Source organism: Panicum virgatum, chromosome 7N (assembly GCF_016808335.1).
Source record: "Panicum virgatum strain AP13 chromosome 7N, P.virgatum_v5, whole genome shotgun sequence".
Lineage (NCBI taxonomy): Eukaryota > Viridiplantae > Streptophyta > Magnoliopsida > Poales > Poaceae > Panicum > Panicum virgatum.
The window spans coordinates 43,560,295-43,702,630 of record NC_053151.1 but is presented as its reverse complement, the minus strand read 5'-3'; the positions used below and the strand labels follow the sequence as shown (position 1 = coordinate 43,702,630).

General features: G+C 49.1%; 8 protein-coding genes and 2 pseudogenes across 8 annotated transcripts; 5 read left to right on the top strand and 5 right to left on the bottom strand.

Moving 5' to 3' along the window:
• Positions 1-55,016: 55,016 nt before the first annotated feature.
• On the top strand, positions 55,017-56,677 carry LOC120684034 (myb-related protein Zm1-like). The gene is made up of 3 exons (XM_039966123.1): positions 55,017-55,344; positions 55,455-55,584; positions 55,687-56,677. The coding sequence occupies exons 1-3, from the start codon at positions 55,206-55,208 to the stop codon at positions 56,507-56,509; spliced, it is 1,092 nt and encodes a 363-aa protein (XP_039822057.1). The 5' UTR covers positions 55,017-55,205; the 3' UTR covers positions 56,510-56,677.
• Positions 56,678-57,697: 1,020 nt separating this feature from the next.
• LOC120680795 lies at positions 57,698-61,167 on the top strand (annotated as a pseudogene).
• Positions 61,168-64,933: 3,766 nt separating this feature from the next.
• On the top strand, positions 64,934-67,652 carry LOC120683404 (E3 ubiquitin-protein ligase RNF14-like). The gene is made up of 4 exons (XM_039965483.1): positions 64,934-65,850; positions 65,938-66,481; positions 66,636-67,021; positions 67,121-67,652. Exons 1-4 carry the CDS (start codon positions 65,638-65,640, stop codon positions 67,208-67,210), a joined length of 1,233 nt encoding a protein of 410 aa, XP_039821417.1. The 5' UTR covers positions 64,934-65,637; the 3' UTR covers positions 67,211-67,652.
• Positions 67,653-67,882: 230 nt separating this feature from the next.
• On the top strand, positions 67,883-68,743 carry LOC120681305. Its single transcript, XM_039962814.1, has 3 exons — positions 67,883-68,196; positions 68,492-68,581; positions 68,670-68,743. Exons 1-3 carry the CDS (start codon positions 67,995-67,997, stop codon positions 68,741-68,743), a joined length of 366 nt encoding a protein of 121 aa, XP_039818748.1. The 5' UTR covers positions 67,883-67,994.
• LOC120683844 (E3 ubiquitin-protein ligase RNF14-like) lies at positions 68,596-72,403 on the bottom strand. Its single transcript, XM_039965945.1, has 7 exons — positions 72,101-72,403; positions 71,401-71,475; positions 70,792-71,302; positions 70,073-70,458; positions 69,497-69,720; positions 69,278-69,410; positions 68,596-69,111 (listed from the first exon to the last, which is right to left on the bottom strand). Exons 1-7 carry the CDS (start codon positions 72,266-72,268, stop codon positions 68,908-68,910), a joined length of 1,701 nt encoding a protein of 566 aa, XP_039821879.1. The 5' UTR covers positions 72,269-72,403; the 3' UTR covers positions 68,596-68,907.
• A 1,764-nt stretch (positions 72,404-74,167) lies between these two features.
• LOC120681560 (E3 ubiquitin-protein ligase RNF14-like) lies at positions 74,168-78,695 on the bottom strand. The gene is made up of 7 exons (XM_039963083.1): positions 78,128-78,695; positions 77,473-77,547; positions 76,865-77,393; positions 76,034-76,419; positions 75,408-75,622; positions 75,166-75,325; positions 74,168-74,522 (listed from the first exon to the last, which is right to left on the bottom strand). The coding sequence occupies exons 1-7, from the start codon at positions 78,539-78,541 to the stop codon at positions 74,391-74,393; spliced, it is 1,911 nt and encodes a 636-aa protein (XP_039819017.1). The 5' UTR covers positions 78,542-78,695; the 3' UTR covers positions 74,168-74,390.
• Positions 78,696-93,341: 14,646 nt separating this feature from the next.
• On the bottom strand, positions 93,342-98,315 carry LOC120681561 (annotated as a pseudogene).
• Positions 96,688-115,914, bottom strand: LOC120681304 (norbelladine synthase-like). The gene is made up of 5 exons (XM_039962813.1): positions 115,722-115,914; positions 115,412-115,635; positions 97,360-97,505; positions 96,957-96,987; positions 96,688-96,705 (listed from the first exon to the last, which is right to left on the bottom strand). Exons 1-5 carry the CDS (start codon positions 115,912-115,914, stop codon positions 96,688-96,690), a joined length of 612 nt encoding a protein of 203 aa, XP_039818747.1.
• Positions 115,915-127,258: 11,344 nt separating this feature from the next.
• LOC120680677 (GATA-binding factor C-like) lies at positions 127,259-128,917 on the bottom strand. Its single transcript, XM_039962185.1, has 2 exons — positions 128,805-128,917; positions 127,259-128,683 (listed from the first exon to the last, which is right to left on the bottom strand). Exons 1-2 carry the CDS (start codon positions 128,811-128,813, stop codon positions 127,532-127,534), a joined length of 1,161 nt encoding a protein of 386 aa, XP_039818119.1. The 5' UTR covers positions 128,814-128,917; the 3' UTR covers positions 127,259-127,531.
• Positions 128,918-130,985: 2,068 nt separating this feature from the next.
• Positions 130,986-132,736, top strand: LOC120680621 (probable inorganic phosphate transporter 1-3). The gene has a single exon (XM_039962120.1). It carries the CDS (start codon positions 131,074-131,076, stop codon positions 132,589-132,591), a length of 1,518 nt encoding a protein of 505 aa, XP_039818054.1. The 5' UTR covers positions 130,986-131,073; the 3' UTR covers positions 132,592-132,736.
• Positions 132,737-142,336: the final 9,600 nt, after the last annotated feature.

The following is a 142,336-nucleotide window of genomic DNA, read 5'->3' as shown; positions in this document are numbered from 1 at the left end:
AGGGCCCGCAGGACACCGAGGCAGAAGGTGCTCTTGGCATGCTCAGCAATTCGACCGCCTAGCGCGCGCAGGCGGCTGATCACCGAGCTGCCCGAGACGGCACCCTCCCCCTCGAGCTCTTGGCACACGCTCACGGCTGTTTGCTCCAGCTCGGCGAACTCCGACTGCGCCGCCGCGAGTGTTGTGTGGACGACTTCCTTCGCCGCGGTCTCGTCCGCCACCTTCTGCCTCAGCTCTGAGTAAAGGAAATCAACGACAGCTACGAAAAGACACAAAGCAACGAAAACTCGAAGGTACTTACCCATAATACTCTTCTGCGCTTCTTCCCTCTGGACTCGGGCGGCCTCTTCGAGCGAGGATAAGGAGGCTTCCTTCTCCTTAAGGGCGGCCCCCACGTTTTGGAGAGCCACCTCCTTCCCCTCGAGGGCCTCGCCCTTTTCCTGGAGGGTTCCGGTTAGCGCAACCACGGCCACCTCCTTGTGGAGGAGCTCGGTCTTCTGCTGCTCGAGCGCTGTCCCGAGGCGCTGCAGCTCGGCGCTCTGCGCCTCGGCTTCCCGAGCCTTGTCCTCGAGCACTGCCCGGAGGCGTTGCAGCTCGACAGACTGTGCCTCGGCGTCCCGAGCTTTCTGCTCAGCCGCGGCCTTCTGGACATCCCGCTCACCGGTAACCCGCACCAGATCCTCCTCCAGCGCCTGCTGACGCGCCCCCAGATCCGCCATCCTAGTGTTGGCCTCGATGTTCTTGAGCACTAGCTCGGCATTGTGCTGCCCAAGCTGGCTCATCTGGGAGTACATCCGGGACATCTCGGCGCTCTTTTCGCGCGAGATCTCCCTCAGCCGCTGCAAGTGGAAAGGTGTGGGTAAAAGCATGTTAAAACCAAAATCGAATCCGAGCGATTTTCAGGGGAAAGTATTTACTTGGCTGACCTGGTAATCCATCCTCTGATGGAGCTGGAAGGCGCGGTCGAGTGCTTCTAGGATCTCGCGGCCGATGTTGAGCTGCGCGTTCCAGGCCTCCTCCTCCTCTTGCTCTTTGCGGAGGAACTCCGAGGGGAGCCCGGACGGGACAATTGCCCCATGATGAGGCCCCTCGGACGTCCCCGCCTCGAGCACATCTGCACCGGCCGATGCGAACTCAGCGATGTGCGCGGCGGTGCTTGCCGCAGCAGCGGGGTCGATGTCCATCGAGTCCCCGTATTCCTCGCTGCTGTCCGGCAGCTCCACCACCGCCACCACGCTCCCTTGCGCTGTTGGCACCGGCACCACCGCGACGATACCCTCGTCCCGGGCCTCGGTGGGCTCCGAGACGGGGGCTCCTTCCACCCCTGGCGCCCCTAGCGCCGTCTCTTCCTCTGCGACGCCCTCGACCTCAGCCCTCAGGGGCTCGAGGACGAGGGCCTCTTCCTCCACATGGTCGGCAGGGAGCTCCTGCGCCCCCCACTAGCTTCTCCTTCTGTAACCGGGCGGGCGGCGCTAGCCGCGCCGCCCCCACCGGCCTCAACTTCAATGAAGGCCTGGGCGGCGCCGTCCGCGCCGCCCCAGCCGGTCTGCTCGGCGTCGTCAGCCTAAGCGGCTGCTTCTGCACTGCTCTAGCCGGCGTCGCCCGCCTACCCCTGTGCCCGAGATTGCTGGGCCGCCTGGGCCCCTCGAGCCATGGCCTCCTGTAGCTTCTCAGCCGCCGCCACAAGGTCCATGGCAGGCAGCGGTTGCGGCGCCGTGTGCGGTGTGCTGCGTGCCCCGGTCTTGAGGGCCTTAGCTGGGGCAAGCTGCACCGCATCCTTGGCGATGGCCCCTGGGCTGGAAATCAAGGAACAGAGGTTGAGGACAACGAGATCGAAAAATCGATCGAACACGCAACAAAAACAAAACCCAAAAGTTTACTTACCCGGATCGAGCACTCATGCTCCGCTTCCTCGTGGCTCTTCTTCGGGCCTGCGGCACCGCGCCACCCCTCGAATACTGTCCCGAGGGTGCCCCCTCATGTCGGCCTAGTGACTCGAGGCTGCCAGCACGGACGACTCCGCACCCGCCGCAGCCTCGTTGCCACGGATCAGCACCTGGGGCGCGGACGTCTCCTCACCGACTGCCGGAGGGGATGACTCCCGCTCCGCACCCTCGAGGGAAGGGCGCACCGATGACTCTGCCACGGCCCTTGTCTCTTCCGACACCGCCGGCGCCCCCTCGTCATCCTCCCACTGGTAGGTCGGCGAGGGGCTCGCACCCGCTGCCGTCCCGTCACCCCCCAGAGCGTGGTCCTCGGCATCCGAGGCCTCCTCCCCCTCCTTGTCCGTGGACTCAGGCATGGCAGGCCGCGGCTTCCCCTCCGAGCGTGCAATCTTGCACGCCTTGTCGTGCCTCACCTTCCGCTTCCTCTTCCTCTCGACCTTTGCCTCCGCCTCGTCCTTTCGCCTTTATCTTCTCCGCGTGGAGGCGGTTGATTTGGCGTTCTTCTGGGACCGGGGGCTTCGAGGTGCCGCAGCTCAACCCCTGCAAAGCATGCCCGAGTTGGAGTCAGGAAAAGGGGGTGCACAAGACACAGCGGATTCGGAATCAAAACTTACCAGAGAAATGTACCCCGCCTCGGGGCGCATCTTGATTCTCCAAAGATCCTCGGGATCGTGGGGAAACTCCGCCACCGCATACTTTGCCCTCCGGGCGGCGGCGGTGCGGGAAAGCAGCTTGTACGATGTCCTCGAGCCTTCAACCTGGCTCCCGGGGTGAGCTGGAAGATCGGCATGACCCTTTCCACGAGAGGGATCACCCTCTGCCGGTGGAAGTTTGCGATGACGGCCGCTGCCGTCAACCCCTTCCTCGCCAGATGCACCAGCGCGTCGGTGAGGACTTCGAGCTTCGCTTGTTGCGCTGGGGGCGACACCCCCCAGTCCCACTTCGGTGGTCGCTCCCAGAGTACCCTGTTTGTAAATGCCGAGAGCGCGCTGCGGTAGTTCCGAAGGTAGAACCACCCTCGGCTCCACCTGGCGTTATTCGTCGTCATCTTGCAGGAGATGTAGAGGTTCTTCCGGGTCGAGTGGACGTGGAGCGTCAGGCCACCGGCGCGTGCGAACCGCTTCGGTTTGCCCCGCGCGTTCTCGACGAAGAGTTCGCCGCAGAACAGATGAATCCAGAGGTCCCAGTGGGCTTCGATGCCGAGGTACCCCTCGCAAACAGCGATGAAGACCGCCGCCTGCGAGATGGAGTTGGGGCTAAAGTTGTGCAGCTCCACTCCGTAGTACTCACAGAAAGCTCGCATAAACCTGCTGACAGGGACGCCGAAACCTCGCTCGTGAAGACGCGCGAAGCTCACAACGTAGCCCTGGGGAGGCTTCGGCTCGGTCTCCTCTGGCCGCGGGGAGATCCACGCCGGCGCCCTCGAGTCAGAGTTCTGCGGCAACAACCGGCCGGCAACTAATTGCTCCAGAACTGCCACGGTGGCGGAGGACCTCCCCCACGGCAAGGGCTCTTGAATATCCGACATCTCTTCGAGTCGAGGGCGGATGTGGCAATGAGGGCTCTGGGATGGCTAAGGTGCGCTCTCACTCTCCTTCCTCTCCCTCCTTTCGCTCTTGGCTGCGGGCTCAGGATGCAGGGGAGGCGAAGAAGGCAAAGAGAGGCGAAGGAAAATGGCCAGGTGAGCCCAAAGCAACCGCTTCCCTTTCGTTTTTTCTTCACCGTGACGGATGGGTCCGCGGTCACAGCCTGAATCGACCGCATTGAATACGGTAGATTACGCTATCGCTGACGGCTGGGGCCCCACGACCGCGGAGTCTCCCACGCACACACATAGAAATAACTGTGGCACAGTAATCGACGGGCGCGGCGTGACTGTTGCACTATCCCATCTGTCAGCCGCCGTCCACGCCACTTCGTCTGCCCGAGGCTGTCGCCTAAAAAGGCGCGCCCGCACCGCACAAATCGGGCCACGTCGCCCACCACTAGCGGAAGACCCGCGCGCGTGACTCGCGACTCTGCGTCATTTTCAAATCAAGACAGAATATTCCTTTGGGGTCCCTTTACCCTCGAAGGAATCGCATTCCGAGGCCTTACTGATCAGGGGTTCGAAGCCTGGCCCTTCGGGGGTTCGACAGGCGCCCCAGATAACCAGAGTCTTGGACTGCAGGGATGTGCCATACAAGCCACCCTCGAACGCGGAGTTCGAGACATCCTACGCAGTGTTCAAGGCCAGTCGAGGATGCCTAGAAGTGGGATCCCATCGAGGGAGAGCATCGAGTCCTCGGACCCTATCGAACGAGTCCGAGCCCCGCCTAGCGAACCTTCGCAAGCGCTTTATGTGACGTGTTCATGGACCACGAGCCGACCCTTATCGAATGGGGCACGGACGTCCGCTTGAACAACCCGCTAACAGCTCACCGAAGCAGCCATAGCTCGCGGCCCGGGCATGGGTAGCATGGTGCGCTTCACCCCTCTTCCCTGCGGAAGGGCGACGAGGGTCGTAATCAAAGTCGAGAGTTCCCCTGAATGCCTTCCCATGGGCCTAGGCTCGGGGGCTCCTCGCACACTACGGTTCAAAACCGCACCCTCGAATAAGTCGACGACCGTCAATTGTGAAGCTCCACGTGTATAACCAAATCCCCCACTGTTAACGTACGCTCCCCTGATGGTTAAGCTGAGCGCCGGGTCGCTGTTCCAGCATGGGAATGCCGAGGGCGGCTGAAAGAGTGTCGTTGCCGGCTGAAAAAGACACTGAATGGCCACCCCGGTGAGGCAACCTAGTGGGACAACGTTTATAGCCCTTGGACGAGCACAAACTCTCCTCGAAGGCCTCGGGGGCTACACCCGCGGGTGCGCTGACGCGCCCCCGCGAAGGAGACTTCACACATATTCGAGGGCCGTAACCCTCTATGCGTCCCTATACCCTCGATCGTCCTCCCCGAAAGGGAGAAAGAGAACTTTATTGCTCGATGCAAACAACGATTACAAAGGGTTGCCGGTGCGAAGCCATCGAAAGATACAAACACGTTGCCACCTACGTGGCAATTTTCCCTGTCTTGGGGAGGAGCGAGTGATGAAGAAAGGCACCGAGCCCCCGGCTGAAGCAACGGCCAGGCTGCTTGGGATGCGAGGAGCAGCCCCCAGGCTGCACGAGTCCAGCGGGATGCTCTCCTTGCAAGCTTTCTTCTAGCGTCTCCTCCACCAAAGACCACGCGGGGGGTCGAGCTAGCGGACAGCGCACTCCGCACCGTCTCCCAGAGAGCAACCTTGTTGCCGGGGGGGTGATGCAAAGAATAGCCGCCAGACCTGGCGCCAGCGCCATGGTCAGGCGTCCCCATCCCCCTTCAGGCTAGGGGACATCGCAGGAGCAGGACCCCACGGGCCCAATGCTCTTCTGCGGATCCCACTTAAGCTGAGGGATGGTGCGCACGCCCTCTCTGGTCTTCCCCCGCCGCTCGCAAGCATTCTTCTAGTGCCAAAGCCTAAAAAAGCCAGGCCACCCCATCTGGGGGCCGGACACGAGAGGCAAAGTAAAACATTACAAAATTTGGGCAATGCTAGAAGAAAGAGCAGGGAGGTTGGAGAGGAAAGGGAACCCCACGACCCCTATTTATAGCTGCGTTGGGCTCCAAGCTTCAGACCTGTCAAAGGGCAAGGGCTTGGATACTCTTGCCAAGTGGGGAGTCAGAATTGATTGTGCTCAGCGGTCAGTTCACTTGTCAGCATCTGATGGCCAAGAGGTAACAATCAGTGCTACAGAGCCTTCTGGTTTTCTTCATCAGATTGAGGCTAGACCCACGGATGGTATTCGCATGGTGTCTGAATTCCCGGATGTCTTTCCGGAGGACTTGCCAGAAGAAGGAAGAAGAGTTGATGAAGACATATCCGGATCTCTTTGCTAGCCAGCCCAGAATCTCGGGACGAGATTCCTGTAAGGGGGTAGGATTTGTAACACCCTAATTTAATTTTCAGCTTTTATAATAATTTAATTGGGCTTTATTTAAATTTCTAAGGTTATTTGTGTTTAGTCTTGCATTTAATCAAAATTTTGTTTCTTAAGTAATTAAAATTTATCATAGGGTTAAACTGTGTTGTTGCATTCATGCTGGTGCACTTCTTTATTTGGTTGTGTGCTAGGGTTTTGAATTCAAAATTCGAATTTGAATTCAAATAGTTTTGTGTTGAGAGTAATTAGAATCTAGAAAGGAAAAAGGGAAGCAAACCCAAAGCAACTCAGCCCAAAACCAATCCAAGCAGCCTAGCAACCCAACCCGCTTGGCCCAACTTCCTTTTTCCCCTTCTCCCCGGCCCACTTTCCTTCCCACGGGTCCAGCCCGACCCCTCCTCCTTTCCTACCCCGCGCTCGGCCCAGCAGTGCCACTCCCCACACATGGCCCGCGACGCGCGCCTCAGCCCAGCACGCAGAGCAGCCCGCGCGCGTCACTCTCTTCCTCTGACAGCGTGACCCCACGCGTCAGCGGCCACCCCGTCCCTTTCCTTTCTTCCACCTCACGCCCGAACTCCTCTGCTCCGCTCCGCTCCGCGCGCACCCCCACTGCCCGTGGCCCCGCTCCGCCCCGTGCGCGCGCCCGAGACCCACTGGCCAGCCACCAAGCACCCCTCCTTCTAGAAGCTCCACCCCAAGCCTGGAATCACGCAGAGCCGCGCCGAGATCCGGTTTCCCCGCGTGCACGGATCACGGCCGTGATCTCCGCCTTGCTCTCCATGGGCACGCATGCCCAAAATCCCCGGCCTCCCCTTTATTTGGCACCGCAGCCATCCCTGCGCACTACCACGCCGATCCACCGCCGCCTCTGCACTCCAGTGCCCACTCCGCCACGCCATTGCTGCACAGAAGCTCTGCGCCACCACGAACCCGCCACTCCGCCGCACCCCGAGCCTCCACGACCTCCACAATAGCTCCGTTGTAGTCCCACGAAGCTCTCCGAACCCTCAGCCCCGGCCCTGAGTTTCTACATCATCGGAATCGTGCCCGCGCATCGCCGCCGGTGAGTCGCTGCGCCGCCGCGATTATTCGCCGCCGGCGATCCCCGATCTCCACTGACCCCTGGAACTTCCTCACAGATCGACGTCGAAGCTCCTCGTGGGATCCAGGAGCCCGGAGGCACGCCCCTTCAGCCGGACCCCGAACACCGCCGTGCGCCGCCGCTCACCTTCACCGCCGGCCTCCCTGCACATCCTCCTTGCTCGAGCCCGAGCCCCGGTGAGATTCAGCGCCCCCTCCTACTCCTTTTTCGCTAGATTAGATGGACCGTAGCACCCTAGAGACCCCCGAACGGGTTGCGCTAGTGAGCCTCGCCGCCCAGAGCCGCCGCCGTCCCTGCTCGCGCCACCACAGACCCACTAGTGCCCAGCTCTTGGTCCAGGTGGACTACGCAAGCCGCGTAGCCCCTTCCTGACCCAAGCCCGCTCCGTTTTGAGCCGGAAACGCCGAAACGCCTAAGTCCGGCGAGTTCCCAGTGTCACGCCGCCGCGGAGAATGGTCTCCGGCGGTCAGCACCGCCGCCCCCTCGCAACCCTAGACTAAGCCGTCCGATCAAGAGAGGACGCGCAAGATTAGATCGAGTTTCCATCAGATCTGAACCACTAGATCGCAATCCAATGATTCAGATTGGCGCATACCACTTCAGCCTATCATTTTTGCTTAAGAGCCCCTCCGTTTCTTGGTTATCAACCCGCGGTCCACCTTTATTCAAAAATAATTCCAGTTTGGCCCAGAATCTTGCACAACCCCCCCCAGCTTTCTAGAAATGGAACCCACAGTCCAGAGCCGGCAGTTTTGCATGTTAGCCCTTGGATCTAAGGTTTAATTATGTTTAGGCCCTCGGTTTTTGCAGAAAAACTCCACAAACTTAGTTTTTCTTGCAGAAAAGCCCCTAGACCTTGTTTTAGCTCTAGTTTTCACATTTTAACTCCGTTTTAGGTGTTCTTTATGTCCACGCGATCGTTGTAAAGCGTAGAATAGTTCTAGCATAGTTTTGTTTGCTGTTTTCATGTATTGTTGTACTATTTCTTAGTTTTTGCTATTGTTTGCATGTATATTTATGTTGTGTATTGTTTTTGGCCATGTGCTCGTGAGTAGACGTCGATCCATCTGAGGAGCCCCAGTAGCAGTACCAGGAGCCATCTTCTGGGCAGTTTGAGTAGCAAGAACAGTTTGAGGAAGGCAAGTATAACATGAACAACCTATCATTTTTAAATATATTTTCATACTGCATTTTAATATTGTATGCCTATAAGGATTTCCTAGCCACTTTATATCCTTTATATATATCCCTTAGGTTGCATTTTAGTTAGTTGTGCTAGGTGCCGCGCTATAACACACTTGGTCCTTTTAATTAATTTGGTTAATGGTATATGCAACTTAATTCTGAGAGTGATCCGTTTGAGGGGCTCACGTCTCGTTAAAATTGGTTTTGTTAGAAACATGGTTTAGGGGGCCAGCACGGTGCTTACTGCCTAGTTGGCCACTCTCCATAAGGACCAGTTCATAGAGCGACAACCTGGGACAATAGCACTACCACAAGACTGGAATGGGACGGTCTTGGCTTACTAATTAGGTCATTTTGGTTCGGGAGTAACTTACCGACGGGGCACGAGGGGGGTCGAGCTTCAATGGTCCCCAGGCTACGAGGCTTGGTCTGCGTACCCCTCGAGGTGGGTACCATCGTTGCATTGCCTGAATCCTTAGCGGTTACACCTTACCAACGTGTCCTTTATAACGGCCTCGTAGTGAGTTTGCTAGTCATCTCACCTAAGGAAGTGTGATGAACAACTAGCGTAGCTCACGACTTGTGGGTAAAGATGTGCAACCTCTGCAGAGTGTAAAACTGGTATACTAGCCGTGCTCATGGTCATGAGCGGGCCAGATCCTCCTTTTGATTAGTGGGGTTATCTCCTTCCAACGAGGGGAGTGCCTGTCGGGGTTACTTGGCTTGGTTTGGTATGGTTCTCAGTAGTAACATGATTAATTTTAATTAATTACTATGTAACAGGGTTTACGGTAATTCATCAACTTGTAGTAAATAGCTTTAATAAAATTTTGCCAAGACTTAAAAGCTAATGCAGTCAGTCAGCTAACCTAGAGCCTCAAAGTTTGTGTTATACTTGTTGAGTACAAGTTGTGTACTCACTCTTGCCTACTCTACTCTTTTTCCTCTTGGGGATACTCTACTGCTGCTCAGTTCCTGCCGACGCGAGGCAGTTCGCTCAGTGCTACCAGGACTACGAGGACTTCTAGGCGTTCGTCTCCCAGTCGACGTCCCTGTGGCACCCTGCTCAGCTTCGGAGAGTTTTTATCGTATTTGTACTTCGCTTCCGCTGTATCAGATATTTTGTCATTAATATAATAAATAACTTTCGTACTCGCTTTATTATGTCTTTTTACGTAATATGTGCTGTGATATATTGTTCATTGTGTTGTATATACGTGTGACTTGATCCTGGCACGTATATGATAGCTCGATTTATGTCCTTTTATAAACTGGGTGTTACAGAGTGGTATCAGAGCCGTATCGACTGTAGGACGAAAGCCTAGATAGAACTGGTCGAGTTTCAACTCTTTTTCTCTCTCAGCCTTGTCTGCTGAAACTATTTTGCTATTATACCCCTTAAATTCTAAGATTTTTACTCGTCTTGCCTTGATTTCTCTCTGTAGAATTAGTTTCCGTAGATTTTGACCTGAAGTAAGTCGACTGACCATCGTAGGTGTAAGCTAAATGACCCCTTTATAATAGCACGATAGAACGTTCTGCGACGCGTTGTGTTAGTCGAGTCGTGTGTTAAACTCGGCTAAATTGTGAAACTGTATGCTTGTTATTATGCTACATGTTTGATTTGGATTTTTGATTGATTGCATAGTTTAGAGGTTAAATTTGTTTAATGAAAATTAGTTTTAAGTTAAAGTTAAATAATTAATAAAATGAGTTAGATCGTTGGGGGTAAAACCATCCACTATATCCTCTCTACCTTATCATGTCTTAGGCTTCTCCTGTCTTGCTTGTTAAGAAGAAGGATAGCGCAAAGAAGAGGTGATATCCAGAGATTCACCGACGAGGACGTCAGTTTCTGTAAGGGGTAGGGATGTGACACCCCGGCCTACAGATAGTACAGAAGGATTTGAGAATCTCTCAGACGAGGCAGAAGAGTTATGCTACAGTTCCATTTTTCTCGGATTTATGCCACACCTATCTGGAGTTAGCAGCAGAGATGCCTGCGCAGTGTTGTCTAAATAAGATAGAACCTTACATAGTGAGGTTTTCTCTCTTCTTTGACCTTACCAATCTATGCTTCCTTTTATCCCAGCTCAGATGTCGGCAGAACAAAAAGGCTTTGGAGACAGTGCAATGGGTGATGGTGTTCGTGCTACAGTTTCTGTGAAGCAGCCGATAACAGTACAAGATCAGTCTTCGCAAACAACATACCATCCGAAGAATGGTGAGAAAGCTTGCCCGTGTTGCCACTTCTATGGCGTTCCTTGTCGTCAAGTTCGTGCAACTGAAGATGAAGCCACAACTAGGAGGAACCAGAGGTTGTTCTCCGGTACAAAGAGAAAGAGGTCTCATCAAGAGCAGCTAGCAGAGGATTCCCTTTTCCTCGACGGTCCATCGGTCGATGAGCTATAGACCATCCAGAAGAGAAAGTATCCCGAATGATCTATAGATACACAGGTCAAGAACCAAGCACTCTATGATTATGCGGATGGGTTGACTATCACTATGAATGTGATTCAGCCACGTGGCCGCAAGGAGTCCAAAAACCAAGCAGCAGAAATAATGCAAGATGGGATGTTAAGTTCACAGGGAGGTCAACCAAGTAGTGCCATTCACCTCCACCGCAAGTGCTACAAATGCGGACAAAAAGGTCATTATGCTAAAAGTTGTCCACAGAAGCACCTTTCACCGGCTCCACGGCAGGCAGGACAGCAGGGGTGCCCAGCCCAACCCAGGGCGCCACGACAGGGGAAGGTGAACCATGTGACGGCCGAGTCAGCGGCCGAGTCTCCGAACGTGGTTATTGGTACGTCCATGGTCAACTCATATCCAGCTACAGTGCTTTTTGATACTGGTGCTACGCATTCCTTTATTTCACAGTCTTTTGTTGAGCACCATGGTATTCGTACTAGCACATTAAAGAGGTGCATGTTAGTATCTTCACCTGGAGGACAATTGAGGTCTCATATCTTCTACCCCAGAGTCAGTGTTTCCATAGGGAGGGAAAAGTTCAGTGCAAATCTGATGGTGATAGACACCAAGGGTATTGATGTGATTCTGGGAATGGATACTCTTGCCAAGTGGGGAGTCAGAATTGATTGTGCTCAGTGGTCAGTTCACTTGTCAGCATCTGATGGCCAAGAGGTAACAGTCAGTGCTACAGAGCCTTCTGGTTTTCTTCATCAGATGGAGGCTAGACCCACGGATGGTATTCGCGTGGTGTCTGAATTCCCGGATGTCTTTCCGGAGGACTTGCCAGAAGAAGGAAGAAGAGTTGATGAAGACATATCCGGATCTCTTTGCTAGCCAGCCCAGAATCTCGGGACGAGATTCCTGTAAGGGGGTAGGATTTGTAACACCCTAATTTAATTTTTAGCTTTTATAATAATTTAATTGGGCTTTATTTAAATTTCTAAGGTTATTTGTATTTAGTCTTGCATTTAATAAAAATTTTGTTTCTTAAGTAATTAAAATTTATCACAGGGTTAAACTGTGTTGTTGCATTCATGCTGGTGCACTTCTTTATTTGGTTGTGTGCTAGGGTTTTGAATTCAAAATTTGAATTTGAATTCAAATAGTTTTGTGTTGAGAGTAATTAGAATCTAGAAAGGAAAAAGGGAAGCAAACCCAAAGCAACTCAACCCAAAACCAATCCAGGCAGCCTAGCAACCCAACCCGCTTGGCCCAACTTCCTTTTTCCCCTTCTCCCCGGCCCACTTTCCTTCCCCCGGGTCCAGCTCGACCCCTCCTCCTTTCCCACCCCGCGCTCGGCCCAGCAGTGCCACTCCCCCACTCACGGCCCGTGATGCGTGCCTCAGCCCAGCACGCGGAGCAGCCCGTGCGCGTCACTCTCTTCCTCTGACAGCGTGATCCCACACGTCAGCGCCCACCCCTTCCCTTTCCTTTCTTCCACCTCGCGCCCGAACTCCTCTGCTCCGCTCCGCTACACCCATACCCCCGCTGCCTGTGGCCTCGCTCCGCCCCGTGCGCGCCCCCGAGACCCACTGGCCAGCCACCAAGCACCCCTCCTTCTAGAAGCTCCACCCCAAGCCTGGAATCATGCAGAGCCGCGCCGAGATCCAGATTCTCCGCGTGCACGGATCACGGCCGTGATCTCGGCCGCGTTCTCCACGGGCACGCACGCCCAAAATCCCCAGCCTCCCCTTTATTTGGCACTGCAGCCATCCCTGCGCACTACCACGCCGATCCACCGCCGCCTCTGCACTCCAGTGCCCACTCCGCCACGCCATTGCCGCACAGAAGCTCTGCGCCACCACGAACCCGCCACTCCGCCGCACGCCGAGCCTCCACGACCTCCACAATAGCTCCGCTGTAGTCCCACGAAGCTCTCCGAACCCTCAGCCCCGGCCCTGAGTTTCTACATCATCAGAATTGTGCCCGCGCATCGCCGCCGGTGAGTCGCTGCGCCACCGCGATTATTCGCCGTCGGCGATCCCCGATCTCCCCTGACCCCTGGAACTTCCTCACAGATCGACGTCGAAGCTCCTCGTGGGATCCAGGAGCCCGGAGGTGCGCCCCTTCAGCCAGACCCCGAACACCGTCGTGCGTCGCCGCTCGCCTTCACCGCCGGCCTCCCTGCACATCCTCCTTGCTCGAGCCCGAGCCCCGGTGAGATTCAGCGCCCCTCCTACTCCTTTTTCGCTAGATTAGATGGACCGTAGCACCCTGGAGACCTCCAAACGGGCTGCGCCGGCGAGCCTCGCCGCCCAGAGCCGCTGCCGTCCCTGCTCGCGCCGCCACATACCCACTAGTGCCCAGCTCATGGTCCAGGTGGACTACGCATGCCGCGTAGCCCCTTCCTGACCCAAGCCCGCTCCGTATTATTGCTGGTAGATAAGAAGGATGGCTCGAAGAGGATGTGTGTGGATTATCGTGAGTTGAATGCAGTCACTATTAAGAACAAGCATCCACTGCCCCGTATTGAGGATCTCTTCGATTTGCTTCGAGGTGCTCGTATATTCTCGAAGATTGATCTTCGTTCGGGTTATTTTCAGCTGAGGATCCGTCCTGGGGATATTCCGAAGACGGCATTCACCTGCAAGTACGGGCTATATGAATATACAGTCATGTCCTTCGGCTTGACTAATGCCCCGGCTTTCTTCATGCATCTGATGAACATGGTCTTCATGGATTATCTGGATGTCTTCGTGGTGATTTTCATTGATGATATTCTGATCTTCTCCAAGACAGAAGAAGAGCATGAGGAGCATCTGAGACTCGTATTGCAGAGATTGAGAGAGCATCAGTTGTATGCCAAGTTCAGCAAATGCGAGTTCTGGATTGACGAGGTTCCATTCCTCGGTCATGTTATCTCTCAGGGAGGCATTGCTGTTGATCCGAGCAAGGTGAAAGATGTGCTCGAGTGGGAGACACCGCAGACAGTAAAGGAAGTCAGGTCTTTCTTGGGCTTAGCAGGATATTATCGGAGGTTCATCGAGAATTTCTCCAAGATCGCGAAGCCTTTGACTTCTTTGCTAGAGAAGAATGTGGCTTTTGTATGGACTGATGAGCGTCAGATGGCCTTTGATGAGCTGAAGAAAAGGTTGACTACGGCGCCAGTCCTGACTCTGCCAGACCAGACGAAGAGGTTCACGGTATATTGTGATGCTTCGAAGGATGGTCTTGGGTGTGTTCTAATGCAGGAGGGCAGAGTGATAGCTTATGCTTCACGGCAGTTACGCCGGCATGAGCTGAATTATCCTACTCATGATCTTGAGTTAGCCGCAGTTGTGCATGCTCTGAAGATTTGGAGGCATTACTTGTATGGGCAGCGGTGTGATATCTACACTGATCACAAGAGCCTCAAGTACATTTTCACGCAGAATGAGCTGAACATGCGGCAGAGAAGATGGCTAGAGTTGGTCAAGGACTATGATCTGGAGATTCACTATCATCCGGGCAAGGCCAATGTTGTAGCAGATGCTTTGAGCAGAAGAAGTTATGTCAACATGGCCGTGGCTTTCCAGATGCCTCCAGAGTTATGCGAGGAGTTCGAGCAGTTGAGTCTGGGTTTCTTGCATCATACTTCCAGTGCAGCATTCGAGGCAGTACCGACTCTAGAGGCAGAGATCAGGCAGCATCAGAAAGATGATGAGAAGCTGCAGGAGATTCGTGAGTTGCTCAAGAAGGGCAAGGCTCCTCATTTCAGAGAGGATGATCAGGGTACCTTGTGGTACAAGAACCGGATCTGTGTGCCAGATGTGAAGGATCTTCGGAAGTTGATTCTGAGTGAGGCCCATGATACAGCTTACTCTATCCATCCGGGCAGCACGAAGATGTATTATGATCTGAAGGAACGTTTCTGGTGGTATGGGATGAAGCGTTCAGTGGCAGAGTACGTGGCTATTTGTGACACCTGTCAGCGTGTCAAGGCTGAGCATCAGAGGCCAGCAGGTCTGTTACAGCCTTTGAAGATTCCAGAGTGGAAATGGGAGGAAATCACTATGGACTTCATTGTTGGATTGCCTCGTACTCAGAAAGGGTACAACTCCATTTGGGTAGTAGTGGATCGACTGACGAAAGTTGCTCACTTCATACCAGTGAACACTACCTACTCCGGTGCTAGACTTGCAGAGTTGTACATCTCTCGGATTGTCTGCTTGCATGGTGTGCCCAAGAAGATCATATCTGATAGAGGGTCTCAGTTCACTTCTCGTTTCTGGGAGCAGCTCCATGATTCGTTGGATACGAAGCTGCGTTTCAGTACGGCTTATCACCCTCAGACCGATGGGCAGACAGAGAGAACCAACCAAGTGTTGGAGGATATGCTGAGAGCTTGTGCTATCCAGTATGGTACTAGTTGGGATAAGTGCCTGTCATTTGCTGAGTTCTCATATAACAACAGCTATCAGGCCAGTCTAAAGAAGTCTCCCTTTGAGGCATTGTATGGCAGAAAGTGCAGGACTCCTCTCTATTGGGATCAGATTGGCGAGAAGCAGCTCTTCGGTCCTGAGATCATCGATGATGCGGAGCAGATGGTTCAGGCTGTGCGAGAAAATCTGAGGATTGCACAGAGCAGACAGAAGAGCTATGCAGATGGCAAACGGAGAGACCTGACTTTCAATGTCGGTGATTATGTGTATCTGAAGGTGTCTCCGATGAGAGGAATCCGCAGATTTAATGTCAAAGGGAAGTTAGCACCTCGGTATGTGGGGCCATTCAAGGTGCTAGAGCGGAAAGGCGAAGTTGCTTATCGCCTGGAGTTACCTCTCAGCCTCTCAGGAGTTCATGATGTCTTCCATATATCTCAGCTGAAGAGGTGTTTGCGAGTACCCGAGGAGCAGGCACCCCTGGATGGAGTAGATGTCCAGGAGGATCTGACTTATACTGAGCATCCGGTGAAGATTCTGGAGACGTCCGAGAGGGTTACTCGGAACAAACGCATCAAGATGTGCAGAGTTCAGTGGAGTCACCACAGTGAAGCTGAGGCTACATGGGAGCGAGAAGATGAGTTGAAGAAGACATATCCAGATCTCTTTGCTAGCCAGCCCAGCTAAATCTCGGGGACGAGATTTCTTTAAGGGGGTAGGGTATGTAACACCCAAATTTAAATTTCGGCATTTATTAATAAATTTAAATGGCTTTATTTAATTTTCTAAGGTTTATTGTGTTTAGTATGGCATTTAACTCAATTTTGTTCCTTAAGTAATTAAAATTTATCATAGGTTTAATTTTTGTTGTTGCATCATGCTGGAGCATTGTTTTATTTGTTGAGTGCTTGTGTGAATTCAAATTTGAATTTGAATTCATTTGTGTTTAGTTTGGTTTAGAAATAGAAATTTGAGAAATAGAAAAGAAACCCAAAACCCAAACCCAGCCCAAAGCCCATTGGCCGGCCCACCCTCTCTCTCCTTTCCCTTCTCCCCGTTCGGCCCAGCAAGCAGCCCAGTCGGCCCGCCTCCCCTCTTCCCCGCGCATGGCCCAACGCGCCCACTCCGCTCAGCCCAGCGCGCGACGCCGCTCGCCCGCGCCCTCGCTGACAGGGACGGCCCACATGTCGGCGCCCTTCTTCCTCCTTCCTTTTCTGCTGTGCGCAACTCCCGCACCCGAGATCGCCGGCGAAACGGCCGGGGATCCCCTCCCTCAGGCCCGAACGCCGAGATCCCCGGCATCCCCTCTTTTTAGCCCGCAGCCGCACCCCTGCGACCTGCCTCCAACCCTAGCCGCCGCCTCCGCGCCGCTCTGCCCCGCCTCGCCAAGCTCCGCCGCGCAGGGCTCTGCGCCGCTGTGAATCCATCACCACGCCGCATCCCAGCCCCAGCCAACCCCCGTGGGAGCTCCGCCCCGTGCTCAAGATCCACCCCGACCTCGCTTGCCCCGGTCCGAGCCACGCCTGCGCCAGATTTTCAACCCGCGACTCGCCGCCGGTGAGTTGCTCCGCCGTGGCAATTCCACACCGTCGGAGCACCCCGGACCACCCTGACCATCGTGGCTTCCTCGTAGGCACCCCTGGAGCCGAACTGAGGAGCCCAGGAGCCCGGAGACGCCCCCCTTCGACCCATCCGCGCGCTCCGCCACGGACCGCCGCCGGATATCGCCGCCAGCCGTCCTGCACTGCAGCCCTCTTCACCCAGGCCCTTGGTGAGCATCAACGCCACTTCCCTGTCTTTTTGTTGTAGATAGCGTAGACCGTGACGCACCGTAGATGCTAGGACACCAGTCACCGGCGAAGCCTCGCCGCGCAAACCCGCCTCCGCTGCCGAGCTCACTGCGGCAGCCTCTGTAGCCCTGCGCAGACCACTCCGGTGGATTAAGCGTGCCACTAGCTCTCTCCCAGGCCAAACCCCACCTCGAACCGACCCCTGGAGCCTCGAAAACACCGAACTCCGGCGAGTATTGCTGTGCGCCGCCGCGGAGATTGGTCGCCGTCGACCAGCGCCGCCGTCCCCCACGCGCAAAGCACCAAAGCCGTCAGATCAGAAGCCATCGGCCCAGATTAGATCTAGGTTTCTTTAAATCCGAGCCACTCGATCAAGATCTGACGACCCTAATTCGCTCGTACCGGTTCGGCCTGGCTTAATTTCTAAAGAGCCCCTGCACTTTTTGGAATTCAACCCGCCATCCTAGCAAGTGTAAAAGTAATTACGTTAAGGTCCGATTTTTTTTAGCACTTAACACCCTGAGCTTTTTAATAATCTAACCCGCAGTCCAGAGCTGTAGTTTTTGCACATTAGACCCTGGATCTATAGTTTAATCACGTTTAGGCCCTCGGTTTTTGCAGAAAACCCCCTGGAACCCTGTTTTTATTACAAATAAGCCCCTAGAACTTGTTTTTAGCCTAGAAAATGCGTTTTAGCTCCGTTTTTAGCGTTCTTTATATCCACGCGATCGTAGTAACGCGTAGAACAGTATTAGACTAGTTTAGTGTGCTGTTTTCATGTATTGTTGTACTGTTTCTTAGTTTTTTGTTAGTGTTTGCTTGTATGCTTATATTTGTGCATTGTTTTGGCCATGTGTTCGTGAGTAGACGTTGATCCATCCGAGGAGCCCCAGTACCAGTACCCGGAGCAGCCGTCTTCGGAGCACTTTGAGCAGCAGCAGGAGCAGTACGAGGAAGGCAAGTATAACATGAACAACCCATCACTTTTAAATACATTTTCATACTGCATTTTAATACTGTATGCCTATAAGGATTTCCTAGCCACTTTATATCCTTTATATATATCCTTGGGTTGCATTTTTGGTTAGTTGTGCTAGGTTGCTGCGCTATAACACACTCTGGTCCTTTTTAAGTAATTTGATTAATGGTTTACTTGAACTTAATTCTGAGAGTGGCACTCTGTGTGGCTTGAGTGGCTCACGTCTCGTTAAAATTGGCTTTTGTTAGAAACATGGTTTAGGGGGCCAGCACGGTGCTTACTGCCTGGTTGGCCACTCTCCATAAGGACCGGTTCATAGAGCGACAACCTGGGACAACAGCGCTACCACAAGGCTAGAATGGGATAGACTTGGCGTAATAATTAGATCTTTTTGGTTTGGAGTAACTTACCTGCGGGGCAAGAGTAGTAAGCTTCAATGGTCCCTGCTCCTCCGGCTTGGTCTGTGCTTGGATTGCGCTCCTGTGCTTGTACCCCCGGAGGTGGGCCCCATCGTCGCCGACCTAACTCTCGCGGTTACGCCTTACCAACGAGATTCTTTTTAAAGGCCTCGTAGTGGGTCGCTAGTCATCTCACCTAAGGAAGTGTGATGAACAACTGGCGTAGCTCACGACTTGTGGGTAAAGATGTGCAACCTCTGCAGAGTGTAAAACTGGTATACTAGCCGTGCTCACGGTTATGAGCGGCCCAGATCCTCCTTTTGATTAGTGAAGTTATCTCCTTCCGACGAGGGAGGTGCTTCTCGGGGTTTACCTTGGTGGCTTGGTTTTGGTATGGTTCTCAGTAGTAGTATAATTAATTCTGATTAATTACTATGTAACTGGGTTAATGGTAATTCATCAACTCGTAGTAAATAGTTTTAATAAAATTTTGCCAACACTTAAAAGCTAATGCAGTTGAGTCAGCCAGCCTAGAGCCTCATAGTTTGTGTTATACTTGTTGAGTACAAGTTGTGTACTCACTCTTGCCTCTTCTCTACTTTTTCCTCTTGGCTACGCTACTGCTGCTCAGTTCCTGCCGACACGAGGGAGTTCGTCCAGCGCTACCAGGACTACGAGGACTTCTAGGTGCTTCGTCTCCCAGTCGACGTCCCTGTGGCGCCCTGCTTCAGCTTCGGAGAGCTTTATTCGTATTTTGTACTTCGCTTCCGCTGTATCAGACATTTTGTCATTATTGTAATAAATAACATTCGTATTCGCTTTAATATGTCTTTTTACGTGATATGTGCTATGATATACTGTTCATTCTGTTGTATATACGTGTGACTTGATCCTGGCACGTATATGATTGCTCGGTTTATGTTCTTTTATAAACCGGGTGTTACAGAGTGGTATCAAAGCCATATCGACTGTAGGACGAAGCCTAGATAGAACTGGTCGAGTTCTAGGACTCTTTCTCTCCAATCCTTGACTGCTGAAACTATTTTACTATTATACCCCTTGACTTCTATGACTTTTTACCCGTCTTGCCTTGATTTCTCTCTCTGGAGAATAGTTTCGTAGAATTTGGCCTGAATCAGTCATCTGACCACCATGAGCATAGCTAGGTGACCTTTTTAATAATAATACGATAGCACGTTCTGCGACGCGTTGTGTTAGTCGAGTCTTTTGCTAAACTCGGCTAAGTTGTGAAAATTGTCTGCTTGTTATTATGCTACATGTTTGATTTGGATTTTTGAATGATTGCATAGCTTAGTAGCTTAAATTTGTTTAAAGAAAATCACTCAGATGTTAAAGTTAACTAATTAATAAAATGAGTTAGATCGTTGGGGGTAAAACAGTCAACTCTATCCTGTCTACTTTATCATGGCTGAGTCTTTTTCCGCTAAGAGTTATCATATCCATCTGAGTTTATTCCTGCAATATCCTTACCCGTGAAATCTTTTGTTCAAATCAGATGGTGAACACCAGGAGCACCGGTTCCGGTTCTGGCCAGCAGCAGGGTCAGAACAACCAGGGTACTGGGATCCCGATGCCTCCACCCTTGACTCCGGAGCAGTACTTCCAGCTCCAGATGCAGATGATGGCTACCCTGAACAACACTGTTCAGGCTCTTCAGCACGCTCACACTCAGCCTCCGCCTCCTCCACCGCCGCAGCCTCGCGACAGGCGTGCTGAGTTCCTGAGGGGTCACCCGCCGACGTTCTCTCACACGTCCGACCCTCTTCAGGCTGACGACTGGCTCCGTGCAGTGGAGCGTCAGCTGGACATCGCCCAGTGCGATGACCGTGAGCGCGTCTTGTACGCAGCAGGACAGCTGCGAGGGGCAGCTTTGGACTGGTGGGAGTCCCACCCGGTCCATGACCGCGAGTCTCTCACCTGGCTCCAGTTCAGGGAGCGTTTCCGCAGCCACAACGTCCCCGCGGGCGTTATGAAGATGAAACAGAAGGAGTTCCTTGCACTGAAGCAGGTAATCTTAAGAATAATCATTCAGCGTTTTCTTTTGAGCTAATGCTCCTTGTTCTATCCTTATGAATCTTGAGTTAATCTTCCGATATCTATCTGTCTTTGTCTATTCAGGGGACTATGTCGGTCACGGAGTATCGTGATCGCTTTCTTCAGCTGGCACGCTACGCCCCTGCCGAGGTTGCGGATGACCGCAAGAAGCAGGAGCACTTCATGGAGGGTCTTGAGGACTACCTCCAGTACGCGCTGCTCAACCTCCGCTTCGATGACTTCAACCATCTGGTTGACAGCGCGCTCAACACTGAGCGCAAGCACCTGGAGATGGAGGACAAGAAGAGGAAGGTTGTCCCCGTTGCTTCCGGCAGCAACACTCGTCCTCGACTCCAGCAGCCCCAGCAGTACCAGCCTCAGTACCGGCCTCCTCAGCAGTACCAGCAGAGGCCACCCCAGCAGTACCCGCCTCGACAGCAGCAGGCAGGTCAGGGCCCGAGGTTACCGGCACCTCCGGCTCGTGCTCCACCAGCTCCACCGGCACCGCAGGCTCCACGTCCGGCAGCTCCTACCGGACAGCAGGCTCAGGGACCTCCTCGCACCTGCTTTCACTGCGGCCAGCCGGGGCACTACACCAACGCTTGCCCCCGGAAGGCGCAGGCGGGACAGCAGGGGCGCCCAGCTCAGCCCAGGGCGCCAGCACAGGGCAGGGTGAACCACGTGACGGCCGAGTCAGCGGCCGAGGCTCCCAACGTGGTTATTGGTACGTTCATGGTTAATTCATATCCAGCTACAGTGCTTTTTGATACTGGTGCTACGCATTCCTTCATTACTCAGTCTTTTGTCGAGCATCATGGTATTCATACTAGCACATTAAAGAGGTGCCTGTTAGTATCTTCACCGGGAGGACAGTTGAGGTCTCACACTTACTGCCCGAGAGTCAGTGTTTCTTTGAGGGGAGTAGAGTTCTGTACTGATCTGATGGTGCTAGACACCAAGGGCATTGATGTCATTCTGGGAATGGAGACTCTGGCCAAATGGGGAGTTCGGATAGATTGTGCTCAGAGGACAGTCTTGTTATCAGCTTCCAGTGGCCAAGAGGTTGTTATCAGTGCCGTAGAGCCTTCTGGATTTCTTCATCAGATGGAGGCTAGACCCACGGACGGTATTCGCGTGGTGTCTGAATTCCCAGATGTCTTTCCGGATGATTTGCCAGGTATGCCGCCTGAACGCGCCATTGAGTTTTGTATTGATCTCTTGCCTGGCACAGCTCCTATTGCAAAGCGGCCCTACCGTATGGCGCCTATAGAGCATGAAGAAGTCAAGAAGACTATTGATGAGTTGCTAGCCAAGGGCTATATCCGTCGCAGCTTCTCTCCTTGGGCCTTTCCATTATTGCTGGTAGATAAGAAGGATGGCTCGAAGAGGATGTGTGTGGATTATCGTGAGTTGAATGCAGTCACTATTAAGAACAAGCATCCACTGCCCCGTATTGAGGATCTCTTCGATTTGCTTCGTGGTGCTCGTATATTCTCGAAGATTGATCTTCGTTCGGGTTATTTTCAGCTGAGGATCCGTCCTGGGGATATTCCGAAGACGGCATTCACCTGCAAGTACGGGCTATATGAATATACAGTCATGTCCTTCGGCTTGACTAATGCCCCGGCTTTCTTCATGCATCTGATGAACATGGTCTTCATGGATTATCTGGATGTCTTCGTGGTGATTTTCATTGATGATATTCTGATCTTCTCCAAGACAGAAGAAGAGCATGAGGAGCATCTGAGACTCGTATTGCAGAGATTGAGAGAGCATCAGTTGTATGCCAAGTTCAGCAAATGCGAGTTCTGGATTGACGAGGTTCCATTCCTCGGTCATGTTATCTCTCAGGGAGGCATTGCTGTTGATCCGAGCAAGGTGAAAGATGTGCTCGAGTGGGAGACACCGCAGACAGTAAAGGAAGTCAGGTCTTTCTTGGGCTTAGCAGGATATTATCGGAGGTTCATCGAGAATTTCTCCAAGATCGCGAAGCCTTTGACTTCTTTGCTAGAGAAGAATGTGGCTTTTGTATGGACTGATGAGCGTCAGATGGCCTTTGATGAGCTGAAGAAAAGGTTGACTACGGCGCCAGTCCTGACTCTGCCAGACCAGACGAAGAGGTTCACGGTATATTGTGATGCTTCGAAGGATGGTCTTGGGTGTGTTCTAATGCAGGAGGGCAGAGTGATAGCTTATGCTTCACGGCAGTTACGCCGGCATGAGCTGAATTATCCTACTCATGATCTTGAGTTAGCCGCAGTTGTGCATGCTCTGAAGATTTGGAGGCATTACTTGTATGGGCAGCGGTGTGATATCTACACTGATCACAAGAGCCTCAAGTACATTTTCACGCAGAATGAGCTGAACATGCGGCAGAGAAGATGGCTAGAGTTGGTCAAGGACTATGATCTGGAGATTCACTATCATCCGGGCAAGGCCAATGTTGTAGCAGATGCTTTGAGCAGAAGAAGTTATGTCAACATGGCCGTGGCTTTCCAGATGCCTCCAGAGTTATGCGAGGAGTTCGAGCAGTTGAGTCTGGGTTTCTTGCATCATACTTCCAGTGCAGCATTCGAGGCAGTACCGACTCTAGAGGCAGAGATCAGGCAGCATCAGAAAGATGATGAGAAGCTGCAGGAGATTCGTGAGTTGCTCAAGAAGGGCAAGGCTCCTCATTTCAGAGAGGATGATCAGGGTACCTTGTGGTACAAGAACCGGATCTGTGTGCCAGATGTGAAGGATCTTCGGAAGTTGATTCTGAGTGAGGCCCATGATACAGCTTACTCTATCCATCCGGGCAGCACGAAGATGTATTATGATCTGAAGGAACGTTTCTGGTGGTATGGGATGAAGCGTTCAGTGGCAGAGTACGTGGCTATTTGTGACACCTGTCAGCGTGTCAAGGCTGAGCATCAGAGGCCAGCAGGTCTGTTACAGCCTTTGAAGATTCCAGAGTGGAAATGGGAGGAAATCACTATGGACTTCATTGTTGGATTGCCTCGTACTCAGAAAGGGTACAACTCCATTTGGGTAGTAGTGGATCGACTGACGAAAGTTGCTCACTTCATACCAGTGAACACTACCTACTCCGGTGCTAGACTTGCAGAGTTGTACATCTCTCGGATTGTCTGCTTGCATGGTGTGCCCAAGAAGATCATATCTGATAGAGGGTCTCAGTTCACTTCTCGTTTCTGGGAGCAGCTCCATGATTCGTTGGATACGAAGCTGCGTTTCAGTACGGCTTATCACCCTCAGACCGATGGGCAGACAGAGAGAACCAACCAAGTGTTGGAGGATATGCTGAGAGCTTGTGCTATCCAGTATGGTACTAGTTGGGATAAGTGCCTGTCATTTGCTGAGTTCTCATATAACAACAGCTATCAGGCCAGTCTAAAGAAGTCTCCCTTTGAGGCATTGTATGGCAGAAAGTGCAGGACTCCTCTCTATTGGGATCAGATTGGCGAGAAGCAGCTCTTCGGTCCTGAGATCATCGATGATGCGGAGCAGATGGTTCAGGCTGTGCGAGAAAATCTGAGGATTGCACAGAGCAGACAGAAGAGCTATGCAGATGGCAAACGGAGAGACCTGACTTTCAATGTCGGTGATTATGTGTATCTGAAGGTGTCTCCGATGAGAGGAATCCGCAGATTTAATGTCAAAGGGAAGTTAGCACCTCGGTATGTGGGGCCATTCAAGGTGCTAGAGCGGAAAGGCGAAGTTGCTTATCGCCTGGAGTTACCTCTCAGCCTCTCAGGAGTTCATGATGTCTTCCATATATCTCAGCTGAAGAGGTGTTTGCGAGTACCCGAGGAGCAGGCACCCCTGGATGGAGTAGATGTCCAGGAGGATCTGACTTATACTGAGCATCCGGTGAAGATTCTGGAGACGTCCGAGAGGGTTACTCGGAACAAACGCATCAAGATGTGCAGAGTTCAGTGGAGTCACCACAGTGAAGCTGAGGCTACATGGGAGCGAGAAGATGAGTTGAAGAAGACATATCCAGATCTCTTTGCTAGCCAGCCCAGCTAAATCTCGGGGACGAGATTTCTTTAAGGGGGTAGGGTATGTAACACCCAAATTTAAATTTCGGCATTTATTAATAAATTTAAATGGCTTTATTTAATTTTCTAAGGTTTATTGTGTTTAGTATGGCATTTAACTCAATTTTGTTCCTTAAGTAATTAAAATTTATCATAGGTTTAATTTTTGTTGTTGCATCATGCTGGAGCATTGTTTTATTTGTTGAGTGCTTGTGTGAATTCAAATTTGAATTTGAATTCATTTGTGTTTAGTTTGGTTTAGAAATAGAAATTTGAGAAATAGAAAAGAAACCCAAAACCCAAACCCAGCCCAAAGCCCATTGGCCGGCCCACCCTCTCTCTCCTTTCCCTTCTCCCCGTTCGGCCCAGCAAGCAGCCCAGTCGGCCCGCCTCCCCTCTTCCCCGCGCATGGCCCAACGCGCCCACTCCGCTCAGCCCAGCGCGCGACGCCGCTCGCCCGCGCCCTCGCTGACAGGGACGGCCCACATGTCGGCGCCCTTCTTCCTCCTTCCTTTTCTGCTGTGCGCAACTCCCGCACCCGAGATCGCCGGCGAAACGGCCGGGGATCCCCTCCCTCAGGCCCGAACGCCGAGATCCCCGGCATCCCCTCTTTTTAGCCCGCAGCCGCACCCCTGCGACCTGCCTCCAACCCTAGCCGCCGCCTCCGCGCCGCTCTACCCCGCCTCGCCAAGCTCCGCCGCGCAGGGCTCTGCGCCGCTGTGAATCCATCACCACGCCGCATCCCAGCCCCAGCCAACCCCCGTGGGAGCTCCGCCCCGTGCTCAAGATCCACCCCGACCTCGCTTGCCCCGGTCCGAGCCACGCCTGCGCCAGATTTTCAACCCGCGACTCGCCGCCGGTGAGTTGCTCCGCCGTGGCAATTCCACACCGTCGGAGCACCCCGGACCACCCTGACCATCGTGGCTTCCTCGTAGGCACCCCTGGAGCCGAACTGAGGAGCCCAGGAGCCCGGAGACGCCCCCCTTCGACCCATCCGCGCGCTCCGCCACGGACCGCCGCCGGATATCGCCGCCAGCCGTCCTGCACTGCAGCCCTCTTCACCCAGGCCCTTGGTGAGCATCAACGCCACTTCCCCGTCTTTTTGTTGTAGATAGCGTAGACCGTGACGCACCGTAGATGCTAGGACACCAGTCACCGGCGAAGCCTCGCCGCGCAAACCCGCCTCCGCTGCCGAGCTCACTGCGGCAGCCTCTGTAGCCCTGCGCAGACCACTCCGGTGGATTAAGCGTGCCACTAGCTCTCTCCCAGGCCAAACCCCACCTCGAACCGACCCCTGGAGCCTCGAAAACACCGAACTCCGGCGAGTATTGCTGTGCGCCGCCGCGGAGATTGGTCGCCGTCGACCAGCGCCGCCGTCCCCCACGCGCAAAGCACCAAAGCCGTCAGATCAGAAGCCATCGGCCCAGATTAGATCTAGGTTTCTTTAAATCCGAGCCACTCGATCAAGATCTGACGACCCTAATTCGCTCGTACCGGTTCGGCCTGGCTTAATTTCTAAAGAGCCCCTGCACTTTTTGGAATTCAACCCGCCATCCTAGCAAGTGTAAAAGTAATTACGTTAAGGTCCGATTTTTTTTAGCACTTAACACCCTGAGCTTTTTAATAATCTAACCCGCAGTCCAGAGCTGTAGTTTTTGCACATTAGACCCTGGATCTATAGTTTAATCACGTTTAGGCCCTCGGTTTTTGCAGAAAACCCCCTGGAACCCTGTTTTTATTACAAATAAGCCCCTAGAACTTGTTTTTAGCCTAGAAAATGCGTTTTAGCTCCGTTTTTAGCGTTCTTTATATCCACGCGATCGTAGTAACGCGTAGAACAGTATTAGACTAGTTTAGTGTGCTGTTTTCATGTATTGTTGTACTGTTTCTTAGTTTTTTGTTAGTGTTTGCTTGTATGCTTATATTTGTGCATTGTTTTGGCCATGTGTTCGTGAGTAGACGTTGATCCATCCGAGGAGCCCCAGTACCAGTACCCGGAGCAGCCGTCTTCGGAGCACTTTGAGCAGCAGCAGGAGCAGTACGAGGAAGGCAAGTATAACATGAACAACCCATCACTTTTAAATACATTTTCATACTGCATTTTAATACTGTATGCCTATAAGGATTTCCTAGCCACTTTATATCCTTTATATATATCCTTGGGTTGCATTTTTGGTTAGTTGTGCTAGGTTGCTGCGCTATAACACACTCTGGTCCTTTTTAAGTAATTTGATTAATGGTTTACTTGAACTTAATTCTGAGAGTGGCACTCTGTGTGGCTTGAGTGGCTCACGTCTCGTTAAAATTGGCTTTTGTTAGAAACATGGTTTAGGGGGCCAGCACGGTGCTTACTGCCTGGTTGGCCACTCTCCATAAGGACCGGTTCATAGAGCGACAACCTGGGACAACAGCGCTACCACAAGGCTAGAATGGGATAGACTTGGCGTAATAATTAGATCTTTTTGGTTTGGAGTAACTTACCTGCGGGGCAAGAGTAGTAAGCTTCAATGGTCCCTGCTCCTCCGGCTTGGTCTGTGCTTGGATTGCGCTCCTGTGCTTGTACCCCCGGAGGTGGGCCCCATCGTCGCCGACCTAACTCTCGCGGTTACGCCTTACCAACGAGATTCTTTTTAAAGGCCTCGTAGTGGGTCGCTAGTCATCTCACCTAAGGAAGTGTGATGAACAACTGGCGTAGCTCACGACTTGTGGGTAAAGATGTGCAACCTCTGCAGAGTGTAAAACTGGTATACTAGCCGTGCTCACGGTTATGAGCGGCCCAGATCCTCCTTTTGATTAGTGAAGTTATCTCCTTCCGACGAGGGAGGTGCTTCTCGGGGTTTACCTTGGTGGCTTGGTTTTGGTATGGTTCTCAGTAGTAGTATAATTAATTCTGATTAATTACTATGTAACTGGGTTAATGGTAATTCATCAACTCGTAGTAAATAGTTTTAATAAAATTTTGCCAACACTTAAAAGCTAATGCAGTTGAGTCAGCCAGCCTAGAGCCTCATAGTTTGTGTTATACTTGTTGAGTACAAGTTGTGTACTCACTCTTGCCTCTTCTCTACTTTTTCCTCTTGGCTACGCTACTGCTGCTCAGTTCCTGCCGACACGAGGGAGTTCGTCCAGCGCTACCAGGACTACGAGGACTTCTAGGTGCTTCGTCTCCCAGTCGACGTCCCTGTGGCGCCCTGCTTCAGCTTCGGAGAGCTTTATTCGTATTTTGTACTTCGCTTCCGCTGTATCAGACATTTTGTCATTATTGTAATAAATAACATTCGTATTCGCTTTAATATGTCTTTTTACGTGATATGTGCTATGATATACTGTTCATTCTGTTGTATATACGTGTGACTTGATCCTGGCACGTATATGATTGCTCGGTTTATGTTCTTTTATAAACCGGGTGTTACAAGAATGGTCTCCGGCGGTCAGCACCGCCGCCCCCTCGCAACCCCAGACTGAGCCGTCCGATCAAGAGTGGACGCGCAAGATTAGATCGAGTTTCCATCAGATCTGAACCACTAGATCGCAATCCAACGATTCAGATCGGCGCATACCGCTTCAGCCTATCATTTTTGCTTAGGAGCCCCTCTGTTTCTTGGTTATCAACCCGCGGTCCACCTTTATTCAAAAATAATTCCTTATTGGCCCATAATCTTGCACAAACCCCCCCCAAGCTTTCTAGAAATGGAACCCACAGTCCAGAGCCGGCGGTTTTGCATGTTAGCCCTTGGATCTAATGTTTAATTATGTTTAGGCCCTCGGTTTTTGTAGAAAAACCCCAGAAACTTAGTTTTTCTTGCAGAAAAGCCAATAGACCTTGTTTTGGCTCTAGTTTTCGCGTTTTAACTCCGTTTTAGGTGTTCTTTATGTCCACGCGATCATTGTAATGCGTAGAATAGTTCTAGCATAGTTTGTTTGCTGTTTTCATGTATTGTTGTACTGTTTCTTAGTTTTTGCTATTATTTGTGGCGGAACCACCCAAAACTACTGGGCCCGGGTGCACTGATCTTTGTTGCTAAGCAACTCTGACCCAATTTGGCACTCTCCGGTAGTTCCTCGAGTGAAGCCTCGATAAAAACCACGCTATTCCAGGATCAGCAGACAACACTCACACGAAGGTGAGCCCAGAGATTACAACACAAACCAATTCATACATCTCAGAGTGATTGCAGCGGAAACAAATTTTATTACAAACCATGTTCAGAGTAGCAAGTACTGCGGAGTTACAACTACTCAATTATTTAAGTCTCATGTTCAGCGAAAGTAGTAAAGATAACTAGCGAGATAACGTGACGCATCGGTAAAGCCCGTACGAATGCGTCACTCAGTGGGAGGGTGATTAGCACCAGCTGAAGGGCCATCCCACTCAACAGACCAACCCGGAGGCAGAGTACAAGGCCAAGTAAGACTCGCAAACAGATCTTCAAAGTTAGTACCTGAAAAACAGTGCCACAAGCAAGGCTGAGTATACTAATACTCAGCAAGACTGACCCGTCTCCGGATATAACATAGTCCGATAACTAGACATGCAAGGCTTTTTGGTTGGTAGGGTTTGTTTGCCAAAAATGCCGCTAAGTGTTGGTCCTTACTTTCAGGTTTTACTTAGCCAGATTCTAGTGGAATTAACCATTCTAAATTTGCAACTAACTCTACTCAAACATGGTAGAGCAACCATTTAATCAACCAGCAGTATTTTCATCATCATATTCCACTTGTTACTCTATGTGACCGAAATTATTAAGCAATCTCATGCTGTGAGAGGCGGACGATTCCGAATCGAATTTCAACCTGGCCAGGGGAACCTAGACCACACGCATGGGGATTGACTTCGCTCCCGCCCACGCTACTTTTCCCCTTTCTTTCCAGTCCGTGGATCCGGAACACCCTCCCCGACTACAGAGTCCGACCACTCTGCACCCGTACGTCGCGACATAAAAATAAACCCTACTTCTACCAGGAGGGTGCGAGATCGTTCCACTCGCCGGTCCAATCAGGTACTTAAGCTTACCGATTACCATATTTCTCGGTATGTGGCTAGTACTTTCAAACGCTTAACGAAATGAGCCACACACCTCGACCTTAGCCATTTTTGACTACACCAGCGGGGTATCACAACTACACAACCCCGCCCGTTGTCCTTACATTTCAACAGGAATTAAAGTCAGTACAATTCCTATTTGCTCGCGAGAGGCAGAAAACCACTCGACTTCTACCGTACCTATTTAGCATGGCAACTAGTCGATAGAGAGATCCGGTATCCAACATAGGTTCCTATGGATCATGCATCTAGGGTTTTCGATCAACGCCTAGAGAACTTAAATGTAGAAAACCAACTATTACCATACATTAATAAATAGATAGCAGAATGATAATTCGGAAAAATAGTGGGATTATGCTCCGGGGCTTGCCTTCTTGGGCACTGTCAGGCAGAAAAGCTTCTGGGGCTTGGCCCAGGTCTTGAGACAAGTTAGTACAGTTCAAGGAGACCTCCTGATCCGCACGAGAGTCCGCGGGCACCAGTTCGTAGTCACCGTCCGCGAGATTAATCGTTTCTATATGCCATGCAAGATTATGAGTTATTCATGGATAACAATTTCTTTCCTTCACTATAAAGTTGTAGTCCAATGAAAGTTAATTTAGTGACGATTTCACATTTCAATGCATGGGTAAACGTTTATAGAGTAGTAAACATAAATACGTTTATTCATGAATGGGTGGGGTTTTGGGTTTTCATTTTTAATTTCAACACATAGCATGCTTTCATTCTTTCTTAACAACACAACTACTAAAGAGCTAGTGATGAAACACTAAAGTAACTCAGATCCAAACTTGAACATTCATGGTATAAATTTCAGCATCTACCATAGAGCAAAAACTATAACTATTCATGCAAATGGATTACTCTAGTTGCTTCATCTTTTTGTACAGAATGTTCAACATGGGTTCTGGTGCTGCAAATTTTATGGGAGCAACTTCACAGTATATACTCAGCACTGAAATTTTTCCAGATTTTATACACTTATACAGCAGAGGTGATAAAAAGAATAAAAACAGCAAGCCATTAACAAAGATTAATTCTACAGAAAGTTTTACTAAGGATTTGGTTCTCAAATTTTTAGCAGAGACTAGTCCTGAGTTAAACATACTCCAGAAAATTTTTCAAGATTTAACTCACTATGATAAATTAGTTATTCAGTTAACTTAACATGAGTTTGCATAAATTTCTCAAGATGCATTTGACCAGTGTTGCATCTGAACTTTTTATCACAGGTATAACATACTCTAAACAAGATCATGCCCAAAAATAATGATCAGAAACATTGTAGATTACTCAAAACAAAAATAGTAAATCTAGCCCTAAGATGCTAAGCATGATTATTCGACAAAGCCAAACTCAGTAACTGCAGCTCAAATTTTTTTGACAGGAACACAGAGCTAAAAAGAGACTCCAGAAATAAATATGGATTTTTCTAAGCATAAGAACTATATATGAGGAATTAAGTTGATTAAACAAGCATAAATCATGGTATATAGCAAATAAACTCTAATAAATCTTAAATTTAGGTATTAACAGTTTTTTAGTTTTACATGCACGTAGTAAAAATTCCAGGGCAAGTTCATGTGCATATTTTCCAGAATTAAATCGAGAAAGCTAACAACAAATTAGAGAATCTTGATTGTTCCAACATGATAACTGTTTTGGGTTGGTGTCATCTTTTCACTGTGATCTTAAAATTCCATTAGTGATAACATATCCAAAAATCAAGGTCATTTGATGAGCAGAACTTCATGAACATGCATAAGATGGTTTTCTTAATCTTTTCCCTAGATTAAACTCGGTTGAGTTTCTGCAAATGTGAATGGTACAAAATTTGTAGATCTTGTTACAAGGAATCCAGATCAGTTGAGTTTGCATTTTTCCGATTTTTCTGTGATTTGTTTCGCATTTTAGGAGTTCACTGGTATACACTGAAAAACTTGCAGAAACACCCTTAAACGAAAAAAAACAAATTACAACCGGGTCCTTCGCCGGCCTTCTCCGCCGTGGCATCTTGCCGGTGGTGTTCTGCGGTGCAGGGCTTACCAGGGCTGCCACGGGGAGGCGCGTGGGAGAGAAAGGTTCGAGGAACACCTACCCTGGTCGACGTTCGAGCGTTTGGTGCACGGGTTCAAGCTCGTCGGCGTTGATGGCGGGTCGGTTGTTCGGTTCGCCGGCGCTGGAGGCGAAGGAGGGCTCGGGGTAGGGGAACAAGGCGCGCACGAGCACCGCGTGAGCTCGTGGATGCTTCTGGGGTAGCTGTCGGGCTCGGTCTCCTTCGGAGCTGGCCGGTCCGCGGTGAGCCCGAGCTCGCCGGCGGCGGCGCAAGAGGGGAACGGCGTCGGGAGGGGGTTTGGGTTCGATTCCGCGCACGTGGAGCGTAACTAGGAGGTGGAGAAGCTTCTGCGGTGGTCGGAGGGGGCAATGTGGGGCTGGGCTAGCCGGCCCGCGCGAGCTGGATCTCGGCGGCCATGGCGGAGCGGCGGGAGGAGGAAGAAGAGGGAGAAGGGGCGCGACTGTGGGGTGCTGGGGGTCTCTATAGGCCAAGGAGCTCCTGGGGGAGGAATGCAGTGACTGGGGGCGGTCGATTTGGCCCTGGGCGACTCGACGGCGAGCGGGCGGAGGAGGCAGCGGCGCGGCGCATGGCGGAGGGTGTCGTGGCGGCACGGGGAGCGGCCTGGGACGCGTGTGCGCGCGAGGAGATGCCAAGGGGCGGGCCAGGTGGCGCTAAACGGTTTCCCCGGGTCCATTTGGCCGTGGGCGCGGTGGACGAAGTCCACCGGCGGCGTACGGCGGGCGGCGCGAACAGAGCAGGCCGGGGGAGAGAGAGATGGAGATAAGGGCATATTTGTGATTTCTGAAAATCCAGGGACCTCTCGGTAAACTAAAATTATCTCCTAATTGGAGGGCTCAAATGGAAAAGTGTTGAATACCATTTTTGCATAACTTTTCAAGATCTACAACTTTTGTGTTATGCAAATTTTCGTTTGAAACTCACATTTTGAACTATTTGTACATTTGCATATTTGCACAAAAGGACTTTAGTTTTATTCAGTTTTTGACTTGATTTTGGCTGAAGTTCAATTGAGCACATGTCAATTGAAACACCTCTCATGAGCCAACAAAAATTTTGTGCACATTTTTTAATTAAATTTTGAGTAGCTTTTCACTCCTTTCTCTTTTTCCTTTAATTTCTTTTGTATGATTTGTATTTTATTTGGTCCTTTCTCTTTGAATTAATTTCTCAAATTTTTATTTTAACTTTAACTAAGGTACATTGATTGTATTTAAAAGTACTGACACCTGAGGTGTCACAACCTACCCCCCTTAAAAAGAATCTCGTCCCGAGATTGGATGATTGAATTGAGGCGGGGAAAATGATATACCTGAGGTGGAGCTAATGAAACCCGGATAATGTCGATTAAGATAATCCTCCGTCTCCCAGGTGGCTTCTTCTTCAGTGTGATGAGACCACTGAATTTTATACATTTTTACCACCTTTTGACGAGTACCTCTCTCTTTTTGATCCAGAATTCTGAGTGGATATTCGGTATATGAGAGATCGGGCTCCACTAAAATTTCCTATTGATCAATGATTTCCGTAGGAACTCGAACACATTTCTTGAGTTGGGATATGTGGAAAACATTATGGATGGCGGCAAGTCGTGAAGGAAGTCGCAAACGATAAGCCACGGGTCCACATTCTTCAATGATTTCATATGGCCCGACATAGCGAGGTGCGAGCTTACCCCTGACTCCGAAACGTTGAACGCCTCGAGTTGGGGACACCCATAAATAGACGTGGTTACCAACCATGAACTTCAAAGGATCCCTTCTTTTATCGAAATAACTCTTTTGCCGAGACTGGGCTGCTCGGAGATTTGCTTGTACTATTTTTACTTTCTCTTCAGCCTCGACCACTAATTCAGGTCCAAAGATTTGACGTTCTCCAGTCTGGGACCAACTCAAAGGGGTTCGACACCGTCGACCATACAAGGCCTCGAAGGGTGCCATCTTCAGACTGGCCTGATAGCTGTTGTTATAAGAAAACTCAGCCAAGGATAAACATTTGTCCCAGATTTTGTCATAATGGATGACACATGCTCGAAGCATATCCTCAAGAATTTGATTCACCCTTTCGGTCTGTCCGTCAGTCTGTGGATGGTAAGCTGAGCTTCGAATTAATTTAGTTCCGAGAGCCTCTTGAAGTTGCTCCCAAAACCTTGCCACAAACTGAGGACCACGATCCGATATAATTGTTTTTGGTATACCGTGTAGGCAGACAATCCGATCAATATAGATCTCAGCATATTTCTTGGCTCGATATTCAGTATGTACTGGAATAAAATGAGCGGTCTTTGTGAGCCTATCAACAATGACCCAAATGGAATCATGGTGCTGAGAAGTATTTGGTAAGCCTACGATGATATCCATGCTGATATCTTCCCATTTCCAAGACGGAATTGGTAGAGGTTGGAGAGTTCCAGCAACTTTCAAGTGACTAGCTTTCACTCTCTGGCAGGTGTCACATTCTGCGACATATTTGGCAATCTCTCTCTTCATGTGAGTCCACCAAAAATTTTGTCTGAGATCTTGGTACATCTTGGTGCTACCCGGATGAATAGAAAATTTAGAGAGATGTGCTTCGTCCAGGATTTGTTTCCGCAGCTCATGATTCTTTGGAACGACTAGGCGATCCTCGAACCACAAAATCCCTTTATGGTCTACTCGGAAACACTTATATTTATTTTCACCTTCTACTACTTTCTGTTTGATGATACCAACACTTTTATCGTATAATTGTGCCATGATGACCTTGTCATAGAGTGTCGGTTCCACCGAAATATGATTCAAAGAACCTTGAGGGATGATATCCAATTTCAGCCTTTGCATTTCAGCACACAATGTGTCATTATACGACTCCACTGAAAAGCAATTGCAGTGAACCTTGCGACTGAGCGCATCGGCTACAACATTCGCCTTGCCCGGATGATAATGGACCTCCAGATCATAATCTTTGATTAATTCCAGCCATCTTCGTTGCCTCATATTCAGCTCACTTTGAGTGAAAATGTATTTGAGACTCTTATGGTCGGTATAGATATTGCAATGAGTACCCATAAGGTAGTGCCTCCAAAGCTTGAGAGCGTGAATAACGGCGGCTAGTTCAAGATCATGAGTGGGATAATTTAGCTCGTGTGGCCGAAGAGCTCGGGAAGCATAAGCTATCACCCGATTGTTTTGCATTAGAACACAACCAAGACCAGTGCCTGAAGCATCACAATAAACGTCGTATGGTTTATTGTTGTCAGGTTGAGCCAAGACTGGTGCAGTGGTTAGATGTGCTCTCAAAGTATGGAATGCTTCCTCACACTTTGCGTTCCATTTAAACTTGACATCCTTCCTTAGTAGCTCTGTCATGGGCTTAGCGATTCTGGAGAAGTCTGGAATAAATCTGCGGTAATACCCCGCCAAGCCGAGAAAACTGCGGATCTGATGAACTGAAGTAGGAGGTTTCCAGTCCATCACTTCTTGTACTTTGCTGGGATCAACTGATATGCCTTCACTAGATATAGTGTGACCCAGAAATTTGACTGTGTCCAGCCAGAATTCACACTTGGAGAATTTTGCGTACAGCTTATGATCTCTGAGACGTTGAAGAACAATGCGCAAATGTTGCTCATGTTCTGCCTCATCTTTGGAATAGATCAGAATGTCGTCAATAAAAACCACGACAAACTTGTCAAGTTCCGGCATAAATACCGAGTTCATGAGATACATGAAATAGGCCGGAGCATTGGTGAGACCGAAAGACATAACCAAGTACTCATAGAGTCCATATCTGGTTGAGAAGGCGGTCTTGGGAATATCACAAGGCCGAATTTTAATTTGATGATAACCCGAACGAAGATCAATCTTGGAGAAGATCTTTGCTCCAGCCAATTGATCAAACAGTACATCAATGCGGGGAAGTGGATATTTATTTTTGATGGTCACTGCATTGAGAGGCCGGTAGTCAACACACAACCTCAGACTGTCATCCTTCTTCTTTATGAATAGTGCTGGGCAACCCCAAGGTGAAGCACTTGGGCGAATAAAACCCTTGTCCAGCAGTTCTTGCAGCTGGATTTTTAATTCGGCTAATTCTTTAGGCGGCATTCGATATGGCCTTTTTGAAATAGGGGTTGTACCAGGCTGAAGTTCAATGATAAATTCGATATCCCGGTCTGGAGGCATACCAGGTAAATCATTCGGAAACACATCTGCATATTCACGGACTACCGGAATATCTTCGAGACGAATATCTTTCATGGCATAGGCACAAGAGTTGTTGCATTGGTGATGAGGTAAATATAGAACCGAATGACCATGAGTTGGAGAATTTAATTCAACGGCTCGGGAAGAGATATCTAACATTACCCCCATGTCTTTTCATCCAATCCATTCCTAGAATAATGTCCATACCTTCTAGTGGCAACAATATCAAGGTGGTAGGAATGGTTTTACTACCCAAACTAAGTGGCGCATTATGAACGATTTGGTTTGATGCGACTTTACCACCCGGAGTAGATATCATGAATGAACCTTTCGTGTGACAGAAATCTAACCCAACCCTTGCTCCGAATTTAGAACTAATGAAGCTATGAGAGGCACCAGAATCGAATAAGATAACTGTGGGGTGTTGGTTTATAGAGAATGTACCCGACATGATTGGTGCTCCCTCGGGTAGTTCAGCAAGGTTGGTGAAGTTAAGTCGGCCCTGCCTGACTTGAATGGTTTGCCTCTTGCCCTTGTTCTGATCATTTCTGCGAGAAGCCTGCCCTTGAGATTGTCCCGCCTGGGGGCACATCTTGGCAAAGTGATCCGGACTCCCGCATCTAAAACAACGGTTATTGTTATCCGGGCGAGCGGCTGGCTGAGCATTCGGCCTAGGGCCGTTCTGCTGCTGCTGAGGTGCAAATCGAGCTTGCTGGGGAAGCCCGAATCGAGTCTGCTGCTGCTGTTGAGGAGGCTGAATAATCCAACGCCCTGGCTGAGGGGCCTTCTGAGAGGATGCGGGTGGGTTATTTTGCACAATATGATACCTCGGTGCAGAGGCACTCGAGGGTTCAGCAGGTGCCTTGCGCTTCTTTTCAGCGCGGTGTGCAGAAATCAGATCCTCCTGAGATATAGCCATATTCACCAATTCATTGAATGAGTCTGCTCGGACAAGATTTAGCCTCTCCTGTAATTTGGTACTAAGGCCTCGATGGAAGCGTCCACGCTTCTTAGCGTCGGTGTCCGCGTGATGTCCAGCATATTGACACAATTGATGGAATACTTGGGCATACTGCACCACAGTACGAGTGCCCTGAGTCAAGGCCAAGAACTCGTTGAGCTTACGGTAAAGAAGTCCAGCTGGAATATGATGATCTCGAAAAGCCAATTTGAATTCATTCCAATTCACCACATGATCAGCCGGTAGCATCCCGTGGTAATGATCCCACCACATACGAGCTGATCCGCGAAGCTACTGCGCGGCATAGCGAGTCTTGTTCGCTTCGGAACAAGGAGTAGTCAATAGAGAAAACTTGGACTCGATCGTGCGAATCCAAGCGTCCGCGTCCAGAGGCTCATCCGCTTTATTGAACAGCGGAGGCTGAGTGCTGAGGAAATCTTGGTAGCTCGCCTCTTGTGCGTGATGAGCATGATGCCCACCCCGCGGTTGTTGCTGAGCTTGAACCAGCTGCCACAAAATTTCCGTCTGGGCGGCAAGAACCTCAGCGATACCCACTGGTGGAGGAGGTGGAGGTGGATCGTCATTCCCCCCGGCTCCAAAACCACTAGGGGTACCTCGAGTCGATCCCACCATCTGAAATGTGAGTACTTTTGCATTAGACCCATCATTATCATCATCTCGAATGGGAATTTCAACTCAAGATGACATGTAAATATTCGGAATTGCTTAAATCACGTCGTGCAGAAAATCAGTGATACAAAAACATTCATAACTGGAGTTCTGTACATGATATAAACTTGAAATTTTCACAGGAGATAGATAATTTCATGATCTACAACTTTGGTAGTCATCACAAAGTCATATTTCCAGAGTAGGTTAGTCGAAAAATTCATTTACTCCTCCTCTGGTTTTTCTGTTTCACAGAAAACAGAGCTTCTGTAATTTGCGATTATCTCCTGCGATACTGATCCGTTTGGGCTGAAATTTTGCGAGCAGGTTCCCGATGAAATTTGGAACAATTTTGGTATTCAACTCAGGAGCTAAATCCGAAAGGAAAAGAGGATAAAAATTCGAACTAGCTGCTGCTTTCAGCTTTTCACAGTTCACTGATTATTAACGCTAGTAGCATTAGGGGTTCATTACATCCATCGTTCTCTCATTTCTACTTGGTCACTCCTAACATCAGTACTAAGGGGGTTACTCAACTCTAGGTTAGCCTAGTAGCCATGATCCAAAGGTAGGCCACACTAAGAGGAGTCTACAAAAGCTAGACAACCGCGCCTCGGTCTACATGTTGACCGATGCCTCACTCGCCGCGGGAGTGTGAACCTCAACCGGTGCGGGCTGCGGCGCCTGGTCCTCGGAGTCCATCTCTGAAACGCCCTCGATCTCCTGGGGCTCGTCCTCCTCGTCCACCTGCATCTCGTCGGGAGGTGCGTGAAGGGCATCCTGCGCGTGCTGTATCGCGTGGAGCTGCCCCTGGGCCTCGTCCATCTCAAGCTGCAGGTCGTGAAACTGGTCCTCCAGAAAGTTGATCGTAGCGTCACGATCCGACACAGTGTCCTGAAGCTCGTGAACCTGGCCGTGGAGCTGGGCGATAAGAGTAGCCCTGCTCTCGAGCTCGGTACTAGCCTCCTGAAGCTGCCCATCTCTCAGCTGGACCGCCAGGTGCAGGGCCTGAGCGTGGTCCACCAACTGAGCGACGGCGTAACTCTGGTAAGTGTGAAGTCTGTAAAGGCCGTCCAAGCACATCGCTGTCGTCCGAAGTGCCCCGACCGGGTCAAGGGTAGCGACCACGTCCACGTGTGCCATCCGGTCGAGCCAAAGCGGGTCTGCCGGGTCAGGTGCAGGGAACAACCCGAACGCGGTCAGAACCACCTCCAGAGGGTGCGAAGAGCAAAAAGCGGTCATCGCCCTCATGGCGGTAAGCTCCCAAGTGTCCAGCAGGTAGTGACCGACCACCTGGGTCACGATCGGCTCCCACCCGTTGAGCGGGTGCTGTGGGATCACCATCGTCACACTGCAGCGACGAACTCCGTCCTCCACAAACTCGTGGCCATCGTAAATCGGTGGCTGGAGGTAACCGGCTGCACTCAAAAGCTCCCAGAGACGGCGGGGAAACCCGTCCCAGTGCAGGCAAGCGGAGTGCACGTGTCCCTGCGCGTCAACAACCAGCAGCTCTTCCATCTGTCCCAACAAAAGACCGATGGATCAGCTGATGGTAACAAGAACTACTAACTCTGGAACAGTGAAAGAAATGGCCAAAACTGTAGAGAACTTGCTTCAAAAATTCTCAAAAATTTACACAAGATCCCTCTGATGTTAAGGAACAATTCACCTAGTCATCACTAAGCTCAATTCGGATTCCATGGGGGTGATATGCTCAGGTATTCAGAGTGATGTCAACCAGGAAAACTGAGTGTCCAGAGAGGGTGTATTTTGACTATAACTCTCAACCCAGACGTCAAAATTTTTTCAAATTTTTATGGTAAGCTCATCACTTAGTTGTCTACAACTTTCATGTTGAACGATTTTTAGTTTGAACAACTTATAAAGGTCGAAAAATTTCAGTTGTATAGACTGTTCAGAGTTAACAGTTTTACACAGGGTTGATCCAAAAATACAAATACCATGCTAGAAGGCTTCAAAAAAAATTTCAAATTTTTACAGCAGCTGGATAACTTAGGAAACACCATTTAGTCTTACTACCCCAAGTCGATTTGACTAACTTAACAGAAGGTTAAAATTCGTGGAAACCAGGTTGCAGACTTTCTGGATACTCCTTAGGATAGTGTTTTAGCTGATTTGCTTGCGATTTCTCCAGAGATTTATTTGCTAACCTTTTTGAGAATGAATGCAGAACCTATACGTCCTCACCAAGGAAAAAAAAAATGCCAAGTAACCTTGGTCTTACGCAATGACTTTGGTGGCATACCTATTACGTCTCTCACTATATAGCTACTCGATATAGCTAGATAGCCTATAATTCGATTTCGAGTTAGCGTACCTGCAGAAGATTGACAGTATATAAAATGAACCTTTCGTGCCAGCACTCACGAAAGCGTCCCCATACATTACCGATCACTATAGAATCGGCATCCATACCATTACCGCCGTATGGACAACGTTAAGCATATGTTATCGAAACAATGTATTGACTGAGTACCGTCTTTGACGGGGAATTGAATTCCAATTTCGAACCATTACTCCCCATATACTCAACCGAAGTTGGTATATAGGCAGCAGCTCAAGTAGGCCACTGCTTGAGCTCCAGCGTTCGGCTCGCATCACCGACGGGAAGGTCAGACTCCCTCAGCTGACTGAGTAAGCATACCTTCGTGGCGATGATGTAGTTGCAGAATTTAAATTATAGAATTTAAATACTGAAAAGTAAGGTGCTGGAAGTTAGCCATACAAAATAAGCCACCTGATTATACCCATAAGATTCCCTAGGGCTTTACGTCCTAGACTTGTCCTTGGAGATCCTAAACTCTTTCAAAAACTTTAGTAGCTTTGAAGTCAAGTTTTAAATTGTTGTTTTGAAAACCGAGGTTGCCATCTCTGGTAGGCTGTCTGCGAGCTCTGATGCCAGCTGTGGCGGAACCACCCAAAACTACTGGGCCCGGGTGCACTGATCTTTGTTGCTAAGCAACTCTGACCCAATTTGGCACTCTCCGGTAGTTCCTCGAGTGAAGCCTCGATAAAAGCCACGCTATTCCAGGATCAGCAGACAACACTCACACGAAGGTGAGCCCAGAGATTACAACACAAACCAATTCATACATCTCAGAGTGATTGCAGCGGAAAGAAATTTTATTACAAACCATGTTCAGAGTAGCAAGTACTGCGGCGTTACAACTACTCAATTATTTAAGTCTCATGTTCAGCGAAAGTAGTAAAGATAACTAGCGAGATAACGTGACGCATCGGTAAAGCCCGTACGAATGCGTCACTCAGCGGGAGGATGATTAGCACCAGCTGAAGGGCCATCCCACTCAACAGACCAACCCGGAGGCAGAGTACAAGGCCAAGTAAGACTCGCAAACAGATCTTCAAAGTTAGTACCTGAAAAACAGTGCCACAAGTAAGGCTGAGTATACTAATACTCAGCAAGACTGACCCGTCTCCGGATATAACATAGTCCGATAACTAGACATGCAAGGCTTTTTGGTTGGTAGGGTTTGTTTGCCAAAAATGCCGCTAAGTGTTGGTCCTTACTTTCAGGTTTTACTTAGCCAGATTCTAGTGGAATTAACCATTCTAAATTTGCAACTAACTCTACTCAAACATGGTAGAGCAACCATTTAATCAACCAGCAGTATTTTCATCATCATATTCCACTTGTTACTCTATGTGACCGAAATTATTAAGCAATCTCATGCCGTGAGAGGCGGACGATTCCGAATCGAATTTCAACCTGGCCAGGGGAACCTAGACCACACGCATGGGGATTGACTTCGCTCCAGCCCACGCTACTTTTCCCCTTTCTTTCCAGTCCGTGGATCCGGAACACCCTCCCCGACTACAGAGTCCGACCACTCTGCACCCGTATGTCGCGACATAAAAATAAACCCTACTTCTACCAGGAGGGTGCGAGATCGTTCCACTCGCCGGTCCAATCAGGTACTTAAGCTTACCGATTACCATATTTCTCGGTATGTGGCTAGTACTTTCAAACGCTTAACGAAATGAGCCACACACCTCGACCTTAGCCATTTTTGACTACACCAGCGGGGTATCACAACTACACAACCCCGCCCGTTGTCCTTACATTTCAACAGGAATTAAAGTCAGTACAATTCCTATTTGCTCGCGAGAGGCAGAAAACCACTCGACTTCTACCGTACCTATTTAGCATGGCAACTAGTCGATAGAGAGATCCGGTATCCAACATAGGTTCCTATGGATCATGCATCTAGGGTTTTCGATCAACGCCTAGAGAACTTAAATGTAGAAAACCAACTATTACCATACATTAATAAATAGATAGCAGAATGATAATTCGGAAAAATAGTGGGATTATGCTCCGGGGCTTGCCTTCTTGGGCACTGTCAGGCAGAAAAGCTTCTGGGGCTTGGCCCAGGTCTTGAGACAAGTTAGTACAGTTCAAGGAGACCTCCTGATCCGCACGAGAGTCCGCGGGCACCAGTTCGTAGTCACCGTCCGCGAGATTAATCGTTTCTATATGCCATGCAAGATTATGAGTTATTCATGGATAACAATTTTTTTCCTTCACTATAAAGTTGTAGTCCAATGAAAGTTAATTTAGTGACGATTTCACATTTCAATGCATGGGCAAATGTTTATAGAGTAGTAAACATAACTACGTTTATTCATGAATGGGTGGGGTTTTGGGTTTTCATTTTTAATTTCAACACATAGCATGCTTTCATTCTTTCTTAACAACACAACTACTAAAGAGCTAGTGATGAAACACTAAAGTAACTCAGATCCAAACTTGAACATTCATGGTATAAATTTCAGCATCTACCATAGAGCAAAAACTATAACTATTCATGCAAATGGATTACTCTAGTTGCTTCATCTTTTTGTACAGAATGTTCAACATGGGTTATGGTGCTGCAAATTTTATGGGAGCAACTTCACAGTATATACTCAGCACTGAAATTTTTTCAGATTTTATACACTTATACAGCAGAGGTGATAAAAAGAATAAAAACAGCAAGCCATTAACAAAGATTAATTCTACAGAAAGTTTTACTAAGGATTTGGTTCTCAAATTTTTACCAGAGACTAGTCCTGAGTTAAACATACTCCAGAAAATTTTTCAAGATTTAACTCACTATGATAAATTAGTTATTCAGTTAACTTAACATGAGTTTGCATAAATTTCTCAAGATACATTTGACCAGTGTTGCATCTGAACTTTTTATCACAGGTATAACATACTCTAAACAAGATCATGCCCAAAAATAATGATCAGAAACATTGTAGATTACTCAGAACAAAAATAGTAAATCTAGCCCTAAGATGCTAAGCATGATTATTCGACAAAGCCAAACTCAGTAACTGTAGGTCAAATTTTTTTGACAGGAACACAGAGCTAAAAAGAGACTCCAGAAATAAATATGGATTTTTCTGAGCATAAGAACTATATATGAGGAATTAAGTTGATTAAACAAGCATAAATCATGGTATATAGCAAATAAACTCTAATAAATCTTAAATTTAGGTATTAACAGTTTTTTAGTTTTACATGCACGCAGTAAAAATTCCAGGGCAAGTTCATGTGCATATTTTCCAGAATTAAATCGAGAAAGCTAACAACAGATTAGAGAATCTTGATTGTTCCAACATGATAACTGTTTTGGGTTGGTGTCATCTTTTCACTGTGATCTTAAAATTCCATTAGTGATAACATATCCAAAAATCAAGGTCATTTGATGAGCAGAACTTCATGAACATGCATAAGGTGGTTTTCTTAATCTTTTCCCTAGATTAAACTCGGTTGCGTTTCTGCAAATGTGAATGTTACAAAATTTGTAGATCTTGTTACAAGGAATCCAGATCAGTTGAGTTTGCATTTTTCCGATTTTTCTGTGATTTGTTTCGCATTTTAGGAATTCACTGGTATACACTGAAAAACTTGCAGAAACACCCTTAAACGAAAAAAAACAAATTACAACCGGGTCCTTCGCCGGCCTTCTCCGCCGTGGCATCTTGCCGGTGGTGTTCTGCGGTGCAGGGCTTACCGGGGCTGCCACGGGGAGGCGCGTGGGAGAGAAAGGTTCGAGGAACACCTACCCTGGTCGACGTTCGAGCGTTTGGTGCACGGGTTCAAGCTCGTCGGCGTTGATGGCGGGTCGGTTGTTCGGTTCGCCGGCGCTGGAGGCGAAGGAGGGCTCGGGGTAGGGGAACAAGGCACGCACGAGCACCGCGTGAGCTCCTGGATGCTTCTGGGGTAGCGGTCGGACTCGGTCTCCTTCGGAGCTGGCCGGTCCGCGGTGAGCCCGAGCTCGCCGGCGGCGGCGCAAGAGGGGAACGGCGTCGGGAGGGGGTTTGGGTTCGATTCCGCGCACGTGGAGCGTAACTAGGAGGTGGAGAAGCTTCTGCGGTGGTCGGAGGGGGCAATGTGGGGCTGGGCTAGCCGGCCCGCGCGAGCTGGATCTCGGCGGCCATGGCGGAGCGGCGGGAGGAGGAAGAAGAGGGAGAAGGGGCGCGACTGTGGGGTGCTGGGGATCTCTATAGGCCAAGGAGCTCCTGGGGGAGGAATGCAGTGACTGGGGGCGGTCGATTTGGCCCTGGGCGACTCGACGACGAGCGGGCGGAGGAGGCAGCGGCGCGGCGCATGGCGGAGGGTGTCGTGGCGGCACGGGGAGCGGCCTGGGACGCGTGTGCGCGCGAGGAGATGCCAAGGGGCGGGCCAGGTGGCGCTAAACGGTTTCCCCAGGTCCATTTGGCCGTGGGCGCGGTGGACGAAGTCCACCGGCGGCGTACGGCGGGCGGCGCGAACAGAGCAGGCCGGGGGAGAGAGAGATGGAGATAAGGGCATATTTATGATTTCTGAAAATCCAGGGACCTCTCGGTAAACTAAAATTATCTCCTAATTGGAGGGCTCAAATGGAAAAGTGTTGAATACCATTTTTGCATAACTTTTCAAGATCTACAACTTTTGTGTTATGCAAATTTTCGTTTGAAACTCACATTTTGAACTATTGGTACATTTGCATATTTGCACAAAAGGACTTTAGTTTTATTCAGTTTTTGACTTGATTTTGGCTGAAGTTCAATTGAGCACATGTCAATTGAAACACCTCTCATGAGCCAACAAAAATTTTGTGCACATTTTTGAATTAAATTTTGAGTAGCTTTTCACTCCTTTCTCTTTTTCCTTTAATTTCTTTTGTATGATTTGTATTTTATTTGGTCCTTTCTCTTTGAATTAATTTCTCAAATTTTTATTTTAACTTTAACTAAGGTACATTGATTGTATTTAAAAGTACTGACACCTGAGGTGTCACATTATTTGCATGTATATTTATGTTGTGTATTGTTTTTGGCCATGTGCTCGTGAGTAGACGTCGATCCATCTGAGGAGCCCCAGTACTAGTTACAGGAGCCATCTTCTGAGCAGTTCGAGCAGCAGGAACAGTTTGAGGAAGGCAAGTATAACATGAACAACCTATCACTTTTAAATACATTTTCATACTGCATTTTAATACTGTATGCCTATAAGGATTTCCTAGCCACTTTATATCCTTTATATATATCCCTTGGGTTGCATTTTGGTTAGTTGTGCTAGGTGCCGCACTATAACACACTTGGTCCTTTTATTTAATTTGGTTAATGGTATATGCAACTTAATTCTGAGAGTGGCCCGTTTGAGGGGCTCACGTCTTGTTAAAATTGATTTTGTTAGAAACATGGTTTAGGGGGCCAGCACTGTGCTTACTGCCTGGTTGGCCACTCTCCATAAGGACCGGTTCATAGAGCGACAACCTGGGACAACAGCGCTACCACAAGACTGGAACGGGACGGTCTTGGCTTACTAATTAGGTCATTTTGGTTCGGGAGTAACTTACCGACGGGGCACGAGGGGGTCGAGCTTCAATGGTCCCTAGGCTACGAGGCTTGGTCTGCGTACCCCTCGAGGTGGGTACCATCGTTGCATTGCCTGAATCCTTAGCGGTTACACCTTACCAACGTGTCCTTTGTAACGGCCTCATAGTGAGTTTGCTAGTCATCTCACCTAAGGAAGTGTGATGAACAACTAGCGTAGCTCATGACTTGTGGGTAAAGATGTGCAACCTCTGCAGAGTGTAAAACTGGTATACTAGCCGTGCTCATGGTCATGAGCGGCCCAGATCCTCCTTTTGATTAGTGGGGTTATCTTCTTCCGACGAGGGGGGTGCCTCTCGGGGTTACCTTGGCTTGGTTTGGTATGGTTCTCAATAGTAACATGATTAATTTTGATTAATTACTATATAATGGGGTTTACGATAATTCATCAACTTGTAGTAAATAGCTTTAATAAAATTTTGCCAAGACTTAAAAGCTAATGCAGTCAGTCAGCTAACCTAGAGCCTCATAGTTTGTGTTATACTTGTTGAGTACAAGTTGTGTACTCACTCTTGCCTACTCTACTCTTTTTCCTCTTGGGGATACTCTACTGCTGCTCAGTTCCTGCCGACGCGAGGGAGTTCGCTCAGCGCTACCAGGACTACGAGGACTTCTAGGCGTTCGTCTCCCGGTCAACGTCCCTGTGGCGCCCTGCTCAGCTTCGGAGAGTTTTTATCGTATTTGTACTTCGCTTTCGCTGTATCAGACATTTTGTCATTAATATAATAAATAACTTTCGTACTTGCTTTATTATGTCTTTTTATGTAATATGTGATGTGATATATTATTCATTCTGTTGTATATACGTGTGACTTGATCCTGGCACGTATATGATTGCTCGGTTTATGTCCTTTTATAAACCGGGTGTTACACTTCCTTTAAGGGGGATGTTGGGGACGCTTCTGAACCTCAGCGACCGCGGTCACCAGCATCCACGATCATCGACACACCCGATTTCTCTTCTAGCAGAGACTTGGGAGCTTCCCTCCCTCTCTCGCCTCGCTTGTACCCCCTACAACAAGCACTCCGGGCGCAAGATAATACAGTGCCCTCGCACACCCCCTTTGCTGGACGTACAGCCCCGCGGCCGGAACCAGGATAAACCGTGCGTTACTATGTTACCTCTTGCATCATCATCTGGGATGAGGAAACACGCAGCATTTACTAGTTGGGATCCAGACCCCCGGGTCGGGACGCCGACAGTTGGCGCGCCAGGTAGGGGCAGCTGCGTGACATTTCACTCTCTTGTTCCCTTTTGATCTCCAGGGATGGCGGGCAGATCCAACCCATACCCTATGGGTGTCTCGGATCCGCTCCCAGCTGGACACGTGATCTGGTTCGGGAGTCTCGAATTCAGAACAACCGGCAACAGTTACCTCATGCAGCTCCTCTCGCCCAGACGCAACCTCGTCGCTCCAACACCACCAGCCCAGCGCAGCAGGCGTTCGGGCCACCGTTCGTGACAAGCACGCGCGGAGCGGCGCCGTGCAGCACGCCATAGCTCCCCCACGTGGGTTGAGGCTGGCATGTCGCAACTCAGCATCATGGCCAACGGGGCCACCGCTTCGTCATCACGTGCCTCGGCGTCATCTGCGCCGGCACCGTCACCTGCTGCAGCACTAGTGCCTCCCAGGGGGGCTCGACCTCACCGTCGCCCTTCCCCTTCGGGATGCGCAACACTGCCGCCCGCGCCTCGTCAACCAGCGCTAACTTCACCAAGTATGAGGATCTGCCGGGTCATCATCTTCAGTCGATCTGCAGCCTCATTGCGTCGTCTCCTGACGAATCCTACCCCAAGATGGCAAGCTCAATCGCCAACGACGTCAACTTCTTCATGAACAACTTCACGGCCGAGGAGGCCGATGACTACTCCAGGGTTTGTGACCCCGACGCTCTCCGCTCGTTCCAGCTGGCGGCGACTTATTGCCTCACCTGATCCGAAGACTCCAGCGAGGGGGATTACGATCCTGCCCGGGAGTGCCTCATGGTCCAGCTCGCGGACGGGCAAGACGACAACGCTCCGGGTGACGACGGGAACAGCGGGGCAGACGCGCAGGTGATCCAACCAGTGGTGCTACCTGCAGCCCCCTCTTCTTCGTCAAGCTCGGCGGCGCGGCAAGCACAGCTGGCACAGCTCAAGGAGCTTCAAGCCAAGCTCGACGAGCAGCGTCGGCAGACCCAGGAGCTGCGCACCGCACTCGAGCAGCAGCGTACCGCGCGTGGTGCACATGCCCAGGCGGCGGGACGTGTTGCCCGGGAGCGCATCCTTTCCGATGACAACGTCGACAAACCTCCGGAACTGAAGACGGCCGGCGAAAAACTCGTCGCTGCGGCCTATCTACTCCAAGCTATGCCCGAGCCTTCGACACCTTCGGGCCGCAACCTGCGCCGCGAGGCACAGGAGCTCATTGAGCAAGCTGTCGTGCAGCAGGCCGAGAGTTCTGCGTCTCGTATGCGCTCGAAAGCCCCGGAGCAGCCTGGCGGGACTGCGCACCAGGACCGCGAGGTTTTAATAATTTTTTCTTTTAATCTCTCATTTTATTTTTTCCTATTTATTTTCTCTACCTTTTCCTTTTCTCCTTTCTTTTCTTGTTTTTTTCTTTTTCTCCCTTTAATTCTTATGCTTGTATTCTTATTATTATATTATTCTTTACCCACCCCTTTTCCTTTCCATCAGAAACCATAAAAAAGAGATTGAAAACCAAACACCTTGAAGATGAGCGTAAACACCACCAAATACCTTTCATCTCCTTTTTCCTAGATGCTGCTCTGGTTGGGGAGCGGTCGGCGGGAATGGAGGTTGCAGCCCTGCAGCACGGCAGCGGCGTTACCGAAGAGGGCATGCCGGAGGTGGACTAGAGTTATTTAAACTCTATTGCAGGGACAATCTTTGGATTTCTTCATATTGCAGTCACGGCCTTTGGTTTTCTTCAGCTCCTTTCAAGTGTGTTTGTTATGGTGGAATTATTTGCGATAGAATTGATGGCTTACAAAAGTGACTTGCGATTGTGCACAGAAAATCGGTAGAAGGCATAAATAGAAGGTTCTAGGGGATTATGATGTGGATAGCTTGCATGTTAAGAGAAATAGAATTAATGACTCTTAGTGGGGACTAACTTTATAGGTATTATAGATATGGAGCCTACTGCATAGTTGCAAGGGAGAAGCTCGTCTATATGGAGCTGCAGATTCCGCGACAAGATAAGATCGTTGCCGAAGCCTAGTGTATGAGTCATACATTTTGTTCAAATATGTCAACTCCTAGGCATATGTCTCGTAATTTTCTCCTATGTAAACCCTCATGAAAACCCTAATTTTGACAACTAGCCTATCAACATGTGCTCCCGCACAGGCTGATTAGAATTAATATAAAATAACATTTATAGCTAATATAATTATCTATCTCATGTCCTCTTTGATCTATGAAATTTTCTAACACATATACTCTAAAATATATATTTATCATTATCTATTTGCAATATATTTAATTTTGCATCACACCTTCACGTATGTTTGATATATATTTAATTGATCCATTTGTTTGTGAATTGGTATTCTGATTTCATCCATCATTCATGTATACATGGTGACATATATAGTGGGTAGTATTTTTATATAAATAACAACATAAATTATTAATAATGAGAGAAATACTAATTTTTATTATTTTATTATGATTATGTAATTTAGATTCAGATTTAGGGGTTACTTTAGATTTTTTTTATAATGGCAGCGGTGGGTAATTTAGTACATGATTAGGGGGTTACTTTAGTCCATTTTTATAATAGCAGATGTATGTAACTTATTATGAAAGGTAACAGATCCAGTGACTATTATGATTATAGTTGTTGGATTGATGGTTAGATATTTCTGATTTTTGTGTGAATTTCTAGAATTTTTTTTAGAGTGTCCACCTAAGATTCTAGGTGGCTTCATGCGAAGACATCAAATTAAATGAGTCTCCAATTAATTAGTCCCCCCGTTACCCCTCAAAATGATGTTCCAGCAAGTGGGTGACCACCAACATTGTATTTCAAAAATACCAAATGATACATTACAAATAAACATCAAATAGGGAAGATTCTCACAATCTCGATGGGAACATTTTTTTAATATGAAGCTAAAAGAGATGTTTTCATCAGGGTTCAAAATTTCGCCGAAATTTCGCGAATTTCGGTAATTTCGGTGGTGGCCGAAAGAAAAATCTGAAATTTTGTAATACACTAATACATGTGCTATATAACTTTAGGCTCATGTTTTCTATTGTTCATATTGCATATTTTTCTATTCCATAATGTGTATTCATAAATCACACTAATAGTTATTTAGATCTAAATTTTTTTAGAAAAAACATACTTTATGTCCTAGTCTAAAAAAAATTCGGCGAAATTTTGCGAATTTCGGCAATTTCGGTGGTGGCCGAAATTTTTGCAAAAATGAAATCGAGAACCCTGGTTTTCATTATCCATTTTGTACATTAGCTGATGTCGACACATTCAGCAGCAGAGGTGAATGGAGAAGAAGGAAGAGAGAGGAGCTGGAAGAGGAGGACTTCAGCCTCTTAGGCCATTCTCGATGCATAGTTTTATAGAACAACTACCCAGATTGAAAATTAGATAGCTGTGCTGGCTGAGTTTCATATGAAACTCCTCCATTATCATATAAAACTCTCTCCTTCACTCTTCTCGCTATGTTTGCAAAATTGATGATGTGATATAGAATTTAATAGTATGGAACTCTCTATAAATTTCCATTGCTATTGATCTTATGGCTACAAGGTAGATCTGCCCCTGCATACATTGCCACACATCTGCCCCTAAGATGTGCTAACAATTTGTTCGTCGTGCCTTAGGTAAGGTCTTCTTAAATATATTTGCCTGTATGGTATGCTAGATATGTAGCTAAAAATTATGACAAGCCACAATTATTGCATCAGAAAACCGAATACCTGCTTAGAAAATTACGGCTTGTCTAACCTTTTAGTGTAGCTATGTAGACACCATCCAAAAGTCCAAACATGCACGAAACGATCCCCCCCCATCCCCCACTAGCTTTTTACTGTTGGGTCTGACGTTGCTATACACCCCCACCACTATCAGTTCTCCCTCGATCGCTTGGTCATCATGCTGCCCGGCCGTCTAACCACATGTACAGCCCCGTTGTGATCGGGACGCCACAGTTAATGTCATCATCCCTATTACTATTTTTAAAAGAGAAATTTTACAATATTTGGGGAGGCGTTGGGAGGCATTTCATGTCTTCTATGACTTGTGGGTCCAATTGAGAGTAGACATTGGGAGGCGTCAACGAGGAGGCGTTGGGAGGCGTTAGCTGTGTGTATGGACGGTGGGCCCGTGTGTGCTGAAACGCCTCCCAACGCCTCGAAAATTAAGAGGATTAGAAATTGTTAAAAATTCATGGCAATTCCTTTTCAGCAGTTATGTTTTCTAATCAAGGGTAAAAGGGTAACAAATCATTCCTTTTCCTCCCCACAGCCGCGTCGTGCTCAGCCGGGTTCCGGCGAGCGATGTGCCCCTAGACCAGGACTTTGCCTCCGCACTCGCCGTTTGGAAACCCCACCACCAGCGAGCTGCATTAGCATCGCCTCCTGCTGTGCTGCGGCGCCGGCGGGCCGCAGGCTAGGTGCTTAACTCTGGAACAATAGAGACGGTCAATGTTCAATGCATCACCCTGCTGCACCTGTTCCTGAACATCATGCAGACACTGATAGGCCGGGCAGTCAGATTGCAGAGATCTGGAAGCAGGCCGTGGACTGAAGTCAGATATGCAAGGTCGCTGGTGACTAAACTAACGGTTGCATTGATCATCTACTCGGGCGAGATCAACTAACTGAAATACTGAATGATCATTAAAAAAATTTCAGACCACGTTGTTTCCCCCTAATTTTTTATTTTAATAGAAAGTTTATGATGACGGATTGGATCAGAACGAGGCAGTCAATGTTTCCGAGACGTTTGCTGTTAAGCAGATGATCTCAGGAAGAGATCCGGCTGGTTTCTGCTCAAACCTACCTGCACAAAGAAATCATCACTTTGCCGTTGGAGATAGCAGCATAGGGGCGACGTGATCCTCCATGTGTTGTTGTGTAGAGATGCATTGCAGGTAGACAGCCGCACCCACCGTACCAGGCAAGCTCGAGCAGAGTGCGGAGCTTGGCCTTGGCGGCGTCGGACAGGGACAGGGCAGCACATATATGGTGGAGGCCGCGGAGGCACGTCATCACCGTTGGCTCGGCGAGGCCGTCGAACTGGCGGCGGTGAGCTCGGAGGAGAAAAGGATGGAGGTCCACGGCGCCGCGGCGGCGGTGGCATGTGCTTGCCACGGTACAGCACCGCGCGTGACATGGCGGGCCGGAAGGAGGCGGTCGGGGATGGTGGATTACTATTCAACCCTTTAATAGTTAAAATTAATTAAAAATAATATTATGAGTAGGTGTTGGAAGGTATTGGAAAGTGTTGGAAAGTATTTCCAAGCATTGTAAAAGGTCTCTTTTTAAAAAATGGCTTATGTACGGTAAACCTCAAAACCCGGATAAGCAAGTTCACTAATAGAGCCAAGCATTCGTTCAAAAAAAAATAATAGAGCCAAGTATTTAGCTATTAGTTAAGTTGTAAGACTCAATCTATACTCTTATTTGTCTATAAGAATTTTTTTTGTTCCATATTCCATCTTCTCTCTTTTCTTTACTTAATGTACGGCCCACCAGCTGCATACGCTTCCGTACCCATTTTGGTGCTTGCATGAGAGTGAAGACCGTTCAGGGCACGGTCAGTATTTACTTGGCTATAAACCAATTATTATACATGCTTGGCATGATGGTCAGATGGTGAGTGAGGACTGTTCGGGACACGAATCTTGACAGGATATGATCACACTACTAGAAAAGAGGCCATCGGTCCACCTCAAAAGTACCAGGATCAAGATGACCCAGTACTAATTCTAGCATTAATACTGGTTCAGCTTTGTTCCGGTACTTTTGATGTGCATGGAAATGTCTAGAAATCCTTTAGTACCGGGTGGTAACACCACCCGGTAACAAAAGCTAGACATTAGTACCGGGTGAAAACACCACCCGGTACCTATATCTAGCCTTTGGTACCGAGTGGTGTTTACCACCCGGTACTAAAAGTGCTTCACAAGTTACTTCAAAAGAAAAATATTTTTCCCTCAATCACAACTACTTCATAGATAAGATGGTAAAGGAGATACACGTGAGACAAAAGGTCACGGGTTCGAATTCTAGCGACTGCCGAGTCATTCACCCGATATTAATGTCTAGAGCCTTTGGTCCCGGGCCAAAGGCCATCCCAACCGGTGCTATAGGCACTTTTTGTAGTGTCATACAACATTCACGGGGTACTTGACGACTGACGTAGCAAAACCGTTAGCTCTGAGATCCAAGTTGGAGCTGAAGTTTGTTAAATAAATTAAAATATTTTTATATTTTATTTTAAATGTAAAATAAAAGTATAATAACTCAGCAAAAATCATTGATTTATTCACAGCTCTAGCTCCAAGTATTTCTGGAGCTACGTATGAGTCACTCGAAGAACTCCACGGAAATTTTTCTGAAGTTGGAGCCATATACAATACCAAAAAAGCCCTAAATACTCATCACACCTTGACGTGTAGCTCCAGTTCATGTAGCTAGATAGCTAGCACCTAGCACTCTATCTAGCATTAGCAGCCTCTTGCTTTCGTGCGCACCTGTGAATTGTGGCGCTGCCTGCAGGTGCTGTCCCTCTCATCTTTTCTCACGCGATCGCTGTTCGGTCTAACATGTCACCGATGAGGTTAGCTAGCATGTCATTCAAATCTAGGTAGAAGAGATCTCAGCAGAGAGCTTAGCAGCAGGTCAAGAAATGTTAATTGTTAAAGCCTTGGCTTCGACATTCTTTTCTATTATTCGCATCTACACCCGATCGACCACAGCGACACACACGATCATACATTCATACTACGAGTCCAAATGCGACAGCGTGTGCGATCTAGTAGTGGTTTCCACGGCGAGAGAAAAGCACTCGTCAAGGGTTAGGTGCAGGGATGGTAAAACGGCAATAACCTAACTGAGACTTCCCCGCCAGTGGCTGCCACACATATATATGCATGCATGCTAGAATCTGCAGCGGCGATGGAAAGGGACGACTGGTTGTTGAAGGGGGCGCCGGTTTGGTCTTCACCGAAAACATTTCTAAATTTCTCTCTTGGCAATCACCGGAGATACATGCACACCATTATTCTTGGTCGATGAAGGGACTGTGTTCCTGGTTGTTGCGTGCAATTTGCAGATGGGGAAGATATGATGCGTCGATCGCAACTCGCAACTACTCTACTGTAATGTGTTTTAGAATATATGTAAGATATATATATATATAGTGGTCAATCTCAGGACTGATGAACAGCTTCAGTTCTTTGTTAATGGTTGTGTCGGTTTAGCAGTGTTGTCGGACTCGTTACAGGAATCAAAGATTCCAGCAGAAAAATGTGATCCTCGTCATCGTCTCTTATTTGCTCTTGATTTTTTTTTGGCAGAACTTTGAGGCCACATATGTGCACCATTTGCGGATACTTTTTCAAATGGACGAAGCAGCTGGCAGTTGATTTCAAATTCCAAATGTGGGGGGTTTTGTGACATGGTTGGTACACTGCTCATTTTAGAAAAAAAAACTCAACCAATCGGGTATGATGGCTCCTGCCGTTTTTCATTAAGAGGAAGCGACTTCGATTTTTTGGCCGAGAAAACCCCCGAAATCTAGCTTTTCTGATTAGCGAGGGAGAATTTTTTTTAACCTTAGCCTGAAATTTGCTCGCACCGGAAGTCGAACTTAGGACCTAAGGAGTGCCACCGGATTGGAGCCATCTAACCAAGTCAGCTATAGGTCCTTTTGCGTACGCTGCTCATTTTAGATCTTTCAAAAATATATAGTACTATTTACTTGTTGACACGATGAATGAGATAAAACATCTTTGCTTTTATTTCACACCTATCCACCAAACAGTTTAAGGCGACGTGGCAACGGCGGCTGACCGGCCGTTCATCTGTGCGCAGCTACGTAGTTGGCTGGTCAAAGTGTTCTCCTGCTAAATTAGGCACGGACACGGGCAGCTCGCTCCATCCATCCAATGGATTTCATCCTAAGCAAAGTGCCCAGCTTGCTCTCCGCCCCCCCCCCCCCCCCCCCCCCTGCCATTCGTGCTGATTTCGACGGATCGGGAAAAAAAAAAGGAGTGACATTTAGCCGTCATTGTCGCGCTAATCTCATTTCTAGCTCTGCTTTTTCTTCCCCTGATCGCCCTCCGTAACCCCCAGCGTCTGATGCAACCATGCCGCCGTTGTCCAACTGACGCCGCACCAAGCAACCGCACATGTCGAGCCGCGGCGGGCGCCAGCACGACGCCCGCGCGCGGCCACCTCAGGCACCCAGCTGGGCAAGCAAGGGCCCCGCCGAGATCACACGAGGCCCCACGCGCGATCGCGCCGGCCCCCGTGCGCGCGACGTCGTCGGCAGGCCGGCCCCGCGGAAATCAACGGCCGCGCGGCCGGAATCGCCACGGCGGAGTACGGGCGGCACGTCCACCCCCCTTTTCTGCTGGGAATTCGCCCGAGGAACGCAGAGCCGCTTGCTTGCTTTCTTGGCCGCGCTCGCGCGGAGTCAGGGCAGGGCTCCCGTCGTGGCGGACTGACAAGTGACGCGGGGGGTTTGGTGAGGAGAGTCTGCGGGGTGGGGGCGAGCGCGAGCGCGACACGGCCGCGGCCCGTGTGTGTCACCCGTCGCGCGCTGTCGGCGTCGCGCACGTCAAAAAGGGAGCGACCCGCGCGCACCCGCCATCTCGCGGCCGCGGGGGGGCCGTGTATATATACGCCTGCCCCGGCCACTGTCCCCGCTGCAGCTCTGCACAGGCCCCGGACACAAGTGATCGAGGCGCCGTCGTCGCAGCATCATCCATCGAACCAGAGAGCTCGCCGTCGACGGCGTCGAGGCAGCGACCGATCGATCAGCCGGTCGCGCGGAGGAGCAGGAGCTCGAGGCTTGAGGTGGTGCGCGCAGGGGCTTCTTGGAGGAACGATGGGGAAGGGCCGGGCACCGTGCTGCGCCAAGGTGGGGCTCAACAAGGGCTCCTGGACGCCGGAGGAGGACATGCGCCTCATCGCCTACATTCAGAAGTACGGCCACGCCAACTGGCGCGCCCTGCCCAAGCAAGCAGGTACGCAGAGCGAGCCCAGCCAGACGCGAGCAGTAGTTCTGCACTTGTCCGCACTGGAAATCTATGCATATGGGAGTTCTAATTGATGGTGGTTTTTTGAATTGCAACAGGTCTGCTGCGGTGCGGGAAGAGCTGCCGGCTGCGGTGGATCAACTACCTCCGGCCGGACCTCAAGCGCGGCAACTTCACCGCCGAGGAGGAGGAGGCAATCATCAAGCTGCACGCCATGCTCGGCAACAAGTACGGCGCAGCTCGCTACTCGGAGAATTCGGTTTACCGTTCTCGAATCCATGGGTGAAGCCAGCCGGGACTGATAAGAGTTTCGCTCCGATTTGTGTCCAGGTGGTCCAAGATTGCGTCGTGCCTGCCGGGCCGGACGGACAACGAGATCAAGAACGTCTGGAACACGCACCTGAAGAAGCGGGTGTCGCCGGCCGGGGAGGAGCGCGGCGCCGGCTCCAAGAAGAAGAAGAAGAAGGCTGAGGGTGCCGGGGAGCCGGCGGCCCCGTCGCCGTCGCCGTCCTCGTCCACAACGACGGCGACGACCAACTGCTCCAGCGGCGACTCCGGCGAGCACCAGAGCGACGCGAGCAAGGTGCCCGACGAGGTGGGCCTGGAGGAGCTCGAGATGATTCCCATGCTCGACGACCCCGCCTTCGACTTCGACATGCTGGTGGACGCCGTGCCGGAGCCGTACTGCCCGGCCGTGTCCGTGCCCACGTCGCCCTGCGCCTCGTCCACGTCCCCGCCGGCGCCCGCCCGGCCCGGCGTGGACGAGCTCCTCGACCTGCCGGAGATCGACATCGACCACGAGCTGTGGAGCATCATCGACGGCGGCGGCGGCGGCGCCTGCACCGTAGCCGCCGCCGGGACGCCGCCGCCGTGCCAGAGCAATGCAACAGAGCCGAACGCCGCCAGCACGACCAGCCACGAGGCGGAGTGGTGGTTGGAGGACCTGGAGAAGGAGCTGGGCCTGTGGGGCCCCATCGAGGACTACCAGTGCCCGATGGGCCCACAGGGTCCGCTCGCCCACCCGGACCCACTCCCTGCCATGGTGGACGACCCGGTGTCGTGCTACTTCCAAGCGGGCCCCGCCCCCGCCGTGCTCCAGGACCCCGCCGCATCCTCTGCTGTTGCAACGAGTAGTAACCAGATGGGTTTCTGAGATATTCTATCTCACCGTCCGTTTCTGATTCTTAGATAGATAGAAAATCCTCAGCCTGATCATACGGCTGCGATTGGTACAAGCATAATAATATGCTGTATAATTGTACAAGTGCATCGCTCAAGACGAGCACAGCAAACTCAACACGAATACGTCGATGGACTCATCGCCGTCGTATATTGTAAAAAGGAGATCAGTTAGGCTAGTATGCACATACAAAAGAGAGCCCAAAAGGAGGGTGCTATTTTGGGGCTGGCAGGCAGGCAGTGTTGGGCAGTGCAGTCAGAGATTCAGAAAGGGAGTCAAGATTGCTGGTACTCACTGAGTTAACCTGAAATGTAACTTACCTGTAATTGCCAGTTGGTATATAAAACATTGACTCTGAAGTACTTACTGATGATGAGTAGTGAATGTTATCTAGTGCTCTAGTCTTGCTACAAACACTGAAATTGTGTGCATGGCGTCAGCGTGATGCAAGTGATGTTATCACCCATCAAGTTCCTGCTACCGTTTTATAACCCATCCGGTCGTGCCGGTCCAACCAAGCGCGCGCTGCGCCTTTGGGCTTCAGACTATGCGCACGCAAATGGAGCTCGAGTTGCGCCCGTGTCGTGCCTTTTTGACATTGTGATGCGGCCCTCCTGCGTATTTCGTCGCCGCCTTTTCTCATTCGCTGCTAGCTTAGCTGCTCGTGTGTTTTCTACTCGATGTGCCCTGGGTCCTGTTCAGTGTTCACACTACTCCAGGCCATGCCTATGCCTTTGGCCGAGCAAGTTGCATTGCATCATTGAGGTCATCATCAAATAAACACATGATAAGGAAGTTGGTTACCTAACAAACAAAGCCAAGAGGAGGTATGCGTAGAGTTTTCAAGCACGCGGGAGAAGGACAAAGATAATAAATAGAAAAGGCCTATTACTGGAGACTTCGATTTGGACAGAGTACGTAAACATCGCCACGAACCGACGACTCAACGCACACGTGGCCTGGGCCGCCCGATCAAGATCACACGGTCCTGACGGTTAGCCAGTGATAAAGTATTGGTGCAACCGGAGAGGACAAAACCATAAGCAAACAAGTTCCTTCGAAGATGAGATACACAAGACAAACAAAGTAGTCGTGATAGGCCAGGATGGGCCTTAAGCGACCCTGGAAACCAAAAAGGCCTATATGAGATTCGTGAAGCATCCGGCTGGGGACGGTTCGAGCAATCGAGCTCTCGCAGACTCGCACCATGGACATGGAGGCAGCAGCATCGGCGCGGGTACCGGCGCCCCACCGCATGCGCAACCCCACCGTGGAATCCTCGTCCGACGCTTCCTCTTCCTCTTCCCCTTCCCCGTCCACGTCGCGCGTTGCTGATTTGAGGGCAGGCGCGTGCGAGGCGGGCGGCGAGGGGGGCATCCTCGACCTGGACTCCCCATGGGCGGCGCCAGCCGAGGCGGAACGGATACTAGGGGAGGCGGCGGCGGCACTTCAAATCAGCGGTGAAAAGGAGCACAAGGATGAAGATGAGATACGAGACAACCAGCAACGGCAGGAGGACGAGGTACTATTACCCTAAACGTTTACTGACTAAACGGTCACCGACCGTTTACCTATTTATTCGGACTGAACGGATATTTAAACGGACTAAACGATTATTAAACGGGATAGATGGCTGATTAAACGGACATGACAAGCTCCTGTGTAGCATGCCATGTACGCGAACAAGCAGTGCGAGGTAGTACACTCGTCTGCTGATTTAACTGCAAAAGTTGCAGGATGTGATCTTTCATGATGAGTTTGTGCTGTCAGGATTTGCAGGGTTTTAGGGGAAAACTTGCAAAGTTGGCCTCAGCCTGATTATATAGAGGGAACTGCTCTGGGGAAATTTATGATTTAATTCAGGTTTGGACTAAATCCTAGGGATTTGGGTCAAAACCCCCTTTGTGAGTTTTTTTTAATAAAGAGAAACCATATCCGTACATAATCATTACTACTGGTTTTCTGGGTAGGCTGTATCAAGAGAGCTAACTATAAGGTTGCGGACTGATGAGTTATTTATTGTTTATTTGGTTACTATAATTGCTAGAAAAAAATGTTCTAACTGTACCATGAGATTTGTAACTTAGGAACTGTTTTGCTTCTAAGTTCTGTTTGGGGGTTGATCTAAACATTCTTAATTCAAAAAATGTGTCGCTGAACCCGAGTACTTGTTCATTATTTACTGCAGCTGATGGCATTGGAGGCAATCTATGGGCATGATCTGGCAGTGTTTGAAAACATAGGAGGCCTCCACTATTTCCAGGTTTCTTCAGCTGCCATGTTTTTTTATTTTCAATTGTTCTATTAGCTGGCATGTTGGCTTTGATGGTTTGTCATATTCCAGATTTGTATACGCTATGATGTGGCTGATGGCGTCGAAGTGCATGCAAAGCTTTCATCAGCTAATGTATGTGCCAAAGATGAAGGGTGCTCTGATGGTACAGGGCAAAGTGATGGATTAGATGTGTTCTCTTACAAGTGCAACTTCGAGTACCTACCTCCTCTTATATTGACATGCCTACTTCCGCTCTCATATCCTAGAAAAGATCCCCCGTACTTCACAATCACTGTTAAGTGGATGGATGCGCCTCAAGTTTCTCAGCTCTGTGATATGCTAGACACCATATGGGCAGAGCTGAAGGGGCAGGAGGTCGTATATCAATGGGTTGAGTGGCTACGTGATTCTTCAAGGTCACATCTCTGGTTTGATGGTAAAATAACACTAGGCACGGATATCATAATAACGCATGACAGATATAACCATGCAATCTCAAGAACAAATTCATTGGAGTCTGTTATCCCTTTGATGATGAGTTACTGTAGTAAGAAGCACTATCAAGCTTTTCTTGAGGATCTCCATATGTGCATGATATGCCTTAACCAAAGCAAAGGTATGTTCTTTTCATTTTCCTTCCATTTTTCTTTATTGAGTATAGCCTGCCACTTATTCTGTAATGTCCATGCTACTCCTTTCCCTTTTGGAACTATGCCTTAGTTGTAACCAACAAGTCTGGGTGAAATTTATTGCTTCACATAGTATCTCATGAGAGCTATTGAAAGCATCATATTGTGAATCTGACTTGCACTCACATAGTTTCATCCACTGAAGTAACTTATCTCTGAAACAATTAGGTTCAAACTTCGTAAGGCTTTCATGCCAACACTTCTTTTGCCTGAAGTGCATGGAGACCTTATGCAGAATGCATGTCAAGGAAGGTAGCGTATTTCAATTGTTATGCCTTGATACCAAGTGCAATGCTTCCATTCCACCATTTGTGTTGAAGAGGCTTCTTACCGAAGAAGAATTTGAACGTTGGGATAGGCTTGTTCTCAAGAAAGCATTGGACTCAATGTCAGGTTTTACTGTCCAAGGTGTGGGATTGGATGCTTGGAAGATGAGAGCAATGATGCAGAATGCCCAAAGTGCTCCTTTATCTTCTGATCTTTATGTAAGGAACCGTGCCATCCAGCGAAGCAGTGCATAACTCCAGAAGAAAAGATCAAACACCAGCAGGTACAAGATTTGCACTAACCTCTCTTTCATCTACTCTTTGCAATTGATTCTCTTGGTGTAGTAAGTAGTAATATGTACATTATACATCTGGAGACTCTTTTACTAGACCATTCAATGGTACAATGTGCACAGTGCACTTGATGGGTATTGTAACAAAGATCTGAGAGCCTGACAAGCTTCTGCTGCTGACTTATGTGTTGACTGTTTTGGAATACTATCATTCAACTGAACATCCCCTGCATGTTGCCCACAATTTGTTTATCTGCAGCCATCAGGCAAGATGTCCGACAAGGAGATGGCGCGGGAATTGCTCACCATCAGAAAATTGTTCAGTGATATTCAACTATGTCCAAAATGCCGAATGCCTATAGTCAAAACAGAAGGGTGCAATAAGATGTCGTGCGGCAACTGCGGTCAGTTGCTCTGCTTCCGCTGTGGCAGGGCCATCAGTGGCTATGATCATTTCTGGTAGGTCATTGTAAGGCATCCATGATACTGCACTGGCATACCTTCTACCTTGATTCGATATCACAAATCCGCCAACTGCAGGAACGAATGCGAGCTCTTTGAGTTACGTCAGTATAGCGATGTGACGCCATTCGAGAGACATCTGGAAGAAGTACAGATTGGCCGCCGGGTCAAAGTTCAACTGACCCCAATCGGTAGTACCATCAGGTGCCCCAAATGTCGTCAGAGAAATTTCAAGGTACCAACCGAGACCTATACTTCCAATCTTCAGCAATGTTACAAACACTTATTGCCAATGTGTGTATATGCATACTCTGACCCATGACCATATGCGTCCAGGACAATGAGGAATACATTTTCTGTTGGGCATGCCGGATCCACTACTGCTCATTGTGCAGGATGAGGGTCGACGACAAATACATGAAGTCGGGGCATTACCGGTCGTCGGAGTGCGTGGGGCTCGGCAACTTCTAGCACTGGGTCCTTCGCTTCAGTTCTCCATAGCATAGTGCAACAGGAGCACCGGACCTTGGGAGCTCAGCAATTTCACAGCATGCATTTCTGATTATATGTATTATTAATTGTTAACGACCGCACACTGCATTCCAGAAATCAGAATTGCTTCTGTTTAGTGTTGACACAATTGACATTATTACTGATCGAGCAGCTGCTGCGTTTAACCAGTACAGTTATTTTTACAATGTTTTTATACAATTCTATACTGGATGGCTGGTAAGTTTAGTCGTGAAAGGAGAGGCTTAGATTTACTAGATTTACACATAAGATGCTTTTCTGATTATATATATCATTAATTGTTTTACATTCAAATTCGATTTGTTTTCCCCCTTGATTTCCTTGGCTACCAACTTAATTGCTGATTCTTATATCTGAGCCCTTCATAATTCATATTTGAGTTAAATACACCAGCGGTCCTCGAACTTGTCCCGAGGTGCCACTTAGGTCCACGAACTTGCAAAATCGAAATCTGGCACCCTGATCTAGTCGCCGGCGAGGGAGGGGGAGGACCGGCCCCGGCGATGAGTGAGGGAGCGCCGGTGAGGGAGGGGGAGGAGTGCCGACGGCCGGCCCGCGTCGTGCCTCCGCGCGGAGAGGGAGCAGGGAGGGCGCCGGTCGCGAGCGCCATGGGGGCCGGCCTTCTATCCCTCAAGGATGTGAAGATAGAAGACGATAAAACTCAAGGGCCTTTTTGCATATATTCATACCCTTTGAAAGGGTATGGACCTAAGTGGCACAACTTAACAAGTTCAGGGAGCCAGATTTCGATTTTGCGAGTTCGTGGACCTAAGTGGCACCTGGGGACAAGTTCGAGGGCCGCTGGTGTATTTAACTCTTCATATTTCTCTTTGGTATCTTTTTAATATGATTGTTCCTTGTTTCCCAAACAGGCCCCATGACAAGTACAAATTGGGCCAACGTTAGCACATTATGCACTGGGCTTAGGCCCATCCCCCGTTAGAGAAACAGCATTTTCCGAGTACAATACAGTATGAGCCACAAAACTTTCCGTGCGTCGCACTCTTCTCTCGTACTCCTCTCGACTTTAGTTGCGCGTGTAAGGTTTTTAAAATAGAATTTTTTCACATTTAAAATATTAAGTATAGACTAATCATAAAATTAATTACAAAACTCGAGACGAATCTAATAAATTTAATTAATTTATTATTAGTGCAGGGTTACGGTAGCAATTACTATAGTAATTTAGTGTCTAATCATGGTCTAATTAGGTTCATTAGATTCGTCTCGTAATTTACAAGCAAACTATGCAATTAGTTTTTTATTTCATTTAGATTTAATACTCTATGCATATAAGATTCTTCTTTGATGTGATAGTTTTGGAATTTTAAAATTTGCAACTAAACAAGAAGTGGGTCTAAAATATGCCCCAAAAATAAGAAGAAAAAAAAAGCGGCGACGAAAACACGTACGGCCCGAGTCAGGGATTGCATTATCGTTCGATAATCAACGATTATCGACTCATAATCGAAGCCGATTTTAGCGATAATCGCGATTATCATGATAATCGAAGCCAATATCAACGATAATCTGTATTGATTATCGCTACCGGGCTCCACTGATAAATACCTTCCCTAAGGTATTCCCTGGGCCCGACTCCGCGCTCGCGCCATGGCGGCAGCAGCTTTCCCCGGCACCGCCTCGCTGCAGATACCGGAGCTCCACCTCGGCGGGCAAATCTCGGACGAGACCTCCTCGTCGTCCTGTTCCAGTTCCACGTCAGGCTGTGCAGAGTCCAGTGCGGTGGCGTGCAGAGGGTGGCGGCGAGGCCGAGGTAGGGGTGGTAAAGGGCCCAACATTTTGAACTAGAAAATCTAAGGATCGGATCCTAAAAGGGCCGGGCTCTAAACATATGTATTTTTGAACTAAAAATTTCAAGGGCTTTATTGGGCTGTGAAGAGACCACTAGGGCCATGGCCCATTACCACCCCTAGGCCGAGGACGAGGAGGGCTTGCTAGACCTGGTCCTGGACTCCCCCTGGGTGGCGGCGGCCGAGGCGGAATCGAGGCTGGAGGCGGCAGCGACGGCTGTGGCAGCGGGATTTGGCTACCGCGCCGAGGACGGGGACGAGGAAGTGGAAGACGAGATACGAGACAACCAGCAGCGGCAGGAGGACGAGGTCTGGCATAATGATCTCGTTATTGGATTGGAATTTTTGCTTCTGGTGGAATTAATGTCATGGGGTGTACTGCGATGGTTGTCGTAATTTGCCCGATCAGTTTGCAGGATTGTAGTGGTGAGTTGGGGGTTTGGTATTGCAGGGTTTTGAGGATCTTCTGACGAAATTTTGAAGTTGCGGTCGTTTTTATTTTCTGTTAGAGTACATTAGTTGCATCATATATATTGCTGTTTTTCCTAAAAAAAACTATTGCTGCAGATTGTAGAATATAATTTCTAAGAAACGATCCATAGAGAACTAATACAAGATAAATTGCATATAATCATGAGATGACCTTTTTAACTACAATTACTGATTTTTGCAGTTGCTCTATGGGTTTGTGAGATTGAAACTTTTGATATTGGATTGTACTTGCTTCAAAGTTCTTGTGGATTTTTTCATAATCAATATCCAAACATGGTTTGTTTGTGTTGTTGAGATTGCATATTTGTTTGCTTAGTTGTGATAAACGTACATTGCAGCTGATGGCACTGGAGGCAATATATGGGGATGATCTGTTTTTTTGAACGAACGGCACTCGACGAGTGCGTTTCTATTGATATAGCAGAAAAATACAAGGTTACGACCTTGGAATGCCATAATCAGGTAACAAAAAGAGAGAAAAAAAAATAACACCGGCGAGTTGAATTGGGACATTAACACGCCGAACTCAACACTACTCAACAAATTAGGCCGGTCGGATTTGGGCATCGACGCAGCCGCACAACTCATCTCCACAGCAACTCCACGAGACAAATTCAGAAGAAGCAGAGCTCGCGGCGCTCACCGAACCATCCACACTCATTTAGTTGCCGAGAACTCCAGACGTGACCCTGCGTCGACAAGTAACCGAAAGATGCGGACCGCACCGCACCGAGAAGACCGCCGCCATGCGGGATCCACCGCCGCCATGCCGCTGCAACACCACCGACCACCTGACGGAGTGATACCACCGAAACCGGATCTCTCGTAGGCTGCCTCGCAGTCGCCACCACGATAACACAACGCGCGAGGGTCTCGCCACTTTCGCCGTTGGACCTCACTCTCGTCGTCTCGAAGAATCACCACGCGCGGGGGCTTTGTCACGCCCGCCACAGTACTCCACGCCAAGGTTTCGTTTTCTTTATTGCCGTCGAGGTGGTGAGCAATGTTGCCCCAGCATCCACGTCCCCATCAAAGCCGAGCCACCGCCGCAGGCCGGCCTCACCTACTTGCTTCACCCGCGCACATAACCTCCACCGCCATGCCAAGAAGCCGGAGAAGTCGCTTGCGCCGTCTTCCGACGATGTACCGCACCGAAAAACCCAGTCAAGCTGAGCAGCCCGCCGCGATCCGCTGCAAGCCAAGTTGTCCCATGATACCGAAGCCGCCAACGCCGTCCTTTGACGCAGTCCCACGCCGCACTGACGGTTGCCAAGCAACGCCAGCCGCCGCAGTCCGCTACAAGCTGCCATAACCGACAACCATGCAACAACCACCGGCCGCCACCATAGCTGCGAACGTCACCCACGAGAGCTCAGCAACACCCGTTCAGCTCGCCATGCGGCAGAAAGGCCAACTCCGCCCGAAGCTGCCGATGAATCAATGGATCAGGAAAGTCTATATAGGCCTCAGAAGACGACGACTCCAGGGAGGACACGACGCTAAAGGCGTCGCCATCGCTCGTCCAGAACTGGACCGGTTTTCACCCCGAGAGCCCCGTGTAACAAAGTTGTTGCTTCAGGTTGACGCCCGAAAACGACGTCCTAGAGCGCCGCCGTCGTCTCTACCATCAAGAATGGCAGCAAGGGCTTACGCCCGGAGCTTCCAAACCCTCGCTACACGTTCATGGCTTGGCACTTCCGACCGTTGACACGGCAGCCCGTCCGGAGAGGCGCCACTGCCGCACCTCCACGTACCATGCCGCCGACCTCCCACTCCGCTGCACCCGTTGCCTGAACCTCCTCACTAGTGGCGGCCACCCTTGCACGACTGCCGCAGCCCCCAAGGGCCGCACCACGCCGCCGGTGGGGCCCAGCCCACTGCCGTCGACCCCAGGCCGGACGGGCAGCAGCTGCATCTTGCCCTCCGCCGGACCCGTCAGCTCGCCCGCCGCAGCGCTCCCGCGGCTCGCAACTCCCGCCTCAGACGGTGTTGCAGCAAGGCCGCCGTCGCGCCCTCTGCTGGACATCGCCGCTCCGCGCCGCTCGTCGCAAGGAGAGGGGCGGAGAAGCCTCGGCGCCGCTCCCCTCGCCGCAGCAGCCCACGCCCGCAGCGGCCGCCGCCGCCCCTTCGAACGCGCCCGCAGCGACCATCGCTCCCGCGCACGGCCGCCGGCCGGCGAGCACCCACTGCGGCCCTCCAGATCCAGCCAATGGGGCGACGGATCCGGCCAAGGGGCCACCGGATCCGGTCGTAGCAGCGCCGGAGCTCGAATCCCGGCCAAGATGGCCCTGCCGCCGCCTTCCTCGAGGTTGCCGGACTTCCGGCGAGCCTCTCTGGCAGCAAGCAGGGGGAGGGTTGGAGAGGGGGCCGGTCCCCGGCGGCGAGCTGGGAGGAGCCGCCCGAGCCGCCCGCGGGGAGGCGACGCGGGGGCAGAGGCTTCTGGGGATGATGATCTGGTTGTATTTGAAAACAAAGGAAGGCTCCGATATTTCCAGGTTTCTTGTGCTGGCATGAATGCAATGTTGTTCCAATTATTCTTGAATGGTGGGGATCTGATTTTAATGACCTATCTATTTATCCAGATTTACATACGCTACGATGTTGCTGATGGTGTCAAAGTGTGTGCTAAGCTTTCAGCACCCAATACTAGTACCAGAGATGTCGGATGTTTTGACGGTTCTGAACAGGACTATGGACCTGATGAGTTCTCCTACACTTGCAATTTTGAGTACCTGCCTCCTTTGATATTGACATGCCTTCTTCCAAAGTCCTATCCTAGCAAAGACCCCCCAAGTTTCGCAGTCACTGCTAAATGGATGGATGGGCCTTATGTCTCTCAACTCTGCGAGATGCTTGACACCATTTGGGCAGAGCTTTCAGGGCAGAAAGTCGTGTATCAGTGGGTTGAATGGCTACGTAATACTTCCAGGTCATATCTCTGGACCGATGGAAGCATGACACTGGGTCCAGATATTGCCACCCACAACACAGACATCCGTGCAATTCCAAGAACAAAATCACTAGAATCTGTTATCCCTTTGATGCTGAGCTACAGAAGTAAGAAGCGGTATCAAGCTTTTCTTGAGGATCTCCATATGTGCATGATATGTCTTAACCAGACCAAAGGTAAGCTCTTTCCTCCAACCTCATAGGCTGTCACTTACTTTGTAGTGTCATGTTAGGCCCTTACCTTATTGAACTGTGCCTTGGGTTTAACCAGTTACATGAATTTCTCTCACAGAGAAGTTTGTTCTCCTAAAACTAACTTTAATACAATCAGGTTCAAAATTCATCAAGCTTCCATGCGGACACTTGTTCTGCGTGAAGTGTATGGAGACCTTATGCAGAATGCATGTCAAGGAAGGTAGTGTGTTTCAGTTGGTATGCCCTGGTACCAAGTGCAAAGCTTCAATTCCACCATATGTGCTGAAGAGACTTCTTACAAAAGAACAATTTGAACGTTGGGATAGGCTTCTCCTTCAGAAAACATTGGACTCAATATCAGATATAGTTTTCTGTCCAAGGTGTGTGATCGGTTGCGTGGAAGATGAGGACAACAATGCACAATGCCCAGAGTGCTCTTTTATCTTCTGCTCGTTCTGTAAGGGACCATGGCATCCAGGGAAGCAGTGTCTAACTCCTGAACAAAAGATACAGCTCCGAAAGGTATAAACACAGGATCTTGCATTTATACTCTGCGGTTTATTTTCAGCTCCAGAGTCCAGACACATCATACTATTATTTTACTGAATATCTTGTTTGCAGGCATCAGGCAGGATGACCGAGAGGGAGGTCGCGGAGGAATTGCGGAACATCAGAGAACTATACAAGGATGTTCGGTTATGCCCAAAATGACGAATGGCCATCGCCAAAACAGCAGGGTGCAACAAGATGACATGCGGAAACTGCGGCCAGTACTTTTGCTTCGCCTGCGGCAAGGCCATCAATGGTTATGAGCACTTCAGGTAGGCCTTTCTGCTGGGCTTGCCGGGACAGCTACTGCACTCTATGCAGACGGAAGGTCAACAGCAGGAAGTCAGGGCACTACGGGTCACCGGAATGCATGGGGCTTGATAATCTCTAGCATTTGCATTCATTTGTTATCACCATGGATCTTTTCCCTTGATTTGCCGAACAATGAATGTGACGATCAGTGTATCCGGCCAGCAAGACATAGCGTAACTGTGTAGTAGAAGTAGGGCGTATGTTTGACTGTCTTACTTGCCCGGTTCATTCGCATCCGGCAGCTAATTTAGTCGTCATGCATGGTAAATGCAATCAAGTTTTTTTGCTGGCATTGTTCTGCGTGTCTCAGTTCCAAAAATCGTGCCACATCGTTATGTCGTGTTAGTGCAACAAAATGCATCAGGGGGCTGGCTTTTGACGGTATTGCCATGCTTGTTGCTCAAAGCATTTGCATCACTGCTCATAATGACATCACTTATGGGCACTAGAAACGTTGATCTTCAATTGAGCTTTATGCAACAGTTCAAACTCCCGTGTAAAGAACATGTAACTCACGGCCCTGTCACCCTATAAAAATAGCCATGGCCCCTGTTCATATCACTGCCTCAAGAGAGCGAAACAGAAAAAAAGAAAAGAAAGTCTTCCATCAGGTGCAAGCTGTGCAACTGAAAACATGAAGACGACCTGCTGCCAAATGGTGCCCCTCCTCGCCGTCCTGGCGGCGCTCGCCGTCGCTGCCAGCGCCGCGGCCGTCGACCCGCAGAAGCCGAGAGGCCAACAGGTCCACCTGTTTGAGGCCACAGTCCGCGTTCCGGGCCACGGCGGCCACGACCTCGAGGAGTACAACTACCGCCTGCTCGCCGAAGTGCTCGGCAGGTCGCCTCTTGGTTCACTGATCTCTCCAAATCACCACTCCAAAATAAACCCCGTTTTTTCTCAAACCCCTCCCCCCGTTCCCTGAATTTGCCCTCTTTTCTGTTTTTACCCGAATTTTGTACTAATCCTTGCTTGCCTTATTTTAAAGGGAAAATTCGATTCATGCCACCACAACTCCGTGAAATTGGGTGTCATGTTGAAAATCATGCCACTCAATGGCATGATTTTCAACATGAGATCCAATTTCAAGAAATTGGAGTGGCATGGATCCAACTAACCCTATTTTAAACCACGGCATCGAGGCAGCACGGAGCGCGATGTACGAGACTGAACTTGGGGAATTCAGCGCGTTTCTCACCAACAATCAGGCCCGTCGACTATCAAGTGAGTCAATTCCATGCTACTACTATACCGACTTAAAATTTTGGAACAATAAATTGATGACGTATATGTGAACATATGCAATGAGCAGAAGTCCCAGGGGTGCTCAAAGTCACAAGAATGGAGGACCCTGCACCGCTTCCGGAGACGGACGGCCATCTCTAGAATTTTTACACTGAATGGACTAGACTGATGAGATGCTATGTAACCCGGCGGGGTCGAGTCGAGAATAACTGTAACCATGCTCTCTAAAACTTCTTGATGCAGTACATGGAGTGGAACTGGCATAGCAAAATGCTCCATTTCCTGCTCTAATATAAGTGAGAACGTCAGCGTTTTGCCCGACCACCATGGAACATCTTCCGAACCAGACTCCTCATCCTTCCTTCGCTGGAGGGATCCACAGCGTCTACCGTGTGCTGCTTGCAGCCCCGGGGACCATAGTGCTCCGAGGACTTCCGAACCACCTTCCCGCACAGCGCGCAGTAATGGACTTGGCACGCCCAGCAGAAGATGTGGTTGTTGTTTCCTACCTGGTCATCACAACAGACACAAATAAAACAGCGTTTTTGTCTATCAACATCTCGGCCTGGCTACATTTTCTAAGATTATATGCCATGTCTAACTTGGTATTCAGATAACCACAAATCTATCACTCATCCAGGATGACATGTTATGCAAAAGTGGCAGCAACTTTACCTTGGGATTTTGTTGGTGGCAACTCGGGCACGGATAATTTCTAAATCGCTGCGCTGTTACTTCTTTCTGTATCTGCTTCACGACATCAGCCTGCCTCACTGATTTCTGTACCTCATCAAGCCTGCATTGGTGACTTTTAAACGAGGAGCGTTATTTCAGTGCAGTGGAACTATAAAGATATTAGATATGCCACAGTATATTCAGAAGAGTGTGCAATACATTCTGTGATAATCTAATGGCTCGCCACAGTCATAGCAGAACCCATTCCCACAGTTCCTGCAATGCATGTGGTTGCAGCCTGACACCCGTGAGATTGCGATACGGCAATGAGGACATGGAACAGCATCACGAAGTGCTTCCTTGATGCTGACAAGTTCATTGAACAAGTCAGTGCTCGTGTCAACCTTGCCACTGCTAGAAGAAGAACACACCTTTTCACGATCCTGTATAGATGAATACTGCTCTCAGCATGTGTCTTTGCATGGCAATCCAACATGAATCAATAAACAGATTGTACTATGTACAAGAGAATGCAAAGTTCCAGTTTTGTAATGACAACAGGGTAGAGAAAATGAGCTTTCATTACTGAAGTAAAATTATTTCTATATGAATTCTGAACTCCCCAGAAATTCTCTTAAATGAAACATCTAAGAGCATATCACGGCAATACTGAAGCCCTAGGATGTTGTGTTGAAATGTGGGTCTGACAGTGGGCAATCACAGCTAACAGGTACTAAAAAGCGCAGTGTTTAGCATGATTTGTACAGAGCATAGCCTGATAGATTTATTTGCTACCTGTAAGGAGAGAAGCTTTTCTTCTGGAGTCATGCATATATCTCCTATGTGACGACGTTCTCGGCAGAGGGTGCAGAAGCTGAAGAAGCACTTGGAGCACTGGGCATTATTCTCCTCATCTTCCAGGCAAACTGTTCCGCATCTTGGGCAGTAAGTCACATCAACCATTGAGTCCAGAGTCCTCTCAAGTATCAATCTTTCCCACCGTTCAAAATCAGCATCTCCTAACAACCTCTTCAATAGATTAGGAGGAATAACACCCTGGCACTTGTCACCAGGACACAACAATTCCATAACCGTTCCTTCCTTGACATGCATTCTTGAGTAAGTCTCCATGCACCTCCGGCAATAATAATGCAGGCATGGAAGTTTTATGAAGTCAAGACCTGTAGGAATCAAAATTCAAAAGAAACATATTTTCTATAATTTTCCAGACACGATAGAACTTGAAATCTCCATTATGCCATGAACACACAAATTTTCGGACAAGGACTATCTGATTGTAATGTTTTGCTTATTGTAACTTAGTAAATAATAATCTTACAATTGAATATGAATATGGAGACTAAATTACGAGATGATGGGAATAAATTTGGAAAAGGCATTATATTTAAAATACATCACATTCAGATTTGAAGTACGGGAAATCTAATGAAGAACAGTGTGCAAAAGGCAGACATCATTAAGTCCCCAAGTATTAACTGGAGCATAACTATTACCTGGGTGCTCACTGAAACAAATCATGCAATCGTGAAGGCCATTTAGAAAGGATTCATGGCATCGCTCCTCATTGTAGCTAATTAAACATTGAACAGCAGACTCTACAGACACAATCTCTCCTACAGCCCGAACATCCACAGGACCAATCATCATATCAGGCTGTCGTATGACTATTCCATCAACAAAACCAACATGTGAAAGCGCATAACTCTGCAGCCATTGCACCCACTCATAAAGAATTTCTTGTCCAGGTTGCTGTGTCCAGATTGAGTCAAGCATGTCACAGAGTGAGGAAATTTTCACACTATCCAACCATTGTACGGTGAGCGTAAAGTATGGAGGGTGAAGGCTTGGGTACGACTGAGGCATAAGACATGTTAGCGACATTGGAGGCAAGTGTTGGACACTAAATGTGTCAAGGAACCGACTTTTCAGGTCATGATCATCAACATCCTGGAACAGTTCTGCCGATACACTGAGATCATCTGGAATTTCACAATGCACATGGATCTGCAAAGAATCAACAATGGAAATCGAAATGATCATAATTTCATTGTGTTTCCCATACATATTATTTCCTGGTAGTCTGAAGCCGATAAAGAATGTACCTCAAAAGATCGCAGTCCAGTCTTTTCACAAAAAATGCCTATATTATCTCCGTAGATTGCCTCCAGCGCCATCATCTAAACAATCATTGATCACAGAAAGAAAACATATATCAGCAGAAGAACTTCGAAATTCATTATGTATCAGTTTTAGATCACAAAAAAGGAAAGGTTTTAACATGTCTTTGAAACTATTCGGCATCGTTTTTCTTCACCAATTTCATCATCACTTCACTACTATGCATTCCAAAAGAATCCCAACAGCATTGGTTGTAGCCCGCAACTCAAATGCTTCGAGATTTTTTGGATTTATGCTTCATATCCACCCACCCACTCAATAAGAACAAAAAAAAATCAACAACTGAGGACGATTTTACCCCGTATACCCATCATTCATGCCACTAGATTCCAGACAAGGGTTGTTTAGAACCACAGCACCGTGGTCAGTGTTTGGAACCGGCAAGGCTTGGTTTTGCAGATAGGGATATGAAAAAGTAGATGCGCGAGATGTAAAGATATGAGTAGCGTGAAGTTGCTGGAACGCCCAACAACTGATACGAACGCATCCCAAGCCCAACCAGACAAGCGACGCGGCGAATTCGCGGCGGCCGGTGCCTAATGGCGATCACCCCCCATCACTGAAAATGCAATACCAAGCGGCGAGGCGTAGGAAGGATCGATCTGAGAAAGCAGCCGTCAGCACCTCGTCTTGCTGGAGCTGGTCGTTGGAGCGCAGCTGCTCATCCGGCACCTGGGGGTCCTCCCCCTCCCGGCGAGCGCGGAGCATCATCTCACGCAGCACCGCCAGCTCCCTGCTCTCCGCCGCCACTGCCTCCGGCGAGGGCTCTCGCTCCGCGCGCGGACTCTCCATCCGCGGACTGTGCCCTCGGTGCCGCCGCGCCCGCGGAACCGCCTCCAAACCCCGGCGCTGAAAGGGAAGTGTGTGCCCGGTTCGACTCGATCCGCGCAGCGCTGGCACGACGACGAACCTCGTGCGGGACGGAAGTCTCGCGCGCCGTTCGACTCGTTGAAGAGCTTCAGTTGAACCCCGTTCCGTTCCACGAAGGACGGCGGGCGTATCTCGATTGGTCGCTTTTGGGCCTTTTTATGACGGGCCCGTACTTGCTAGGGGTTTAACAGGCCCAGTAGTAGTTTGGTGATGGGCTAAAGGAGCTGCCTTTGAGTATTTGCGGCCCACAAAGTATGCGCAAGCATTGTGACTTTTGAGGCCCAGAGCACGCTACTGGCGTTCCCTAAAAAAAAAAAAAACTATCACAGTCATACAGAGCCTACTGACGGCCAGTAAAACAAGCAACGCAAGTGGAAATGTAAAGTCAGATTCCACTCAATCGGAACAAAGGCTTTAGCGAGCAACAGAAGTTCAGCATCTCGAAGAAACTCCTATAATCTTCTCTTCTCAAAAAAAAAAAAGAAGAAGAAGAAGAAGAAACTCTTATAATGTACGTCTGCGCCCTAAGGAGAAAAAAAGAAGAAACTGTTAGAAATAAAACTCGCACAGATTGAATCCATCTGTGTCACTGTATGCCAACCACTGTACATATTCCAGCAGGACATTCACAAATTTTGTGATGCCTGACTATCGGGGACAAGATTAAGATTGGGAAAAAAAATATAACTTAATACTGATAACTTCCGTTGAATTGGTACAACAATAACAACAGAACAACAATATACCCTCTCAAGAATTGTTTCTACTAGAAAACTGCGCGGCTTGGCCGCTTATGGCCATCGTCGTTAGATCTTCTTTTTTCTGTTTTTTTTCTTTTTCTCCTTTGTAGTTAGGTACATCAGTATGAATAATGGTAGCTGAATTGTTCTTTGTGCAATATATTAGAGTTTTTTTCGTGTTATTTGGAAATTATCATTTACCGATGATTGTATATGTTAACCGCAGATTTACCATTTTGCTATCTATATATTTCGAAGGTTGAACTGTCTCTTTTTTTATTGTTTGAGTAATTTTTTTAGCTTTGAGATATACTCCTTCCGTTCCAAATTATAAGTCGCTTTAACTTTTTTTTGGTTCATCCATTTAGTTATGTATCTAGATACAATAGTTATGTATCTAGATACAATAATATGTCTACAAACATAACTAGATACAATAATATGTCTAGATACATAACTAAATGGATGAACCAAAAAAGTCAAAGCGACTTATAATTTGGAATGGACGGAATATGTATTTTGTTCTTTTGGCTATGTTTGTTGTGGGTAAAGAATGGGAGGCAAAAATATATAGTGAAATCTTTGTACTAAAACATGCTTCATTTTGGTTCGACTGCATAGATCTTTTCGTGAGGATTCCAAAACGATTTGATTTTCTATTTTACGATTTTCTTGTGATTTACTATGCAATTTCTAAGTTAATAGATGCTCAAGTAGATAAAGGAAACCAGCTTCAGGCTGAATTCGGCCCACTAAGGCCCACTGAACTTGGCAGGCAGGCCCATGTGAAGGCGTGGACGGCGGGTACTATTTGTGCAAAGATCGAGAGTTTTTTTATAAAAAATCCTGAGAGAGGAGGATGGACTGCGGGTTCTATTTTGCCAGAGTTCAAGAGTTTTTTTTGCAAAATGACGGGACTTGTTTGATCTGGGCCGTCCGTCCGGCCGATCGAACGGCCGAGGACAGCCAGTGACGTGGCCACACTGGTTGCCCTCCTTTTGGTGTGTGAATCGTTTATAGAGATTGGTTTTCGTTCAATCAGCGTCTTGCTTATACATAGTATTCTCAAAACTTCACCATGTAGAGAATGAACGAATGGCACATGTTTGTGTTTGCGAATATAAACCATGGAGCTACTGTGGATACAATGACATTAAAGACTTGAAAACATGCTCTCTTGAAAAAAAATGGATTCAACGGAGTAAAGTACATCCTGGGACAGGTATATGTGTACACGCACATAACTTCTGATAATTTGCTGGTGTGACAGTGATGGTATTGAACCACATATGAAAAACCCTCATTCAGGGATCAGCCGTATGTTGCTTGCAACCTTTGGGACCGTAGTGCTGTGCCGGCTTTGGGACAGGCTTATGGCACAGGGCACAAAAATGCTTCTGGCATGCCCAGCAGAACAGGTGGTTGTTGTTTCCAACCTGCAAAGTTACCAAAGCAAATACATAAGAGGTAATGCAAAGGAACTGGTTAATTCCAGTTCAAAAAAATTGCAATACAGTATTAGAAGTCCACGAGGAAAATCTAGGAAGGGTTAGCCCAGCTTGTCTTAGCTTGAACCAAAAAAACAAAATGGCCAGGAGATCAGCAGCAGTTTTACTTTATAAAATAAACGGGAGGAATATTAAAATTTAATCATGGTCATCCTCGTTATTGAAATTATTCTCAATTGAACTTGGAAAACCATTAAAAAAATTCACAACTAAAAGGTCAAATCATGAATCAAAACATATATCGGTAAAAATCCTGTATGGCAAAGCAGTTTGAAAAGCATGGACCTCAAGAGCCAACACTTTCTTTGTGTTAGAGGTGGGGTAGCCTTGTCTTAGTGGTCAGGTCATCTTTCTTAGTGTAAAAGATGCATTTATAATCATTATACTCTAGAGGGTTTGTGTGTTAGTATGTATCCTTGTATGACACTCTTCTCCTATTAATACAATGATACACAGCTCTCCTGCATGTTCGAGGAAAAAAACACTTTCTTTGTGTCTTTATGCAAAGATACACGGCTGGATTCAGCCCATCATATATACTATTCCTCAGTACCCTTTAATAGCTATTTACCTTTGGAGATGGTTGACGGCATGTAGGACAAGGATGAACTTGACCATGCAGTGCATGCATTTCAGCATGTGCCTGTGCAACAACTTGGCGCCGTACCCTTTGGTTCATCTGCATTTCCCATCTGTCCAGTTCCTCCTGAGGAAAAAGCACGCAAGAACCTCTGCACACAAAAATAAGATTGTTTTTTGTTGTCAATCCACAGTGTAGAACATGATGTAGTTATTACTAAAAAGATAACTCACTTGAAATGCTCATATCCAGTTATCGCACGGTTGCATTGATAACAGAAGTACTCCCCACAGTTCTCACAATGCATCTTATTGCATCCTTCTGTCTTAGATATGGCCATCTTGCATCTTGGGCACAGTTTTGCATCCTTCATAATTTCCTTCAGGCTGCGTAGTTCTTCAAGAATTCTCATCTGATCTCCTTGCACTTGCCCAGATTGTTGGCGTTTCTGTATAAAAATAAAGTTAAGATTCCCAACAATATCATGAAACATAGGACTGAGCAGAGAGCGCAACCAAAATGGCCCCTCACATTAATCAACATCTCCCCAGGAAGTATAAATTAAGGCATCACTATCATCTACAGGTACATCTTGTTGCTGGTCACAATATATGAAGGAAGCTAGCCATAAATCATTGTGAATACACTATGATCACAAAATGTAACCACCACCGTAATCCTTCCTAATGATGGTTTTTCTACTTAAAATACTGAGAACAAAAGGAATAAACATCATGACACCAGAACGCAGTCCATTGGATCCAAGCATATGGTATACCATTTTCAAGTAGTTTTCATTCTTTATGTTTTGAGATATAATATTACCGCAAAAATGGTACAGGAAATGAATTTCTCATACCTCCAAGATAAGGAGTCTTTCTTCTGGAGACATACATTGCTCCCCAATATGACGGCGGTTTCTACAGAGAGTGCAGAAGCTGAATAAACAACTTGAACACACTGCTTCATTGCCTACATCCTCCAAGCAAGCAGTTTGGCATCTTGGACAATAGACAACATCACTCATGGCATCAAGGGTTCTTTGAAGCAGTAATCCCTCCCAACGTTCAAATTCATCCTCTCCAAGCAGCCTTTTCAATATATTAGGAGGAACAGCACCTTCACATTTTGTATTAGGACATAGCAACTTCACAACATTTCCTTCCTTAACATTCATTTTGCAGTATATTTGCATGCATTTCCAGCAAAAGAAATGATGACACGGAAGTTTGATGAAATCGACACCTGATGAGATAGCAAATTAGATAAAGAAATAGAAACAGCATTAATTCAGATAATGATGGTTAAAAGAAATGGATGTAGAACATATCCAAGTTGGACACAGATGATGAAGCCTTCACTATGCTTTTAAATATATACAAACAAGTGCAGCCTGAAAGGTACTTTTTTTTTCAGGACTATTTCACCAAGAAATCAGAATACGGTCTATTCCTACCTGTAATGAAAATGTAATAAAATGCTACGACTTCAGTACAGTAGTGATCTCTATAAAAAGAAATGCTCAGGGATTAAACTGAATGTAGAGTGGCAACGCGATAATATCTAGACAAATAGTTTCATACTACCCCAGGACAAATACACCTTTAATGGTAAGTAAAACACAGCACATGGCTTCCACAGCAGAGGACTGCAAACAATACTGCAGAAACAACAATGGTGAAAGAATTACCAGGACACTCGCTGAAACAAATCATGCAGTCATGGATAGCATGTAAGAAAGCTTCATGATGCTTATTGTCATTGTATCTCATCATCCTTGGAATTATAACATCTGGTGAAGCATTATCTAGACAAGCACGCTTATCTGCATCACATGTTACATCATTCTTGCCCAATACTATCTCATTACCAAACCCTAAGTGAGAAAGGGTAGAACTTTGAAGCCACTGCACCCATTGATATGTTACTTCCATCCCCTGTTGCTCTTCCCAAAGCATATCAAGCATCCGACATAATGACGAAATCATCCCTTTATCAAGCCAATATGTGGAGATAGTGAAAATGGGAGCCTGGTGACTTGGGTAAGATGCAGGCAGGAGAAATGTTAGCAGGATTGGAGGCAAATGCTCAACTCTAAACTTGTAAACAAGGTCATCAGTATCAGCATCAGACGTGGCCCCATATTTTAATTTTCCGTCACCATAATTGAGCCTTGTTGATACATCTATAGCATCTGGAATCTCAATGTGAACATGGACCTGTAATTAAATTTGCAAATTACAAACTTACTCCTACTATACAAAGAATATGACCTGAAACTGAATTAAAGGATTGTACCTGGAAACACCGCTGGCCTCCCTTTCTGTCCAAAATTACTATAGCATCCCCAAAAATGGCTTCAAGGGCACAGAGCTGAGCAATGGATTCAAATTTTATCAGATTAAAATAAGCAACTATCACAGGACTAATTGTTGAAGATAAAAACAATTGCAAAATCATAATTAGCAGTATCTAAATACTCTATTCTGGTAGTACTATATGGCTTCTTGTTGTACATAGTCAATCATACTTGGAATTTGGAAAGACCTTCCACGGATGAAAGGCATAAACCCGAAAAACTTATTTCAGTAATAAGCATTTACTAGATTGGCATGCAAATGTATGCCAGGGATGCTTGTTGTGACATGCATTTCTTCTCTCATATTATGCTATGTTTAATCGCGCCCAAATTTGCTATGAGCCCATGACAGTTCATTTGAATGAATGATTTTATAAGCCTATGCCAGTTACTAAATAGAGACGTACAAGAACAGTCGACCATCAGTTGGTCACCATATAATCAGTAAAGCAGGAAGCGAAACTCTTGAAGTTCAGGTTTTTTGTTTGCGAGTAAGTTCAGTTAATCATTAACAATGACAAAAACATGCTAAGCAATGCTTCTCGAGCTAATGCCAGTCCTGAATAAACACACGCAGAAAGAACAAAGGATAACCTCGTCCTCCTGCCTCTGATCATTGGCGCGCACCTCCTCCTCAGTCAACGCCACCTCCTCCCCACCAGCCTCCGCAAGCTCGTGCAGCTTCCTCACAGCCTCCTGCTCCAGGCTCCCGCCCGCCTCAGACCTTCCAGAGGACGATGCCTCCACCGGCGGCGGCTGAGACGGCGGGGGTGCCTCGGGTTCGGTCACGGGAGGCGGCGGCGGCGGCGGATCACCGTCAGAAGCGGGGTCGAGATGGAGGCGCTCCAGGGCCTCGGCCGCGGTGGGGGCGGCCTGGGGTAGCTCGGCGGTGGGGGCGGCGGGGTTTGGGGGGCCGGCCTTGACGGGAAGCCTCGGCGCCGCCGCCGCCGCTGGGCCAACGGGGCCTTGCGTGGCCACGCCCCTCGCCCTGGACGTCTTCCGAGGCATCTCGCGGTGGCGGCCGGCCGGTAAGGCTGTGTGACGGATTCGAGCTGCGAGGTGTTTGTGTGGAGCTTTGCGGCGGCCGCGGCGGCGAGGCGCGCCCGCGTGAGCAGTGAGGTGTGGTTCCGCCGCTCCGACACGAGAGACACGGTCTCCGAGACACGAATCTCCGCGCGACCGATTTGGAAGATCGTTCGCTCGGGTAACGGCGTTCCGTTGCGCGCTAGCAACAACGGAAATTTGGTTGGCCATGGCTACTCCCTCCGTAAAAAAAAAAACAATCTCACTTCCTTAGGAGTCAGAATTAAATTCAGTAAAATTTATATAAAAATTTACTAACATTTATATCTTTAAATAGATTTAGGATAAGAGTATATTGTATAATTAATCTAATAGTACTTATTTTATAATATAATATTAATACTATTTTGTATAAATTTGATTAAATTTAAAATTATTTGATTTCTTGGAAAGCAAGATTTGTATTTGATGAAACATGTCATGACATGAGCATAGAGCACCTATCCAATGCGTTCGGATTTTTCATCAAGTCAGAGCAACTCCAACTCCTGCTCTGCATTTATTTGGATGGCAATAGGTCGGGTATAATGCGTGCAAAAAATTTACCTGCCTGACAGCATAACTAAAATTTCCAACTGTACCCATACTCGCTACATGTTTTGGGCGAAAAATCTTACCCGTACTCATACCCGCTAGGTACCCTCCGGGTATCGGGTAACGATCAAGTAATATAGTTCAGAAACTATTTGGTTTTCTGGGCCTTAGGAACGGTAACAGGAACTACTCGGGAAGTGGACATGTACACGTACAGAAAGATGGGAATCATAAGAGTGAAAGTTGGGATATTAGACAAGAGTCAGTTACCCCTCACTACTGACCTGGTGTTTGGCACAGAAGGCTATCATATCACTTATACATTAGAAGATGATTCGTTTGAGCCAGTTGTAGCTCCAGCTGAAGATGTTGACCACATGGATCAGGATGATTTTGGGGCAGGGAATGGTGGTTCTGAGAATTCCGACAGGGAGACAGCAGCCAAGAAAATGAAAAGTGACAGCAAAACAGATACCTCACCACCACAAGCTAGGAACACTGGTCCTACAACTATGCAGCATTTTATCGCTGTAACACCTTTGGGGGGAAATCGCCCATATCCAGGGTTCAAACCGATAGTGTTGATGAATGGTACTGATAAGTTGCCTCAGATCACAGTGACCAAACCTAAGATGGGTTTTGCTTCGGATCTTGGACGCACAACTAGTAAGTATCATCCTTTTTTTTCCCCTCCAATTCTGGTGATGTTTCCTCGGATATGCAGTCTCATTTTCCCTGTTCTCATAAAGATATTGTGCAAACAATGAGTGCAGCTGAAGGGTCAGTAGTAAAGGCACCTGACCACCAGCAGCAGTCTGCGGAGGCCGGCATGGATACATGTAGGGGTGAATTGGTCAGGGAGTCAGCCGCATGCTGTACCACCTTCTGTCCTTTCGACATGCCCTGACAGTGAGTCAATCTCGATCTTGCAAACGACAAATATTTGTTTTGATGATCTGAATAAGACATCACTTGATTTATTTGCAGCAGACTTGCATGATCATACTCAAAGAGAGACAACATCTCTTGTTACAAAGGAGTGTATGTCGGCACAACTTCCACAAACAGAGTCTGGACAGTCGGATGCCACAGATAACTAAGGATGGCAACGGGTCGGGTTCGGTTCGGGTGGAGTGTCTGGGCACCCAAAACCGAAACCCGAACCCGCCCCGAACTCCATTTCGGGTTAAAATTCACCCCCAAAACCGAAACCCGCGGATACCCGAAACCCGACGGATAATCCAAAATCCGATTTTTTTTACAAAGGATAAGGTTGCTCGCTCCACGAAGCTCCTCCGCACGACCGCACCTGCGTGCGGGGCGTGGCCGGCTTCTGCAACTCCGCCAGCCATGCGGGGGCTGGGTGCGGGGCAGGCCTGCCGCAGGCGGCTCCCGGGGCCGGCCGACATGCGCGTGGGGGTGGGGCGGCCGGAGCTCGCGCGAGCAGGCGGCGACTTCGGCGAGACGGGGCGGGCGGCACCAGCGAGAGCCGATGGCGGGGCTGGGCGAGGAGGGGCAGGGCCGGTGGCGCCGGCGAGCAGGCAGCGAGGCGGGGCGGGGTGGGCGGCGCCGATGGGAGCCGGCGGCAGGGCTGGGCGAGGAGGGGCAGGGCCGGTGGCGCCGGCGAGCAGGCAGCGAGGCGGGGCGGGGTGGGCGGCGCCGACGGGAGCCGGCGGCAGGGCTGGGCGAGGAGGGGCAGGGCCGGTGGCGCCGGCGAGCAGGCAGCGAGGCGGGGCGGGGTGGGCGGCGCCGACGGGAGCCGGCGGCAGCCGGCGAGCAGGCAGCGAGGCGGGGCGGGGCGGGCGGTGCTCGCGGCAGCCGGCGAGGCGGGGCGGGGCCGGCGGCGCTCGCGGCAGCCGGCGAGCGGGCGGGGCCGGCGGCGCTCGCGGCAGCCGGCGAGCGGGCGGGTCCGGCGGGCGGGGGGCGCCGATGAGCTGGCGGGGCATGGGTGGCCAGATACGGTGGCGTGCTTGAAGGAGGCAGCTCGAGGATGAGGGTGAGGTGGAGAGGATAAGATTCCAAGTATATATTGCTAGGGTTGCTAGATGGGCCCTTACTGGGCTGAAGATTTCGGGCCCCAAATGGAGCTCCGCGGGTTATTTCTGGGATCCGCCCCAAACCCGAAGGATTTTGTGTACCGAACCCGCAAATCCGCGGGTCTAAACTAAAAACCGAACCCGAAACCCGCAAACCCGAAACCCGCGGATACCCGCCCCGAACCCGACCCACTGCCATCCATACAGATAACTCCATCACAGAAGTTTCACCTTTGTTGACAGTGGTACCTAGTCAAGAGGCGCCTAGTCAGACCGTGACATCAACTGGATTCATGACGCCAGTTACTAAAGTCTCAGGTACGGTCTTGACTGCTTCAGAAAGTGGGTCTGTCTATATGGAGGGAAAACATCGCAGTGCGAGAGCTAATCTTCCGAATACTGCTGATGGAATCCCTGCAGCGGACGAGTTGATGATGGAGAGAGCTATGAGGCGTACTGCATAACGAAACTTGGATGGCCCGATAATGCATCAACACAGGGGTTCGGCTCCACCCACTCCGACACATTTCTCTGCGGGTAAGTCTTCCCGAGATACTCGTATTACAAAGTTAAATTCTATTGGTATATCTTTGGAAAATAATGCCAATGAGATTAGTGTGTCATATAATGCTCTTAAACGAATTGAGGTAGATAGGTTCTCGTTTCGACCTAAGCTAAAGGGTGATGCACGGGCTAGTACTGAACCTAACCCTTTTGATCTAAGTGATGGGGGAAGATCATGAGACAGACAATGATCTTCTTTCCCGCTTGGTCAAAGATTTAACGGAAGTAGATTTAGATGACCTGGACCTGGACATAAGGATTTGTGACCTAAAGGTATCTGACCGCAAAACTAAGTCATCGTCCAAAAAAGACAAGGTGCGCAGAAAGCACCACAAACGAAATAAAAGTGTTTCCTCATGAAAGGCATATTCTGGAATAGCAGAGGTCTCTCGGACTTGCCTAAATACCGATATATTTCTGATGCCATTAGGGATAATAAGCTCGACTTCGTCGCTGTGATGGAGACTGGGAAACAAGATATGTCTAGAGCAAATCTTAATCGCCTCTCTGGAGGTGCGGATTTTGTCTGGCATTGTCTCCCACCCAGAGGGCGGTCGAGGGGGGGGGGTATACTTCTTGGTATAAATGCAATTGCTCATGATGTGTCCTTAATTGTGGAAGGGGAATTTTTTATTAAATTCCATCTCTGTAATAAAAATGATGACTTCAAATGGATTTTAATGGCAGTCTATGGACCGGCACAGGATGACTTCTGTCGGAACTTGTACGTACATGCCAGCAGAACCCATTGCCAACTCTAATAGGGGGCGACTTTAACATCATGAGACATAGCAAAGAGAAGAATAAAGTTAACTTTAACCCTCGTTGGCCTTTCCTTTTCAACGCTGTCATAGATAGTTTCGATCTTCGTGAGATTGAGTTGACAGGTAGACAATTCACCTGGGCAAATTCTCTTACCGATCCAACTTATGAAAAACTTGACAGAGCACTGATGACATCGGAATGGGAATTCAAATACCCGATGGTCACGGTCCATGCACTGGATAGAGGGGTATCTGATCATGCTCCTCTCTTATTGGACACTGGGGATCCATCTTTCACAGGGACCGCTAAACAGTTCAAAATGGAACTCAGTTGGATAACCCACAATAAGTTCAAAGAGCGCGTCATCAAAATTTGGAATAAACCGGTGCGTGGACATAACTCAGTGCAACGTTGGAATAGGAAAATGGGAGCACTCAGAAAACACCTGCGAGGATGGGCTCACCATCACCATGGGGTGTATAAAGCTCAAAAGGAGCAGCTCCAATCTGTTGTAACAAATTTTGACACTATGGCTGAAACTAGAACACTCTCGGATGGAGAAAGGGAAACTCTAGAATCGGCTCGTGATGATTTGATTAAGCTCCTCAGGGAAGAGGAGCTCAGGTTCTATCAACGGGCAAAAGCCACTGATGTCCTTCTGGGAGATAACAACACTAGATACTTCCAGATGGTTGCCAATGGCAAGCATTGCAAGAAGCGTATCTTTTCTTTGGAACATGAAGGGGGGAAATTGAAGGGCAGCAAAACCTTAAAGGTTATATCACACAGTTCTACAAGGAGCTCTTCGGTCCTGCGGAGGAAAATCTTTTTTCCTTGTGTGATAGGACAGATGACATTCCCCAAGTAAGTTCGACTGAAAATGAATTCCTCATGGCTCCATTCACAGAACAGGAGATTCGGGATGCCATTTTCAGTATGGAACATAACAAGGCGCTTGGCCCAGATGGCTTCACAGCGGAGTTCTACCAGCATTTTTGGGATGTCATCAAAGGAGACCTAATGTCAATGTTCCAGGACTTACATCAAGGTGACTTTTCTATATTCAGCCTAAACTTTGGTGTCATCACGTTACTGCCCAAAACCCAAGAAGCCAGCAAAATTCAGCAATACCGACCTATTTGCTTACTCAATGTAAGTTTCAAGATCTTCACAAAGGTGGCAACCTCCCGAATTAATTCGGTGGCCGACCATCTTATCAGCCCAACACAGACTGCCTTTATGCGAGGTCGAAACATTCTAGAGGGAGTGGTAATACTTCATGAAATCATACACGAACTCCATCGCAAAAACCAGAACAGGGTTATCTTTAAGATAGATTTCGAAAAGGCTTATGACAAGGTGAGGTGGGATTTTTTATTGCAAACACTCCAGATGAAAGGATTTTCACCCAAATGGATTGGGTGGATTAAGTCCTTCGTATCGGGAGGTAGCGTAGCGGTAAATGTAAACGATGAGGTGGGTCCTTACTTTCAAACAAGAAAAGGATTTCACCAAGGCGACCCACTGTCACCTATTTTGTTCAATATAGTAGCCGACATGCTCACACTTTTTATCAACAGAGCCAAAGCAGACAATCAACTGGGAGGAGTTGTACCTCATCTAATTGAGGGGGTCTCTCTATCTTACAGTATGCTGACGATACAATCCTCTTTTTAGAACACAGTCTGGAGTATGCTCAGAATCTTAGGACAATTCTTTGTGCCTTTGAACAACCATCGGGGTTGAAAATAAACTTCCATAAGAGCGAAATTTATTGCTTTGGGGAAGCTAAGAATATGGAAAATGAGTACATGGAACTATTTGGATGCAATATGGGAACCTTCCCAATACGGTAATTAGGAATCCCGGTTCATTACCGGAGGTTATCAAATAACGATTGGCTGAGGGTACAAGAGAGATTTGAAAAACGCCTCAGTAGTTGGAAAGGAAAAAACCTTTCAACTGGATGTCGTTTAACGTTAATCAATTCGGTCCTTAGCAGCCTACCCATGTACATGATGTCCTTCTTTGAGATACCAAAGGGTGTTCGTAAAAAGTTAGACTATTTCCGTTCCAGATTCTTTTGGCAAAGCGATGAGCACAAGAGAAAATATCGCTTAGCAAAGTGGTATATCCTGTATCAACCGAAAGAACAAGGAGGACTAGCGATACATAATCTTGAATTAAAGAATATAGCGCTGCTAAGCAAATGGCTGTATCGACTGTTGACGACGGAAGGTACTTGGCAACAGATCATTAAAAATAAGTATCTAGGGAGTAAACCCATTGTCCAAGCTCAATGGAAGAGTGGTGATTCTCATTTCTGGGCTAGCCTGATGAAAGTTAAAAATGACTTTCTAAAGTTCGGCTCTTTCACCATCAAAGATGGGCCTCAAATAAGATTCTGGGAAGATGTATGGCTAGGAAACAGATCTCTACGTGAACAATATCCTCAGCTCTATAATATCACTCGGAAAAAACAAGACACAGTTGCTGATGTACTCAGCACACTTATACCCAATATATCCTGGCGTAGAGACTTAATTGGCAACAAACTTGTGATGTGGAACAACCTTGTTTCACGTCTTGCAACTGTTGAACTAAGTCAAGAGGAGGAGGATGAGTTCCGATGGAAGTTTGACCGGTCAGGTGTTTTTTCTATAAAATCACATTACTTAGGTCTAATTAACCAGAATACTCTCAACTTAAATAAGGCTTTATGGAAAATAAAAATCCCTCTCAAGATAAAAATCTTTCTCTGGTACCTTAGGCGTGGAGTTGTATTAACAAAAGATAATTTAGCTAAACGAAACTGGCACGGAAATCAACAGTGTTGTTTCTGTCATGAGAATGAAATGATACAACATCTGTTTTTTTTTACTGTCGGTTTACAAGGCTGGTGTGGGCTACTATTTATGCGGCATGGGGTCTCCCACAGCCTCGCGATGTATAAGTATGTTTGGAAATTGGACTATTGGTGTACCTAAAGAGTATAAACAATTAGTCCGTGTGGGCGCGGCAGCCTTGTGTTGGTCTATTTGGCGCTGCAGAAACTCTGTGATTTTTTATAACAAACAACCATCATTTTTCCAGGTGATTTACTTTACAACACACTGGCTACGCACGTGGGCTATCCTTCAGCCGTCTACCTCACAGGACGTCCTTGTAGCGGCGTCTCATTTTTTTGGAGCAGGTAGCCAAGGATTTTTTTGCCCGGGCACATGGGTGGCAGTCTTGTCTTAGGATTGACATTCATTAGTTTGTCCGATTTTGTAAGACTTTTGTAGGTTGTGTGCTTTTCGGCAGAGGTCGGAAAAATTTCAAAACGATGTATCACTTTGAAATTAATAAAGTTCCCTTAAAAAAAGGTAATATAGTTCATATCAATGAGTAAAACAACAATTTGACTACCACAATAGCATTTAATCAATAAATATAGTTTAATGTTTACAATCAGTACTCCATTAGATTTCTAACAACTATTTTCAAAGTTCACAAAGATTATAGCCAAATAAACATTTCAATACGAGTATTTAATACTGCCCAGGCACACACAAACCAAATAAATAGAGCAGCGGTAGAACTCGAGGAGGACAGGCGGTGGCCGCAGAACCGTGCGGTTTCGAGGGGTGCAGGGGTCAACGTTGGCTTCGCGGTCACCGATTGCGGCCTCACGAGCATCGGCGTCGGCCGTCGGGGCCTCGGGGGCTCGCGCGGGGCGCAGTCGCAGGCATCGACGTCGGCCTCGCGGGCGCCGATTGCGGCCGCGGGCAGACCGTCGGGTCGCGAGCTTGCGGCCTCGCAGGCTCCTGGGCACGGTAAGGAGCGCGGCGGCGACGACGTGGAGCAGCGTGGTCGGGGCGGGCGTCGAACGGAACGATGAGAAAAAGGAGAAAAAGGATGACTTGAATATGGATAGCTAAAAGACTTGCGGAGGCCGAGGCCACGGCGCCCCCGATCGCCTTCAAGGCCGTCCCGCTCCAGTCCCTGCGGCCGCCCGTAGAGGTGAGGCTGCCTTCTGCTGCCTTGCTCTGCCCTGATTGGAGCGAGTGGATCCATTGCTGGGGATCTGCTCGTCGGGATCCATTGCCGGCGCTGCCCTGCACATACGGGAACGGGAAGAGATGGAGGTTGAAGACAACCTGACAAGCGAGGCTCGTGTAGAAGTGAGAGGAGTTTAGATGGACCTAACTAGACCACTGCTTGCCGAGGCTCGTGTGGAAGTGAGAGGAATTTAGATGGACCTAACTGGACCACTGCTTGCCGAGGCTCGTGTGGAAGTGAGAGGAATTTAGATGGACCTAACTGGACCACTACTTGCACATTGGGCCAGCAGGGTGGAGAGAACTGAGCTTATGGAATTTATAGAGTGGAGCTCTCCAAACATAATAAAAAAAGATTCATGGAGTGGAGCAGGTTTTTTGGAGTGGAGTGCTCCCAAACAAGCCTAAAACTAGCGGCATTTCACTGCTGAGGTTTGGATCGTGGCCTAATTTAATGAAGAGTTAAATACATCGGCGGCTCTCGAACTTGTCCTCAGATACCACTTAGGTCCACAAACTTTCAAAATCGAAATCTTTCACCCCAAACTTGTTAAATTGTGTCACTTAGGTCCATAATCCTTCAAGGGATATGAATATATGCAAAAAAAGCTCTTGAATTTTATCATCTTCTATATCTACATCCTCTTCGTCTCTTTCACCTCTCTCGCAGCCGCCGGCCACTCCGGCCCCCGTGTCCCCAGCCTCCCGCTCTGGAGGTCGCTGACGCGCACCTCCACCGCGCTCCAGGAATAGCCAGAGGCGAGCAGTGCGCGGCGTCGGACGAGGCGCGGTGCAGGCCAGGGATGGTGTCCTGATCCACCCCGCTGCGTCGACGCCGCCGCGAGCGCTGCCCGGCTGCGCCTCCTTATGCTCGCCCATGGCCATCTCCTCCTCGTCCGGCTCCTCAAGCAGCTTGGCCTGCTTGGGCGACGGCTTCTCCCAAGCCGGCCATGGATGCGCCGCAGCCACCGGTTGTTCCTGCTGCGCCGATGGGCGGCGAGCCAAGGGCGAAGTGCCATGAGCTCCAGATGGCGGCGGCGGCCGCGGCGGCGGCCGCGAGCTCTAGTGGAAGGCGAGGAGGCAGGGGGCGGCGGCGAGCTCCACGCACTGGCAGAGGAAGCAGGGGAGGCGTGAGGAGAGAGAAAGAGAGAGAATGGGAGGGAGGTGGTTGTTAGAGTATATTAGGCAACTCCAGATATAGTAGTTTAGGATTGATGTAATCCCGTGATAGCCTTCCTTATCTCTAGGTGAGGTGTCTTGCCCTCCAAGCCTTGTACTCCTATATATACCGCCCAAGAGGCTCATTGCAATACTATCGATCACATTATACGCATCCTACCTTTCCTACATGGCATCAGACGCCTAGGTTACGAGATCCTAACCCTAGCCGCGCGCCGCCGCTTCCACTGCACCCGCGCGCCCCCGGGGAGATCGAGATTGATCTCCGCCGGGGGCAGCGCCCTCCTAGGATGTGCCACGGATCCCTCTGATCCGCGCCGCCGTCGTCGTCCACAAGCAGCAGGAGGGCTGACCTCTACCGTCGCCGTGGCCGCGTCGCTCGTCGGCATCGCCATGGCCCCGCCTTGGGCCGCCGCCGCCTCTGCGTCGTCGTTCCCGGCTTCCCCGCCCCTTCTGCGCCTCAGGCCAGCCCCTCCTCCCAGCGCCGCCGCCGCCGCACGACAGCGCGCGTGCGCGACTGCCGAGGGAGAGGAGCCCCTCCCAATGCCGCCGCACGGCCTGCGCACCGCGTGCGTGCGCGGCTGGAGGGGAGGAGCCAAGACCGCACCGTCGGGCGGACCGCAGCATCGTCGGTCGACGTCGCTGTCGGGCCGCCGCGTCGTGGGCTCCGCCCCACCGCCCTTTCCTCGCCGGCTACCTCTCCTGTGCCATCGGCCGCCGCCCTTCCTCCCCCAGCGCCGCCTCTGCTTCTCGAGAAGACGCGGCTCGGGGGCGGATCTTTGTAACAGCCATGGGAACAGCGTCGGGTCGTACTGTAGCAGACGGGGGACAGTGACGGGCCGGTACTGTAGCAACGGGGGTGCTGCAGCGCGTGTACTGTAGCCGAATTGGGACGGGCCTGATGTCGGTTACTGTAGCTTGAGTACTGTAGCTCGTCGGGTACTGTAGCGTCGCAACACTGTTCACCCGCGGGAATTGTCCCATACTGAAAACCGATTGAGAGCCAGACCAATTTAAATACCGAGTCACGGGAAGCTAATTAATTCCGGATCGATTCTTTTTGCGCGAAGCGAGGACGAAAGCGCAAGAGGATTAATTAGTAGGTGTGGTTTACTCAACTTGCAGAGTAGATCTTAGCCGTTATCCCGGGCCGGGTCGTTACAATCTTGGCCTGACGATCGGAGAAGAACCGCTCGGGTTTTCAAATCTCTTCTGTTTTCTCTGTCTTGTGTTGACCACGCGGGGAAGAGACAAGGAGGAAAGAGGAATTCGCTACGGCACCCGAGATTGTACCCGGAGGTCACCCTATTGCTGCTGTGTGTTTTTCTTAGGTTTTTTCCCGATTCGTTATCGGGTTTGTGTCGCCCTGCCGTTCGTCGCCGTTCATCGTCGACCCTCCCGAATGACGAGGTTGTTGCTGCGCCCTCCAGGCTGCAACAACGACATTCGTGATCAAGCCACCCTATCGGTGTCGTCGCCTTTTCAAGCGGTGGCGCCACTCGCTGCCGGTCTTCGTCAAGCAGGCGCTCGATCCTCCTCCGCGCCTCCAGCCTTTCTCGCGCGGACATCGCCGCCGATGTTCCTGAAGGAAGACGTCGTCGCCACCCCTGATCTGAGCGCGACACTTTCTGCAACCTGCGCCGTCGCCACCCCTGTCCTGAGCGAGACCTAAGTCGCAAACCGCGCCATCTACCATCGTCATCCGCCGCACCGTCCTGCTGCTATCTTCGGCAAGAAGCTGCTGAGTTTGTGTACTCGAGCACCTCGACGACGCTTCGACCCACGCCCCCTCCACGGCTTCGACCACGTCCACCTCGACTTCGGCTACTTCGGCACTAAAGGGCTATCATCTGCGTGAGTCTCCAGTCAAAGCTTTCGCACCGGCATTCCGACTGCAAGGGGGATACGTCTCCATTGTTCTCCAATCTGAACGTTCGTGTTGCTACCGCTACGACTGTGGGGGATGTTAGAGTATATTAGGCAACTCCGGATATGGTAGTTTAGGATTGATGTAATCCCGTGATAGCCTTCCTTATCTCTAGGTGAGGTGTCTTGCCCTCCAAGCCTTGTACTCCTATATATACCGCCCAAGAGGCTCATTGCAATACTATCAACCACATTATACGTGAAGCGTCCCTTCATAAGAGAGAACTTAAATGTGATACAAACATCAGTCCCAGGAGGCTGATGCCACATTTATTACATCAGATGGTTCATTACCGTACAAACCTCCGAGGAGGACACTCGATACAGATGATAATAATAAGTAACTAAGCTACAACATAACACCAGAGCGCGACCCACATGGGATCTAGCTCGGGTTCAGAGTACTGCGCCAGCGAAAATATCTCGAACAGGGCCGGTTCCACAAGCAAGGTTGGGTGTAGAACGATAACCCTACTCGGCGTCGTCTGGTACGAAGTCTGGGTCTTCTTCTGTAAAAAGTAAGAATGGGGTGAGTACAAACGTACTCAGCAAGTCCAACCACACCCACGGAGGGGGTTATATCAGAATAACATGCTCAGGTAAAACAAGGATAAGGTTACGGTTTAATTTGCAGAAAGCTAAATTTTATACAGGGGTTCGTTTAGCCGAAAACATTTCAGAAACCAGTTTTTTGTATTGAGTAACACGGAGTTCAAGTTTTAAACTGCTACCGGACTCCCCGTCCGTCGTAGCACACGGCACAACTGCCGGACACAATTCCAAAACAACTCACGCTAGCCCATCCCAAGGTAAACACTAGTTGTGAGACCACACCGTAACTCGCCCAGTACTGTGGGCACGGCTATTCGAATACATTCTTAACTCTGCAGAGGTGTGCAACTTTACCCACAAGTGGGGTACCACAACACGATCACCTTAGTGTCGGTGCAGATCCCAATAAAACCATTACCCACCTTAGCTAGACCTGACTAGCCATCACGGGATGCACCAAGGGGTCATCGACCTTTCACCTAGGTTTAACCGGGGCATAAGTCACTCGGGGCTTATCCCGTCTCCTTAGTCACCCGTTGCTCTCAGCTCTCCTGATGGCTATCAGACTAACTAGTGGGATTTATGCTAAGCCGTTGCCCATACAACGGTCGAGTGGTTTGCACGATAGTGGAGTTAGGTGAGATGTAACACCAACTCGGTCCTAAGGGGTGACAAGATGGATATCTTCCTTCCTTGCCCTGCCACACCGGCACGAGCACACCAAACGGCAAATCACACTGAAATGACATCCATCCCGTCTCGACTCATCTTTCGAAAATCCACTTTTATCCCTTCCCACACACACACACACACACACACACACACATTTTCTTTATAAAACAAGTTGTATAAAGTAGCAGGTCCTAAGCGTTCTAGTATCGATTAACGTCCAAGCAAAATCAGACATTAATCTAGGTGGTCAAGGAATGGTTATCATAAATCAAGGGGTGGCTATCCAACCGTGTTTTCATGCAAGCAAAACATATGCAATTTTGTAAAACAAGCCAATAGATTGTGTTTATAAAAACTAGGACAAAACATGCATCAAAGGGGCAGGATTGAACTTGTCGTCTTCGTAGCCTTCGGGGAGGTCTTGTCCTTCGGGTTCGGGGTCGCAGAACTGCTCCTCGTTTGCTTGCTCGCAGTACTGCTAGTCAACGGGCTCTCCTTCTTTCACACCGTTGTCTACGACGCACACAAACAAGCACTCAATCAAGACAAAGAAACAAAAGCTTTATCGCTGAGCTCATAATTAAGATATGGAGTTCGGAGTAATATTGCTAGATGATTTCCTAATGGCTTGGCCAAAACTACATTATGAGAGGCGTGGTAAAGTTTCGGGTCGATCGGAGATGTTTTGGCGCATGAAATGATAGGTCAGAGGGTTAAATAAGGGTCTAGGGACCTAATTGAAATTAATCTTGAGAAGGTAGGGGCCTGTTTGTAATTTTTGGAAACATCTGGGTTATTCTGGGAGGGTCAGGGGTCTTTTTGGGATTAAGTTTTTACTAGAGAGGGGTTTATTTGCGAACGTATTAAAGAGTGGAGGGTTTCCTTAACAAATAAAGGGGAGGCTAGGGGGTTTTGGGCAAAAAACCCTCTCTTCTTCCTCCCCCTCGCGCTGGGAAACATGGGAGGAGTAGGGGGGGCGCCCGCGGCTCTGGGATCCGACGTCCCAGGCCACGGCGGCGGCCGGAGAGGAGGGGGAAAGGGGCAACGGGGTGCAGGGGTTCGATTCCCCCTCTCACCTTGGCCTGAGGCGCGGCGAGGAGGCGGGGCAGCAGGAGCAGGCGGCGGCGGTGCTAGGCGGTTCTGGTGGCAGCGCTAGGGAGCTCGGAGAGAAGAGGCACGGGGTTGTGTAGCTCGGAGTAGGGGTCGTGGAGCTCGGGGGTGCTCCTCGGCCCCTTTTTATAGGCGGTCAAGGCGGTGGAGGTGGGAGCAGGGCGGTGGTGGCGGCCGGCGGGCACCGCGGGGCGCTTTAATGGTGTCCGGCAGCGTGTGCGGGGAGGAGAGAAGAAGGAGGGAAGGGGAGGGAAAGAAAAAGAAAAAGAGAAATGGAAAAAGAAAGAAAAAATAGGAAAAGGGAAACAGGAAAAGAAACAGGCGCGCGCCAGCGGGATTCGCGGTGGCCGCTGTGACAATGTCGCGTGCGCGTGCGGACGAGGCCACAGGAAAAAGGTCGGGGTCGGGAATCGGACGTTAGGAACGGAGAGAGGGATTCCGGGAAAGGGCTCGGGTTTTAAGAGTATTTTGAGCACAACGGTAAGAAGTTTTGCAAATAATTATTTTAGCGTGTGATTTGTTTTTGATGGATTTTCGGGATGTCACAATATGCATCCTACCTTTCCTACAGTGGTGTAGGAAGAAGACACAACTTTGGAGGTTTTTTTTTTTGCATATATTCATGCCACGTGGCACCATATCAAGGGTATGGAGCTAAATGGCACAACTTAAAAAGGTTAGGGTGTCAAATTTCGATTTTACGAATTCGTGGACTTAAGTGACACCTAGGGATAAATTCAAGGACTGCTAGTGTATTTAACTCTTCCATGAATATCCTTAGAGTCGCAGGCCACCGGGTTGCCGTGGCCGCGGCTTTCGCCGATGGCGGCCATGGACGTGGCGACGACCGCTCAGCAGCGGCTATGTCATCAGCGGCGTCGTTGGAGGCTGTGGTGGTCACGATTGGGTCTATGGTGGCGGAGCTACACTTGCTCGTCCTTGGGGTCCGCCGACCCTTATGGTTTTCTAAAAACTCAATGAGAATTATTGTTCATCATTGTTCTCTAAAAACAAAAATCCCCGTGTGCGATAGTTAAGACCCCGTCTCCATTTTTGGCTGACTTTGCCCTTGATGGAGAGCTGCAGCTTCGTCATCATCACCGCCACGTGGGCACGATTCTTGGGATGCACCAATTGTGATGGTGGACAGAGCAGCGGAGCTCGATTCCCCGATATTGTGTGTCATGGAATCAAGCTCGTCCGGGAAGGATAGCCTCGTTGGGTGTGGGAAAACCCTCTCCTCCTTCAGATAAAATATTAACTAAATTTACCAATTTACCCTTTACTGATTTAAAATATGTAAATTAAAATAGGTGCTGGTCCCACCACATTAGGTACCGGTCATATCAATTTTGTACTTCTTAGTACTTTTCAAGGTACATTCTATTTTTCAACTGTTGGATGTTGCTTGATGGATGGTTCTTATTTTTTCCAATCACCATAAAATTTCTGTAATAAATATACACGACATGATCCTTTTCTTTCTAGAGTTAATTACTTGGCTTACTCAATACCCTTCTGCTCCTTGATGTATTTTGTGATGGACTCAGCAATAGTAGCTAAACCACTGGTACTTACAACAGGGAGGTTGTTTGCATGCTCATGATGAACTTCATATTCAATTGTTGACCTTATTATCGATGTCTTCTCTTCTTTTCCTATAATCTCGATTCCTACCAAGTATTTCTGAAATCCATGATCTAGAAAGGCCCCTTCAGTTACAAGTACTTCCTTGATGTAGTTTTCGTCATCGACCTTGATGAACTTTTCTTTGAAAGTTTGTGATCCTGGAGTTCCTAGCAAAATGAATCACCAAAAAGAAAATTATTTGGAGATGAAGATCGCATCTTACCTCACAGAAGCTCATGTGTCCAGGTTCTAACCTGGAGGGAAGGTGACAAGCAGGACTGTTCCGACGCCGCCATCTCCCTCTACAAGCTCAACCTTCGAGAACACTTCAGGAAGCAATTGGGGGATCAAATCCCCAACAAGGAGGCCTCCATAGACCTCCCATACGGCCATATCTCGGCAGAAGGGAGTCCAGTCTCAAACTCGTGGCAAAGGGCCCTTCCATTGCTTTGTTGAGCTCTGTTACTCTGTAGCCATGATAATGTATCCCTGTACATAAGACTTTTCTTCTGTGGAAGTTTCTGGCAGGAGGTTGAAGGGATTTTATGGCCGAGAGCTTCAGATGTCAGTGTCACCCCAAGAAGATGAGAAGAGTGTCAGTATAGAGAACCCTGAGTTGATAAGTTATTATTCATGTGTACTGTCAACAGTTGCCATTTCTCTTTCAGTCCAAGCTGATGTATCCGTTTTGGACTTCTTTGGCCATTAACATTAATGTTAGCCTAAATATTAAACGGTGAATGGTCGTCACCCACCATGTAGCAAATAGTCAGAATACACGGCCATTTAAATAGTCGAAACGATTTTACACAGCTAATCAGCCTACACGGCTACCCATAAAGTAACGTTTACACACCATATAAATAGTGTAAACGACCGTGTAGGCTGATTAACACACTGAAAAAAGGCTAGCTCCTAGCTGTTCATATACGTCCTCAAACTTTGGCTACCTGTAATCCTTTTACGTCATCTTAATTTCTCCTGGTAGCCGTATACTTGTCAGTTGTGTCTGCCAATCATCAGCTAAATAATAAGTCCTTTTGAATGAACCATTTCTTCTTAAACTCATGGGAAAGGCTCTGTGGCCACGCTAAGGATCGAAACTCGCAGCATCTCCTCTGTACACCGCAGCACCGCAGCAGCAAGATTGAGACCTTACGGGTTACGGCCAAATAATTGAGACGAGAGTCAATGTCATTTTAAGAATACGATACCAATGTCAGTCGATGTTCCACTGTTAAAAAGAAAATCATTTGATATAATTATAAATGCAACACCTTATGATACCATTATATTTAAGGTCTCCTATCCTGATTCCGGTTCTGGCCCTATCGCACTGTATACTTGTATAGTGTGCAATAAACTTCAGCTAACTGTTCAGTCATTGTGCTAATTATGGTTTTATTAGTTTATTCAGGTAGCCTAGGCCCTAGCTAGTCATGTCGGGTATGTCTGGCAGTTAGATAATTGTCTTAAGTTTCTCCGATCCATAAGAAATTATTGTAGTTCTTAATGCAATTTGTATGCAGTTCTTCTACCTATTTCTACCTATTTCTTATCGGGGCAAGAAATATGAAAATTCCGGTTGTGGTAGGTTGATGGCATCGTGGAAACTAACCCTTTCTTGCACAAGGTTCTCCTCGGGCCTAGTTTTACTGAAACCAAACATCGTATCTAAGGATGCAAATGGGTACCCAATAGTATTTTTCGAATTAGTTAATAAACTAGTAATAATGCACGTGCGACACGCACGTGCGGTAAAAAAAAACTTAGGAGTATGCAGTACTATACATAGCTTCAATATGGTTTTTGTGTGGAATCAGATTGGTTCAGAGTCGATTCCAAACAATTGACCTCCCCTTGTTGCGGAGCTTCACAATTTTTTTTTACCTTTAAGAAGTTTCGGTCCAAGCGTGTGGCCAAGCACATTCAGTTACCAAATACAAAGAAAGTAGTTTGTATTCACATACTATATCAAATTCAGGTTTGGATGGACTTTGTTGTGTCAATCATGCTTAATCTCAAGCACATGTAAGATCCTGCTGACTTCCTAAGCGAGGGTGCAGTGATTTGTTCATATTGGCAGGATGGATACATCCGAGAATAACTCACCCACCTACTTTATTGAAGCCAGATCCTGACAGTTTAACTTCTTTTGCTTCAACTATTAAGGATGTTGCGCATAACTCCAGATTCAAGTATCCCCTTTCCTCCCTTCTCTGCATGGTCCAGATTAGTATGACTGAAAACTAAATATTGGGTTCACCTATCAAATTTTTAAGAATATAACTTTTGTGCATACGAGAGATGCATGGATCCAAGATTTTTTTGCCACAATTTTTATCAAAGAAAGAGCAAAGAGACCAAGCAATTCATTGCTCAATTAATTTTTGTTCTCGTCCCTCCGTAAAAAAAACAATCTTATGTTTGCCACTTTTTCTCATAAAGGTGCTGCCATTATTTGCGCAATACCGATCAAATTAATTGACAATCATGTGTCAAGATCCAATGCTGTGGTTCATCAACATATAAATCTAGAATTGATCTATAGCCAAGTAACACTGCACTGGATCAGAACATTCCAAAAGAGTCAACGGAGTTCAGTAATTGGACAGGGACACCCAACCTGAATGCCAGCATAGCTATACAGGTAGAAATCAAATGCAGTATCTTGGCAAATCTGTGAAGCCTCCATGATGCTTATATTTAGAATTGGAATAAATCAATTTAAGTACATCTGTTATCTCTTTTGTGAACTGACCTTCAAATCTTTGTAGAAGCATAACCTGAATTCTTGAACCAAGGCCTTCTTGCAGAGGCTGATGGCAGATGATTATTAGCATCAACAGCAAGCCAGGCAGAATCATCAACCTTGCAATTCAGCACCGAGTCACCCAAATAGACTCCTGAATGAAATTGATGTGCATTATGCATTTCTCGAAACATAACACCTTGTTCTTGCTACCTTGGGTGATGAAGCACCTTTTGTTATGTCGATGATTTACAGTTCAAAGAAAGAAAAGTTGGAAGTGTGTATCCTCCTTGTGGAATTTTCTTAGCATCAAATGCGGACCTGTACCTGGAACCAGCATGACTCATCATTATGCCACATCAATCAAACACTCGCATAGCACCAACCAGAAAGTCTGTTGCAATGTTCAGCATAACGATTATTCTATAGGGAGCTTATTGCTCACTGCATTGTTCATAGTACGATATATGCTACAATGTTCAAGAATTGACTATAAGCAATGCTTCCAATCTTCTTCAGCATAAAGTGGCTGTCTCAAAATTAGCATGGTACAGTTTACTTCAAACAATTACTCATACCTTCCCCTGGAAGACTGGAAACCCCCACAGCCTGCAACAAAACACTAAGAGCAACCAGATAATTAAACAGTCAACAGGAAACGCGTTGTGCCCAAACGCGTGCCGCAGCAGAGGATAAGGGCTGAGCCGCTGAGGGGCCATGGGATGAGCAGCATGAGGCTGGTAAGGCTGCCGCGCGTGAGGAGAGGAAGGAGCGCCGGCGCCGCCTGAGCGCAGAGGAAGGCTCCCACGCCGAGCGTCCTCAGGGCCGCCTCCCAGACCTCGACGTTCCGGCGGCCGGCAAAATTCCATCACAACTCTGTATGGTCAAATTTGCAATATGTAATCTGTAGGGGGGGAAAGCAGTTCGGATCAAACACGTGGATGAAAAAGAAAGTTTGGAGCGGGATCGCTGGACTCGGACTCGTGCTCGGCGTCCTCCCGCTCCGCGTTCTCGACCTCCTCGTCCGTGTCCTCTTCGGCCTCGATCTCTTCGTCCAGCCACAACTGGAGCAGGTGGAACGCGTGCTGGGAAGCGGCGGCGTCGAAGAGCAGGAAGGTGCGCGTCACCTGCTGGGAGGCAATGGGGATCCAGCCACATCATCTGCTGGGAGGCGGTGGGGACCCAGCCGGAGGCCGGCACGGACGCCCACTGCGCGGTGGCCGGGTTGCAGACCAGGTAGCACGCCGGTGAGTGGAGATCCGGGGCATCGTGCCTCTGGACGAGCGGGAGAAGGGGAGGACACTGTGGCGGCCGTGGCGTGCGCACTGTGAGCGGGAGGAGAGAAGGAGGCGGTGGCGTGCGCGCTGCGAATGGGAGGAGGGGAGGAGGCTGCGGCGGCCATGGCCAACGGGCCGTGGCACGGAGTACAGGGAAAAGAGGGAAAGGAGAAGGCCCTGAGAACGGGTACGGGGGCCGTCTATTCCTCGCGCAAGCTATTGGAATCTGATCCATCGCTGAAGGACCCTCGCTCCCGTCTCCGGTCTTCTTCCCCGTCTCCGGTTTCTCTCTCCCCTACTCCCTCTGTCCATTCTCTCTCTCTCCCTCTCCTCTATCCAGCAGCGGCGCTCCTCCGCCTTCTCCGGCGACGGATCGAGCGGCCCGAGGGAGGAGGAGCAGCGTGGACGGAGGAGGGCGGCGGCGCGGGCAGCAGCGCCGGGCGCGGTCGCGGGGAGGATGGCAGCCGTGCCGGGCGCGGAGGAGGGTGCCGGCGCGGCGCAGAGGAGGGCGATGATGCGGGCAGCAGCGCCGGGGGCCGAGGAGGGCACCGGCATGGCGCGGAGGAGGGTGGCAGCGCGGGCAGCAGCGCTGGGCGCGGAGGATGGCGAGCAGCAGCTCCGGGCGGAAGATGAACAGCCGGTTCTTCTGCGACAGCACGTTGCCCAATCGCTCGCGCGACAAATAGACGCCCCCCTTTTAGTTTATTTTTATTAATTTTTTGGGTCGATCCGTATATAACGAACCATTGCCATCTTTATTTGGAACGAACGGAGTTGAACTTATTTGGAACAAAGGGAGTAGAAAGCAGATACTGTAACAAAACGGTACCGGGCTTTGGCTTCCCCGGAAGATAGTAGATACTGCTCGTTCATCGTTCAGCTACCTTTTCTTGCAGCAGCACACCGAAGGACCGAACAAGCAAAGCAACTGCCCAGCCCTAATGCATGATGTCGCCGCGCAAGTATACCTGCAGTGCCGCCGTAGCACGTAGCGGAACTAGCGGCCCATCAACTGACGTTACGGGCCGTGGGGCACATCACGTTCCCCAAGTTGATTTTCTGGTGACGCCGTTCCTGGGATGAAACAACTGAAGCTTTACCAATACATTTGTTGCTTGAGCCCAGCTGGCCATCAATATATTTTTGTTCTCTCTGGTGGTATACTCTACTTTCTCTATCACTAATCAAGATACTGTAACATACACAGTGTCGTCCTCTGTGTCCAAATTCTGGCCACAAGGAGAGCAATGGACAACCAATGCCCATACCGTCTCTGCCAACCCCCACTCCACCTTTAAAATCCAACACAGATCTGGTTGCCACGCTCAAGAATTGGAAATTCAGCTGGCATATGAACAGTATAGCACCCCAGGCTAGCACGAGGCCGGCTTGCTGCAGAACCAAGCTAGCACATTTGATCTTTGTAACTAGCATAGTAGCATGGTCATGACAAGTAACAATTCCACGTACTCTCTAATTTCATTTCAGTTTTGTGAGGGGTTGGTGGACAGCAACAAAAGTAAAAGTGCATTATACGTACTAGTCTATCAATCCGTGCTCCCGCACGGGCTAACTAGAATTAATATAAAAATAAAATAATTATAATTATCTATTTTACGCTTTTTTCATCTATTAAATATTCTAACACATACTTTGAAATATATATATTTATTATTTAGTTACAATATATTTCATTTTGTGCACCTCCATATGTATTCAATATATGTTTAATTGAACTATTTGTTTGTGAATTGGTATTCTTATCTCTTCCATCATACATGAATATATGGTGACATATATCGTGGGTAGTAATTTTAGAATTTTATATTGATACACTTTAATATATTATTATAATTATATAATTTAGATTGAGATTTATGAGTAATTTAACTTGTAATAATAATGACATAATTGGATAATTTATACGCAAATTTATGGGAGTATTTGAATTATTTTTATAATGACATAGGTAAGTAATTTACATAAAGATTAGGGGGTTACTTTAGATTTTTTTATAATGACAGAGATGGATAATTTAGATACATGTTTAAGGGTTCCTTTAATCTATTTTTATAATGGCAGAAATGGGTAATTTATTAGAAAAGTAAAAGATCTGATGGTTATTATAATTAGAGTTGTTGGATTGATGACCGGATGTTTCTGATTTTTGTGAGAATTTATAAGATTTCTCTATTTTTTCAGAGTGTCCACATAGAATCCTAAATGGCTTCACGTGAAGACTCCAAAGGAGCCTCCAGTTAGTAATAGTAAGATACTGGAATTATTATACAATATACAGGCATATGCTAACAGGATGCATACTTCCGTTCAGAATGCCAGAATTATTATACATTCATTTATAATTTTTAAAATTTTTAATTTATCTTTACTTAGGTGCTCTCGCCTGAGTGTCCTGCTGCTCCTTGAGATACTGTGCAATCTTTTCAGCGGCCGCATCCAGCGGTGCAGTGCTAACCGCATCTAGGGATGCCAATTCCACCCGCGGATGCGGGTATCCGCGGATTTTAGACCCGACGGGTGCGGGTCCGATATTCCACCCGTGGGTGGATCCGCACCCGCATATTGCTTGTCGGGTACCATGATTAGGAGCACCCTAACCAGCAGACTAAATCATCACTAAAACGCAAAACATATGTTGGGCGATCGGGCCCACGAAGTCCTACAGTCTTCCTCCAATCCAAAGAAAATGAAAGGACTCAAAGAAGCTCAATCCACGGCCCAAGTACACAGTGCGGCCCATCCGTACCCCCTCGAACCCGCGGGGCAATCTCCGCCTCGCTCGAGGGCCTCCCGCCGAGACCCTCGAAGGCGCCCCACATCTCCACCTCGCTCGAGGCCACCCCTCGACGGAAAGGACAAACGGCCCTTCCGCTCGCCCGCCTGCCATACGGAGGCATTAAATGCCAACCACTCCTCCGCAGCGTCCGGGTCAGACGACGTCAGACCTCCATTCTCCATAGTGGTTGTGATCGGAGTCCCGTCCGCCAACTCCGGTCACTGCTCCGCCATTTCGGATGCTGTGGTGCCACTGTGCGAACCTACGATGTTGTGCGAGACGTGCTCAGCACTGCTCCAACCACTATGCTGCCAACTCCCTGTACTTCCCTCGTGCTTTCCCCTCCGCGGAACCCTCGAACGGCATGGGCACGGCCCTCGGAAGCGGCCCCGACCTTGACCAGGGCAGGACCCTCGCCTGCAGGACCCTCGGAGTGCCGCCACGTCGAACGCGGGGAACAATACTCTCCATAGGAACCACCACACCGCCCGCTGGAGCTGCCAAGACACCGGCGTGATCTCCGCAAGGCCAAGGATGACGCCCAGGACGACTGTCGCGCCAGACGCCATACCCTACAGTGTACTTTCTACAGTGCTCGACCACTGCACCCCCGCGATTCGGAGGGAAGACGACGACTTCCGCGATCTCCCCATGCATGTACACCGCCCCTCCTTGTGTCTATAAAAGGGGGAGGCGGTCTCTGTCGTATCCATCTGGGCTGTTCTACACACTTAGCACAATTCACAAGAGCACACACGCTCTTCTGAGCCCTTATATTGGCATTCGCCTCAATCAACTTCTCCTCTAGCAGAGACTTGGGAGCTTTCCTCCCTCTCTCGCCTCGCTTGTACCCCCTACTACAGACACCCCCGGTGCAAGATAATACAGTGCACTCGCACACTCCTTTGCTGGACGTACGGCCCCCGCGGTTGGAACCAGGATAAACTCGTGCGTTACTGTGTTGCCTCTTGCATCAACCATCTGGGACTAGGGACACGCAGCATCATCACTAGTTGGTGTCGGACCATCGGGTCAGGACACCGACATTGCGAGTGCAGGTGCAGGTTTGAGATTTCACCCGCGGGTGGACCCGAACCCGTCCGGAAACAAAAAAAAAACCCCAGCCCAACCTGCTTAAATAAGATCCATCCCAACTATCCTAACTATAAAATGAGCAAATAAACTTATGAATTTATTGTTAGTTTGTCCTTATTACTTTGAACTTATAGATTTGTTGTTAGTTTGCCATTATTACTTATAAAAATGTGTTATTTGATTGTTTAAATTGATAAATTTGTGTATTTTTATTATTGTTATCGTCATAAATTAACAGGATTAATTTATGGGCCGAAAGCAAGATGGGCTTAAAGCAGAAGATTGAAAAAGACTTGTAAATCGGCTCCTGCGTGAGCATCTGGGACACATGGGCCATGTATCTTAGATTTAGTTCAAGATTAGAGATAGAGTCCGATCGGGACAAGATTAGTTTAGATTGTTTCTCAAGTCTCCAGACTATAAATATGTACCCATTGTTATTCGTAAAGGAGAGTGTCATCACATCTCGCAAACAACAACTCTTGATGCAACGCCACCCCTAATCCTAGGGTTTCATCCAAGTAAGCGCCATGCTGCCCTGATCGCTTCTCGCGATCAGGGTAGCGTCGTTCTTGCTTTTACCTTGGCATCACTCGTACTGAAGCGTTTTTTATGGCGAGTAATGCTAGTTATCTTGATGTTCGTAGCATGGTTTTTAGTAGATCTGTCATGCTTTATCGCTTATCATCTACGAATATCATGTTGTCTCTGTGCAGTCACGTTTCAATCTTATACTAGTTCTTGTTGCAAAGAATTAGTTGCACAGAGGCAACACCCTGCTTCTTTTATGTCTAGTAGATCTAATCTGTTATGGTTTGCTCTTATCTTTAAGAGTTGGCGTAATATCTGCTAGGTTAGGCCTTGCAAACGGGTTGGATGATCCGGTGGCGTACTAGATGCTTTATCTTAGCCTTAATAGGGATTGTTCCGGGAATCGGCTCTTGCTAGTTCTTAGGCCTCTGTTTTGGGTTCTGGTTTAGTCATCTGTTACGTTCATTAGGCCCAGTCACGTGTAGGATGTTCCGATCTAGCAGTGAAGCTTTTACCATCGTGGATTAGATTAACTAGATTTAATTGAAGCAGCTTTACAGTTATTTGCTTATTTTATCATATCTAGATACAATCAGATCCAATCTGACACCGGGGCTCGATCAGCTCTTTAAAGCTTATGCAAGAGTCGTCCCGGGGAGCCGACCACGGCTCGGACTTATATCTACACGTGTCTTTGTACGCAGGAAACTGTTTGGAGCACGTTCGCACCCTCCTGATCGGGTATAGGTTAGGTGGCACGCCCGGTTTTCCACAAAACCTCCGGGCGCGTGACGGAATTGCGGGCCGTCGATGAGGGAGCAGTACCTGCCAGCGCCTCAGCAACCTCCCGGCTCTTCGTGTTGCCTGTCGCTGCTCGCCGGTGGGTTTCGACCGACAACACATTCTGGCACGCCCAGTGGGACACTTCTCGCCAACAACGTCCACTGCAACAATGACTGGAGCTCAGGATCAAGAACCCGCTCCCAAGCCGTCATGAATGAAGAGCTCTCTCCTGATCTCATCGGCTGGAAGCCGATCTCATCGGCTCTTTTGAGAGGACCCGCAACCATGGCATTAGGTGGAAGGGGTTCTCACCAGAAGGCGCTCTCGACAACGTAGATCTGTCTGTGCCATCAGAAGAGCACACCAGAGCCCTGCGTCAGGAGATGAACTACATGGTGGCCCATACGCTTCATCGGCACTCTCAGAGCCTGATGAACGAGCTCGAGCGCATGGCGCATCGCGTCATCCAGGAGATAATCAAGAACCAGTACTCTCCATCAGGACCAACCCTGGGGAGTCACACAGAGGAAGCTAATCTGCATTCTAGGCCGCAGTTGCCGTTCTCATTTGCGGCCCCAAAACCACAAAATTCGCCGATCTACGTCGTCCACAAGAAAGGCGGCGATCCTGGAGAAGGCCAATTCCTCGCCGAGCCACCCAAGGAGATCCCGCACGGCTACACGTGCGCATACATCACTGGCAGCGTCAATCCAACATGCTCGGTGCAGATGGTAAACCCAGGAGCTTCTGGAGCAGACGCGGAGAAACAAGCGTGGCTGGCAAAGTACGCTACTGGGCCGAGTGCTGAGCCATCGGCCCCAGGAGTTCTTAGTGTGGAGCATTTCAGTGCAATACTGAGAGACCAGTTTGGCATCCTGCCCAAGAGGAAAGCGATCGGCTATTCCAAGCCGTATCCAAGTGACTATGACTTGATCCCCTTGCCACCCAAGTATCGGCTTCCCGAATTCACCAAGTTCAGCGGGTCAGAAGGAGCCAGCTCCATAGAGCATGTGAGCCGATACTTAACGTGGCTTGGGATGATCTCAGTGACGGATCCGTTGAGGGTTCGGTTCTTTGGCCAATCTCTTACAGGCCCAGCTTTTGGGTGGTACGCGTCATTGGCTCCGGATTCGATTCGAACTTGGAGGCAGCTCGAAGATCAATTCCATACCCAGTACCATTCAGAGGCTGCTGAAGCTGGAATTGCCGACCTCGCCCAGGTCAGGCAAAAGCGAGGAGAGACTGTGTCGGAGTACATACAACGCTTCAGAGAAGTCAAGAACCGATGCTACTCATCGCGCATCACAGAGAAAGAGGCAGTCGATCTGGCTATTCTGGGACTCGCTAAGCCGATCAAAGATCTGGCTTTCCAGTTGGAGTTCACGTCTCTGGCGCACCTAGTGCAGAAGCTTACGGCATATGAGCATTACCATCCTGAGCTGTACCAGGACAAGTTCAAGCGCCATGTAAACATGGCCCAGGCGGATGAATCTGATGACTCTGGCGAAGAGCAAGAGGTGGCCGTAGTAGAGTGGACTCGGGGGGCAAACCCCGTCCCGTGCAAATGGATCAAGCAGCAGGGGCTTGTGAAGGTCTTCGACTTTGACGTGACCAAAGCAGAGCAGATATTTGATCTGCTCCTTAAAGAAAATGGCACCACTTGTTCACTCATGCCACTGGTGAATGCAAGGAGCTACGTCGTCAGATCCAATCGGCTATCGAGCAAGGCTGATTAATCTTGGCTCAACACATGATGAAGGTTGACACAAAGCCCTTCCCGCAAGCTAATATTGTGGAGCTGTCAGACTTCGGATCCGGGGGCCAGGATTTGGCATTCCAGATCAACATGGTGGGACCCATGCGCTGCCATGACAAGCAGAGGAGAGAGGCTGCTTCTGGCAAACGGCCGCAGGATGAACACGAACTGGAACAGCAGCATGTGACTGAAGAGCAAGTGCGTCACATCCGCAACCAGCTTCCAGCTTCTAATCGGCTTCTAGAAAAGTACCAGTACCAGTACAAGTTGCGCCACCGGTACGAATTGGAAGAAGATGAGTATGAGCACCGCACAGGGAGGACACTGGGGAGACGCCAGGCTATACGCGACCACTGGTACTGCCCGTTCTTCAGGTACTGTTGGAATTCCGGCATGAGCCGATTACCTACTATAGATGATTGCTTGGAGTGCAGGCCTCGAGGACACCAGCAGAACGAGACATCGGTGTTCTGGCGCTTAGGGCCCAGAACACGTCATGATGACCGTGTGAGGCAGGCCAACCAGGGGTGATTCCGAGCAAGAAGAAGAAGAAGACAGGTACCATCGCCCGCGGTGGTGTCCTGACGGGCTTAATCGCTCACAGAAGCGCAGAGTGCAGCGCTTGTGCAATCTGGATGAGGCAGAAGCAAAGTACCTCAACGTGCTGAGAAAGGCGCGTCAGGATCTCGCGGAGCAAGTCAGGCGACCGCGAAGGGAGGAAAGGCGCACTCCAAGAAAAGAGTGGCGCCCCAAGCAGACAAAAGCCGATGAGAAGCCATCGACTGATGTGAACATGGTGTTCGTGCTCCCATCGGAGTTTCGGGCACCCCAACCGGAGGATTTGCCTGTTGCACAGCTGGATCTGGGCCCACAGCCGATCATCTTCGAGAAGCCCAAGGAGAAGAGCTACAAGCACCTGAAGGGGTTGTATCTCAAGGGCTTCATCAACGGCAAGCCTGTGAATAGGATGTTGGTCGACACTGGCGCCGCAGTCAACCTGATGCCATACTCTGTGCTGCGCCGATTGGGTCGTTCTTCTGCCGATCTGATCAAGACCAATGTGATGCTCAATGACTTCAACGGACAACCATCAGAGGCAATGGGGGTCCTTAATGTGGAGTTGACAGTGGGCCGCAAGACGATCCCGACTTCGTTCTTCATCGTCAACAGCAAAAGTACATACACGGTATTGCTTGGGAGGGATTGGATTCATGCCAATTGTTGTATCCCTTCCACAATGCATCAGTATCTCATCCAATGGGATGGCGATGAAGTGGAGGTGGTCCGTGCAGACGATTCCAGCGAAGTCTCGCTCGCAGACATGAACGCCTGGGACGCAGAAGGACAAGAGCCGATCTTAGGGATCGCCCTGGAAGACTGTGATCGGATCGAGGCAACAAAAAAACGGACTGAGGCTGGTCTTATCCACTGGCCTCACAGAGTAGACGCATCCTGGCATGCTGCGGGATGTAGTAGAAATAGAGAGGCCGGTCCCAGCGACTGGCCCCAAAAAATAGAAAAATCCTGTTTGTGGTCAGAACTGCTACATCATGTGCACACGATGGCCTGCTCTGGCAGTTGGACACTCATCGATTATTTGGTTTCGAATGATAATGGAAGTATAGAAGCGGCCAGCCCGTGCGGTTGGCCAAATAATTTTTCTTGTCATCTCCCTATGTTTGTCGCTGATCTTGTGGATAACAAAGACTCGCCTGCGTTCGCAGCTGGTTTTTCAGACGATGGCAAGCTAGGATACGGGTTCACGTCAGCTGACGATTTGGAAGAGGTTGACATCGGTCCTGGGGATAAGCCACGGCCGACATTTATCAGCAAAAAGTTGGATTCGGCCTTGCACGAGGAGATGATCGCACTGCTGAAAGAGTACCGGGATTGCTTTGCATGGGACTACACCGAGATGCCCGGTCTGGAAAGAAGCATCGTCAAGCATCGGCTCCCGCTCAAGAAAGGGTTTCGGCCATTTCAGCAACGAGCACGTCAGATGAAGGCCGAAGTCCTAGAAGAAGTCAAGAAAGAGGTGGAGAAGATGCTGGATGCTGGGTTCATCAGGCCGTGCCGGTATGCAGAATGGATCTCTAGCGTGGTACCGGTAAAAAAGAAGGATGGCCGATGGCGCGTCTGCGTCGATTTTAGAGATCTCAACAGAGCGACGCCAAAAGACGAATACCCGATGCCTGTTGCAGAGACATTGATCAACGCAGCTGCCGGCCACAAAATGATGAGTTTTATGGACGGCAATGCCGGCTACAACCAGATCTTCATGGCCCCGGAAGATGTGAACAAGACCGCGTTTAGAGTACCAGGCGCGGTCGGCTTGTTCGAGTACTTGGTGATGACCTTTGGACTGAAAAATGCCGGTGCAACGTATCAACGTGCCATAAATTACATTTTTCATGATCTCATCGGCAAACTGGTAGAGATCTATATTGATGATATCGTGGTCAAGTCCAAATCGGCTGGGGGCATCTAGAAGATCTGCGACAAGTTTTGGAGCGGACTCGAAGATTTGGGCTCAAAATGAACCCAAAGAAATGTGCCTTTGGAGTATCGGCCGGTCAATTTCTGGGATTCCTGGTGCATGAGCGGGGAATCGAGATCGGCCTAAAGAGTCAAGAAGCTGTGAAAATGATGAAGCCACCTACTACAAAGAAAGAGTTGCAGAAGCTCATCGGTAAAATTAACTTTGTCAGACGATTTATTTCTAATCTGTCTGGACGCATTGAGCCGTTCATGGGTTTAGTGAAGATCAAATCCGATGATGAGTTTCGCTGGGGGGCAGAACAGCAGCAAGCTTTCGATGAAATCAAAGAATATTTGTCAAAGCCTCCAGTGTTGGTTCCTCCTCAGCATGATAGGCCTTTTTACGTGTACCTATCCGTGGGTGACACTTCTATCGCTTCAGTATTGGTTCAGAAGCACGACGGCCAAGAGAGGGTGGTCTTCTACCTCAGCAGACGCATGTTAGACGCCGAGACCAGGTATCCTGAAATCGAGAAGCTTTGCCTTTGCTTATACTTTACATGTACAAAGCTTCATCATATTTTGCTCTCGGCGGAAACAATTGTCATATGCAAATCGGATGTCATAAAGCACATGCTGTCGGCTCCTGTCCTGAAAGGCCGGCTAGGAAAATGGATGTTTGCATTGTCAGAGTTCGATATTCGGTATCAGCCTGCGAAAGCAGTCAAAGGACAAGCACTGGCGGATCTTGTTGCAGACAGGATCAGCACTGATATTGCTGCATTATTTATTCGTGCTTGGGCTATGTTTTTTTACGGGTCGGCTTGTGATGATGGGTGCGGTGTGGGAATTCTGTTGGTCTCGCCTCGTGGAGCGACTTACTCCTTTTCCATCAGAATGACTGCCCCATGCACCAATAATTTGGTGGAATATGAAGCCGTTCGCAAAGGGATGGAACTACTCCTCGAAGCCGGCGCAGAAGCGGTGAAATTTTTTGGAGATTCGAACCTGGTGATTTCTCAGCTCACGGAGGAATATAGATGTGAGAGCGAGGCTCTTTTCCCGATTTGGGTGCAGTGCCATGAGTTGATGTCACGATTCAGGTACATCAATATCCACTGGATACACAGGACTCTGAACAATGAAGCTAATGATTTAGCACAGATGGCTTCTGGCTATAAGGAGGTAGCCGATGGAGTCGATGTGGAGGTTCAGTTTCTAGAACCCGGAGACTGGAGAGCCGATATCTTCAATTACTTGAAGGATTCGGCTCGGGGGGCACCCAGAAGGATAAGACTCAAGGTCATGAAGTATGTTCTGATAGGGGATGACATGTTCTACAGGACCTTGGAAGGACGACTGCTTAAATGTCTGGGACCTTCAGAGTCAAATCGGCTTTTGCATGAGGTTCATGAAGGAGCCTGCGGTACTCACCAATCGGCTCATAAGATGAAGTGGCTGATTAGGCGATCGTGTTATTACTGGCCCACTATGCTTGAAGATTGTTTCAAATATTACAAGGGATGTCAAGCGTGTCAGAGATTCGGCAAGATTCAGATAGTGCCAGCATCAGTAATGAATCCTATCATCAAACTGTGGTCATTCAGAGGTTGGGCCATGGACATGATTGGTCAGATCAACCCTTCATCTAGCAAAGGTCACCAATGGGTCTTAGCTGCCACAGATTATTTCACAAAGTGGGTAGAGGCAGTGCCCTTGAGGTCAGTAGCATCGAGAGATGTGATCAGCTTTGTCAAAGAGCACATCATCCACAGATTTGGAATTCCTCAAACTATTACGACCGATGGAGGATCGGTCTTCATATCGGAGGAGTTCAGAAAGTTTGCCGATGACACAGGGATTAAGCTGATCAGATCATCTCCATATTATGCCCAAGCTAATGGACAAGCTGAAGCATCCAACCAGAGCCTCATCAAGCTCATAAAGAGAAAGATCGATGAATATCCTAGGCGCTGGCATGAGGTGTTATCAGAAGCTTTGTGGGCATATCATATTTCATGTCATGGGTCCACCAAGACATCGCCGTACCATTTAGTCTACGGCCAAGACGTTGTACTACCATGGAAGATCACGGCCGGATCAAGGCGTGTTGAGTTTCAGAATGATCTATCTGCTGAACAATATCCAGCCTTGATGAACGATAATGTGGAGGACCTGACAGAGCTAAGACTTTGGTCGCTGGAGAAGATCAAGGAAAATAAGGCTAAAGTTGCTCGCGCATACAACAAGAAGGTCAAGCCAAAAAATTTCCAGGTTGGAGATTTGGTTTGGGTGGCAGTTTTACCATTGGGAACTAAAGATAGAAAACATGGCAAGTGGTCTCCAACTTGGCATGGGCCGTACAAGGTTGATCAGGTTTTGCCTGGGAATGCATACATGCTCGAGGAATTGGACGGTGTCAAGTTTCCTGTCACCGTCAATGGTCAACACCTCAAGAAGTATTTCCCGAGCATGTGGGAGAGCGAGTGACAAAAGCCGATGAGATCCATCTGGCTACAGTGTAATAGGCCAACATGTTGAGTTGGCCGCAAAAAAAATCATGATAGGCCAACACGTTGAGTTGGCCAGAGAGAAAAAAAATCATGACAGGCCAACACGTTGAGTTGGCCAGTTAAAAAAAAGAAAAGAAAAGAGATAGGCCAACACGTTGAGTTGGCCGGTAAAAAAAATATAAAAATACATATGAGGAACGAAATAGCCGATGTATAACCATCGACTTAAGATGTTTTAAAATAGTTACAAGATTCAGATTAACAGGCAGTACTAATTGTATCTTGAGCCTATCTACTGGTTCAGGAATTCTTCTATGACATGGATGGCTTCTGTGCGGACGGCGTCTGCTCGTGCTATGATTGCTTCGTCATCCTTGTCATCGCCTGTTACTATCTGCCGACTCAAGGTGCTTATCTCTGCAAACTCTGCTTGTATCTGTTCGGCTATTTCCTGGGTTTCTTGTTTGGAGTTTGCAATGGAAGCTTCGTCGGCCTGGATGAGTTCCTTGGTGGTGCGGACTTTTTCTTCGAGTTCCACCAGTTCTTTCTTTAGGAGGTCGAGTCGGTTCATGTTGGCAGACACGTCAGCTTTGATATCTAGAGTTGCCTTCTTCTGGTTGAGGGCCTTTCACTTTTGGGTAATGTCAGCTTTCAGAGAAGCTTGAGAGCGACGTGCTTCCATCCTTTGTTGTGCTTTATTCACTTCTATCCGAAAGAATGGAAGGTTGCTGGCGGGCCAGAGCTTGATTTGCAATGGCTCCGGGAGTTGGGATTCTATTCGCTCGAAGATGTTCTTTATCTTGCTGGAATCATCAACTAGAGTAGTGATCGGAGCAGATAGAAGATTCTTGATGAGTTGAAACTGATGTGCCAAATTAGCCGATTGCTGTGAAGATGGTGTTTCTGCTCCAGGGATAGTCAGACCCATTGATGCCGGGTCAAAGGAAAGTAAACCTGAAATGTCAAAATCCTATGGACATATCTGGAGTTAGAGCAAGATGCATTTATGGAGCTATCGGCTGGTTCAGAATTGGTTTTGTAATGTTACCTGTTCTGAAGAAGTGTTGGGCGGTTCAGGAGCAATCGTCCTGTTAGAGCTTGTGTTGACATCAAGAACATCGAATGTATCGGTTTGTTCCTCGTTTGCATCCATCAGTGCATCAGGAGTTGCAGCCATCTCATGTTGTTCCAGGCTTTCTACATTGGGGATGTCTTCAGCTGCGTCCTGGGAATAAAATTACAGTCAACCAGGGTACATATGTATGAAATAAAGAAAAAGTTTTTGATTGATGAGTTACCTGGTTGGTGTTGGACTCTGATGGATTTTGGGAAGCTGGTGCTGGTTTCTTGACCACTCGCCTCGTGATCATCTTCTTTTTCTTGGTCAAGACTCGAGGGGCAACGCTTGCAGAAGTTTGTCTTCGCTTGGAAGTCGACTGAAGTAAGTCTGGCTGAATAGACATTATCACTTTCTTCATTGGTGGTGATCCTTTGCAGAAGAGTACATCAGGAGCAGTTGGAAGAAAGTGGAATGGCTCCCCAGTGCTGGTCGTAGGTTCTGGACCATCTTGTTGCTGCTGACAAAGAAAGCAGGATTAGCCAAGAGAAAGGAATAGAGAGTTTGGAGGAAATAAAGTGCATAAATTCAGTACCTCTTCCTCGGGGATTACATATTCAAGATTGATTTGCTGCAGTCGAGGACCTAGAGCTTTTCTGAAGACATGAGTTTTCCATATGTTCCACCAAGTATCAAAGCCGATTGATGAAGAGGTGAAGGACAGATCGGCTGGTATTGGAATGTGGAGATTATCAAACATGTTGTAGCATCTCGACCTGGTGAAACCATCGGGTAGATCGGCTCTGCTCTCCACCAAGTGGTGAATATGGAAGTGGGGAGGGACCTGTCCTAGGCCAAATTGCCGAGCTGCTATGACTGGCTGGTAAGATTCATAACCTGGCTTGATAATTCCATTAGAGGTGCTGATGCCAACGGGGAGGAAGCCAGGTCGAATCATCAAAGAATACAGATGCCGAGTGCTGTCGTCATCGGCAAAACTATCTAATCTGAAGGTGGTTGGGTTCTCAAAATATTCAGATTCAGTGAATGGGAAATAAATGGGATTATCTAGTCCTTTGTAGAAGACTCTGAACCAGTTTGCTGCATCTATTGAGTTCAATTTACTGCTAGGGAGACTGAATAAAGCTTGGCCATAGCTAGTACATCTAATTGGTTTGCCACTCTCATCAGGGAAAGATTTCTTGGTTAGGCCTTGGAAGTTGGGAGTATGGTGCTGGAAGTACAGTTGTGCCCACAACTGAATAAACCACCAAGGGCCTCCAGTTCTCAGTTTCTTTTTGTTAAGCAAGTTAGATGTCATCAAATGAAGATATCTATATGTTTCTCCGAGAAAAAGTTTGCCTAGGCCGGTGTGATTACCATGGGCCAGGTGATAGGCCAAGGGGAGATAGTTCTTAGTTGGGGCTAAAGAAGGGCCACAGAAGATGAAGTGCTCTAGCCAAAGATTTAAGAAGGCTGTGTGTTCCTTCTCAGTCACTGGACCTTTTGTTTTCATGTGCTGACTCAAGTAAGTACCCCAGTTTGTGCAGTTAACCTTGGAAGAAAGTTTGAAGGGGACTTCTGCCATTTTGTGAGCAGCAGAATTAGGAGAGCTAATGTCTAGGCCAGTGATCATGGTGACATCCAGCAGAGTAGGGGTCATGGGTCCATGACCAAAGAGGAAACAATTCAGAGTATCAGACCAGAAATAGCCGATGGTTTTCAGAAGATTTTCATCTTTGTTAAGTGGAGACAATGATAAACTAAGTGCATCGGCTATGTTCAAATCCTGCCATAAGGGCATGTGAGCTTTTGCTACTCTGCTGTACCATGTAATCCAGCTCTCAGGGGGATTAGGCCAGGCTCTTAAGCAGTCGGCCCAGAGGTTCAGATCGATGTTTTGACTCATAAAAGGGATCATATTTGCTTCACAAGAGATCAAATCTATGGGGTTTTTATGGGTTTGTGGGCCAAGACAGAAAGATTTTGAATTGGAGGGATGCAGCAGAAGGATGTCTGACACCTGAAGTTCAGAAATTCAGAAGTATGCGTATGGTGTCATGTTTCAGAGTTTCAGTTTCAGAAGCTTAGTAAGCTGAAGAAAACTAAAGGATTAGGCCTAATATTACCTTCAGGCCGCAGATTGCCGCATCATCGATTGCAGAGCTTGTCGTCTGAGCTACAGAATCTGCCATGATTCAGATCTGTTGACTTAGGGTTTGGTTGTTGTAGGCTTTGATTCGAATTCCGGCTGCTTGGAGAGTTCTTGCTAGGATTTGTAGAGCTTGGTTTTCGAATTATGCTCGGATTCAAGAGTTCGGTTCAAGGTGGAAGTGTTACTCTACTCTTGTGCGGGTTGCTTTTAGTTTGAATTTCGTCGGCTCTTGGATATTTATAGAAGCCTGATGCGTTGCCATCGGCTTTTTGGAAGGTAATCGGACACACAAATTTAAAGGGAAATTCAATTTCATTAAAGGAAAGTTCATTACAAGGAAAGCCGATTTTACAAAGCAATTAATCCTTCGGCTTTGTGCTCCTACCCCTACGATGCTACCTACATCTACCATTTGTAGGTAGCTTGTACCTACGGTGCTTAGGGCTTCGGGCTTGCGCATCCCTGCTGCCGTCGTCGTCGCTGTCGTCGTCGTCGTCATCATCGCTGCTGAAGGCGCTGCTACCGCCTTCAGACCCGAAGTCGCTCCAGTCATCGCCGCCGCCACTCTTCTCTTCCTCGCTGTCCTCCTCGGAGGACCCGAGGAACCGAAAGGGCATGCCGCCCATCGGCTCGTCGTCATCGGAGGGGGAGTCGATCTCCTCTTCCGAGGAGGAGTCGACTCTGTCCGAAGAGGGGTCTTCTTCCTCGCCGCTCTCCGACTCCTCCTGGAACAGGAGCCGGAGGTCTTCTCCTTCAGTCATGGGCTCATCCTCCTCAGAGACGACCCCGAAGTCGAACTCCTCTGCATCCCAGTGCAGAGGAGCCAGCGCTTCATACGCTGCGGTTGGGTCCCACTCCGGCGTCGGCTCCCGACTCTCCGGAATGGAGTCGATGGAAGAAGCAGGGAGAGGGGAAGAAGAAGGAGAAGAGGAGGAGGAAGAGTCTCCAAAGGAGTTGGAGTCGGAAGAGGAAGAGATGGCCATGGCTGTTGAAGGATTGGGGTTTCTGCGCTGCTGGATTTGGGAGGAAGAAGGAGTTTTGCTGTGAAGAAGAGCCGATTCGGGGAGAGGTTAAATAGTGAAAAGATGGAAGATGGATCGGCAGTTTCACGTTCTACGAGGAGCCAGTTGCAGAGACGTTGCATCTTCCTTGGTGGTTACAGTGTGTTTAATGAGCATTAACGGGAAGATGAAGCGACGGATTGGTTTTGGAACTATCATTGCCAAAACCAGGGGGCATGTGTTATCGCCATAAATTAACAGGATTAATTTATGGGCTGAAAGCAAGATGGGCTTAAAGCAGAAGATTGAAGAAGACTTGTAAATCGGCTCCTGCGTGAGCATCTGGGCCACATGGGCCATGTATCTTAGATTTAGTTCAAGATTAGAGATAGAGTCCGATCGGGACAAGATTAGTTTAGATTGTTTCCCAAGTCTCCGGACTATAAATATGTACCCTTTGTTATTCGTAAAGGAGGGCGTCATCACGTCTCGCAAACAACAACTCTCGGCGCAACGCCACCCCTAATCCTAGGGCTTCTCGCGATCAGGGCAGCGTCGTTCTTGCTTTTACCTTGGCATTACTCGTACTGAAGCGTTTTTTATGGCGAGTAATGCTAGTTATCTTGATGTTCGTAGCATGGCTTTTAGTAGATCTGTCGTGCTTTATCGCTTATCATCTACGAATATCATGTTGTCTCTGTGCAGTCATGTTTCAATCTTATGCTAGTTCTTGTTGCATATAATTAGTTGCACAGAGGCAACACCCTGCTTCTTTTATGTCTAGTAGATCTAATCTGTTATGGTTTGCTCTTATCTTTAAGAGTTGGCGTAATATCTTCTAGGTTAGGCCTTGCAAACGGGTTGGATGATCCGGTGGCGTACTAGATGCTTTATCTTAGCCTTAATAGGGATTGTTCCGGGAATCGGCTCTTGCTAGTTCTTAGGCCTCTGTTTTGGGTTCTGGTTTAGTCATCTGTTACGTTCATTAGGCCCAGTCACGTGTAGGATGTTCTGATCTAGCAGTGAAGCTTTTACCATCGTGGATCAGATTAACTAGATTTAATTGAAGCAGTTTTACAGTTATTTGCTTATTTTATCATATCTGGATACAATCAGATCCAATCTGACACCGGGGCTCGATCGGCTCTTTAAAGCCGATGCAAGCATCGTCCCGGGGAGCCGACCATGGCTCGGACTTATATCTACACGTGTCTTTGTACGCAGGAAACTGTTTGGAGCACGTTCGCACCCTCTTGATCGGGTATAGGTCAGATGGCATGCCCGGTTTTCCACAAAACCTCCGGGCGCGTGACGGAATTGCGGGCCGTCGAAGAGGGAGCAGTACCTGCCAGCGCCCCAGCAACCTCCCGGCTCTTCGTGTTGCCTGTCGCTGCTCGCTGGTGGGTTTCGACCGACAACAATTATATATATTTCCAGACCCGCGGGCGCCCGAAACCCGCGAGTGCGGATGCGGGTGTAGAAATGCACCCGCGGGTTTGCTCGCCGGCGGGTTTTTTCCAACCCCGCGGGTTTGCCTGTGGGCGGGTTTTCTCCAAACCCGCACCCGCACCCGCGGGTGCCATCCCTAACCGCATCTTCCATCTCAGGGTGCCCGTCATCAAACTCGTACTCCAGAGTAGATCTTATCGCAGAAGAGCTGGGGCCCTTCTCGGTGATCTCGAGCTGGGTCACGTACGTGGTGAAGCCGAGTTTGAGAACGTTGCCTTCGATGGCCAAGGTCTCCTTGACGCAGTTCTCATCGTCGATCTTGACGAACTCCTCCTGGTAGTTCATCTCCGGGCCGGCAGGGTTCCCTAGCGAGGTGGTAATCGACCACACAGTTACAGGCCATATGAAAAAGCAGAGGTGCGGGCAATTTTGTATGAAGGATCGATCTCACCTGGAGAGATGAGCGTCACCTGGAGGACGGTGCCGACGCCGCCGTCATCGCGGACGACATCGACCTTGCGGAGGACCTGCGGGAGCAGCTTGTGGAACAGCCGGACGAAGCCGAGCCCGGCGTAGATGTCGTCCCACAGGTCGGAGGCCGGGACGCCGTCGGCCTCCACCTCGTGGCTCTTGCTTCCCTTCATCGCGGCTGTGCTCAGCAGCCTGTGCGCGCGCGCCCCCTCTGTGGATTAGTACACTACTACAGAATAGGCCTTTGTTCCCGGCCATTTGTCCCGGCAGCCTGTTGGCCCGGGACAATATGTGGCTTTTGTCCCGGGTCCAACGGGTAGCCGGGCCAGCGGGGGGGACATGGGCCTTTTGTCCCGGTTGGAGGCACCGGTTGGAGGCACCAACCGGAACAAAGGCCCGCGTAGCCTTTTATCCCGGTTGGAGCCACCAACCGGGACAAAATGCCCCCCTTTTGTCCCGGTTGGTGTCTCCAACCGGGACAAAAGGCCTTGGCCCCCTTATCCCCTTCCCTCTCCCCTCTCCCGAGCCATTCAGCTCACTTGTTTTTTGCTGTTCTTGGCTCGGGAGAGAGGAGTTCTTGATCATTTCTTCACCACATTTGTGAAGATCTTTGATTCTCCGTCCATCCATCGGCGCTAAAGGTTTGGGGCTTGTTTTTCTCTTCTTCCTTGGCTTGTATAGCTCATTTCATGCTTTAGAAATAGAGAAAATGTGTAGCTAGCTCATTTCTTGGACATTTAGCTAGATTGCATATGTAGGTGTGATTTTCTTTTAGATTTAGATGAGTATGTGGATAGTAGAAATTTTTAGAATGAGTGTAGACACTTCATGTGATGTACTTGTATATATGACCATATTGTGGATAGTTGATTTTTTGTATTCATGAATGAATTAATGAACTGAGTATATTAGAATTTTTTGTATTATGAATGGATTATTTTGACATTCTAGTGATGTATTTATTCAGGCTCACATTGAAACCATCTAGAATCTAAAAAAATCTTTATTTCAAAACAAGTATACATCGTTAATCTCCATCCAACGGTGATGGCACTACCTTTCGGGGATACACGATGCGCTATAAGGACGTCGCAAATCGGTTGGTCGCATCACCAGCACTTCCGATTGATAAGAAGACAGCATTTGACGCAGTCAGCATGGCCGTTGTTGTACTGAGAGCATATCAACGAGCACGCTGCCTGTGCCAAGTGATGTGCCTATTAATCGTAAATATTGGTGCTGCGACTGGCCGATTGGTGACATCCTTGTACCGCACCGTGTCCCCCCGAAAGGCAGTGTCATCACCGCGGGATTGAGGTTACTGACATATACATTTTTAGAAATAAAGGTTTGTTTTTCTTCTAGAGGGTTTCTGGATATTGAAAAAAGTGTACTCCTGGAACTGAAGAGTGTCAAAGTAATTAGAAGTTATAGATATTTCTTTCAATTAATTAGAGATTTCTTGAGGATTAATGATACATTTCGTCTTTTTTATATGATTTCATTATTATTTACAAGAGTTATTAATCTGATCATTGTAATTGTAATAGTAAATAATTTTTGCATTGTAATGGTAAGAATTTATAATTTTGTGGAAAATAAAGGTATTTTTCAGTAAAATATGGCTTCAGCAGCTGGAGGGAGTGGCGCCGGTGGGGGTGATCGTTGTCCTTCTAGAGAGAAGGGCACAACTCGAGTAGGTCGTCGGTCCAAAAAACCTAGTGCTTTTCATAGGGCAGCGCTCCGTTATTTGGAAAAAGAATATAGAGAATGCATGGCAAGGGGCGAGGAACCTCCGTTTGATCTTGAGGATTTATTGCGGCGTTATGGTTCGTCACCACCAAACTCGGAGGTTTCAGCTCCGCCATCTTCTTCTACGCCAGCAAGAAATCCGTTAGAGCATTCTGTGTTCCAACGTAAGGACGGTTGAAAACCTATGTGTTGTTGTCCGAATTTTTAAGTTTCATGTATAGTACTCCTTTGTTAAGTTCTGTAATGGATTAAGTACTCCTTTTAATTAATCAAGATGTATGATGGATATTGCATATCTTTTAATTATTCATGTTATGTTACATTTAGTTTAATTTAGGTTTGATATATTTTATTTATTTGATACGTGTAAAGAATTCAAATCGATTTATTTAAAATGCAGATGGACCGGCAATGGATGTACAATGCTGACCGACATTCGAAAGAATTCATTGATGGTCTACATTATTTTTTGTCTGTGGCTGAGGCAAACAAGCAGAATGGATTTATGTGCTGCCTGTGTGTTCATTGCAACAATAACAAGGATTACTCATCTTCAAGAATCCTACACGGCCACATTTTCGCAAATGGTTTCATGGAGAAGTATGTTTGTTGGACGAAGCACGGAGAACAGGGGGTTGCCATGGAAGACAATGAAGAAGAAGATTTTGACGACCACTGTCCCGAGAATGCTGGAATCGGTGCATTCAATGACGATATTCCCATGGAAGAGCCCGAAGTAGATGTAGCAGAAAATGATCCCAGTGACGATCTGGGGCAGGCATTGCACAATGTGCAGGTAGACTGTGAGAGTGAAACAGAGAGGTTGAAGTTCCAGAAGTTGTTAGAGGACCACCGTAAGTTGTTGTACCCAGATTGTCAAAATGGATTGAAGAAACTTGGCACCACCTTGGAGTTGCTGCAATGGAAGGCGACAAATGGTGTATCCGACAAGGGATTTGGTGAATTACTCAAACTTGTTAAAAAATGCTTCCTAAGGACAACGAATTGCCTGCCACAATGTATGAAGCCAAACAACTTATTTTCCCTTTAGGATTGGAAGTGCAAAAGATACATGCATGCCCCAACGACTGCATCATCTACCGAGGCGAGTACGAGAATTTGGATGCATGTCCCGTATGCAGTGCATTGCGTTACAAGATTAGAAAAGATGATCCTGGAGATGTCGAGGGGGGGCCTCCCCGGAAGAGAGTTCGTACGAAGGTCATGTGGTATTCGCCTATAATACCACGTTTGAAGCGTCTGTTTAGAAATAAAGATAATGTTAAGTTGATGCGATGGCACAAAGAGGAACGCAAGAAAGACTCGATGTTGAGACACCCAGCTGATGGGTCGCAGTGGAGAAAAATAGATAGAACGTACCCTGAATTTGATTTGGATGCGAGAAACATAAGGTTCGGTTTGAGTACGGATGGCATAAATCCTTTTGGTGAGATGAGCAGTGGTAATCTCACTAACACACACACTATCTCTCAAACTCACACACTACTCATTAATATCATGAAATTGCTTAATTTTATCTAAAATTCACTTTTTAAACATTAATATCGTGATAGAATCCACTTTCTGTCGAAAAGCAACAGTTTGAAAAAATTTGTTCACCTAATATATTTTTGCATGGTCAAAATAACAAATATGATTTCAAAAAAGTTAGATATTTCGTTGACTCAATCACTTGAATGAAAATTAATTATTTTTGTTGCGTGTATCAAGTTTATATAGAGATAAGAAATTTTGTTCCATAATTTTTTGAATCATAATTTTATTAACTGAATTAACAAATGAAAGCCAATTTTAAAAGAGAAGTAAAAAGAAACAAAAACAAATATAAGATTTGGCGGGAACGAGGGAAAACGGGCTCCTTTTGTCCCGGGTGGTAGATCCACCCGGGACTAAAGGTGGGCCGCGGGCTGGGAATTTACCCGGCCCACCCAAAATCATCTTTAGTCTCGGGTGAAGCCACCACCCGGGACAAAAGGCCCTTTTGTCCCGGGTTGGCCTTTTTGTCCCGGGTGGTGGCTTCACCCGGGACAAAAGGCCCCCACCCTATATATCTCCCATTCCTCCGCCTTCCTCCAGCACTTGGTCAGTTCTTGATCTCCGCCTCGCTCGTGCCGCCGCCGTCCCCTGCGCCCACCGCCTCCTGCTCGCCGTCCTCGTTGTCTCGGAGAGCCGCCGTCCCCCGCCACCAGAGGATGCGCCGACCGAGCTCCGCCGCCTCACTGCGCCGCCAGTCCCGAGGTCCGCCATCCCCGAGCGCCGCCCTGAGCTCCGCCGTCCCCGAGCGCCGCCCAGAGCTCCGCCGCCCCACCGCGTCGTCGTCCCAGATCTCCGCTGCCCCGAGCCCCCACACCGAGCGCCAACGTCGTCCCTCCTCCCCGCTCGCGCCTGTCGTCCACCGCCGCGCCGCTTGCGCCGTCGTCGTCCTCGACCTCCGCCTCGCCCATGCGCCGCCCCGAGTTCGCCGTCCCGACCTCGCCCCGAGCTGCATTAGGTGAAAACGGCACCGACCGTGGGACGTTGCCGCCCCGGCCCCCAAACCCTAAATTTTGTGCAAATTTTAGTGAATTAGGTGTTAATTTTATTTATTATATATTAAGTAGAATTCAATTATTAGAATTAGGTGCAAATTTTGTGCAAATGTTATTAGAATTCAATTTTGGATATATTATTAGAATTCAATTATAGATATATTAGTAGAATTCAATTATGGAAATATTATTAGAATTCAATTTTGGATATATTATTAGAATTTAATTATGGAAATATTATTAGAATTCAATTTTAGATATATTATTAGAATTCAATTTTGGATATATTATTAGAATTCAATTTTGGATATATTATTAGCGACAAATTATGGATATATTATTAGAGAGAATTTAAAGAGAAATAGAGAAGGAAATATAGAATTAGAGAGAATTTCTATTATGATGTATTCAATATTTAATTATGTCATTCAAAGACTTTAATTTGTCATGTATTTATTATTTTTTATGTCATTCAAAGAGTTCAATTTGTCGTGTATTTATTCTTTAATTATGTCATTCAAATATTTTAATGTATCATGTATTTATTATTTAATTATGTCATTTATATTACTTCTCGAGGATAGTTTTCGATCGTTACCGATCCCGACCGAATCGTTTCCGATAGTTTCCGATCGTTACCGATCCCGACCGAATCGTTTCCGATCGTTACCGATCCCGACCGAATCGTTTCCGATAGTTTCCGATCGTTACCGATACCGACCGAATCGTTTCCGATAGTTTCCGATCGTTACCGATACCGACCAAATCGTTTCCGATCGTTACCGATCTAAATATGTGGATTATTTAGAGAATTTTTTAAGGGTTTTATTTGTATTCATATTTTAGTTACGATGGACCCGCGACACACAGACGCGGAAGACGAACAGTTCCTGTTGAATATGATTGGCGAAGGTCAAGGAGATGTCGCTGAACAAGCTGATGATGGCAGCAATACCAACATATATTTGAATATGTCCGGTGATGGAATTGAGCCACCATCTATTCAGGATGATGCTGCTGCTGAACAAAGTGCTAATGTACATATCACAACTATACTTATTTGTAGTGACAATCATATTTTCATCTGAATCTATATGAATACTATGAATGTTTTTTTATAGCCGTCTGGATCATCGTCGCAGCAGAAAAAGACGAAACGAGGCCCAACAAAAAACCTGGAAGGGCGGTTCATTATAACAGAAGTTGGTCCAGATGGCGAACCGATCGCTCCAGAAGCTGCCGCCAAAAAATTCATAAGACAATCCGGATGTATTGTCAGGGACCACATCCCGATCAGCTTCAGGCTCTGGAAAGCTTCCAATCCAAGCGAGGAACGGGATGCGGTACCCGAAAGAGAAAAAGAATGGTGCTGGCGGGAGCTTAAGAAAAACTTCACGGTTCCAGCTGAATCCGAAGAGATATGCAAGCACTGGACCCTGAGTAAGATGGCCGAACAGCTGCAATCATTCAAGAAAATTTTGACGAAGAAATATTTCAAGACCGGGACCACACCCGTATTTACCGGCGAGCTCGAAAAGCTCAGGGGTCACTGGGATGCATTTGTGGAATACAAATCTTCAGAGCTTGGGCTTCAAAAGGTGTAGAAGGCCAAAGACAATGCCTCGAAGAAAGTATACCATCACACTCTATGCCAAGGAGGCTACAAGCTTGCAATACCCAAATGGGAGAAGATGGAGCAGGATCTGCTTGACAGAGGCATCCAACTTGCGACCATGAACTGGCCTGAAAGGTCAAGGACCTGGTTTTATGGTCACGGGGAAAGCTTGGACCCATTGATTGGTGACTGCATCTATGGGCCAAACATCCAGCGAGCAGCCCAGAGACTACAGGAGGCCATACAAGCAGCGGTCGAGGGAACATTCCAGCCGGATAGAGAGAGGGACGAGCTGACTTATGCCCTTGGGAATCCAGAGCATCCGGGCCGCACAAGAGGCAAAGGCATGGTTCCGTGGAAGTATGGGTTCAGGGATTACATTGAATCATATAGAAGCCGGCAAAGAAGAAAGAATGGTGAGCGGGAGCACTTGCGAAGGCTAGAGGGACGGCTCATGTCACACGATCAAAGACTGGAGAAAGAGGTTCAACGCCAAGTGGCCATAGCAATGAGCCAGCAACAGCAAGCGCAAACGGTGCCTCCAGAGCCTAATGTCGCAGCCGATCATCTGTCTCAGCGGAAAAGCAGCTGCGCTTCCACAGACGTTGCCGTCGCCGAGCCAACGGGGATCCAGGCCGCAGTTGAAGCGACGGCCCCGCAGTGATTTCCAGTGGATGAGATCACCCAGCGGACACCTTGTGACCTGCAGACTGCCGTTAAGAACTTAATGTTCACTGTTGCGTACGGTACCGCCATGCCAACCCAACCAAGCGACATGTACCACGGGCAGCAAATTCCGCCAGGATACACAAGAGTTGGAGTGGAGCAGGTGTGCCAGGGTTGGGAGACGCTCGAGCTTGATATTTCTGGAGGTGATGGGGAGAGGACACTAGCAGAAGCCATTCATGGCTACATCCTATGGGATAAGCGCTACATTGTCCTAAAGTCGGATGATCAAACACCAAGACCGGCATCTCAGCATGCCTCTCCAAGGCCTGCATCTACGCAAAACTCCCCAAGGACAGCACTGTCTCGGCAAGGTTCACCGGCACATTCTCCATCACCATCATCTCATGCGCCGATGAACACTCAAGCGTCATCGTCGCCTCCATGGTCACCCCCTCCGCCGCCGGCAAAGAAGCAGAAACGGCCGCCGGCAAAGAAGGTAGCTGCACCGGCTAAGGAGCCTCCAAAGAAGAAGGAAAAGGAGAAGAAAACCAAGGAGGCTCCTATTAAACCGTAGGACATGAGCCTTGAAGAATGCGTTCGGATAACTCAAGAAAGAGTTAAAGAGCACTTCAAGCCGAACCCGAAGTCGGAGCCCGAGAAAGTGATAAATCCGATAGATTTGAATTTTGTTAAGGGAATGTGCGAAGCAAATAAGAGAAAATCCATTCTGAGAGACCCCCCTTCAGACTACGAACGCACAATTATCAAAACTACTGAGAAAAAGAAGAGACAATCAAAGTCGTCGTCGTCCGACGTTCCACAGCTCGGAGCCCAAAAGAAACAATCAATAGAGCCTCTCGTAGTGGGACAGACGACGCAAGAACAAGACTTTGTTACATTTTTGAAAGAATCAAACCTGACGGCTGCTCAGATTGCAGGGGGAGAAGATATTCTAAAGGCCGATGTGGTCGTCAAATGGACGTATGAGATTAGCAAATCTCTTGTACCCCCGAAGTAGTGTCCGTGCTTCCAACGCAAATGTATAAGCTGCACCAGCACTACATGCGTGCGATGGCCAATTGCATCTTCATGCAGGGCTCAAAGATTAAAGATGACGATTTCTTGCGGGGGGAGGCCATTATATGGATAAACTGGGAAGAAATTTACCAACTATTCCATCAGGAGGCCCTCGACTCTCTATGGTCGGCTTGTGGGTTCTGTAAGTATTTTACTCTCCTTACGTATTGTTTTGCATGATCTCAACATACTGATCTCTTGATTTATTCGGTATCATGTAGAATGGAGATACAAACTTGCAGGAGAAAGGGAAACACTCACCTCGGCTTCATCGACCCAATTACTTGTAATTGGAGGATTCTACGCGACACTGCCGATGAGCTATACCAAAACTTGTTCAAGTACATAAGCATTCATCACAACAAGCAGATGATATTGTTTCCTTACAACTTTGCGTGAGTGATTCCTTCCGTCTAACTCTTTCTATTCTGTAATCGAATTGTTTAAACCTTAACTACCAAAAACTGCCTCCGTATAATCTTGCAGTGAACAGTGGGTCGTAATTGTCATAATTCCTGAGAAGAGCCTAATCGTGGTTATGGACTCATTGAGGAGACCTCTAGAACAATACGAAAATCTTCTTAACATGATGAAAAAGTAACTCTACCACTACTCCGTCGATGACCGATAATTTGAATCACTTTGTTACTTGACTATAATTGTTCTAACCATGCACAGGATTTGGAGACAATTCGCTAAAAATCATCCAGGCAAATTTGACAAGGAATTGAAGATCAAGACAGATTTTGCGGTACGCACTTGGATGATTCGTTGCACGATTCATTAGTTTTATTATATATTCATGTAAATACCTGATAATTTCTTCTCTCTTAAAGTGTATGAGGCAGAAACAAGGCACTAATTTATGCGCATATTATGTATGCGAGAACATCCATGGTCTGGTAGGTCCTCCAAAGGGCTGGACAGATTGGGAGGAGGAAGTAAGTAAAAAATTTGTTAATATTTGAACTCGTATTTTAATTAGTCGAAATTAATTATCCCATTTTTCCATAGGTCGAGGAGATGCGCGATAAACTCATACCGGAGGAAAAGATTATGGCGATTCAAGAACAATTGTCCGGATTTATTGTTGAGCAAGTCCTCGATCCAAAAGGCGAATTCTACTATGATGGAATATCTAATATAGAACAATCGCAGCAAATATGATAATATACGCGTATATATGTAATTAAGAACGAATATACCTATGTAAATATATATGTGTGTGTATGTATTAAATTTCTATTTATGAGTATGTATGTATTATATATATATGCACTCTAATAATATATATGTGTATATATATATAATATTGGTCCTAGACATTTTCATATGTAAAGGAATTCACATGTATAGATATGTGTATACATATATATATAAGTGAATTAATTTATATATGAAAACTATCTATGACAAATATTATATAAGTAACTATATATATATGTATATATTAGTGGAGATCATACACACTGAATTCCAACACATAAGTTTAATTGAAATGCAAAAGTATAATTGAAATAGAAAAAGAATTGAGAAAAGGAAAACATGAAGAAAAAAAGGGACCTTTTGTCCCGGTTGGTAACAACAACCGGGACAAAAGGTCCTCTTTTGTCCCGATTGCCAGACCCGGGACAAAAGGGCACCCCTTTTGTCCTGGACTGGCGTTCCCGGTTGGGAAACCGGGACAACAGAGGTTTCCCAACCGGGACAAATCAATGTTTTTGTAGTAGTGGGAGCTGTGTGTTGCTGACTTGCTATATATGAAGGAGATGCATGAAGCTGCCGAGACTCTGTGCGTATATATAGGCAAGCAAAGCTGGGCTAGCACAATTGTTTGCTGTGGCTCTCATTGCTTCAGAGATCTCTCAACGTGATCAAAGGATGCGATATTTTTGGCTGCAAGCTCAAGTTGCGTGCTGAGGCATCGTGACAATTGCATGCATAGCAGAGGAAACGAACCGTCGAATTATTGGCACGTGGTCTGAGTCCATTCGCGTGCATGCACCCACGGCAATGCGGCTGCTCTCAGGGATACAATGATTGGATACAATTATAATGTAAATTTTACATGATTGGATTTGTAATCAAATATAGTTCACAATGATTATAAGTTTATAATCATAAGTGATATAATATATGAAAAATAAATGACCAAAGTATTGTTTAGAAGACCGTGTCATGTTCCACCATGCCTTATAAACGTGGAAGGAGAGAGTATTTAACTATTTGCCATGGCATCTCTTCATTTGACATCAATATTTTGCCTTCTATATATTTGTCACCCCTCTACACACAGAGCTAACTATTCGCCAAGTTTGACAACGTAGCACACCAAGTCAGCCAATGGCGGAACTGAGGGGGCTGGGCCATGCCCTCACTCTAAAAAAATTAAACTAATGCTTACTAAATAATTAGTTAATAAAAGTACATCAAAATTCTGTAGAAAATCAATGCAAATTAAAAGAAAGATTAGTTTTCTTTAATAGAATAGACTATTTTGTTATCAATTTTTAGTCGAAGAACAATCACCCTAAACTCCAAAATAATTATTTTGACCCTCAACCTTTTTCATATAGCTTAATTTAGTCCTTTATTCTATGTGTCTTGCCATGTTCCAAGCATGCCATGTCAGTATCCAAAGGGTTCCTATTTTTTAGCAATAATATATATTGAATTCACATCTATTTACAGATAATACAACAAAAGTTTAACTTGCGTCTACATAATTTATTTCTAAAAAAGAAACTTTTATACGTGTATATAAATATGTTCGGATTAACTCCCTTAAAAATCGTACATCATTTAGTTACATCAAGGTGAAACTTTTATAGTGATCAAATTTATAGAAATATTATTTTTTATGAACCATAACTAACTAGATGTGATAATGCATGCCAAAACATAGCATGCCACGTAGGATAAAGGATTAAATTGAACTGGATAGAGAAGTTTGAGGACTGAAATGATCATTTTGGAAGTTTGGGAACAAAGTTGAGCTTCGGCTGAAAATTTGTGGTCAAAATTAAGTATTCCATGTATTTGTCCGGCCCTCCTTAAATTTTCACTTCAGTTCCGCTGCCCTCCTTAAATTTTCGCTTCCGCTATTGATGTCAGCTAGCTAGTGGCCGTGTTTGGTTGGGGGTGTAAAATTTTTCATGGAAACTTTTTGCCCATTTGACCACTAATTAGGAGTAGTAAATGAAGTCTAATTACAAAACCACCTCCACAACCCCCGTATAAATCGCGAGACAAATCTAATGAGGCCTTTGACCGTGTGATTAGAGGATGGTACTGTAGCATCACTGTAGCAAACCATCAATCAATGACCGTCATTAGATTAGTCTCGAAAAGTTACACCCATCCCTAAATAGGTTTTGCAAATAGATTTGATTTAGTACTCCATGCATGTGAGATTCTTTTCTCGAGAAACATGCGCGAAAAAAACCCAAATAGACTTGATTTAGTACTCCATGCATGTGAGATTCTCTTTTCGAGAAACGTGCGCGAAAAAAAACTTGTAACCAAACACGGCCAGTATGGAAGGGATACGCGAAAAAACCCAATACTTTTGCCTTAACCGAGGTGCTCTCTTTCCTTTTATCATTATGACTGGTAGAACTCACGCATCTTCTCCCACCTCCATCTTCTCCTTCCCTCTCAGCTGCCTGACTCCGCTCGCCTTCTCGGAGTCGGAGGCGCGCGCTGCCCTGAGGGATGGCAACATCATCCCGGGCTTCCTGCCGTTGCACGCCGTCGGCCCGCTGGTGGCGCATGAGTCCAAGACGGGCAAGGAGGTGGAGCCAGCGGGCTCGCCTCCCGTCGCCTGGCTCGGCATAGTCATCGAAAGTTCTGGAATAGTGGATCGAGGAATGAGAATTAGAGAATGGCCCTTGGGATGTATTTTTACACTGTGGAAATGAAAATGTCCCCGCATTTCCGTTCCGGAATGGCGTCCTCAAAAAGTGGAATGCAGGGGCGTTCCGTTCCTCGGTGGGAGCAAACTGCAGCAGGCAGAGCAAATGGGCTGGCATACTAAGATTTAGTCGTGGACATCAAAAATCAGTCTCTAACTAGGGAAGCAAATGGGCTGCTATTTTGGTAGGTCTTTCAAATTTCTCTCCCCACACCCTAATTTGATGGCTCTTTATTTGGGCTGCCAAATATGGATCCCACTTTTTTTTCATTTCCTTCTTCTCTGCGTTCTCTCGATCCCGATCCCGATCCCGCCAGCTGCGCTCCATCCCGCCACCACTCGTCCACCTCCGGTCCGCCTCCTCCTCCCCGGCTCCGGCTCCGGCTCCGGCCCGCCGCCCCCTCCCTAGCCGGCCGAGGCGCGCCCCCAGCACGCCGGTGGGCCCGCGCACTGCCGGCCACGAATCCGACGGAGGAGGCGAGGCCACCGCCGCCGCTGCACGGTGGCGCGCCGGTCGGGTGGTACACGGGTTGTGGCTCCTCCGTTGGCAGGCGTTGCTGGTTCTTCTGGTGGCCCTTCCACTGTCGGTGAAGCTGGAGCACCTGGCTGTGCCTGTTGGCGTGCTCCGACGGCTCGAAGGTGGGGCTCGCCAGCGGCCGGTACTCCGGCAGCAGCCGCCCCTGCCTGTACCGCGCGCCGCACGAGTTACACAGCGTGCTGCGGCCCATCGGGCCCTCCCACCACTGCGGCGGCGACGACGACCCGCAGTGCAGGCGCCCGGGCTCCCAGATCGGGCAGTCCGGCGACGAGTCTGACACCGAGCTCTCCGGCGGCGGCTCGGCGACCGTCCTCACGGTCACCGGCGGGGGCCGGTGCACCTGCTCCCGCAGCGCCCCGGCCGCCTTGAGCTGGACCCCGCAGGCGTTGCAGAGCGTGCCCGACCCCATCGGCCCCGACCTCCACTGCGGAGTCTCGGTCGCTCCGCACTGCAAGCACCTCCTCGCCCTCTTGGCCGGCCTCTCCATGGCTGGCGCGGGGGTATGGGGGTCGGGGGGCCTCGCCTCCTCTGTCGGATTCGTGGCTGCTGACGCTGTGGGGGGCAGGCTCTTCGGCTCCTCTGGCGCGGGGATGGGGAGCTCAAAGGTCCACAGGAGCACGGCTGGGCGCGGAGGCGGGGCGGCTGCGCGCCTGCGCGGGACGGTGGCGTCAAGGCAGGAGACAGCGACGGGCAAAGGCAGCACCGCCGCCGGGAGCGAGAGGATGTATCCGAGGGCCCCCTCCCGCTCCCCTTCCCTGCCACCGCCGGCCAAGTCATCGGTCGCCATGGTCGCCGCAGATCGCCCGGTTCTTGGGCCTAATCCAGGCGCCTGCGCAGCTAGACAAAAATGCTATCTTTAGCAGGCTCCCGAGCTGAAAGATTAGGAGAGATGCGATTGCGAACCCATCACCACCAACCACCGAAAGTAAAGATAAATTAATGAATCGCACCGTCGCCATGGCCGGCCGACTGACACCCTGCGGACGAGACGGCGGCGGGTGAGGGAGCGAGCAAGCGGCGAGAGGGGTGGGATGACAGGTGGGCGCAGTTGTCAGTTGGAAAATAGAAGTCTAATTTACTTGGCCTCCTAGAAGAATAGAGGCCCATATTTAAATGAATAAAATTTAAAAATGAATTTCTAAATAAATATTTGCTCATCTAAATTCAATAGCCTACTTGAGTTCCTCTAGACTCAGCGAGCAGCCGGAGTGGTCGGAGCACGACTGCCTGGCCTCTACTGGTCAAAATTCCCAGAGAAGAAGTGGTAAGTCTTGTCGTCGCCAGCACGGCCGTCCTTGCTGTGCTTGTAGTACTTGTCGGCGTTTTCCAACTCCGCCCGGTACTTCTTGGCGCTGCACTTGTAGCCCATCGCCTCCATCCTCCCGCCAGCAGCATTGCCACCACAAAATTGGTTGGTGGAAGAAGATGTGTGGATGCTACTGATCATAGAAATAGAAGGAAAGAGAGCACCGTGTACTGGGTTAAGGCAGGGGTATTGGGGTCTTTTCATGTGCCCCTCCCATGCCGGCCAACTGACTTAGCGTGCCACATCGTCAAAATTAATAATAGAAAGCTTTAAGTGTAGAGAAGTTGTAAATATGTAGAAACAAAAATAAGGATAATAAACGAAAGGTGTCATCCAAAGAAATGACAAATAGTTAAATATCCACTCTCAGGGAGTCATCAGCCTCATGCGCAGTGTCATCCTGCTTGGAGCACGGCATGAGCCGCCTGCCCCACCTTTACATAAGCGAGGGCGGTCCGATCCGCCCATCCCCTCACATGTCACACATTCTAATCCTAGCTTTTCATCAGTATCTACCTCCGATCCCCTCCTCCAGCCACTATATTCGGCTACAACTTTGCATTTGTTTTATTCTTATTCGTATCCGTTAAAAATATCAATACAAATATCCATATTTGTATCTGATTTTAATATGGATGCTAAATAGATATACCTGATCGATTATGGTTTTCGGTATTTTCTCCATCTGATTCTAACTGTATTAAAAAAAATATGAAAATCAAGTATTATCCTATCTTCAAAGCAAAAGTAGGAGGTGAAACCATATCAAACTTATCTCTATGACTAACTACTAATTATATTCTGAAAATGTAAGATATTTTATTACTTTGTTCTAAGTCAAAGTAGTATAAATTTGACCAAATTTATAGAGAAGAATATTAACGTATAATTAAATAAGTAAACTATGAAAATATATGGCATAATGGATCTAATTATTCTCATCTGACATTCAAAATATTATCACTCTGACAAGTTTAGAATAGTTTGACTTAGGACAAAAAAAATACCTTAGAATTCAGAACGGAGGGAGTACTCCATTTATACTATTCTTTGTTTTCTCCTACTTCTACAATATATAGTTATTGTTCTGTATGTGTGGCCATACATGACATAATATTTTCTTTCCTTTTGTTTTGGTTTGTGGAAAATTGTATTTTAATGTCTTCATGAAGCATTTGAAAGAATGCAAACACAATGATACTTTTTTCTTGAATACGCAATAGAGCTGCCTATCATTATATATAGACGAAAAAATTATTTTAAGACATACAACCTCAGCAGGGCTGGAACAATACAACGAGCAATAGGCTTGCTGAGATCCTAAAGCTCAAAGATGCGTTGCTCCTCCATCGATCCAAAACTACCCTTTTTTAACTTGTTATTAGGATCCACGGAGCTAGCTAACTCTGATTTTGAGTTATTTTGAGATGCGCTCGTAACAGCTATAGCTCCTCCATTGATTCAAAACTACCCTTTTTTTAACTACTCGCCCTGTTCACGCGGGAGCGACGACGTCGATGTATTGGTTAGTCACCAGCAAAGATTATGCCGCGAAATGCTTCCCGGTGATCAGATCTCAGTGGCCAGGGGATCATGATGTTGATGGTCTACGCGGTGAAGAAGACGCTCGGGGGTGGACCGGGAGTTCACGGCACGGTGCTCGCGGATGAACAAGCCTCAGCCTAGCAAACACACCAGCTGGCTAACGATTTAGATTTGATTATTATTCAACGCACAATTTGGAAGGAATCGGGACGCTTCGATTTACTTGACCACATACCATTGACTTTGACTCAAAACGAACCATTTGTGGCGATCCAGCGCACCAAGCTGGAAGCTCGCGACGCAAACCGCGCGGCTGGGCACCAAGCTAAGCCACGCCCACGCGCTGGCCGGCGGCCGGCCGGCCATCCATGGCGCGCGCGCACCCGCTCAACGTCCTGGCGACGCTCGACCGCGCCAGGACGCAGCGGTACCACCTCGCCGCCGCCGCGATCGCGGGCACGGGCTTCCTCGCCGGGGCTTACAACCTGTTCGCTATCATCTTCGCCGGCAGGCTGATCGGCCGCGTCTACTACGCTGATGAAACCGCCACCCCCGGCCAGCTGCCCCCCGACGCCGCGGCCGCGCTCAACGGTGCCGCGTTCTGCGGGACGTTTCTCGGGCAGCTCGCGTTCGGCTGGCTCGGCGACAGGATCGGTCGCCGACGCGCCTACGGATGGGCACTGGCGCTCATGGCCGTGTTCTCCGCGGCGTCCGGACTCTCCTTCGGCCGCGAGCCGAAGGCCGTCCTGGCGACACTGTGCCTCTTCCGCTTCTGGCTCGGTGTCGGCGTCGGCGGCAGCTACCCCCTGAGCGCGGCCGTCATCGCTGAGTACGCCAACAAGCGCACCCGCGGCGCGTTCGTCGCCGGAGCCCACGCCATGCAAGGTGTCGGCATCCTCCTCGGGTGCGCTGTCGCGCTCGGCGTGTGCTCCGTCGTGCCGGAGGCCGACCACGTGTGGCGCGCAATCCTCGTGGCCGGCGCAGCGCCGGCCGCTCTCGGCTTCTACCTGCGCACGAAGCTGCCGGAGACCGCTCGGTACACGGCGCTGGTCGCCCGCAACCCGAAGCGTGCGGCGGACGACATGTCGCTGGTGCTCCGCACCAGAATCCAAGAGCAGGAGGTGGACGTGTCCGTTGGCCGCGTCGACGACGAGTGGGGCCTCTTCTCGGTGCAGTTTCTGAAGAGGCATGGCCTCCACCTGCTGGCCACCTCAAGCGCGTGCTTCCTCCTCAGCGTGACCTACTACAGTCAGAACATCCTCCAAAAGGATCTCCTCGGCAAGCATGGGTGGGTCTCCCCTTCCCCGGCGGCGAGCATGGGCGCCGTCCAGGAAGTCGCCCGCCTCGCCCGCGCGCAGGCGCTCATCGCGCTCTGCGGCGCCACCCCGGGGTACATCCTGTCGGTCGTCCTCATCGACGTCCTCGGGCGCCGCCGCCTCCAGCTCGCCGGCTTCGTGGTGATGACGGTCTCACTGCTTGCCCTCGCCATTTCCTACGACCACTGGACGTCGCACCCTGCCGGCTTCTTCGCGCTCTACAACGTGACCTTCTTCTTCGCCAACGCCGGGCCCAACGCCACCACGTTTGTCGCGCCCGCGGAGCTCTTCCCGGCGCGGCTCCGGTGCACGTGCCACGGCGTCGCCATGGCCGCAGGGAAGGCTGGCGCGGTTCTCGGGACGTTCGGGTTTTTATCCAAGGGCGCCGACAGCAAGTACGTGTCGGGCATTGGTGCCCGGAACGAGCTGTTCGTGCTGGCCGGCACCAATTTCCTGGGCATGCTGATGTCTCTGTTCGTCCCGGAGACGAGGGGCGCGTCACTGGAGGTACTGTCCAAGGAGGTCGTCTACGAATCAATTGACATGTTTATGGATAGCAATGGGGAATAATTACCTTTTTTTGCGCATGGTGATGTTTCCCATCCTCATCTCTGTCCGCTGTCCTCACGAATGGAGAGTATTTTCATAAATTGTCAGGCTGTCTTCGCGGAAATGTAGAAAAATTAAAAATGAATTGGAAAAAGGTGGAAAGACATTGCAGCGGGGTGAACTTGTTTCATAATGGCAAAAGCGCGAACCCAATTGCGGGATGGCAAATTAGTGAAACCAATTTTGATGGTGGTGAAATCCCAAATTTCTTAAAAGGAAAAAAAAAGCTTCCTTGGACAACACATGATCAAATCGAGCGCTGCATTCAGAAGTAGCAGGCGATGGTAAGTTTGGATTTGCGCATTAGCGCGAAACTAGCTAAGCTCGGGCACAGAATGTACCCACTTTTTCCCAGGAGGGGGGAAAATGACACCTCTCTGTCTCAGAAATCGGCCCAACAGCAGCCCACACCAACTCAGCAGCCCAGCTTATAAAGCGAAAACGGACCTGACTCCCATCAGTTGGGCTGCAGCAGCAATTCTCGACGTCCTGCGGCGGTCTGAGAAAAGCAAGCAGAGCGTCAGCGTCGACGACGACGACATTGCCGAATGCCAAGAGCAGCTGCCTCTGCGGGAGGGATTCAAGACCAAGACCCAAGGGGACTAGCCTTTTTTCCCCGAAAGGAAAGGCAAGCGGCCGCGGCCCGCGGGCGGTTTTCCACGGAGCTGGTGCGCGCGGGGGACGCCCGAGGCAAGCGGCCGCGGCCCGCGGGCGGTTTTCCACGGAGCTGGTGCGCGCGGGGGACGCCCGGCGTCCGCCGCCGCCGCGACATGGCCGGCTCGGCTCTGGCAGGCAGGGTTAACCAAATCGTCGGTAACCGGTCTGGTTTGACCGGTTACCGGTCAAATCGGCCCGGTCCGGTTCCGGTTCGGACCGGTACTAAATCGGCCCAAATTCAAAATTTAAATTTAAATTTCAAAAAATGAAAAATTCTCAAAAAATTTCTAAAAATACTTCAAGGTGCAACGAATCTAATCGTGTCAAATTTTCTCAAAAATTCATTCGTTTAACATATTTTTCGGGCATTTAAAGTTAAAAGAAAAAAGAAAAAAATGAGACGGCCCATTAAGACCCACTTGGTAAACCGGTCAAACCGGCCGATAAAAAGGTCTAACCGGCCGGTAAACCGGTCTAACCGGCCGATATACCGATTACACATGTGATTTTAAATTTGGATTTGAATTCAAACCGGTCAAATCGATCGGTAAACCGGTCTAACCGGTCGGTATACCGGTACGAACCGATTGAACTGAGTTTTTTGAATTTAAATTTGAATTTAACCGGTTTCTACCGGTAACCGGTGCAACCGATCCGGTAAACCGGAACCGGAGCCCGGCGGTTACCGGAGACCGGTCGGTTAGGTGAACCCTGCTGGCAGCCAGCATCATCAGTCTCAGGGCAGCCTAGCAGTGGGCAGGTGGACTGAACCCGCTGTGCCGTGCGCCTGGACGACGGAAAACATCAGTCAAGCTAGCTAACGACTTTCACTGAGGGAAGCTGCGACCCCGCAATTTCGGGCTGCAATTCTCGATCCGGATACAGGGCCGGACCATTTCCTGGAACCTCAAGTCGCCACCTGCTTTTATTATCGGATCGGTTACGAAAAGCACAACATTTTCCACGGACATGCAGTAGGGGCAGATATATATACACGTCAGGGCGGTGACTGCGAATGGGTTCTATTTCTATATATATAGTTCTGGACGTAACTTGAATAGCATGATTATTATTATAGTGTCGAGTTGCAGCCATGCATGCTTCGCATACTGAACGGTCGGCATCGCCGGCCGGATGGACACGCTCGGAAGGTTCCTCGAATCTGGGGCTGCTAATGCCGCCGTGCTGACACACCTGATGGCCTGATGCCAATAATGGCATACGTACTAGCTAGTAATCCTGTTCTTTTGTGTGCATCATTGTCTGATCGAGAGACTGAGACTATGTCAGCCAATGGAAAACGTGGAGCTAGTGAAATGAGGTCCTGTTTAGTTCTTAAAAAAATTTACATAATACTCGTCACATCGAATTTTCGGACATATACATGGAACATTAAATGCAGTTGAAAAAAATAACTAATTACACAATATAATTGATTAGCACGAGTTGAATCTTTTAAGACTAATTAGTCTATAATTGAACATTATTTGTCAAGTAACAACGAAATGTACTACAGTACAAAAAAAACTCAATTTTTTTCACCAACTAAACACACTCTGAATTTGTTTCTGTATCCTACTAGGCTACTACTACACGAGCACGCCGATATTCAGAATAGTAGGTTTCCTGAAAGGACTAAAACAATGTGATGGTTTGTGTCGGGTGCCACAATTAGAGACACCATAATCGGGGTACTAAGACCGCTTTTAAAAACACAAACACCTGTTAAGTCAACTAGGCCCACGGCCTCCTTCCAATCCGGAAGAAAGGAAAAGACTCAATAAAGCCCAGCACGCGGCCCATTCACATCACCCTCGAACCCGCGGAACGATCTCCGCCTCGCTCGAGGGTCCCTCCCGGGCCCGCTGGACAATCTCCGCCTCGCTCGAGGCCCCCCCCCCCCCCGACCCTCGACCACGCAACACACTTCCGCCTCGCTCAAGGGTAGCGGATCTACCCTCGAGCGGGTAACTCATCTCCGCCTCGCTCGAGGCCGTCTCTCGGCACAAGGGACAAACGGCCCCGCCGCCCAACCGCCCGCCGTACGAAGGCATTAAAGGCCAGCCACTCCGCCACGGCTCAAAGGACGGGCGGCGTCAGAACGCCACTCCCACAGCATATGTGACCGGGGTCCCATCCGCTGACCCTGGTCATCACTCCGCCATCCCGGACGCTGTAGCAGCGCCTTGGGACCTGCGACGCGGGACAAGACAGGCTCGGTACAACTCCCGCCGACCTTCCGGACCCGCCCCCCGCTAAGGAAGGGGTCCGGCGACGTCACGTGTCCCCCGGACCTTCTAGTGTGCACACCCGCACTCCGACAGGGGGTCCGGGGCCGACTCGCACCATTACTACCGCCAAGGCACTGCAGGACGACCGGCGCCATCCCCGCGGGACCAAGGACGAAATCCAGGACAACAGCAACGCGCGCCGCCTTCCCACAGTGTACTTCCTACAGTGTTCGACCACTGTACCCGCAATTCGGGGGAAAACGACGACTTCCGCGCCCTACACTCGTGTACGCCGCCCCCTCCTTGTGACTATAAAAGGAGGAGGCGGACCCCCTTTAAGGGTCTCTGGGCTCATCTGGACGCGAGGCTCTAACTGGACTCTAGCCTGCTAGTCTCTCTGGTTTCTATCTCCCAAGAGAACTCTCAGCACTACTGATCACTCATCTCAACCGACTCCACTCCTAGCAGAGACTTGGGAGCTCTCCTCCCTCTCTCGCCTCGTTTGTATCCCCTACTACAAGCACCCCGGGTGCAAGATAATACAGTGCCCTCGCACACCTCCTTTGCTGGACGTACGGCCCCGCGGCCGGAACCAGGATAAAACTGTGCGTTACTGTGATTGCCTCTTGCATCATCATCTGGGACGAGGAAACACGCAGCATTTACTAGTTGGGATCCAGGCCCCCGGGTCGGGACACCGACAGTTGGCGCGCCAGGTAGGGGCCGCTGCGTGACATTTCTATCTTTTTCCCATTTGATCTCCAGGAATGGCGAGCAGATCCAACCCATACCCTATGGGTGTTTCGGATCCGTTCCCAGCGGGACGCGTGATCTCGTTCGGGAGTCTCGAGTTCAGGGCAACCGGCAACGGTTACCTTATGCAGCTCCTCTCTCCCGGACGCAACCCCATCGCTCCGACTTCGCCAGCCCGGCGCAACAGGCGCTCGGGTCAGCGTTCGTGACAAGCACGCGCGGAGCGGCGTCATGCGGCACGCCACAGCTCCCCCACGTGGGTTGAGGCTGGCATGTCGCAACTCAGCATCACGGCCAACGGGGCCACCGTTTCATCATCACGTACCTCGGCGTCATCTGCGCCGACATCGTCACCTGCTGCGACACTAATGCCTCCCAGGGGGGGCTTGACTTCGGTGTCGCCCTTCCCCTTCGGGATGCGCAACGCTGCCGCCCACGCCTCGTCAACCAGCGCTAGCTTCATCGAGCGTGAGGATCGGCCGGGTCATCATCTTCGGTCGATTCGCAGCCCCATCGCGTCATCTCCTGACGAATCCTACCCCGAGACGGCGAGCTCGATCGCCGACGACATCGACTTCTTCATGAACAACTTCGTAGCCGAGGAGGCCGAGGACTACTCCGGGGTCCGCGACCCCGACGCTCTCCGCGCGTTCCAGCTGGCGACGGCCTACTGCCTCACATGCTCCGAAGACTCCACCGAGGGGGATTTCGATCCTTCCAGGGAATGCTTCATGGCGGACCTCGCGGACGAGCAAGACGACAATGCTCCAGCCAACGACGAGGACGGCGGGGCGAACGTACGGGCAAAGCAACCGGTGGTCCCGCCTGCAGCGCCTTCCTCGTCGAGTTCAGCGGCGCGACAAGCTCAACTGGCACAGCTCAACGAGCTTCAAGCCAAGCTCGACGAGCAGCGTCAACAAACCCAGGAGCTACTCGCCGCACTCGAGCAACAGCGTACCATGCCTGGTGCACACGCCCAGGCGGCGGGACGTGTTGCCCGGGAGCGCATCCTGGCCGACGACAACGTCGACAAATCTCCGGAACTGAAGACGGCGGGCGAGAACCTCGTCGCTGCGGCCTACCTACTCCAAGCTATGCCCGAGCCATCGACACCTTCGGGCCGCAACTTGCGCCGCGAGGCACAGGAGCTCATCGAGCAAGCTGCCGTGCAGCAGGCCGAGAGTTCTGCGTCTCGTATGCGCTCGAGGGCACCGGAGCAGCATGATGGGACTGCGCGTCAGGACCGCGAAGTTTCCGTGCACACACCCCCAGCGGGGAAGGGCAAGGCAGCCGTAGCGCCCCGCGTGAGGGCACCCTCGGCGCACGAGCGCATCGGAAGAGTTCCCGTAAGGGAGCGAATCCGTGATACTCGCGGGTACGCTGGCAACGGCGATGCCCGCAACGTCATCAACGGCAGGAGGTACACCCCTCGACGGGGTGGACGCTTCGACCCTGAGCACGACAGGGGTGAGTCACCGGAGCCTCCGGGCACTCGGGTGTTCAGCCGGGAGATTCGAACAGCGTCTTTTCCCCCGCGCTTTCGACAACCCAACACCCTCGTCAAATACTCGGGCGAGACTGATCCTGCAGTCTGGCTCAATGACTACCGCCTAGCGTGCCAGTTAGGCGGCGCGACGAAGGATGCGGTCATCATCCGCAACCTCCCTCTTCATCTTGCCGACGCCACACGAACGTGGCTCGAGCACCTGCCTGCGGATCAGATCCACAATTGGGCCGACTTGGTCCATATCTTCGTGGGTAATTTCCAGGGCACATACGTGCGCCCTGGGAACTCCTGGGATCTCAAAGGATGTCGCCAGAAGCCCCGCGAGTCCCTGCGTGACTACGTGCGATGCTTCTCCAAGCAGTGCACCGAGCTCCCTAGTGTCACCCACGTCGAGGTCATCAACGCTTTCCTCGAGGGTACGACCTGCAGGAACTTGGTGCATGAGCTTGACAGAAGCCGACCCGTCAACACCAATGAGTTGTTCGACGCCGCCACCAACTACGCCGCCGGCGAGGAGGCTGTTGGTGCCATTTTCGACGACAAATCAAGCAAGCGCAAAGGATGATGCGCCCGCGGAGGGCGGCAACATCAAGCCCAACGCCCCCACCAAGAAACAGAAGCGGGGGGAGGAAGGGAAAGAAGCCGGTCCCGCCGAACCAGCGCGGGTCGGGGCAGGCAGAGGACTCCGAGGAGGCCTTCGCAGCCGCCCCAGACCGCAAGGGACCTCGAGGTCCCCCTCGAGGCGGCGGTGGCCAGTTCGACGACATGCTTAAAAGCCGTGCCCTTACCACAAGGGCCCGATCAATCATACCCTCGAGCAGTGCGAGATGCTCAAGAAGTACTATAACCATGTCGCGCGTCGCGACGAAGACAAGAAGAAGGATGCGGGCGACAAAGGTGGAGATGACGAGTTCCCCCCAGTGGAGAACGCCTTCTTCATCTTTGGAGGAACAACGACGAATATGACTCCTCGGCAACGCAAGCGTGAGCGCCACAAAGTCTTTTCTGTCACTAAAGCCACGCCATCCTACCTCGAGTGGTCGAAGGATACCATCGCCTTTGGCCGCGAGGACCACCCCGACTACGTCCCGCATCCGGGACGGTATCCACTCGTTGTCGACCCCATCATCGGCAACACTCGCTTCTTCAAGGTGCTCATGGACGGAGGCAGCGGCCTCAACATCATGTACGCCCCCACCTTGGAGCTCATGGGGATCAGACTGGACAAGCTTCACCCCAGCAAGTCGCCATTCCATGGCGTTGCGCCGGGGAAGCGAGTCCAACCCCTCGGCCAGATCGATCTGCCTGTGTGCTTCGGCACAGCAGCCAACTTCCGCAAGGAGGTACTCACTTTCGAGGTGGTGGGATTTCGAGGGTCCTATCATGCCATCCTTGGTCGTCCTTGCTACGCCAAGTTTATGGCCGTCCCCAACTACACCTACCTCAAGCTCAAAATGCCAGGTCCGAAAGGCATCATCACCATCGGCTCTTCGTTCGAGCACGCCTACGAGTGCGACGTCGAGTGCGTTGAGCGCGCGGAAGCTCAAGCGGAGGACGAGGCCCTCACAGCCACCCTCGACAAAATGGCGAGCGAGGCCTTGGACTCCACGCACCGACACGCCGGGAGCTTCGAACCCGCCGAGGGTATCAAGAAGGTGCCCCTCGACCCGAGCCACTCCGACGACAAGGCGGTGCAGATCAGCGCCACCCTCGACGACAAATAGGAAGTGGTGCTCGTCGATTTCCTCCGCTCCAACGCAGATATCTTTGCGTGGAGCCCCTCGGACATGCCTGGCATACCGAGGGAGGTCGCCGAGCACTCTCTTGATGTCCGACCCAACTCCAAGCCGGTGAAGCAACGCCTGCGACGCTTCGACGAGCTCAAGCGCCGGGCGATCGGCGAGGAGTTGCAGAAGCTTCTGGCGGCCGGATTCATCAAAGAGGTATTCCATCCCGAGTGGCTAGCTAATCTAGTATTAGTGAAGAAAAAGAGTGGAAACTGGAGGATGTGTATGGACTACACTAGTCTGAATAAGACATGTCCGAAGGTTCCCTTTCCTTTGCCACGAATTGATCAGATTGTAGATACTACTGCGGGATGTGAGCTCTTATCCTTTCTTGATGCTTACTCCGGTTACCACCAAATCAAGATGAAAGAGTCCGACCAGCTCGCGACCTCTTTTATCACACCTTTCGGCATGTACTGCTACATTACGATGCCCTTTGGCCTCAGAAACGCCGGAGCTACCTATCAACGGTGTATGCTCCACGTTTTCGGAGACCATCTCTGGCGGAGCGTAGAGGCATATGTCGATGATATCATTGTAAAATCCAGGAAGGTGGACGACCTGGTTGCCGATCTCAGGATCGCATTCGATTGCCTACAGGCCAAAGGGGCAAAACTTAACCCCGAGAAATGCGTATTCGGGGTGCCTCGAGGCATGCTCTTGGGTTTCATTGTCTCCCAGCGAGGCATCGAACCCAACCCTGACAAAGTCTCGGCCATCACTCGGATGGGACCGATCCGAGACTTAAAGGGGGTACAGAGGGTCACGGGATGCCTAGCGTCCCTTAGCCATTTTATCTCGCGTCTCGGCGAGAAAGGCTTACCCCTGTATCGACTCTTGAGGAAAACCGAGCGCTTCACATGGACCCCCGAAGCTCAAGAAGCCCTCGAAAGGCTGAAGGCATTGCTCACCCGTGCTCCCATTCTTACACCACCTACGGGCGGTGAGCCCCTCTATCTATACGTGGCTGCGACGACCCAAGTGGTCAGCGCGGTAATCGTGGTTGAAAGACAAGAGGAGGGTCAGGCTCTGCCCATCCAGCGGCCGGTGTACTATATCAGCGAGGTGTTGTCTGAAACCAAGACACGCTATCTGCAGATTCAGAAGCTGCTCTACGCAGTAGTGTTGGCTCGACGCAAGCTGCGCCACTACTTCAAGGCCCACCCCGTCACCATGGTCTCGTCTTTCCCTTTGGGAGAGATAGCCCACAACAGGGAAGCCGAGGGTAGAATTGCCAAATGGTCTGTGGAGCTGATGGGAGAGACTCTCACCTACGCCCCCCGCAGAGCGATCAAGTCCCAAATCTTGGCTGACTTCGTGGCTGAGTGGACGGACACTCAGTTACCGCCATCACAAATCCAGGGCGAATGCTGGACTATGTACTTCGACGGGTCGGTGACGAAAACTGGTGCCGGTGCCGGCCTCCTCTTCATCTCACCCCTTGGAGAACACATGCGGTACGTGATCCGTTTGCATTTCCCTGCTTCGAACAATATGGCGGAGTATGAGGCCCTCCTCGGTGGCCTCCGCATCGCCATCGAGCTCAGCGTCAAACGCCTCGACGCGCGCGGTGACTCTCAGCTCGTCGTCGACCAAGTAATGAAGGAGTCTAGCTGTTACGACTCAAAGATGGAGGCATACTGCAACGCGGTGCGCCGCCTCGAAGACAAATTCGACGGCCTCGAGCTCAATCATGTCCCGCGCAGGTACAACGAGGACGCCGACGAACTGGCCAAAATAGCCTCGGGGCGGACCGCCGTCCCCCCGAATATCTTCGCCCGCGACATCACCAAGCCCTCCGCCGAATTCAAGGACCGGTCGGAGCCGGGCCCCTCGTCCACCGGGTCCCCCGACGGGAACCCCCCGGCGGACGGGGTCGAGCCCATGGACATTGACTTCGGGACGACCTCCGCGGACGAGGCCGAAGCAATGGAAGTCGTCGAGGCCCCCACTTCGTGAGACTGGCGCATCCAGTACCTTGACTGGATGATTCAAGGGATCTTACCCTCGAACTGTGCTCAGGCGCGGTGCCTCGCCAGGAGGGCCAAGTCCTTCGTCCTAATCGACAATGAGCTACACAAGCGTGGCCCCTCGGGTGTCCTGCAACGATGCATCCCCATCCCCGAGGGCAAGGAGCTGATCCGCGACATCCATGCTGGCGTCTGCGGCCACCACGCCGCGCCACGCACCCTCGTGGGTAACTGCATTTCGGCAAGGCTTTTACTGGCCCACCGCGGTCGCCGACGCCACTGACGTCGTGCGGACTTGCGAGGGTTGCCAGTTCTACGCTCGAAAAACACACCTCCCGGCCCATGCCCTACAGACGATCCCCATCACATGGCCGTTTGCCGTGTGGGGACTGGACCTCGTCGGTCCGCTGAAGAAGGCGCCCGGGGGCTTCACCCACTTGCTGGTCGCGGTCGACAAATTCTCCAAGTGGATCGAGGCTCGACCCATCGGCAAGATTAAATCCGAGCAAGCAGCTCTGTTCTTCAACTGACATCGTCTTCAGGTTCGGGGTCCCGAACTCGATCATCACCGACAACGGCACCCAGTTCACAGGCAAGAAGTTCTTAGCGTTCTGCGACAGCTTCCACATACGTGTGGACTGGTCGGCTGTGGCACACCCACAGACGAACGGGCAAGTGGAGCATGCCGATGGCATGATCCTCCAAGGACTAAAGCCGAGGATCTTCAACAAGCTGAACAAATTCGGCCGGAGGTGGCTCACAGAGCTGCCCTCGGTCATCTGGAGCCTGAGGACGACCCCG

Bases quoted from the DNA above. Each gene is read 5' to 3' on its own strand.
- LOC120681305 (XM_039962814.1), top strand. From the start codon at position 67,995: ATGAAGACGACCTGCTGCCAAATGGTGCCCCTCCTCGCCGTCCTGGCG. The intron at 68,197-68,491 runs GGTCGCCTCTTG...TTTTAAACCACG, and splicing joins GCTCGCCGAAGTGCTCGGCA to GCATCGAGGCAGCACGGAGC. The intron at 68,582-68,669 runs GTGAGTCAATTC...TGCAATGAGCAG, and splicing joins TCAGGCCCGTCGACTATCAA to AAGTCCCAGGGGTGCTCAAA.
- LOC120683404 (XM_039965483.1), top strand. From the start codon at position 65,638: ATGGCCCTGCCGCCGCCTTCCTCGAGGTTGCCGGACTTCCGGCGAGCC. The intron at 66,482-66,635 runs GTAAGCTCTTTC...TAATACAATCAG, and splicing joins ATGTCTTAACCAGACCAAAG to GTTCAAAATTCATCAAGCTT. The intron at 67,022-67,120 runs GTATAAACACAG...TCTTGTTTGCAG, and splicing joins AAAAGATACAGCTCCGAAAG to GCATCAGGCAGGATGACCGA.
- LOC120680621 (XM_039962120.1), top strand. From the start codon at position 131,074: ATGGCGCGCGCGCACCCGCTCAACGTCCTGGCGACGCTCGACCGCGCC.
- LOC120681560 (XM_039963083.1), bottom strand. From the start codon at position 78,541: ATGCCTCGGAAGACGTCCAGGGCGAGGGGCGTGGCCACGCAAGGCCCC. The intron at 77,394-77,472 runs GTACAATCCTTT...ATTTAATTACAG, and splicing joins GAGGCCAGCGGTGTTTCCAG to GTCCATGTTCACATTGAGAT. The intron at 75,326-75,407 runs GTGAGTTATCTT...TTTTGTGTGCAG, and splicing joins ACTGGATATGAGCATTTCAA to AGGTTCTTGCGTGCTTTTTC.
- LOC120683844 (XM_039965945.1), bottom strand. From the start codon at position 72,268: ATGGAGAGTCCGCGCGCGGAGCGAGAGCCCTCGCCGGAGGCAGTGGCG. The intron at 71,476-72,100 runs GTGCTGACGGCT...ATGATTGTTTAG, and splicing joins ACCAGCTCCAGCAAGACGAG to ATGATGGCGCTGGAGGCAAT. The intron at 70,459-70,791 runs GTAATAGTTATG...TGATTCCTACAG, and splicing joins TTGTTTCAGTGAGCACCCAG to GTCTTGACTTCATAAAACTT.
- LOC120684034 (XM_039966123.1), top strand. From the start codon at position 55,206: ATGGGGAAGGGCCGGGCACCGTGCTGCGCCAAGGTGGGGCTCAACAAG. The intron at 55,345-55,454 runs GTACGCAGAGCG...GAATTGCAACAG, and splicing joins CGCCCTGCCCAAGCAAGCAG to GTCTGCTGCGGTGCGGGAAG. The intron at 55,585-55,686 runs GTACGGCGCAGC...ATTTGTGTCCAG, and splicing joins CACGCCATGCTCGGCAACAA to GTGGTCCAAGATTGCGTCGT.
- LOC120681304 (XM_039962813.1), bottom strand. From the start codon at position 115,914: ATGAAGGGAAGCAAGAGCCACGAGGTGGAGGCCGACGGCGTCCCGGCC. The intron at 97,506-115,411 runs GTTAGGGATGGC...GCCTCCCAGCAG, and splicing joins ACCCTGAGATGGAAGATGCG to GTGACGCGCACCTTCCTGCT. The intron at 96,988-97,359 runs GTCCGAGTCCAG...GTTTTGTTGCAG, and splicing joins CGGGAGGACGCCGAGCACGA to GCTGTGGGGGTTTCCAGTCT.